Source organism: Coffea eugenioides, chromosome 7, assembly GCF_003713205.1.
Source record: "Coffea eugenioides isolate CCC68of chromosome 7, Ceug_1.0, whole genome shotgun sequence".
NCBI lineage: Eukaryota > Viridiplantae > Streptophyta > Magnoliopsida > Gentianales > Rubiaceae > Coffea > Coffea eugenioides.
In genome coordinates this window covers 4,158,524-4,298,684 of record NC_040041.1, presented here as the reverse complement: position 1 = coordinate 4,298,684, position 140,161 = coordinate 4,158,524, and the positions used below count along the sequence as shown (strand labels likewise).

At 36.9% G+C, this 140,161-nt stretch overlaps 16 protein-coding genes across 19 annotated transcripts; 8 read left to right on the top strand and 8 right to left on the bottom strand.

The window, feature by feature from the left end:
• Positions 1-2,794: 2,794 nt before the first annotated feature.
• LOC113778650 (MLO protein homolog 1-like) lies at positions 2,795-6,295 on the bottom strand. The gene is made up of 14 exons (XM_027324124.1): positions 6,173-6,295; positions 6,008-6,065; positions 5,627-5,880; positions 5,428-5,544; positions 5,273-5,333; positions 5,115-5,200; positions 4,784-4,858; positions 4,505-4,593; positions 4,309-4,358; positions 4,174-4,214; positions 3,876-4,049; positions 3,745-3,780; positions 3,518-3,646; positions 2,795-3,351 (listed from the first exon to the last, which is right to left on the bottom strand). The coding sequence occupies exons 1-14, from the start codon at positions 6,293-6,295 to the stop codon at positions 2,962-2,964; spliced, it is 1,683 nt and encodes a 560-aa protein (XP_027179925.1). The 3' UTR covers positions 2,795-2,961.
• Positions 6,296-8,269: 1,974 nt separating this feature from the next.
• Positions 8,270-12,353, top strand: LOC113778507. Its single transcript, XM_027323943.1, has 5 exons — positions 8,270-8,456; positions 9,696-9,810; positions 10,534-10,633; positions 11,149-11,235; positions 12,019-12,353. The coding sequence occupies exons 1-5, from the start codon at positions 8,396-8,398 to the stop codon at positions 12,151-12,153; spliced, it is 498 nt and encodes a 165-aa protein (XP_027179744.1). The 5' UTR covers positions 8,270-8,395; the 3' UTR covers positions 12,154-12,353.
• Positions 12,354-20,377: 8,024 nt separating this feature from the next.
• Positions 20,378-24,731, top strand: LOC113778663 (protein PIN-LIKES 7-like). The gene is made up of 11 exons (XM_027324136.1): positions 20,378-20,593; positions 21,616-21,920; positions 22,031-22,110; positions 22,290-22,414; positions 22,510-22,631; positions 22,863-23,084; positions 23,198-23,317; positions 23,414-23,514; positions 23,681-23,733; positions 23,823-24,008; positions 24,268-24,731. Exons 2-11 carry the CDS (start codon positions 21,786-21,788, stop codon positions 24,390-24,392), a joined length of 1,269 nt encoding a protein of 422 aa, XP_027179937.1. The 5' UTR covers positions 20,378-20,593; positions 21,616-21,785; the 3' UTR covers positions 24,393-24,731.
• A 384-nt stretch (positions 24,732-25,115) lies between these two features.
• On the bottom strand, positions 25,116-30,433 carry LOC113777692 (vacuolar protein-sorting-associated protein 11 homolog). Its single transcript, XM_027322855.1, has 4 exons — positions 30,017-30,433; positions 29,703-29,888; positions 27,329-29,377; positions 25,116-25,833 (listed from the first exon to the last, which is right to left on the bottom strand). The coding sequence occupies exons 1-4, from the start codon at positions 30,236-30,238 to the stop codon at positions 25,480-25,482; spliced, it is 2,811 nt and encodes a 936-aa protein (XP_027178656.1). The 5' UTR covers positions 30,239-30,433; the 3' UTR covers positions 25,116-25,479.
• Positions 30,434-42,656: 12,223 nt separating this feature from the next.
• Positions 42,657-55,256, bottom strand: LOC113778543 (exosome complex exonuclease RRP44 homolog A). Of its 2 annotated transcripts, none has more exons than XM_027323982.1 (24): positions 55,076-55,256; positions 54,744-54,881; positions 54,467-54,624; positions 53,973-54,028; positions 52,783-52,905; positions 52,446-52,576; positions 52,117-52,357; positions 50,825-50,978; positions 49,937-50,177; positions 49,525-49,681; positions 49,283-49,351; positions 48,932-49,057; positions 48,772-48,824; positions 48,001-48,107; positions 47,655-47,709; positions 47,465-47,564; positions 46,828-46,939; positions 46,004-46,124; positions 45,034-45,093; positions 44,832-44,937; positions 44,657-44,752; positions 43,642-43,723; positions 43,460-43,525; positions 42,657-43,080 (listed from the first exon to the last, which is right to left on the bottom strand). In XM_027323982.1, the coding sequence occupies exons 1-24, from the start codon at positions 55,127-55,129 to the stop codon at positions 42,873-42,875; spliced, it is 2,814 nt and encodes a 937-aa protein (XP_027179783.1). In that variant the 5' UTR covers positions 55,130-55,256; the 3' UTR covers positions 42,657-42,872. The 2 variants fall into 2 exon arrangements, with proteins under 2 accessions (XP_027179783.1, XP_027179784.1); XM_027323983.1 differs by having other exon boundaries at positions 54,825-54,881.
• A 2,009-nt stretch (positions 55,257-57,265) lies between these two features.
• On the top strand, positions 57,266-64,045 carry LOC113778359 (serine/threonine-protein kinase/endoribonuclease IRE1a). Its single transcript, XM_027323747.1, has 7 exons — positions 57,266-57,703; positions 58,374-58,599; positions 59,429-60,909; positions 61,427-61,599; positions 61,870-62,116; positions 62,778-63,081; positions 63,763-64,045. Exons 1-7 carry the CDS (start codon positions 57,531-57,533, stop codon positions 63,907-63,909), a joined length of 2,751 nt encoding a protein of 916 aa, XP_027179548.1. The 5' UTR covers positions 57,266-57,530; the 3' UTR covers positions 63,910-64,045.
• Positions 64,046-64,468: 423 nt separating this feature from the next.
• Positions 64,469-69,601, bottom strand: LOC113777513 (glutamate receptor 3.6). The gene is made up of 7 exons (XM_027322626.1): positions 69,206-69,601; positions 68,372-68,670; positions 66,872-68,223; positions 66,508-66,785; positions 66,180-66,211; positions 65,686-66,092; positions 64,469-65,160 (listed from the first exon to the last, which is right to left on the bottom strand). Coding segments are annotated over exons 1-7 (2,859 nt in total). The 5' UTR covers positions 69,208-69,601; the 3' UTR covers positions 64,469-64,671.
• A 2,602-nt stretch (positions 69,602-72,203) lies between these two features.
• On the top strand, positions 72,204-75,889 carry LOC113778306 (probable protein phosphatase 2C 47). Its single transcript, XM_027323665.1, has 5 exons — positions 72,204-72,265; positions 72,722-72,923; positions 73,535-73,729; positions 74,142-74,347; positions 74,790-75,889. Exons 2-5 carry the CDS (start codon positions 72,729-72,731, stop codon positions 75,346-75,348), a joined length of 1,155 nt encoding a protein of 384 aa, XP_027179466.1. The 5' UTR covers positions 72,204-72,265; positions 72,722-72,728; the 3' UTR covers positions 75,349-75,889.
• A 47-nt stretch (positions 75,890-75,936) lies between these two features.
• LOC113777998 (pentatricopeptide repeat-containing protein At2g17525, mitochondrial) lies at positions 75,937-79,048 on the top strand. The gene has a single exon (XM_027323234.1). It carries the CDS (start codon positions 75,937-75,939, stop codon positions 77,800-77,802), a length of 1,866 nt encoding a protein of 621 aa, XP_027179035.1. The 3' UTR covers positions 77,803-79,048.
• A 425-nt stretch (positions 79,049-79,473) lies between these two features.
• LOC113777655 (epidermal growth factor receptor substrate 15-like 1) lies at positions 79,474-89,582 on the bottom strand. Its single transcript, XM_027322809.1, has 13 exons — positions 89,065-89,582; positions 85,526-86,678; positions 84,502-84,720; positions 84,201-84,406; positions 83,744-83,818; positions 83,426-83,497; positions 83,246-83,344; positions 83,020-83,088; positions 82,829-82,943; positions 81,917-81,985; positions 81,410-81,746; positions 80,997-81,117; positions 79,474-80,724 (listed from the first exon to the last, which is right to left on the bottom strand). Exons 1-13 carry the CDS (start codon positions 89,212-89,214, stop codon positions 79,807-79,809), a joined length of 3,603 nt encoding a protein of 1,200 aa, XP_027178610.1. The 5' UTR covers positions 89,215-89,582; the 3' UTR covers positions 79,474-79,806.
• Positions 89,583-97,819: 8,237 nt separating this feature from the next.
• On the top strand, positions 97,820-101,849 carry LOC113778675 (SRSF protein kinase 2-like). Of its 2 annotated transcripts, XM_027324153.1 has the most exons (5): positions 97,820-98,225; positions 99,265-100,053; positions 100,548-100,595; positions 100,695-100,970; positions 101,335-101,849. In XM_027324153.1, the coding sequence occupies exons 1-5, from the start codon at positions 98,043-98,045 to the stop codon at positions 101,365-101,367; spliced, it is 1,329 nt and encodes a 442-aa protein (XP_027179954.1). In that variant the 5' UTR covers positions 97,820-98,042; the 3' UTR covers positions 101,368-101,849. The 2 variants fall into 2 exon arrangements, with proteins under 2 accessions (XP_027179954.1, XP_027179953.1); XM_027324152.1 differs by having other exon boundaries at positions 100,695-101,849.
• A 4,198-nt stretch (positions 101,850-106,047) lies between these two features.
• Positions 106,048-108,105, bottom strand: LOC113778045. The gene is made up of 2 exons (XM_027323297.1): positions 107,908-108,105; positions 106,048-107,453 (listed from the first exon to the last, which is right to left on the bottom strand). The coding sequence occupies exon 2, from the start codon at positions 107,401-107,403 to the stop codon at positions 106,261-106,263; it is 1,143 nt and encodes a 380-aa protein (XP_027179098.1). The 5' UTR covers positions 107,404-107,453; positions 107,908-108,105; the 3' UTR covers positions 106,048-106,260.
• Positions 108,106-111,197: 3,092 nt separating this feature from the next.
• Positions 111,198-114,557, top strand: LOC113777997. The gene is made up of 2 exons (XM_027323233.1): positions 111,198-113,397; positions 114,115-114,557. Exons 1-2 carry the CDS (start codon positions 111,198-111,200, stop codon positions 114,555-114,557), a joined length of 2,643 nt encoding a protein of 880 aa, XP_027179034.1.
• A 4,429-nt stretch (positions 114,558-118,986) lies between these two features.
• LOC113777524 (DNA mismatch repair protein MLH3) lies at positions 118,987-128,585 on the top strand. Its single transcript, XM_027322640.1, has 25 exons — positions 118,987-119,043; positions 119,138-119,299; positions 119,873-119,924; positions 120,053-120,100; positions 120,424-120,578; positions 120,663-120,720; positions 121,433-121,490; positions 121,622-121,714; positions 121,792-121,957; positions 122,057-122,072; positions 122,192-122,406; positions 123,169-123,238; positions 123,603-125,084; positions 125,176-125,269; positions 125,390-125,457; positions 125,748-125,821; positions 125,902-126,099; positions 126,519-126,563; positions 126,636-126,689; positions 126,797-126,903; positions 127,117-127,165; positions 127,343-127,402; positions 127,563-127,635; positions 127,896-127,981; positions 128,082-128,585. The coding sequence occupies exons 2-25, from the start codon at positions 119,174-119,176 to the stop codon at positions 128,253-128,255; spliced, it is 3,621 nt and encodes a 1,206-aa protein (XP_027178441.1). The 5' UTR covers positions 118,987-119,043; positions 119,138-119,173; the 3' UTR covers positions 128,256-128,585.
• Positions 128,586-129,290: 705 nt separating this feature from the next.
• Positions 129,291-131,621, bottom strand: LOC113778171. Its single transcript, XM_027323470.1, has 5 exons — positions 131,223-131,621; positions 130,702-130,786; positions 130,435-130,489; positions 129,716-129,854; positions 129,291-129,611 (listed from the first exon to the last, which is right to left on the bottom strand). The coding sequence occupies exons 1-5, from the start codon at positions 131,421-131,423 to the stop codon at positions 129,534-129,536; spliced, it is 558 nt and encodes a 185-aa protein (XP_027179271.1). The 5' UTR covers positions 131,424-131,621; the 3' UTR covers positions 129,291-129,533.
• Positions 131,622-132,186: 565 nt separating this feature from the next.
• Positions 132,187-135,744, bottom strand: LOC113778647 (WUSCHEL-related homeobox 8). 2 transcript variants are annotated; one of them, XM_027324118.1, is made up of 3 exons: positions 135,369-135,744; positions 133,227-133,757; positions 132,187-132,554 (listed from the first exon to the last, which is right to left on the bottom strand). In XM_027324118.1, exons 1-3 carry the CDS (start codon positions 135,583-135,585, stop codon positions 132,469-132,471), a joined length of 834 nt encoding a protein of 277 aa, XP_027179919.1. In that variant the 5' UTR covers positions 135,586-135,744; the 3' UTR covers positions 132,187-132,468. The 2 variants fall into 2 exon arrangements, with proteins under 2 accessions (XP_027179919.1, XP_027179920.1); XM_027324119.1 differs by having other exon boundaries at positions 133,245-133,757.
• Positions 135,745-140,161: the final 4,417 nt, after the last annotated feature.

The window sequence follows — 140,161 nt, the reverse complement described above, 5'->3', positions numbered from 1 at the left end:
CTATCAAATGCCATTTCCTCCATTCCAAAATGTTTCTTTTTTGACAACTTCCAACGTGCGTGAAAATTTCGATTAACAATAATGACTTTGAGATATTTCTCTTCTTTGTTCATTATGCCTTTTGCACTGCTGCATGGGCGGCGAACGAATCTGTTTGTTTGTTTGTTTTCTATCGTAGTGAGACCCCCCGAGCGTATTAATCCCGACGAGTGCATTTCTTGTGAAATATATAACTACTCAATTCTCTTTCATTTCATGGAATTTGCCTAACTTTTAACCTATTACAGCCTACAGGCCTCCAAAGTCTGTTGTTTGGACATTTTCGTACTGAAACCGTTGTATTGTTTAACAATCCTCCACCAACATCTGCCATATTGTCGATTTCAGTTGGGTGGAATTGCGAGTCAGATTTTCCAATTCAGGGTGCCGCTACAGTAAAAGATGATTGGAAGACTCGAGGGTTTCCAAAGGAATCATTAATGGACGTGGACTGCAAAAAGACGTGATTTTAAGATAAGGCTTCAAGAACATGCAGTCAGTCATGAACCTGATGAAGGCATCTTCCAAATCATCTTTATGCTAATCACGACTTCGAATACATTTTCATACTGGAACATCTTCGTTGCAATCCCCACGCAAGGAAAATTCTATGCGAGTTGAAACGATCAGAAATAAGCTAAAACGTCGGCGGACGTGTGAAAGAGTTTATTGAAAGGATAACATATGACAGGATTACAATCTCGTTAAATCAACTTTAAACGAACTTTACCCACCAGAACTTTAAACGAACTTTACAGGATGGTTAGATGCTGTAGCCCACCATTTGACGCCCAAGTTTATTAGTGTAATGGAATAATTTCAAAACCTTCTGGTGATTTTAGAATGCCCTCTAATATAAATATAATTACATTTGCATCCTTTATTTTCCATATAATGAACATAATTTGTTGATGCAAGCCCAAAAACTTAGGGTGCCTTTGATAAAACTGAAGTGTGAAATCTGAATCCACTAAGATATTAAATTACTAAGTATTAAATCTTATACATTTAAGTGCATGTCACATTCAGTGATAAGTGAATAGTTTATTACTTAATTTTAGGAGCAAGTTTTGTCTAGACAATTCAGTGCCACTTAATTAATTCAGATGTTCAATTTTTGATTATCAAACTGTTTGAATATGTTAAAATCTGAATCCATTAAATTTAAGTGTTGAATTGAGTTATCAAATGGGCCTTAATGAATATCGTAAGCACCCCCTTAAGAAACTTGTTTCGACTGGGCCCGATACAAGCTAGGTTGGGTTTCTATTTTGACAAGGTAAGAACCCAAGTCAGCAAAATGTGAAACACATTCTAGTAGCCGGTTGCACGGGCCAAACTAGAAATCTAGTTGGGTTTTAGTTGACACAGGTGCATTTTTTTTGGTCTCAAAATGTATGATTTTATCAAGGTCCAAAACACAAAAGTCAGCACTCCAACCAAAGTGATTCGGCTCTAAAGCAACCGGCGTAGATTGACAATCAAGGCTTGAACATTTCATAGTAATGGAACATTTCTTCTTATACTCTTAGGGTAAACCCATTCGTCATTTTGATGATTGATGCCAATTTTGTAGGACTAGTACTACCAAAATGTTTAATAATACTACTATTAGAACAGTGGCTTAATAAAGGCCTCATGGGATGCAAATTGTCATGCCATAGTGTATATGTATACACATAAATTAGTGTTAAGGACACACCTAATATATTTACCATTTAAAAATAATTAAAATAACTTAATTTTATATAAATTTATTTTCTACACGAATAAAATTTATATAAAATTTTCATTGAATAAATTTAGTTTGTAGTTTATAGTAATTTGTTTGTCATTAGGGTTCACTGAAGAAAGCCAACTTTTTTGCTCGATATATGATTTAATTTCATTCCTGAGTTCTTGACAAGCATCTGTTTTTTTTTTATTATTTTAACAAGGGTTGTGGTTATATATATCCTATTTTGCCCTTTCCCATCATCAGTGCAGAAAGTTAATAAATTAGGTGATTCAGCCAAATAGGGACCAAATTAGCCACGTAAAAATAGTTGAAGGACCAAAGTGACTAAGAGTAAAGTTCAGGGACTATTTTGGTCATTTGCTCTACTTTTTGCTAATTTGTATGCATGCTTGATTATCTTCCCACTTAAACCCCACTCGGTCATTAAAATAATAGAGAGCTCAAATTTGCTTATGAAATTGCCCAAATTTCTCCCATTAGTCAAATCCAAAGTAAAACTCCGCAAAGTTTTGGAGTTTCTTTTGTAGTCTTGCATATGAAATCTTAGTAGCTTTGAAGGTGCTCTCCGACCCACCATGTCTACCATTTTGATCTGTTCAAGAATCTAAAATTGACACATTAATGTTCTCAAAATCTTGTAGTTGCTTTTTCATTCTTGTCAAAAATGAAATAAAGATGAGGGGATGATCATTCAGTATCCGGTTTTTTGTGAAAGACCAATTGCACTAAGCAATTTACTATTTTTGTATCATCTTATTAACCCGTGTATGTGAAATTCCAATTTGACCTCTAACACCATCCACAAAGATTAACTTAATTGTCATTACCAAAATATGCCATATGAATAGGGGGAGTATAGCAACTGGTGATCATGGTCCTGGTATAGCCAATACGTGGACAATCTCAACAAACGATTCATGTGAGATTTAATTTCATAATGTTCACTTTAAATGATTAGATTTCAGATTTGATCAGGGAAATGAGTTTATGTAATGAAGTTTACATTGATGAGGGAAGTGAAAAAGAAACCGAAAAAAACCTGTCCACCATTAGGGATTCTCTAGGCTTTGGCTAAAGTCTTAAACTTCAGGAGTACCATTTATACTATAATCCCCACTGCATAATTCAAAGCTAAGGAAGAGGTGTTTGACAAATTTAGAGGCTTGGCTGGATCATTTATCTGCCTATGACTTGGAAAAGGAAAAATCCCAGTTGTAAGTTTCTGGTTCTTTTCCTACAATTTCTTTCTTTGGTGAGTTATGATTCCTTGAATTCTGATCATCGCTGGAGTTCAATGCAGGTCCTTCAGTCTCTGAATAGTCAGCATCTGAATGATAAGGTCTAGGAGTTGGGTTGTTGATACTGCTTTCAATATCAGAGTTCGTTTTGTATTTATGAAGCAGATGTATGGGTGATGAACCTCTGGATGGAGTAGTATTCCCACTCATAAGATCTGGCGACATATCTCCTTCTGCTTTTCTCAACTTCCTTCTTTCTTTTGCGGCCTTCTGCCATTTCATTAGTGCCTTCGCAGTCTGCTCTTCAAAGATTGCCTTCTTCATATGAGATCCCATCTGTGAATTGAGCACAAGTACAAGCATTTAAGCTTTCAAATATGTTTTAGTAATTAGTTTCAGAAATGTCCATCAAAGGCATGATTTCGAACTGAAGCGCGGTGATTATGGATATGATATCGAAAATTGACAACAGGGTTTGGAGTTATAGCTGAGGGGAACTTACTTGAGTTACCAAGGCATAGAGAGGAAAGGTGATATAGCTACCTAAGACTTGGACTGCCACACCAAGAAAGACTTTGGCTAGTATTACTGGCAAATTTTCGTGGAAGCATGAAGTTAGCCCAAATTCATACTGCATTCAAGATCAGATTGTTAATTATTTGAAAGAAAAGCTAATGAATATGAATATATTACAATCGAATGGTAACCACAAGAGTAGCATTGATTTACCCATGTCCACAGAAAGTAAGCCATTTGGAATGCATTCTGCAAAATTTGACAAAGCGAGGTTTTTTGTTACTGAACTTTTCACCACCCTCTACGATATTTTCACAAGATTATTGCTAGGTCGTAAGTAGTACCTCGAATGAGGTAAAATGAATCAATCCAAGAATGAAGTGAGGTCGATTGAACCAGAAATACTTGTTACTAGGCTCCACAATTGGAACTCCTGTTACCACTGTTGTTCTATCTTGAATGTGTAGAGCCATGTCCATGATTATTATTTGAAGCTTTGCACCGATGATGACGAGCATCTGTTCCGAGTGTAGCATATGATACATCAAATCCTTGTTACTTTTGTTCTTGCAATTTTTGTTCGAAGAATCTATACGACTAATTAAAACTAAGAAATACTTGAGATCGTAGATGGATGCTTACAATTGGCGGCACCAGTGATATGGCAAAGAGAGAGTACCATCCTGCATGGTAAATTTGGAATTGGTCAACAGATTGATGGTTCATTAACAATACAAGGAAATCATAATCAAGATCCAGAATACGATATACACTTACTATAGACATTTAATGCTAGGAAAAGGATCGCAAATGTCCAGAGAGGTATGCTGTCAAGAATTGATTATTTGCTAGTCAGTCCATAATAAACATCCCAAAACTCCAGACAGACAAAACAAGCTTGCGTGCCTTCGAGCGGGCTTGAAACAAACATTGAGTTATGTATCTTCATGAAAACATGGACATGTACACATACCTAATACCAACTACTACCTTGAAATCATCTTCCATTGATCTTTTAATGTACCTGTGGAAGTCAAATTTACTGTTTGCAGCAAAATGTGCCTGCAATCCAATGAAGGGGATTAGAGATTGTTGGCTTTGAATGTTGAGTTCTTTCTTCCTAAGTAGTGCGCCTTGTTGTTAGTTTTGTATCACCAACAACCAAAATCTCCCCACTTACGGATAAGAACTCAATCACTTGCCTAATCATCAGAATCAAAAGGGTGCTGATTAAGTGAAATTATGCACGTACATTTATAAAACCATGTCTCAAGGTCAAGTAGTCTGTCTTTGTCACGGAACAAAAGAATTGTCTGAAAAAAGCTGCCTGGAATATAAAAATTTCCTCCAACAGTTAAAATAGACAAGAATGTGGTGAGAAAGTGTTAATCATCATTTAGCTAAGTATACAGAATATGATCAGAGAATGAAGGAATACTTTTCGATTCTCTTATTGAGATTTTAGCTTCCCCCCCGCCCGGGGGGGGGGGGGGGGAGGGGGGGATTTGTTGAAGCAAAAGGAAATGTTTTTGGCCAGAGTTTTTGGTGCATGTGATGCACTTCTATGACATATTAGAACTTACAATCCATCGAATGCCAGGCTTTGTGGAGAATCCACTATATTGGCGAATGAAAGATGTTTGATGCACGAATCTGAATCTGGAAGGATCTGAAACAAGAACATTACGGTCAGTAATTTTTCATACCGAAAGACAGGAGTCTAGTAGAGAGTGTAATGTACCATTTGTCAACTGATAGTTCAAGGAAGCTGTTTCTTGTTCCCACGATTTCCATTTCTTCACCTGTATAGTCAATGCAGTTCTGTCAATCGATAGCCCTCCTTCCAAAGTCAAGGAAAAACCACTAATTATCAGAATCTGAGATTTCAGGACTTACTTTTGCTCGTGCTAGAACAATTGTGAGGACACTATAGAGAACATGAAAAACCGCGAGCACAAATATGAAGATGTGTAATTGATGAATCCCTGATTGAGATATCAACGGAACTTTCTTCTGGCATCCCCAAGATACATGGTTCATTAAGTAAATTCTGACTGATAAACATTTTGTCGATAAAGTATCTTAGCCGACTTACATATTTAGAACAATGATCGGTATCATCTCCATCTGCTGCAGCAAGAACTCGGCGTGCCAGTGCATCTCCAGCATGCCAAAGCAACTTTCTCCGATCGCTGTCATTTTTATCCTTTCCAGTGTCAGCAGCCTCTTCGTCCAATACTTTCTTACATGGAAGCATAGTGTCTCCAGCTCCTTTAGAAATGCATATTTTGCTGATTGGTTTCTGGCCAACAGTGATCAGCAGGGATATGAATCCCAGGAGCATCAACTCTATAAATTTGCACCCCATATGCAAGCAAAATTAATAAACAAAAAAACATCAATTAGCGCAAAGAAAAAACTCCGTTATCAAATCTTCTGATTATGACAAAACAAAGGTGATCAAGGATAAAGCTACCGGCTTTAATTTTCTCCAGTGCCTCGAGCAGCGCCTTTTTCTGGCTTTTCTGAAACCACTGAAAGTTGTACATAAAATCAATCAAAGTTGTTAACTGAACTCCAAGACACAATGTTGCAGTAGAGGGAAATGTGCCTGGACTAATCAAAGGTGATTAATTATTACCTTTGCAAGAGAATGAATTCCGTGCTCAATAAGAACCGAAATGATAACAAAAACAGCACAAACAGCAGCAACTGCCCAAGTGGGAGTCTCCTTCAATGACCTGTCACCAGCGCCACCAGCCATTGCTACAACAGACCAGCTCTACTTGAACCAATTTGTCTGGCAGGAGAATTCTTGCTGTGTTAATACTGAGCAAGAAATTAATGGTCAAGTCCAATTTTATCGCCATATTATCAAGAGACGTCAAATTGACTTAATCATGCATTTTCAAGCTGCCGGCCGATTACACCAACAGTTTAAAATGATATGTGGTCGGACCTCCTCAATTAGCTAAAAATGCATGTAAATTAATCTGCCAAGACCTGACAACTCACTAGAGAGTAAATGCTAGGAGAACCAAACATGCATCACTGGTGCAGTAGTGATGGAAAATTACTAATAATTATTCGAAATGAAGGAAATCTTTAATTTTATTCTAGTGTAAGTATAATTCTGATTTTGTCCTTGCCTGATAAATTTCTAAGACTGGAGTTCCAAACGACAAACTGCAGCAGGATTTTAGATACACTGATCTCTGTGATGCTTGACAGGATTGACCAAATCAATGACTTAATTATGTGTCCGAGCAAGTTTAACAGTAATTAAATTCAAAGGGTGAGTTTAGTTAGTGCATGGTCTTTGCTTCATGAACGCGTTATTTTTGTCTTCTTATACTACCTAATTTGATTACTTGGTCCAAATTGATGTAGCTTGTTGCTTCTCGTTCTGTCCCTGCCATGATTTATATTAATTCGGTCCCTCTCAAAGTACTAGCTAGTATCAAGTTATTAACCAATAATAGTTGGAATCAAACAAACGAGTTTATTCTTTTGTTTTCAGTCTATGATATAAAATCCAACTGCACAGAACTTCAGTCAATGACTTGTAGTCATTTGTTGCTAATTTATGCTGCCGATTGAAGGTTAGGCCTCCTGCAAGTACCCTCCAAATTTCTACAAAGAATTACATCAGTTCCTCTACAAAGAATCAAAATACCAAACAAAAGCATACCTCTACTGCCCTATATCAGCCATATCTGTTCAAAGTTCTTATGTTACTTATCAAAAATAAAATGACACTAAATTTGTAATCTATCTTGAGTACATTTTTTTGGTGCAATCATCTATTTAATCCCATCTAGATCAACTCTATGCCCTAACTTGCTTTAATTATAGCTTAGTTGCCCTAATTAGATAGTCATCTAAAGGGGCAATTGTAGCAATTGACAATTGAGATAGCTATATGGAACAAATGCAAAACTGAAGGAGGAAAGTTAACTTTAATCATGAAGCCTAAGCCTAAACCTAGGGCTGTCAATAAGGTCGGATCAACTCGAGTTCGACTCATATATTAAGCCCAAACTAAATGTGAGTTGAACTTGAGTCATGTTAAGATAGGTCCAATTTAGACCCAACGCCTATATGAGTATAATTATATATATAATATATATTATAATATCTATAATGTAAAATTAATTTATATATGAATTTATAGTAATTCATAATTATAAAAATATATATGTTATATATAATTATGTTGGAGGATGGACTTGATGGTTTGGAGAAAAGGAATGCAAGTGAGAGGTTCCGAATTCAAATCCTTCGGCTAACACTATAAAAAAAAAATAATTATGAGATTTGGTCAATCCCGATTTGAATCTAAAACTCATATAATAATGTGAGTTAAACTTGAACTTTTTAGCTTAAAAATCATATAATTAATGAGCCGAATTTGAACTTGTTAAAATCCAACTCAGAAAGCCTAATTGGCACTCCCGCCGAAATCCGGTGGTTTACAATTTAATTCGTGTATTGGTTGGAAATTTTATTTTGGGCTCATCTGATGCAGAAAATCGGAAAAAATCCATATACAAGATGGCTATAAAAGCCCATGTTGCATGTACCTAGAATACCCTTCCTGACCTAATTATCAGCCCATATAAAATTTTTATTTTCGTCCACTGGTCTCTTAATTCGATATGCTACCACGTGGTGCTTACGTACTCCAATTTCATCGACAAGAAATAATCTTAACAATCAAAGAAAAAAGATAAAATATTAGTTCGATAACTTCTGAAGTATTAGTACTGGAATATCTCCGACCAAAGTAGACCACCCTTTCCAGTTTTCACTCACTCATCAGCTAAAAATAGCTCCGATTTTCCCTACCTAAAAATTCTGAAAAATGAATTCCCTCGCAAACTCGATAGTTTCTGTCAAACACCCTCGGACCCATTTCTTAACTGGTAAAAACTCTCTCCAATTTATCGGTTTTCATTCAAGATTTTATGGCGTCCATCTTTTTTGAATTATGTAATGTTAGTCTTAGCTTGTTTACATCTTGCATGTTGATTCACGTCTATAAGCTTCTGAAGATAGATTCTTTCTAGCTTAATATATGTGTGTATGATAATGTTTTTATGTTCCTGTCGGAATTTATTTTAGTTCCACTCTGAATATTGAGTTTTTTGAGCCTAACTTCTGATTTAACTTTGGGATTTGTGTTTTGCTGTAGAAAGGGTCATTCCTAGGTAACTACCATATTTAAAGGTATATCTCCTGAATTTTGTGAATATAGTTATCCAATTTCTTGTAGTCCCGCATCGGAAAAGGAGCTTGAATTACTTAATATATGATACAGTAGTTTGAACTTTGAAAAGGCAGCGGTAGTGGGAACCGACTGTAAAATTCTTTGTCGTAGGTCTGTGCTGGTTCAAATCCAGCTAGGCCGAGTAATTAGAGGCTATAAGTATAACCCTCTTGTCCCTCATCAAAACTCAATATCCTGTAGATCAGGGATCATACTTAAACTAGCTCTTACATTGTTTTTCAATTTAGACATTATTTACCTTACTCGTCTATTGACGATTGTAACTCAAGAAGGTATTTAGGAAATAAGATGATGTCTGTGATGTTTACAGTGATGTGGATTTAAGTATTCAAGAAAAACAAAATGTTGTTGTTTATTCAGAAAGATGATCAAGGATAATGTTAATTCTGAAGGTGGATTAGGAACACAATCAAAACATGCTGTAGATGAAATGTGAACACGAGTGCTAAGAACTTTCAGGGCTTAGAGCTTTCCAGGTTATTATCACAGAGATATCATGCTTTAGTGTCCATACATTTGCTCTCTATTTAGTCTCGATGTCATTCGAATGCTGAGCTGTTTGAAGGAAACCACTTATTATTTTGGCAGAAGAGGTCTACATTACTTGTACAACAAGCTATGACTACAAAATTTTATAACTCTTCCCATTGTACAAGGAGTTAACTTGGCCCTATGAATTTTATTATTTTTAGCATGTTACTTTAGCAAGCTTCTGACTCAATAACAAGGCTTACAGCATAAAGTTGCCTACAGATAGTCAATTACATAAAAAAAATTAACTGATGTTGGTGTACTGGAAATCAATAGTCTTTTAAATAGCTGGAGGTAATTTAGTTTGCTTGAAAACTATGTCTAATTGTGTCTATGGTGCTAGGGACTTCTTTGCAAACGGACCATTTTCTGAGTTCCAATAATGTGCTCTGCATCCCTGCTTCACAAAGCAATCTGAAACCATTGAAATGCAGGAGGTCACTGACAGTGCAAGCTAGGTATTGATGTCCATTGTCTTTTTTGGTAGTCCATGTTCTGCCTTGTACTGCTTGTGTTTGCTCCAAATATCTCTGGGATTCTGCTGTTTGGGAGAAAATCTGGGGTACTAATGCTCATGGTGGGGAGTAGAGTAACCTGATGTGGCTTATTCGGCATTTACATTCAATAGAGAAATGCAACTTGGGGTATCAAAATTTTCCTTCCTGTCGACATAAAGATTGACCTTGAATTCTTTATTTGCTGAAGGTATTATAGATGAAAATTTCTGCTGCACATACTGGTATGTGGTACTCTGATAACTGATGAAACAAAGTTAATTCTAAGGTGGCTTTTTGATATATGATTTGATGATATTGGAATTAAGTGAAATATGTGGATCCTATTCTGCTGAGTAAAAATGTAAAAGGAACTAAATATGCATCTAGGGAGAGATGTAATTTACTGTGATCTGCAGAGTAAGCCTATAAATGTAAGTCTATCGTACACATCAGTACCTAGTACGTATCAGTACCTCTTCTGATGTCCAAAGACTTGAAAAAGAGAAGCTGTTAGGGTAGATTGCACAGATAGAGAGATGAGTCAAGAATACAAAGCGAGTTTATAAGTATGATATGTTAGCATCCATGATCTAACTATATGAAAATGGATTTTTTTCCTTTATGATTTTTCTTTGCTTGACCAAATTTTATTCCCTCTGTAAAATACCCATTCTTACTATGCAGTGGAGATGGTGGAAGGCCAGGTAGTGCCAGTATCTTTGTCGGTGGTTTTGTTTTGGGAGGAATAGTTGTTGGGGCATTAGGATGCATTTATGCACCTCAGGTAATGATGGAAGACAACTTACTTACATGTCAATTAAGGTTGGCTCAGAATTTAGAGCACTGATACTTCTTTTGAAGTCTTCTGTCTTGTATACTGGATTGCTCTGAGATCTTAAGAAAATGCAACATAATCCTTAGCCCATCCAAAATCTTTAAGTTCAGAAGTCCCAAAGAGTAGGAGTTTTAGTAAATTTCCATGAAGATCCCTACTTAACAACCAACTCCACCCCTCTCCCCCCTTCCTTACCCCCCGCCCTCAAAAAAATAAAATTGCAGTATGGGAAGAAAAGAAAATACCAAGAAGATTCTTCATCTGTTTCTGGAGGCAAGGGATCCAGTATATCAGTGTTTGGCAGAATAAAATCAATTATTTCGTAGCTGTTTAAACGTTAAAGCTGTAAGCATACTGTTCAGACGTCCTATTAGCAAGAGTAATCTGTCTGCTATTATTTATAGGTTGTCATTTGCGGCACCATGTTCGTTTTGATAACATTTAACATTGTAGTCATCTTCTAGATAAGCAAGGCACTTGCAGGAGCTGACAGGAAAGATCTAATGAGAAAGCTTCCAAAGTTCATATATGATGAGGAGAAAGCTCTGGAGGTAGGGATTTGTTCTTTGATGTAATTCATAACTAACTTTTCTGGTGACTCATAGGATCTTTGGCTGCCATTTTGTATGTGATGAGGGTTGTGGTTATGCAGGGGTGAATTGGGTTATATACTGAAAGCTATCCATCGAATCCTGCCATATGATATGCCCTCTTGATGCATCCTTTCTCTCCATTCTCTATCTCCCCTAAATCGAGATATGAGTGTCATAAAGCTGCCATCTGCTATGTGAAATTGAGTAGCTCTATTAGGTCGTCTAACTTTTGCATCTGCAGCAGTCTCTGCTTTTGCACATTTGCTTGTTTATGCTGTCAAAATTGTGGAAGTTAAACATGGTTTTAGAAGCTTATATCTCATTCTATATATTTTGGCTTACTATAACTTGTTGGATTGAATTATTTGGTATTACCAACCTTTAACATCATTCTAGTGACGGGTTTTTAACAATTTTGTGAGGGAAAAGAGACTGGTTTTTAGCAACCTTTACCATCATTACCGACCTTCATTGCATCTGGGAGAACATTCATTCATCAATAGTTAAACTCATTTGAACCTGTTGGTCATTATTTTTGTTCTATGAATTGTGGTTTTAGAACTGAAATTGACCGTCCAATGTTTTCAGGAATAGAAAAAGGATCATAAAAAAGAAAAGAAAAGGAAAAAAACATTGCTTTGTTCAACATGAGTATCCGTACTCTTGGTTGATTCCTTTTTGTTTTAATTACTTGTGTTATGATCTCTGATATTTTCACTGTTTTTGCCTTGATGAGGACAGAAAACACGCAAAGTACTGACGGAGAAAATTGCACAATTGAACTCTGCAATAGATGAAGTTTCTTCTCAACTCCGTGCTGATGATGCCCCAAATGGAGCTGCAGTAACCCCAGACGAACTCGAAGCTTCCATATGATGATACTATGCATTTGACATATGCTACTCGCTAGCATCACTTTGCATTATCTATAGCTTTCTGTTACTCGCATTTGTGTTCTAACTATCGAATTGGATATTGTTGGATGTTGCTGTGGCCAACAAGATGTTTCCTGTCAAAGAAAGATATTCCAAGACATTACAAAGAATCTAAATGGATGTGGATTATACTTGATAATTTGCTTCGTCTAAAATGATGACCATTCATTAGCACACAGGAACATTTCTTGCTATTCTATAGTCAAGACTGTTCATGATTTTGCAAAAATGATATTGTTCATGACAATTTGTTGGTTTGTTTTACAATGATGTTGTAAACATGGGTTGATCTAGCGACAAAAGCCTTCTCAAGCATTCCCCCCAAGATTGAGAATTGGCTTTCAAATAGACGATCATTAGAACTCGATGATCAAAGGGCTAAAAAACTGTTTGTGGCTGAGCCAACGGGACAACGGCTCAAGCCATATGATTTGGGGAGAAGTGGTATTATGGCATAAGAATCGTGAAAATGGATTAAGAGATGCATTTACGTGCTAGTTGTCCAAGTCTGGAGCTTTTTTCTTTTTTCCTTTTTCTTTTTTTGTCGCAATGGTAACATTCTTATAACTTAATCTATGTTAATCTAAGGGGAAGAGGAGCCGATGGGAGTAGAAATTTCATATCCACTGAAGACAGTTACACATAGTGACAATTTGATGGGAGGCACCCAACGCTATCAAGACTTAAACGCTTGACGGCGACCAGCAGGCTGAAGGGTTGGTATCCAAGTGTGGAGCTGGAACTGCAAGGTCATGAAGAACCCAAACGCTTGTTTCCATGGCCTAATCACTAACGTATCATGCGGCAAGTACAATGGGACGTGTCGATGGGCTATCAGGAAAATCAATGCTATGGGCCTAATCACTCTTTATTATACGGGAAGTAAATGTGACGATGGGTTCGCAACATATCACCTTCATGGGCCAATGTTTTTGGACAACGTGGACAGTGTTTCGTTGCGGATGCTTGGCAACTGGAACCATCAATGACATAAATCCAACCATGTGTATGCAAGTTCAAAACTAGCCCAATCTGAAGTTTTCCTCTTTTGAAAACGACACATCTCAATTATAACCAGTTCGCATGTATTTCTTGATACGTCATGTCCCATGTCCTTAAGGCCCACTTCCACTTTTCAGTGGGACGTTTCTTTTTTTCTTTTTTTTTTTTTGTGGCTTCAAAATGTACAAACCTTAGGGGAACCCCAGAAAAAAAAACTATTCAAGTAAAGATATAATAAAATTGATCTTATACACACTAATAATAAATAAAATAAGAGGTATGAATATATGTCACATACGTAAAAAAAATTCAAATTCAAATTCAATTTGAGATTAAGAGATATGTATTCATACTTTATTTTTTTGCTTATTGATAAGAAAACTCGCAACCGCTATTTGAGAATACGCACTGAATAAATCCTATCCTGTACAATAGTCTGCCAACCATACAAAGGGTAAGATTCACTAAACAAGCCCTATGCGACGGACGGATGTCCTAGGAGAAGTTTGTACTCGGATTGATAGGAAGGTATGACATCAATTTTACCATCTTAGCCAATTCAAGAGATATATGCTTGAAATTGCAGGTCTAATTTAAATCGGATATTCTTCAAAAACAGCTCAATTCAAATTCTTTTCAAATTTGACGCGTCAAACGCAATAGAAAACTTTTCTTTTTCTTCCCTGTATGGTTCACATTAAAACTCCCCTAGACGAAGCCACCCCACGCCAAAGTTGGCCAGCCTACCAAGTTAAGCCAGACTAGTGACAATTAATTATCAGTATTCCGGGAAAGGGAACCTTAGGTTATGGGCGAGTTTGATGATGTAAGGTTGAAAATTGAAATACTGAAATGTGTATACATCACAAGACGTGGATCTGAAATGAACGCGTTTTTGTTGGTATCGTGATTAATCCGCCAGAGACTCTAATAATCATGTCCCATGTAATAGAATAGGATTTCAAAAATAAAAATAAAAAAAAAACTCAGAATCGTATATTTTTAAAAGCTAAAATTGTGGTGCCAAAATTTCCTCTTTTTTTTTTTTTTATTCCTTTCGTGACCAATGACAATACTATACATCTGCAGATAGATGCCACTGTCATGTGTGGCTCGGTTGATAACACCAACACTACAGTTGCTTGGCTGAACGGCATTGAATTAGTTCTTTCCAATCAAAGGGCTTAACCAAACCAACTCGAATGAAGTTTCTGGGTCCGGACTTGAAAGCAAACGGAGGAGTAATGTAACGGTCCACAAAAGACCACCGAAGGCTAGATTATATGTTTCTGTTGACTATTATGAGCAGCAGACTACATCATTCATGGGGAGGTAACGGAACATCTTAACAGAACACATTTTTGGAACGAGCATTGGTACGAAATGAAGAGACAGAAAAATCAGCTGTTTTTCACACTCCGTTTGGATTAGCTATTTTTGAAAAAAAATACTGTAGCAGTGTATATGAAAAACTTTTATTCTAAATATTTTTTTAAAAATTTTGATATATTGTATGAATGAGATGTTTTTTGAGCTATTTTTATTCGTGTATTACTGTAACATTATATTTAAAAAACTTATTTTTAAAAAAATAACCAATCCAAATGGGACATCGTACAAGGTAATACATCTTGTTATGTAATTCAAATGATTATCCTTTTGGAATACATAGTAATATATATATGTATGTATAAGAAAAATGCTAAAAATATCCTAATATACCCCAGAAATGTCTAAAAACACACCAAAAATAATTTTAAAAAATTCTAAAATACCCCAAAAAACGCAACTGCAGTGATTGAGAAAGGTGATTATTAATAGTTGTGTTGTGTGACTTTTGAAAAGTGACTAATTTGTTTGCTAAATATAATGGAACAACAAAACAAAACATGGTGACGATCTATTCCGCTCAAGTCAATTTGCAATAAATGATGTTTGATTTGACCCTAGGATGATAATTTTAATATTTTAACAAAAAAAAATTTCTGCGGTATACAAATTTGCAATAACACCGGCGAGCTCGTTCTTCAATGCATAGCCAATTATTGTGACTGTTGCATGCGAACCAATTTTATTGCCTTAAAGGTTTCCACCCGGAGGTCAAGGGTTCAAACCTTGCCTCCCATCAATGTCCCTCAAAATGAGGTTTGTTCTAAATTCATATGGGTGTGTGGTGCATCCGTCTGGCCTGATGGTGGTTCAGTCCCCATCAGATTCCCCCCGGCTTAGTTGGGCCACCCCATAGAGTAGGCTTCCCCTCCCCTTAGGAGTAGGAGTAGGCTAAGCTAGACTAGATGTGCCGTTAAGCTAAAAAAAAAAAAGAAAGGTTCCCACCCAATTTAAAACAACAGCAGCAAAAAAGGATCTTGTATTGGATTACATTTTTTTAAATTTTTTATAAAAAAAATTACTGTAACAATTTGATATATGTTATGTAAAAAAATAATTAAAAATATATTTATTAAAAAATGTAATAATTTTTCTTTGAAAAATTACTTTCCAAACAGGTACTCGTCAATAAAAATACCAAAAAAAGGAAGGAGAGAAGAAGATTGGATGTGCTTCAACTTGACTGAGTTTTTTTATTAGTTGTAGTAAAATGGTGCAGCGGCGAGTCTGCGCACGCAAGCTGATTGCAAGTTGCAAATACGACATTGGCATATACGAAGCTGTGGGTGTGGGGCCTAGTGGTCTTGGTTCTACGCAACTGACGTCGCCCGCATGATTTCTCAACTTGCGTCGCTAAAGCCTTCCTCAAGTTAAACTACCTTCCAAATTATTTAGCCAAAAAGGACAGAAGAGAAAGAAAACTACGGCCTTAATTAATTAATTATTGGGTAACATAACAAAGCAGTAATAGAAGATAGGCCGTGAAAAAAGTTTTTTTTTTTAAAAATGATTGAAAAAGACGCATAATAGGTGATTTGACCGGAATAAAAGAAATTCAGTAAATCTTAGGTGGATGCACGCATCAAATAGAGGATCACGACGTGGAGAGGGGTAAAAGTGATTTGTATCCAAAACTTTTAAATTTTGAAATCTCGATCTTAATCATCATTAGATTAAAGTCTCCTTGATAAATTATGGACGGATTCAAAACGATGATATGAACGTGAAACATGTTGTAATGCTGATTGAATTTGGATTCCTAAATGGCTTGATCAAGCAATTGACCCCTAGTATTCAGTGTATCGAATTACAAACCAAGTTGGAAGGTTGACGAGGAAAAAAGAAGCCACAATGGTTTTCCCTTAATTGGCCACACAAATCATGATAATCGAGTGAGTCACTGATGATTGGAGCTCCTCTAAATAATACTTAGGATGAATCACATCAAGTTTTGGTCGGCAATGATTTTGGGAGATCATGATACAACAGTTCTCCATGTGCATATTAACTACACTCAGGGTCAGAAAAAGGAAGAGGTCTAGCCTACATTTTTTTTTTTTTTTTTTGTGTTTTTTGGGGGAGGGGGAGTGGGTATTTTATTATTTGATTCCACAATTGCTATTTTTAAGGCTTTTTGTAATAAATGTGCCGTAATGAATTGATGTATATGAGACAAAAAAAAGTAATTAAAAATGTGTTCACAGAAAATATAATAAGTTTTCTTTTTACAGAAAATAATTTTTGAGTACTACTTTTCATTTACAGATAAATTAAAGAATGACAACACATGATTGTCGGAGGCAAGCTTGCTAATTCTTTGCTTGTAGCATGTGAAAATATAACTGAGTTAGCGCAGAATTCTCAGCAAACAGAGAAGTGCTAATAACTATGGTGATGATGATAATGGCACTATGAACCTTAGTTTTTTTTTCCTTTTTTTTTAAACTTTATTTTAATAATTTTTAAGTCAATTCAAAAGCATATACAGTAGAAAATGTAAAAAAAAAATTAAAATGAGTATGGATATAATAATAATATTAACCATTGAAAAAGCACAAAGCAACTGCAAGCTTTATTCCAAACCGGGTTTCCTCTTCATAGTTTAGACTTTAGATGGTTGTGCTTAAGGCTTCCGGGTGAGTCTCCTGTGGTAATTTCGTAATTCTGAATCTCAGAGGCAAAATGTATCGCTTTAATGAACCCAAGGGGCAAGGCTAGTACAACTTTTGCGGTCCAAGGGCCAAAGCTAAAAGTATTTTGAGGCGTTTGACGAGGATCAACTCATAAAATTTGGTGCTTTTAAAATAGATTTTGTGATTTAAAAAAATAAAATATTAAATTTAATTATTTTATCCTATATTATAAATTAAATAAAGAGATAAATACATTTAAAAACTTTCGAATTACACATTGTCTAATACAATAAGTAATTATTGAATTATATATCCAAACAATATATTTAAAGGCACTTACACACTTAATAAATATTTTTATTAAAAGCTCGATTGGTGAAATATTTTTTAATAAGTTACGACAGTCTCAAATGGGCCCTTAGTGTATTGAATCATGTGTAATTTGAATTTTTTTTGAAATATATTTATCTTTTTATTTAGTTCACAACATAGGATAAAATGAATAAATTTAATGTTTAATTTTTTCTAAAATATAAAAATTATTCTAAAAACATCAAATTTAAACTTTTGTTAAAAATACTTTTAACATCAAAAACTCCACTTTTAATTTTATGAAATGATGTTCATCAAATATCTCAAAAATACTTTTTTGCCAAAAGCCCTAAATTCTTTTATCATGCTTGAGAGTGCAGACCTTTTCTTTTTGCCACCTTTTTCTGTGGTTCATACATTTTCTCTTTTTTGTAGAATCTATTGGGCCACTCGTCTTTGCTCTCCACATTTTCTCCAAAGCTGAGAAGTTTGAATTGTGGAAAAAAAAAGAGAGAGGTGGAAGCGACATCATAGTCAAAAGAATAAAATCATTCAGAACGGGGATTCCATTTCATCACCAATAGGAACTTCAAGCGCCAGCGGCTCCTCCTTGTAGTTGATGAAAGGACGTAATCGAACTCCGACATGACAACTAAGGATCACATCCGTCCTATTGCGAATTTAATTTATCCCTGAAAAGACAGGAATGTATTTTCATGCCCTGGCTTGCTTGTGTTTTGAAAAATGAAAAAAAAAAAAAATATATATATATATATACTCTATATACGATGCACCGTCCTATTGCGAATTTAATTTATCCCAGAAAAGACAGGTTGATTTTTTTTACCATGCTTCCTTACCCGGAATTGTCATGAAATCTGCCTTTGAACGTGCCTAGCTAATTTGGCTGATTCTTTCACTCGAAATTCGGTGGCTACCCCAAGAATCATTTTCCAAGTTTCTTGGAGATATTCTCTATATGTTTCGGAAAATCCGGTATTGGCACTTGGCAGTAGCAGGAATTCCATGATCAATCAACGTGAACCATCATTATAACAGATTAGTAGTGTATTTCTTTGACTTTCATGATGATTAAGATCTTCTGTGTCTTCAAAATCATTCGTCACAAAATCACACAAAACCCCTTTCCAGCAACTTAAAAGCCTCAATAATTCCGAATGGTATGCAATTGTTGATTCTGTCACTTTTCATAGCATGATGAAGGTTTTCGGAGACTTCAAAATCTTTCACGGCAATATTTGCACTTTTCCTTCTAAAACCCACTTTTAGATCAGAGTGGTAAAAAAATTATAGACACCCTCTAGATCTTAGAGCAAGCGGCATATTATTATAACCGTAAGTAACATATGATTTTATCTTTGGGGCAGTTTGCGGGATTAGTTTGGGTGATTCCAGAATACTCCTCCACCAGACCAGGGAAAAAAAAAAAAAGCAACATATGATTTTATCTGGTGGCCAAATTCTGCAAGACGAGTTGATTTAGTGTAATACCAATTGAGATGAGTCTAAATCATAACGAGAGCAAGAACCAAATAGGCACAGCTGGTTGGCTTGGCTTGAGACTAAAGTGGGATAGAAAATGACAAGTGGCTGGCGTAAGATGCAATTTGGGATACTTCTTCTTCCTATTCACATACTGCAGAAATTGCTGACTGGGTTCTTTTTATTGGACAGTTAAAGCTTAGTAGATGAAGAGTTGGCAATCAAAGACGTAATTATCATATTCTAACAATTCCAAATTGAACATATGTGGGATGTATCCCACGCCCCCACATAAGACCCGGCTGGTCCATAAATATTACTATCAAAAACACGTTCTGAAATTAAAAGGCAAACTGTTCTGCTATTCTTGCCAGCCTTCAACAATAATTGTAGAGAAAACATGTGCCAATCCCTTATCAACAGACAAGAATTATAAACAATCACCTTCCTCATGCATTTTTTTTTATTTCCAAATCCTACCTTAGTAATCAATTTGCCGTATACTCCAAAAATAAAAATAAAAATAAAAATTGTGATGCATGCCATTGGAAAGTTTTCCGCTAATCCAACTAGAGGTGTTCGAGAAGAACTGCTCAAAGTCGTGCTATGGAGCCGTACTTGAAGAACATGCCAATCCACCCTGATAAGACAAGAAATTTTATTTTGACCCCTTAAACATTTGAAAAATATTCGTATTTTGTCCCCGCAAAATTCTTGGAACATTATAGTACGAGCACTTTGTGATTGTAAAGTTTTCTCCTCCAAATAAGTTTCCCAGCTCCACCTATCTATATGGAAACGTGGAAGTTGATAAAAGGCAACTCATATGATCAAATAAATCTTCACTCGTCGGTTCCTTCTCATATCAAATTGTCCAACTATTCCTTCAAATCCAGGTACAATTCCCTTAATCCGACAAAATTGAGTCAAAGTTTGTTGTTTATCAATCTAATTTGCCTTTTCAGCACAACATCAATTTTGATAGAATTTTCAAGAATGGTCCCCTAACAAATTGTCTTCTTGCCAGGAAGGTGAGAACCTTCCTATTTGTACAACATGGCCGCTGTGCTCATACTTTCCATTTCTACTTTTGTACAACAAAAGTTGATGATGAAAAAACCACGTATATACACACTCACACAAATACATGGTAAACGGGTCCTATCCAATCATTCATCTTAGCACGAACCAATCATGCTTTTTCCTTCCCTATATTTTTCCCTCCCACCCAAAAAAAAAAAAAGAAAAGAAAAGAAAATCCTCTAGAGTCCTCCATATAACTGGGGAGTGGACGACAACATATTTAGGTATGTGCTTACAGCACCAGATATGCCTGTACAATGACAAAACAACCAACAGTAGGTGTCGACGTATTATTGTGCAGCCATGTATATATAAGCATATTGAGCGTAATCCTAGGTGATCAATGGCGAAGGAGCGTGCATCCTTAAATCCTCCTCTGCATTTCTCCTCCAACCTTTCTTCTATCTTAGGCTGTAATATCATTTCATGTCATTTTTCTCAACCCATATTTGATTCCAGGTTCGTTTCTTTGTCTTGATGTTTTGCATTTCTTCTTGTCTTTATAACCTTGAACTTTGCTAAAACCCCACGTAGATTTTGGTACTTCAACGTCCAAATCATTCTTTTTTAACTTCGTTTCTGTCACCTTTTTTTTTGAAGCATCTGAGCTCTCACTAATCATAAGAAGCATGAAGCTCATATGCTTATCATCATCATTTGAAGTAATTTTTTTTCTTGTTTTATTTGGTTTAAAGATCATTGATTTTTCTGGGTTTTTTTGGGGTTGTTTCTGGTTGGTTCCATGTAGGATACGTGTTGATTGGATTTGCATGAAAGTAGAATTGCGGCTGGAATGTTAACTCTTTTGTTCTTATTCACTGTTGTTCAATATTTTAATTTGGTTTATTATAAGTTCTTTTGGATTATAATCATCCCTGCCTTCCTAATTGTGGCCACATAAATCTATTGGATTGGCATTTTGCAGATTAGGTTGTTAGTTAAATATTGAAGAATTTTGTTTGGACGCAAATTATGAGTGGACAAATATTAAATGACGTCGGCTATGTCTGTTAGGCCCCACTGCATCTCTCACTCGATTTATTAATTTCGATTTCAATTTCACCCAATTCATTATGTTGTGTCATCCTTGCTGGAGAATGAAAGAGAAATTGAAATTGAAAAATTGATGTTTGAATAAACAAATTAAGGTTGTAAAAGGCTATATATGCAGCCCTCCAGAACACAGATTTCACCAGGTTTTTGCCAATAAGTGCAAAAGAAAACAGTAGAAAGTTACAAACACTAAACCCAGGTGCAGACAGGACTGGTAAATTTCATGGCTGTTTCCTTAACTGAGCACATTCTCAATCAGCAGGAAAGAGAATAAGAAAAATACAAAATGAACCAGCAAGATGATGGCTGCATATACATATGCACCCTTTGAGAAATGTTATGAAGTCGTAGAATCCTTTATATATATTTTGTTTTTGTTTCTTGGGGTTGATGTATCAAATTGGCATTTTTCTTTACTAATTTTGCAGGTGGCTTACAGGATCTTCCTTCTTTTCTACTAGAGGTGTACCGCCTTTATCAGTCAGCCGTATATTTAGCAGCTGACTGAAAGGCCAGCCAAGAAAAGAGCCAGAACCCATCTCAGTTGTTGTACATTCTTTGATTTCGGAGACTTTTGTGAAGTAAAATAAACAAAGAGATGGGCTTCTGGACTTTGCTTGAGGTGGCTTCCATGCCAATCATCCAGGTGCTCCTCATAAGTGTATTGGGAGCTGTCATGGCAACTGAACATCTAAATCTTCTGCCTGCTGATGCTCGAAAATCATTAAACAAGGTAATGCTGACTTACATTGTTTGTGTTCCTTTACGGGTTCATTTTCTTTTGTTACGGTCATTCACAAAAAATGAGATTTGGTGGTAAAGTTTTATAATGGACCATTGCAGATTGTGTTTATGGTGTTTACTCCCTCACTGATGTTTGCAAGTTTGGCCAAGACTGTCACCCTTGATGACATTATCTCATGGTATGATTCATTCTTTACTGTACATCATTATGCATTCACTTATCAATCAATTTACGTGGTGTAAATAAACTTGAAGAAAGCTCCTAGGATAAAAAGGGGAATGACTTACATGTGGTCAATAAATGCTGACCTTTCTAAGATCCATTTTACCATAAAATTTCATAATTATGTTTGTACAGGTGGTTTATGCCTGTCAATATTGGCTTGACCTTTCTCTTTGGAGGAATACTTGGGTGGATTGCTGTCAAACTAGTGAAACCAAGGCCCCATTTAGAGGGTCTTGTCATTGCTACATGTTCATCAGGTAACTGTATTTCCAATTTGTCAGCCTTATAATTTCTTGTGTTAGGCTTCTCAATGTCTCCAGCTTCTAGAATATGACAGTAAAATAATATACAGGAAACTTGGGAAACCTTCTGCTGATAATTGTTCCAGCAATCTGTAAAGAGGATGGCAGCCCATTTGGCGATCATAATACTTGCTCTACTATTGGACTCTCATACGCCTCCTTCTCTATGGCGGTAAGATCATCTCTTGGGCACTGAACTATGTGATAAATCATGTATCACAGATTCTCAGACGCAAAGTATTAACTGGAAAGAATAATGTCTCTGGGCCTGAATTTCCACCAAGACTTCATTTCACAGGAAATTAGGAAATAGTCATATTTTCGATTCACATTATTGGTGGCATTGAATAAAAAATTATGAATGTTCTTCGTCTGAGTCCTTGTTTATTACTGATTTTTGCAGCTTGGTGGTATTTACATATGGACCTACACTTACCATTTAATAAAAAACTCCGCACGCAAATACGAAGCTGAAAAGGCTGCTTGGGTGGAGACCTTAGCAGAACCCAACAAAGATTTGGATGCAGATGAGAAGTCTCAACTTCTTGAGGCCAATGCTCAAGAGCATGTCTCTGTATCTGTAGATTCAACAGAACCTACCGAAGATGATGTCGAATACCAAAATGTGAGTTCATGTAGAAGAGATGCAAATTAATAGATGTGAGGCCCCTGCTCCATGAGCTTTGGTTCTCTGACTACTCTCGTTATAGTTACCCAAAGTTTACATGTTTCCTGTAGGTTGTTTCTCAAGGATCATCTTTCAAGTCAAAACAGCAAAATGCATCATTCTGGACCAAATTATTTGGAATCGTATACCAGATACTAGAGGAGTTAATGACACCCGCAACACTTGCAGCGGTAGAACTCACAACTCTTTTGTATTAGCATCGTTCTCAATTTTAGTTCTGTCATTCTGAGGCTATATTGCTTAATAACTGTTCCATTGTATTCCAGATAATAGGCTTAATCTTTGGTGCAATTACATGGCTGAGAAATCTCATAATTGGTGACAATGCCCCACTCCATGTCATTCAAGACTCTATCGCATTACTTGGGTATGTAATCGAACTGAATGCTGCTCAGTAATTCCACAGTTTCACTATGATATTAGATGTTAATAACATTGACCCTGAACACTGCTTCTGTTATTGATTCGCGTGTTTTTTTTTTTTTTTGTTTTGGTTTTCCACAAAACTCACTTTAAATTGGCTGACTTTGTAGCGATGGAACCATACCTTGCATTATTCTTATCCTCGGAGGGAACTTGATACAGGGTGAGAAGATCTTAACCCCGGTTCTAATACAATAAGCAATTTTGTGGGCGTATTCAAAACTCTTCTAACAATTTTTATTAATTGAATAGGCTTACGCAAGGCAAGATTGAAGCCACCGATCATCGTTGCAGTCATCTGCGTGCGATACATACTGCTTCCTGGTATTGGAATTGGTGTAGTTAAAGCAGCCACTCATTTCGGCTTCCTTCCACCAGATCCTCTCTACCATTTTGTGCTGCTGATTCAATATACTCTGCCGCCTGCCATGAATATTGGTATGGAACTCAATCACATTTGCAATATTCTCCAGGATGTTCCCTATTTGACTTTTAAACTACTTGGTCATGTCTTCAGAGCATGCAAAAACTTTCATGACCTGCTCAACAATATCCCTAAAACGATGATTTTAAGCATTCAACAAAAAATTCAAAAATGAAATTTTCTTTACCATGCATTGGTTCATTTGATACTATGCTACTTGGACTCTAATCAAATCAAGAATCAAAATTGATGAAAGTTGTGATATTGATGCAGGCACCATGACACAGCTCGTTGATGTGGCACAAGAGGAATGTTCTGTCCTCCTCCTATGGACTTACCTGTTTGCAGTGTTGTCTCTGACAGTATGGTCGACAATCTTCATGTGGATCTTGGCATAAAAATGTTGCTGCTGCTCATGGCAATGTTGTTGTGATATTGCCCTTTGCAAGTATGGGGTGAAGGGGGATGCCCAAAAGATGATGATGAAAAGGCAATATGGAATCCGTAGCAGTCTAAACGAAGCATACGAGATTGGTTGGATTACAATATGGATTTTTTTTTTCATAATATGGATTTCTGTATTACAATTCTGATTATTGGATTTTTTGTTTCGATTTTTTTTCAATGTAAATAATGGTCCATTAAGTTCATCATGAGAGTCGCCATGCTCTTTTAGCAACGGACAAGCATTTGTATTTGGTTTTCAATTTCATGCATTGAAATTTACACTTGCTTCTTGTCTAGCTCCCTTCTCCAGATGTTTAAAAAGGAACGAAAAAAGAAAAAAGAAAAGAATGTTCAATGTTGGAAGATTTTAAGACTCCACCGTTGAACCCCAAATTGATGGGATCTGAATCTGCGTTCCAATAGCCTACGAAAAGGTCGACTTGAAGCCTTCTTGCTCACCAATTCTCCAGAAGTAAAGATTTGGTCCAAGATTAAAAAACATCTGCACAGCTTATAATAATAGCTCATCTGGGCATGGAGCCCCAGTTAGAAATACTTCTCAGTCAATATTTTGTGAATCTTTTACAAAATCGTTGAACCATCAAGAATTTCAATATAAACCATGATTACATGAAGTATCACAAAAACCTGCCGTTTGAACAACCCAAAAGTCAGAGACAAAAACCTGCCATTAGAACAACCCAAAGTTGGAGAAAGGCACAATACACCATGTAGCTTAAATTCAAATTGAAATGAAGAGATTTGGGGATTACGTGGAACTTGAAACATACATAACACACTCGCAAACTTGGTTTGAAGTTCGATAGAGACGGCAAAATTCAGCAAGACCGCATATGTTTTGATGTTCTTCTAGACGCACATTCTCGCGACATATACTTTTGTTGATGACTATAGCAATGAATCAAGACTTGGCTATACTCATTATTAATTGCTACATTCTCCTGTTGAACTTCCATAAAGAGAAACAAAGATTTGCACACATAAGATGGAAGTTGGGTTGAAAGTAACGCATTTCATCTAAGCACCGGCCTGTCTGGTACTAGTTTTGCTAATAATCCCCTTCCCAAAGTATTCAGCAATCACAGAGAACCCATCTTTCGAATTTCTAACATGCTGGAAGAACTGATCTTGGTTATTGGAATTTTGCTCAAGGCTTCTCTTGGTTTCCAAGACAGATCTGTACTCTGGAGCACACTCAGGGCATTCTCTCTCATTGTCACCAAGGCAGCGCTGGTGAAATGAATGCATACACATGAAATGCACAGCAGGAAGATCAAGTGTAAAAGTGCATGCAGTACACTTGCTAAGCTGAAATATTCTTGCATTTGTCCTGAGATCCTGAATTTCTCTTCTCATTGCTGATGTTTCTTCCTGCAGAATAAGAGAGATGTCATAAAATTTCAATTGCATTAATAACCCAGCAGAAAAGAATTTTATGGTGCAAGAGCATGTCGTAATAAGGTACAAGGCACATGGTGCTTGCAACCCACCCTAAGGAATGAAGAACACTATTTTAGCTTAAAAGAGAACGGTTAGAATTACATAAAAAGAAAGCTACTTCTGTAAATAGTAATGATGGAGCAGACTGGATATGCTTGCAACCCATCCTAAGGAATGAAGAAACTATTTCCAGCTCAAAAGAAAACAATTAGACTTGCATAAACAAGAAAACTATTTCCATGAACAGTAACAATGAAGCAGACTGCACATGCGGCATACTAATTACTTTCTCTGCTTGCAAGGCATACACAGGCAAACTGAATGTCAGGAAAGTAATATCTGACTTCCTTGTGTGTATATATTTTAGCACAAAAACACCTACCCATGAACCTCCTTTCTTCCTCTTCCATCATAGGTTGGGACTTGGGTGATTAACAAAATTTAATGCATGACCAAAAATTGGAAAAGTGGCAAGAGAGGTACACAATTGTGCACTGTTTTTCTAGACTACAAAAGGAGTCCATAAAATGCAAAACCTAGTACTTCCAAAAAGAAAACCTTGTATATGAACACCAACCCCCCCCCCCCCAACCCCCTTTTTTTTCCAAAAAAACAAAACAAAAAAATGAAAAGACCCCAAGTTAACTAACTGCAAAACGTCAAGGCTAACAAACTGAAATTGGTTGACATGGGCAGCCCAAGATTATGTCACATAATCACCAAGAAGCGTTTAGAAGATAATTTAAATGTTTGGCATAGACAACTCTTCTGGTATCCACTTTAACCTCAGCAAATTCTCCATTCTAGAGTCAGTGCACACTATAATGCTTGAGCATAAGCACCAAACCCTGTGTTACCCAAACAGAACCAGAGCCTTGGGCCTTTTTCCTTTCAGTTTCTTTTCATCTTTGGATCTGCTTTGCTGAACCCCACAATCCCCAACTGCAAACCTCAACAAAATTGGCACCACATTTCCCATGTTTCCCCTCCCTTGTCCCAGCACCCTCCTGCTCGTATTCCCAAGGCCACACACTTTACTAAGACTAAGATTTTTATAAAAGCAGTAAATGATTGTTATATTTATGACCTCAACTCATTTACCTTATCTAAAATCAAATAAAACACACTACATAAGTAAAAGTTCAAACGTTTGCACAAAAGCGTGTTCTCACAATCCAACAAATGAGTCTTTCCAGAACTTACAGAATGCTACAACTTAACGTTTGGTTTAGATATCTAAAAACATTAACCCATCTGCAAATTCAGAGAGAGAGAGAGACCAAATTTGCTGCATGTCCAAGCCCTTAGAAGTCATAAAGCGATCTATCCTACTCAAAGGTGATTCAGAACCATTGGCACACACTCAAAAGGATTTTGGTGACAAAAAGAAGCTGTCTAATGTATATACTTTATAAAGAACACAGACCTGGTACTTCTCAATGGCTCTTCGATCTTCTTCAATGAGCTTTGACTCATGGTCCAGCTTGCGAGCTATATAATCCTTGATGACAGAGAGAGTGAGGCATGGATTCCTAGAAAGGGTCTGAAGAACAACAATAGGTGGCAGAATGTCATCCCTCTCAATGTAAGTCAACACTTCTTTTACTTCTTTGGAGCAGTCTTCCCCAAGTTCACCAAAATATTTCAGTACATCTGCCCAAAGAGAAGGATCACCACCTTTCCCCAAATCCCCAAGTCTTTTGCAGCATGCTATTAAACCCTCATGGTCTTGTGCTTGCATGTAACAGGCAATCACCTCTTTATACAGTTTCATCTTCTCGTAAAGAAACAAAAGCCCATTCTTAAAAGCATTCATTTCACACAAAATTATGGCCAGACCAACATCATACAATGGTTGATCTTGTTCTGGTGGCCATGCACCCTTAAGCAAGTTTAGACCCTTTTGAAATCTTTCCCGACGATCTTTTCCCTCACTTACATCTGGTCGATTAATAAATGTTCTCCCATTGGAATGTCCTTTAGAAATCACAGCACCATTTTCACCAGTATTTGTCAGCGAGATGAATGGGAAGTCCAGGTCATGGGATAAATACAATTCCAAGAGCGTGTTATGCATTTCTCCTTGAGCAGGTGAGTCCTTCATTTTACTAGTATATCTTTCAAGAAACTCCATAAGTGACTGGGGATGATGAACAAAGATATTAATAAAATCAACAGGAGATGGCAACATCGACACATATGTGCTACTTGAGGTGCCCCTTTTGGCTGGTTCTTCTTCTGTACATAGCCTCATAAGTATATCAATTGTCTCAGCAGGCTTGTGCTCAATCAGAATTTTACCATATTCTTTAACTGTTACACCAGCTTGACTTGGTTCAAGACTATTGACGTATTGCAATGCTTCACTATACCTCCCCAAGTCTTCAAGCAGAATCTTCAAGTACAATTCATGCTTCCCAGCCCTTTTCGCAACATACATCGCATGCTCATGATAACCTGCAGCTCGGCACACTTTTATAGCAGTCTCTACATCAAATTTAGTTTCCCCACCACCATCATCACTTTTGATGAACAGATTCAACTTCTCGACATCTTTCAGTTTGGTGTAACAGTTTAAGAGCAGAGTGGTGTGATCTTTTGATGCAAGTCCTTTCTCATGTAATTTCTCCAAGTAATTGGTAAGGTTGTGAATTCTTTGTGCATCTAAAAACTTCTGTATAACATACGAGGGTTCGAGATAACCAATTGTGTCTATGTACTGATGCATAGCCTGATCATATTCTTGTTTACAGTATAAATGATCCCCATATTTCCTCAGCACCTCAGCAGTTGCAGCAACATCAGCTTGTTGGGTCTGTACAATATTGATGGCTACTGTATAAAGACTCTTCTTAAAAAGCATATCTAGTTTACTTTCCATGTCCTTCTCACCAATACATAGGGCTGATTTGTCAGCCATAATGAGTATTATATTACCCCATTCACAAAGCATGTGAGAAACTTCTTTGACTACAACACTGTGTGCAACCAACTTATTTTTCAGATCATAAACATTGAAAGAATACTTTCCAGTACTTTGGTCAGCAATAACACACAAAAGATATCCACGAAACCATCCAAGAAATTTTTTCTCTCCCTCAAAAGCCCAACAAGGTCCCCGACCATCAACTTCATAAAAATACACTGCCTCTGGTCGTCCAATGATCAGCTCCGAGCGATCACTCATAGCAACACTAGGGACATCGGATCCAATATTATCGAGCATTTGACCAGTAGGAGGTTGAGTATGCAAGTTAAACAAATGTACTGAACTTGGAGTAACTGCAAATAGCTGAAGAACCTGACCATCCACTCGGAACCCTAGGCCCGTAATGGAAGCATCTGCTTGAAGTTTGAAGCGTTTGATACGCTCACGAGCAATGTCCCCTTGAATGCAATAGATACAACCATTATCCAACCCAATAGCAACAAGCAATATAGGTGGAGCTTCCTCCAATACTAAGAAGGACGTAATCTGCACACATCAATAATAGTTCTTCTAATTATACTCCTTTTGACAAACCAAAACCAACATCATATACATTAAAACACAAAAGTTGTCAAAAGGGGCAAGCTCGAATACTCAATCTATAAAGAGAGCACAGCTTTACAGGACATCAGTATCTACATTTTTCTACTACATTTAGCGGTAAATTCTGTACCCGTTAAGTATATAGGCCAAAAATTTGCCCTTTCATTCGTTAATTAGGACTATCTAAGCAGGGTCTCTTAACCAAATTAACCTATTAAAAATGGATGCAATAAATTGCTAAAAAGCAACATTCACGATCCTAGTATACCTTAGATTCAGGAAACTGGTTAGTAAAAATTCGCAAAATCTGAACACAATCGGGACTGAAGGTGCTGGGACCCTCCTCCTCATGCTGCTGTTGAACCTTATCCAGATCAAAAATCTTCATACACACTGCTGAAAATTGCGGGGACAATTGCTCATCTTCTCCAACAGTCACCAAATAATTCCTTTGCTGATCATGCAGCCAGCAAACGGAACAATCAGTTTGCCAACGAAATGATAATTAAGCTAAGACTTACTGCTAGTATACTAATGCTCCGAAATCTGACAGAAAATTGATCAAATGTGAAGCCACACTACCTTGAGTTGTTGAAGGAAGAGGACCGAAGAAGAATGAGCTCGGAATTGAGAATTGAACTTGAGCCCTCTATCCAGCAACGAAACGGTGCCGTCGTCGCATCCCAGTACAACTTTTCCTCGGCCGCTGGAACAACATTCAATTTTGCCACTGATCTCCTCCGGGATTGTGATTCTTTCCCCATATTTTCCCTCGAAGAACTCGAATTTCCTCCACTGATACATTTTTTGCAACTCACAACGACGACGTATTGAACCCTCAGTTTCTTCTTATATGATTACTCGGTTCTGGATTTATGCATGCGGAAAAGATTGAGGAGACAATCAGAGAGAGAGAGTTTCTGAATTATTATCGGTTTCAGCCTTTCAGGTTGAGGCCGACCAAAACGACAGTGTATTAGGTGTCTGTTCCTTCCACTTTTGGCCTTTTCACATCTTCATTACTACAGTTGACATAGAAAAAGGAAATAACAAAAAAAAAAAGGGTGTAGTATTTACTTGGAATTGATTTTCCAATAATTCTGCCGTTTGGTTTGGGTTTTGGAATCGAGACGGGAATCAGGAAAGTCACTAGTGGAACAGGTGTCATCTCTACATATATGTTCCATTAGATGACTTTTTAATTCTGAAATAAACTTCACTGTGCCAATTTTTGAAATCTAAGCGAATAGATGGAGAATAATGATACGTCAACTTTTACCACTCTTATTCCTAAAAATGGTTCTAAAAATTTGATTGTAATTAATCAAATAACAAGTAGAAATATATTATTTATTATATTTATTTATAAACATACACTTTTGAATGAAATATTCTGAATAATAAGGGACTGATACTTGAAAATATTAATTATGTAGATAAAACGCAAAACCCGTAAACCCCCAATATATGTTTAGTTCTATTCCACATCTGGAGATGAGATCATAAACTCTACAACAAATACGAGCATTTATTATTATAATCATTTTAGAAGCCAAGATATAAATGAGGAATGATACACTGTAACACTTTCTTTCCAAATTAAATGATTCCTAATATAGTCTACCAAGCAATAGAGATAGGTATCATTAATTCTTGATCCCCATATCCGTTTACCAGACATTCACTTGTATTATGCAAGAGTGTCCGATTAAGATTTTGCATCCCTGGAGGACCATCAATTCCAAATATCACCTCACGGAAAATGTCAGAGCTGGGAAAATCCGGTGTATTGTCTAAAGATGTCGATTAATCTTGTTTCACTTCCAATCATGTCCGTCCTTGGATCTAGTCGATCCGATTTAACAAGATTACCCTTGCACTGCTAGGCAAATTATTTTCACATTGTTAAAGATAACAAGTAAAACAACAAAATGAAGCAAACAACACAAAGAGGCGTTTGGTGCAACCTAAGGAATCAGAATTCTAAGTGGAATCATTTCTAAAAAATTAGTATGGGTTTTTCATGAGGGTTTTATTCAAATAACTAGTGTCTGGCAAATATTTGTAAGGAATAAGTATTATAATTTAATATCATTTTTTACCTATATTTTGTTCTTTTTTCCCTTTTCAATCGATTCATCCTCTTTTTCTTCTATGTCTAACTCCTTTGTGCTCATCCCACCACCATATCTCTTACTAAAACACTATCCAGCAACCCTTTGTCACCAAATCTCTTATTAGAATGCAAAGAATGTGATGGAACGAAAAATTTTTTCTCCCAAACTCAATGGAATTAGAAATATACAGATTTGAGATTAATTCATCGAAATAATACACTCAACCCATAAAAAAATCCAAGTTGGGTCAGTTAAAGAAAGAGGAGCCCGAGTGCCGGCAGCCTGTTGTGGAAAGAAAAAAATGAAATAAAGGGGGAGAGAGGCGGGATGGGAGAGAGAGGGATTACCAATGAGAAAGAGAGGAGAAAATGAAGGGGTCACCATCGAAGTATAGGGGAAAAGAAAGAGAGGAAAGAGCAGAAGAGAAATGGAGTCATGGACATGGGAGAAATCTATTAGGAACCAAAGGAAGAAAAGATGGAGGGAGAGAGATTTTTTTTTTGGTCGAAACGTTAGGATAATTTCATTTATTATAACGGGAATTTACATGTGCGAGCAAAGGCTCGAAGAGCTGTATATCGAGTGCTCAATAGCATTGAGGAAAATTCCATTCCTCATCCAAAAGAATGCCTAAGGCATAGGAGCTTAATCTTTTACTACTTTCTATAGTTCCTTCACTAACCAAGCAAAAAAAGCACATGCGAAACAGCTTCTGCATGTTAGAAATGTCATCAATCAAAGTAGTTATGCTACTATCTGAGGGACTCTGGTACTTTAACTGTCTCAAGAGTTCCTTGTTCTAGGAGTGGATCTTAATCCTACTCCACTGTTGTTCTAGAGCTTTACACAAAACGAACTTGATGGCCACCGCTTCATTTAAGACTTTATTTCTCATGCTTCTCTCTTTGAGCGCCCATTCCGCAATCCTAGTGTTTGGATGCATCCTAGTTGTGACTCCAATCCCAAGTGAGGCTTGTTTGTGCTTTGTAGCCACATCCAGTATTATGGTACCCTCCTCTTCCTGACCCTGATGTTGTTCTTCATGATTGGAAGTTGTTTCTCTTGTGCTCAATCTGGCTTTAGCATTCTCAATTTCCTCTTGCTCTAGCCATTCTTTGTGAGCCTTGTCAATTGTCCTTGCTGGTAAGCAGTTGTTTTTGTTTTCAAATTCCTTCTTATTTCTTTCTTTCCACACTTGCCACAAAATGTTCGCAGTTAGTCCAATATGTTCCATCTCCCCTGGTCTTTTCCTTGTCTCTGAGATTCTGATCCACCATCGTTTGAAATCTCCTTGTTGGTCTTTAGCACCATCCCATTGTATTGGGCATCCTTCCATATCTCCAGCGTGTATGAGCAGCTTAACAGTAAATGTTCCACTATTTCCTGACCCTCCCCACAGGTTCTGTACACTAGGTCTCCCAGTCTTGTCTTGCTGTAGATTGCTGCTCTTACTGGCAGTGCACCTTTTATGCATTTCCAATGTTAGGAGAATATTAGTATTCTTGTTGTCGCGCCCCACTTTTTGATGGTGTGGTGTGTGAGTATGTGTGAACGTGTGCAAAATGAAAATAAAGGCCATGGGACTTAATAATGCGACGGTTTGGCCATATAAAGTTCAAAAAGGGTTTTTTGTATCAAAAATGGAGTCGCCGCTTGGTATAGAGTTAGGGTGTACCAAGTCACCCAAAAAAATGATTTTTTCAAAGGAAAATGTAGAAAACCCTTTTTTAAACGACTCCTAGTCTACGCAAATCAAAGAAAAAGGTTCGGGGGTCACACTTGACGAAGGGGAAGGTAAGGATAAAAATCCAAGGCACCCATTCGACCTAGCCAAGGCTAGTTGCGTGATTTAGCCCTACCTTTCCTAATTTTTCTACCCAAGGTATGTATCGCATGTTGGATATGACTATATGAATGCAAAAACCCAAACCTAGGGGGACACGGGGGAAATTTCTCTTCAAAGGTTGAGTGGTGCCAATCACATTAATTGCGAAGCCCACTAATAAGCCTTTGGAGAGGTCACACGTAATCCTAAATGACGTAAAAATGAATGGAGTGCATGTCATGTGAAAATGTGAGTTTGTGTGAAGTGAGAAAAGTGATAAAAATAATAGGATGTAAGTGGAGGTGTGCAAATGTATTTACAAGGTAAGGTGAGTAAAGAATGATAATGTGAAAATAACATAAAGTGCATGTGTGCGAGTGATATTATATAAAGTGTAAGTAGTTGAATGAAAACGTGTAAAAGTAGTGTGAAGTGAGAATGTAGAAAAAGAGAGAGAATATAAAGTAAATGTGATCGTGAATGAAAAATGCATGAATCCTATAGGAATGCATCAAGATGGGAACGGGGAGTCCTAACTTTGTGACTTAATTTTCCCTTTGATAGAGGGAATACAAGCGTGCTAAGGCTTGAAAAAAGTCACACTCGTCTATATCCCATATTTAAGGGGACTCTCAAGCAAATGAACCCTATAACTAGCATGAAATGCAAAAATCCTAAAATGAAGGGAAAAGGGTTCGAGGGGCATGCAAAATGATAAAACTAAAAAAAATGCATGATATGTAATGAACATGCAAACATGTACTAACGAGGAGAAATCCCTAAGGGTCTAGCGTTGGACTAGCCCATTCTATGAATTCCGACTAGCGTTGGACTAGTGGAAACGTACATTCATCCATCACATTCATTCAGGCTATGGAAAGCGAGTAGACATGCCAAACACTTATAAACACATAGCACATAACATTTAGCATGCTCGACTAGATGCAAGGCCCTAACAAAGCAAATTAACACGTAGCAACTAAGCATGCAAGACACATAAGACGATTAAAGCCCTAACTATTACATTTGCTAGCTAGGCACATGACTTCGATGGGTCTTCATTGAATGCTCCTCCAAGCCCTATCTATTACATTAGGGAGACCCTACTACAATCTAAAAGGGGGAAAAGGAATAAAATAATTAAATCCCTAACTATCACAAGCCAAGAGGTGTACACATACCCCATAATGAATAACGTAAATAAAAGGCAAAAGTAAATGACATAACTAAAAGAAATTAAAGAAAAGGCTAGGAAAGCAAAGTAGACATGTATTTCTCACGTAGCACGTTGGTTCACATAGGAGAGACAAAAAAGATAAAAGAAGTTATACCTTCCTTGAAATGGAGCTCTAGTGGGGTAAAGTCACTTATTTATCCTCCAACATAAAAGAAATGGTCAAGGCACCAATTTATTTGGGAAAATTAAAGAAAACATGCAAACACGGGCTCACATGGTCATAAAGCTCTTAAATTCATGCATGAGGTGCAATTTAAACAAAGCATAGTAGTTAATTGAAGCAAACAAGCAATGAAGTTGTAAAATTAAAAACTACCAAGGACCAAATTGAGAAAACATTCAATTGGTTGGGTCATAATGGAACAAGGGGAGACTTGGGGGGTTAGAAGGCAATTTGCTTGGACATTTTTCATGCAAGAGCATGCAACCCACGTAGGAAACATTTTTCTGCAAAAATTTCTGTCATGCTTCATCAACCAAAACCACACTCAAACACACAGCTTGTTTTTCAAGAACAGATTTCAACTCCAAATTCACAACCTTAAACTAATCAGCAAACTACACCATAACCTCCATCCAAACAAAGAGAAAACTTAGAAAAAATCCCATGCGAAGTTCAAAAAAGGAAAAAAAATGGGCAAAACATTTGAAGAATGAAACTGCCATAACTTTCCTAGCTCCTACTTCCAAGACCAAATTTCAGATTCAAGCATGTATCATAACCAAAGTTCCTTTGATCTAACATCCAAACTTTGAACCAAACCAACAAGACATGAGTTTGACATCCTTACAAACAAGATATGGGAAGGAAATTCAAACAGCAAAAGGCACACTGATGCAAAATTCTGGGCAAAATGTTCATATGAAGAGATGATTTAACACTTGGGGCTGCCACGGGGAAGAAGACAGCAAACAGGAGTATGAAAGGCCACTTTCCTCATGTCAAACAAGAGTTCCAGATTTTCCTCAGGACAATGTTAAATGATAAAGCATGGTACGGGCAGTATCAAAGCCAACAAAAACAATTTAAAGCTCCTTCAAATGTAATGATCTAAACCCAACAAGTTCAGTCATACCAAGCTGGACAACGTGAAAACAGATTGGAATGAGTGCCTACATGTCATGACTCTCAAAGCACAATCGAACCCAATGTTTCAAATGAAATCCAAACCAAAATAAGCTACAGGAAGACGCAAGTTTTGTCCAGAATTTGGCTGAAGAAACATAACAAAATATCCAGGCTTCATGTCCACGAAAAAACCAACTTAGCAATACCAAAAGACTGGAAACTTTCCTTGCCTCATCCAAGGGAAACTTTGGTAACCAAAAGTACAGCACTTCATGGTATTTTACTCAACAATCAAAAACAGGACCTTGAACTAGATTCTCATTCGACAGCCAAGAAAAAGAAAAACTGTTATGACAGAAAAATCTGGACTGCTAAATCGACTCCCACAACATCCAAGTGAGCAAAAGAGTCAGCTTTGGGACGTATAATGACAAGGAACGCATGAAACATCATATGTCTAGCAATCAGATTTCATAAGGAAATGAAAAATAGAACAGAGAAAGGATCGCAGGCTACCTGTTAACAGCTTTGAACTTGCAACGGCAGATTCTGATGCAATAGCTTCGTGGGTTCCTTTCGATTTCCCTCCTAGCCGTGGCTTCTTCTTTTTCCTCTTTCCGTCTCTCTTTGATTTTCGTTTCTAAACGCCAACTCTACTCAGTCCTCCCTTTGCTTGTTTTTCACTCTTACTTCACAAAGCTCTCGGTTCACTTCTTGCCGTCACCCTCAATCTTTTTTCTCTCTCTGTCTCCTTACTCGAACAGCCATCCCCAACTCTCTAATCTCTCTCTTTTCCTTTTTAGTTTCAGATCTTAGAACTCAGCCACCACTGCCCTTTCTATTTCTGTCCAGCCCTCCCCAAAAAGCTTCCCTGTCGTTGTTTTGTTTTCCTTTCTAGCAGCCGCCCTTCCTCTGTTTTTCCTTTCAGCCGCAGCTCCCTTTTTCTTCACTTCCTTAGCCGCTGTTTTTCTTTCTTGCTGTTCCAAAAACCTCTCTCCCCCTTTCAGTTATAGTTGAGAAAAGATCGAAACTTTCTCCTCTCCCTCTCGTTCTTTTGGTTTCTCTCCTTTTCTCCCTCCTTAGCCGTCAACCTTCTCTCTCTTTTTTCAGGTTCCTCCAGCCATCACTCGATGACCCTCTTCGTAGCTTCCTTGCCTTTTCTCCTTTCGGTCTCTAGACCTCAGCCCAGATTTCTCCCCTTTGCTCTCGGTTTTTTCCTTAACCCCAGAAAAGCTTCCTCTCTTTTTTTGTTTTCTTCTCAGCCGCTAACTCTTTCCCACTCCCCCCTTGCGGCTGTAGCCCTTTTTCTTTTTATACCAACCTCCCAATCCCCTAAACCCTCACCTGAAAGGTGAGGATGAGGGCCTGTCCTTGTCCCTCACATCCAGCCATCCAAAGGGCAAGCCTGGCCGTCCTTTGCACGCTGCAAAAAATTGCAGCGTGCATGCTGCGACAAAAACTCTTTTTTTTTTTAAAAAAAACTAATTAATATAGATAACCAATTACCTAAAAAAACAAATAAATGCAGAAATGCTAATTAAGATAAAACGAAATGCTAATTTTCTGTCTCTTTTTTTCTTTTTTCTTTTTTTTTCACAAAAACATTGAATTTGAATAACAACAACTAAAACATATTTTGAATGTTTTTTTTTTCTTTTTTTTTCTTCTTTTTTTTTCATTTTTTTTCGAGAAATTCCATGCTAAACTCAAAAATAAAAATAATAACGCAAAGATAAAAACTAAAACTAAAAACTAAAAAGTCAATAAAACTGACACGACAAAAACAATAAAAAGTAGAAAAATAAATAGTAAAAGCAATTACAATCAAATTTTGGTGTCTACACTTGTAGATAATATATTAGTAAGGGTATTCTTGTAAATAGTCGGTTAGGTTTGTACTCCTATAAATACTAGTTGGTCACTCATAATACAGTGACTAGATGTTTTCCTCCCAAGATACTTGTTGACATGGTATCAGAGCAAAAGTCCTAGGGTTAGGGTTAAACATCTAGCAAAAGTTTTGGTCATCGCGACTGTTCACGCGATACTGTTCATCGCGACTATTCACTGTTCATCGCATACTGTTCATGCGACACTGTTCACTGTTCGCGGCACTGTTCACGCGGCGCTATTCACTGTTCACGCGCTGTTCATCTCGAGTTTTGACCTTTTCTTTGGTTTGACGTGCCATTCGCCATGGTTGAAAGGTTTGTTAATGCGGTTACCAATGACCACATTGAATCGAGTTTTTCAGCACATGGGTCCCAGAAGACTGTTACTATATCTGAGGAAGATTATGTTAAATTCCTACAGTACCAAGCTACAAATCACGCATCTCTTCCCTCTGCTTCTTTAGCACAAAAAGGTAATGACTCATGGATTATTGACTCCGGGGCTATTGATCATATGTCAGGTACCTCTAAAATTTTTTCTAATTTTCAAGAATCTACTCCCTTTCCTCATGTTACTTTAGCTGATGGATCTACCACTAAAGTTAAAGGACTAGGCACTGTAGAAATTAATCAATCACTTCCGCTGTCTTCTGTTCTTTACGTACCCAATTTGCCCTTTAATCTAATGTCTGTTAGTAAGCTCACTAAATTTCTACAGTGTACAGTTACTTTCTCTCCTGATTCTGTTGTCATTCAGGATTTGAAGACAAAGAGGACGATTGGTGGAGGGCATGAGCATAATGATCTTTACTTTCTCAACTTCAATGGTCCGATAGCATGTCCTGCTACTGTTTCTCCTCTTGAAATTCACTGTCGTTTAGGTCATACATCTTTACAAAATTTGAAAAAGTTGGTTCCTATTTTGAGTCAATTATCTTCGTTAGAATGTGAGTCTTGTCAGTTAGGAAAGCATCATCGTGTTTCTTTTGCTCCTAGAGTCAATAAACGGGTTTCTGAACCGTTTTTGTTAGTTCATTCTGATGTTTGGGGTCCTAGTCGAGTCACTTCAAAATTAGGTTTTAAATATTTTGTCATCTTTGTTGATGATTTTTCAAGAGTTACCTGGCTTTATTTAATGAAAGATCGTTCAGAACTATATTCCATTTTTTGTGCATTTGTTGCAGAAATAAAGAATCAATTTGGTGTGCCGGTACGTATACTTCGCAGTGATAATGCGAAAGAATATTTTTCCACTCCTTTTAATACCTTTATGAGTAAGTCTGGTATTATTCATCAGTCCTCTTGTCCTCACACTCCACAACAGAATGGAGTTGCTGAAAGAAAAATTGGACATTTAATCGAAATTGCTCGAACACTGTTGTTGCACATGAATGTGCCCAAACAATTTTGGAGTGATGCAGTTCTAACTGCATGTTATTTAATTAATCGCATGCCATCTAATATTCTTGGAGGTCAATTACCTCACTCCATTCTTTTTCCTCATGAACCTGTGTTTAAATTACCTCCGCGTATTTTTGGATGTGTGTGCTTTGTTCATCAGCTTACTCCCGGGGTGGATAAATTAGATTCTCGTGCTATTAAGTGTATTTTCTTAGGATACGCACGAGCGCAAAAAAGGGTATAGATGTTACAGTCCAGTTTTAAATCGATTTTTTACTTGTGCTGATATTACTTTCTTTGAATCTACTCCATATTTTATCAAACACAGTATGCCTTGTGAGTTAGACCAGTGTCCCTCTTTTTCTTCTCCTGTTTTACCAGTCCCTTCCCCTTTATTACCTGAGTTATCTAGTCCACCAGATTCCATAGCTCGATTATCTCGTCCTCATCTTCAAGTTTACTCTCGTCGTTCCATGGTTGAGAAAGTTCCTGATATGACACGCACTTCACCAATTAACTCTCAATCTTCAAATTCAGGTATGACGCCCTCTTCTGAGTTAGATCTTCCTATTGCTTTACGCAAAGGTAAGAGACATTGTACTTCCCATCCTATTTCTAATTTTGTGTCTTATTCTCGTCTCTCTATGTCATATTCTTCTTTTGTTGCTTCCCTTGATTCTATCTCCATTCCTAAGTCTATTACCTATGCTCTTAATCATCCTGGTTGGAGATTAGCTATGCAAGAAGAGATGTCTGCTTTGGAACAAAATAGTACTTGGGATCTTGTCCCTCGTCCTTCAGGTAAGCCTGTTGTTGGTTGTAAATGGGTGTACACTATAAAGGTGCAGCCTAATGGTTCTATTGATAGATTGAAGGCTCGTCTGGTAGCTCGAGGATTTACTCAAGTGTATGGAGTAGACTACTTAGAAACATTTTCTCCTGTTGCAAAGATTACCTCGGTTCGCCTTCTTATCTCTTTGGCAGCAACTTACAATTGGCCATTGCATCAGTTGGATGTGAAAAATGCATTTCTGCATGGAGATTTGGAAGAAGAGGTATATATGGAACAACCTCCTGGATTTGTTGTTCAGGGGGAGAATTCGCAGTTGGTTTGTCGTTTGAAAAAATCCTTATATGGATTGAAACAGTCTCCAAGGGCTTGGTTTGGCCGGTTTAGTAGTGTGGTCATGGAGTTCGGTCTGACGAGATGTGGAGTAGATCACTCTGTATTTTATGGGCATTCTAATGCTGGTAAAATTTTATTAGTTGTTTATGTGGATGATATTGTGATTACAGGTGATGATGTTGTGGGGATCCAGAAACTTAAATCCAATCTGCAGGCAAACTTTCAGGCAAAGGATTTAGGTCATTTACAGTATTTTCTGGGTATTGAGGTAGCTCGGTCTAAATATGGGATTTATTTATGTCAAAGGAAATATGTACTTGATATGTTGAGTGAAGTTGGGATGTTAGGTTGCCGACCTGTGGATACTCCTATGGATCCCAATGTGAAATTAGCAAGAGATCAAGGAACATTACTTGATGATCCTAAGCAATATCGAAGACTTGTGGGTAAGTTAAATTATCTCACTGTAACGAAACCTGACATTTCGTTTGCAGTGAGTGTTGTGAGTCAATTTCTTGATACCCCTCGTACTAGTCATTGGGATGCTGTTATACGGATTCTCAGGTATCTTAAGGGTGCTCCTGGAAAAGGGTTGCTGTATCAAAATCATGGACACACTGATATTGAAGGATATAGTGATGCAGATTGGGCCGGTTCTGCCTCAGATCGAAGATCGACCACAGGATATTGTGTGTTTGTTGGTGGTAATTTAGTGTCGTGGAAGAGTAAGAAGCAAACAGTTGTCTCCAGATTAAGTGCAGAATCTGAATACCGTGCTATGGCTCACACTGTGTGTGAGTTGGTTTGGTTGAAAAGCATGTTACTTGAAATTGGGTTTGAGTATAAACAGCCTATGAATTTAGTGTGTGATAATCAGGCAGCTGTCCATATTGCGTCTAATCCAGTGTTTCATGAAAGGACAAAACATATTGAAGTTGATTGTCATTTCATTCGAGAGAAATTACTTGATGGAGTCATCAAGACATCTCATGTACCGTCTGCAGATCAATTGGCTGATTTGTTTACCAAGAGTTTAGGGGGCTCTAGGGTGAAATACCTTTGTAACAAGTTGGGTGCTTATGATATATATGCTCCAACTTAAGGGGGAGTGTTAGGAGAATATTAGTATTCTTGTAGATAATATATTAGTAAGGGTATTCTTGTAAATAGTCGGTTAGGTTTGTACTCCTATAAATACTAGTTGGTCACTCATAATACAGTGACTAGATGTTTTCCTCCCAAGATACCTGTTGACACAAATGAAGAGCTTTATTTTATGTTTGATGTTAAGCTTCCATAGAGTGTTCCACATCTGTCTGCCTTGTTGGCTTCCTTCTGTGAGACTTGGACCAGCTGCACCTATTTCTTCCTTCTCTGCACTAGTACTCTCTTCCATGAGCTGACTGTGTATGTCCCTCCTGCATTGTGTTGCCAATAATAACTGTCTTTCCTCCCTGTCAAACTTAAGGGAATGTTCACGATCTTCTCTGCATCACTTTGATTGAAGGATTTAAAAATGGTGTTCCTGTTCCATCTTTTATGACTGATTAACTGATGCACCATCTTTAAGTCACTGTTTAGAGGTCTAGGGGAAGTAGGCTTACCAGAAGTTGATCCAGGGATCCATTTATATTCCCAGATGCTTGTACGTCTCCCGTTGCCAATTCTTCTGATCAAACCTTTATCAATTAAGCTTTTGGCTCCTAGTAGACCTTGCCATATCTAGGATGCATTCTTGTGAGGCTTGCATTTTAAGATAGAATCATTGGGGAAGTATTTTGCTCTCAGCACTTTGCTGATTAGGAGGTTTGGTTTGGTAAGTATCCTCCAAATCTGCTTACCCAAAATGCTTTATTGAAAGTTTCTAGATCCTTGAATCCCAACCCTCCTTCATTTCTCTTTATTAACATTTTCCTCCAAGACAGCCAATGCATTTTGTTTTTATCATTTGTTTCTTGGAGGGAGAGAGAATGACACGAGGAAAAGCGTGTAGAAAGAGCAAAATATTAATTTTTAAATCATGCACATGGGTCAAATTTGAAAATTCACCAAAACCTCCCAATTTATTAGGAATTGAAAACTCCAAATTTTAATGATTCATTCCAAAATTTTGAATCCAAGACCTATGACCCAAAATATTGGATTTTTTCCAATTCCTGATTCCAATCCTCTCTTACGAAGTGACTGGCATACGTACTTTGCCAACAAGCGCGAAGTCTTTTTTTTTTTTTTTTTTGGAAGCTTTAGAATACATTTTTTTGTTTTGAATTCAAATCTTCCTTTCCTCTCTCTGCTCCAGTTTCTTAAATTCCATACTTGAATCTTTTTTTTCTTTTTAAAAAAGAAGCACAAAGCCCTGTCATACTCCTGGCTTTGCAGCTCAATTTAAGGCAATCTTCAAGGATTCCGTAATCCAGCATCATCAGTGGGAATAAAGCAAGTTCTAATTCTGAAACAAGGAAACGAACCAAAATTTTCTTTTCTTCATTTCGTTTCTTTTAAACGAAGCAATGAACCCAAGTCAAACCCGAAGCTTTATTATCAACAGCAATCTATCCAGAAAGAAAAATGTTAGAATAAAAACGAAAAATCATTTTTTGCAGGATTTCCATGAAAACAATGGAAAAGAATTAGATTACTCTCCATGGAAAAATGAGCATTCCGGCATCATTACAACTACAACACGGCACAACAGACCAAGAATGACTAAAACTACAACTCTGTACACGGCTAATTCTACTGCAAGGAAAACAAATCAGCATACATTTTTCTCACATTATCGTAATATCTGTATCGTTAATTAAGGTTAGTTGGAGTTTCGGCCGGTGGGGTTGGGGCTCCACAACCTCCATATGAATCTTCACTGTTTGAAGAACGCCATAGTGAACACTATTGTCACTTTTTCTAACCCTCTGCTGCTGTTCATCAACCAACCATTCTCCCTCCTTGCTCAAATGAACTGGCCCTTCAATACCGTACCTGCAACATAATTGGGAAAGGATTCTCAAACTAAGCAACCTGAAACTATTTCCACGAGAGGTCTGCTACTTCCCTTTTTTTATGTGGACTCCAGTCAAACAAACAAATTGCTCTAATTTTGCATTTTAATAATAATAAAAAAAGAACTCATTGTTAAATAATTAATCAAATTCAAATTTCACCATGTCGGGACAGTTTTATCATAAATGCCACAGTAGGGACAGAGGATTGGGTTTTGGAAGCTCAGATCAGAAGTTTAGCCAATCAATTAAAAGAGCTAAAGTCGTGAAATTTTATGATTGCCCTGTACTGATGAAAGCAAACTAAAATACAGGAGATGCACATTATGTAAATTAAAGTGCAAGGAAACAAAACATACTTGGGCACAAAAACTATGAAACCATTTGCTCGTATTTTCACTATTCTGGCCTCAGTATCTGTCGGCCTGCATCAGTAGAATAACAAAATTACATATGTGAGAGAGAGAGAGCATGCGGTAGCTTGGATAGGGAGAAGAAAGCAGAGGGGGAGAAAAAGACTCCTCAAAAATAAAATACTTGCCTATTCCTGAAATATATGAGAGTATGAAGCTCAACTGAGGCCCGACCAGCCATTTGTGCATTCCTATGCCGATAATTTAGATCTGTTTGAAATAGGCACTAGTCAAAATTTTTACCAGAATCTAATACAATATGCAAATGTCAAAACTAAGTCTAAGAACCCATTTACAGTAGTAAGTTTCAGAACCAAATTTGATGAACATAAGTCGAACACATTCGAGGAATAAGAAATGCAAACTGATTCAAGCAAGATGACAATGAATGTGATGAGACTTTCACAATGGCAAGGGACATATCATTATTTATCAATTTTATTAATCGAAGTTAAAAGCAAGAGGAACCCAATAAGGCTGCTTCAATCATCAATGAAGCTTCAAAATACCACATTTTGTTGACTTCGAGAATGTCACACCATTTTTCTAGTGGACAGAAGTATATGGACATCCAGAGTCTGCTAGACAGTGTAGTTTCTACAGTGACATGGCCACATGATTAAATATTCGAAATTCTTTAACTCATATTATTTGTTTCCCCACTCAGTTCTGTTACTTATCCACACAAGAAAAATATCCATGCATATTGGAAAACAAAATCCTGAATGAAAAGAGAAGAGCCAAGCATTGCTTTGAAGAAAGATTCAATGGAACTCTTCAGCAATATTCAGCTAATAATGAAACAAAAATGAAGTCGTAGCTACGTTATGTCAAACAGTACATAAACCCCACCAACTTTTCTATTTGAAAAGTTTATGCAAGTGAAAAAAATGCGAAGAGTAAATAGTGCTAATAAGGAGCAGAAACAAATATCCAGCTAAGTGAATCAAAACTCCATATTACAAGACCACCAGCAAAGCTTCGACCATGAAACTGTTAATTCTTTGATTGAAAGGAAACCCAATTGAACAACTCAATCAATCAAGATGTATTACATGCACTTCAGCAACCTTATGTAAGTGATAGTCAAACAGCATGTACAAAGAGAACAAGTCATGAAGGTGTAAGTGATGTGATTCTTACTGTCAGAAACACTTGTAAGCTGAGCTTTGTCCTGCAGTACATCAGGAAGCCTATATATTCCCAAGGATGCAGCAAGCAACCTGTGTACAATCACATCTACAACAGAGAAAAATACCATAAGGTTCAGTCATTAGCTTTCACGAGTTGATCAAAGATCACAAAGGACTTGTATTACCTGCATATCTTCTAATGGGAGAGGTGAAATGAGTGTACAGAGGTGCCGCAAGACCATAGTGATAAAATTCTGGAGGACTGAGCTCTCCACTACAAAAGTAGACTGCCTGAATTTGAAGAACATAAATTTGATAAAGAATGACTGAAGCTTCTCATAGCACAATATTTAAATGAAAATAAACTATTTATAGAAATGGAAGTACCTGGGACATGCATCTAGTTGCCAGAATACGAATCAGCTTATTAAAGTAAGGGTCACCACCCTGGAGAAAAAAGAACAGTCACCTGGTGTTATTTATCATTCAAGAAAAATAAGCAAAGAAAGTGACATTTATATAAGACTTACACATTGACATGCATGCAATGGCAGAGATCCTAGGAAGTAAAAAGAAGCAAAGCGAAGAGACATAGAGTTCAGATTTATAATACCATTACTACCTCATTTAAGGACAATTGCCAGCTATTAAAAAGCTAACAGTCACCTGGTGTTATTTATCATTCAAGAAAAATAAGCAAAGAAAGTGACATTTATATAAGACTTACACATTGACATGCATGCAATGGCAGAGATCCTAGGAAGTAAAAAGAAGCAAAGCGAAGAGACATAGAGTTCAGATTTATAATACCATTACTACCTCATTTAAGGACAATTGCCAGCTATTAAAAAGCTAGAGAGATGAATCACTCACTTAAAAGCAGATTCTCCAATTATATGCAAAGTTGTACCCCTAAACACATGGATCTAAGATGCATTAAAACCCTTCTAACTATATTGATGCCAGCCAGACTCCATGTGGCTGTTCAAAACCCACCCAGAGACTTGAAGATGTGCATGGATTTTAGATGCAAAAGGTATTTCTAGCTTGTTTCATCATTCTTTCACTAATAGTTTCATTGGAACTACTTCCTTCTGAATCAAGAGGGACTTAATTACAGATATTATGTTACACTAGAAATTAAAGATGATGCTAGAGAAAGAAGGAAATTAATTAATTGTCAAAGTCAGTGTCTTCAAACAAGCACAAGCTCATGTAACATATGCATCACATTTTAAAGTAGTAGCAAGTTGGGGAAAAAATGACAAACAGAAACCACCCGCCAAAGAATTCATGAAAGCAAACAAATTTATAATTGCAAAAAACAAAAGTACGAAAAATCCAATCCTTTTCTGACCACAGCACTATCAAGCGAATCAGCAAGTGCTTTTGAGGATGACACATCCAATTGGAGACCAACAGCTGAAGCTGTTCGAATTAAAGGTTCAAGCATCTCTTTTGTAGGGGTAGGATGTCGTCTGCAAATGTTATAGTTGCAATAGATTAATAATATGAAAATCAACAGAACAGCCTAAGCAACTAGTATTTAGACTTCACTATCTCACTAACTATATAAAAAGGAAAATACATGCACCAATGAAATCCTTCTGAAAGCATAATTGGGATAATTTACTGCTCAAGACAGTAAAGAACTGCACAGCCACACCTACAGATAGATCTCAAACACGACAATAAGACATAGTGATGCATGTCACCCTTGGACTGACAGCAGGGTAATTAACAGAATGCAGCCAGAAGAAGGGGAGATTAATGAGAAGGTAGACTGAGATCAGCATACTATTCTCCTGTCAGTCAAAAATATTGGATATTGTCCTGAGTATTAGCAGTTTGTCCGGTTAATTAATCCAATTCCATTAGCTTTTTATTTCTTAATAATCAGTAAGTCAGTTGCCGACCCATATTACAATTTCTGAGAATGCTGCATCCCAGAAAATCCATCTTATCAGCATGCTTAATTAAAAGTCCAGTTGTCCATAATACACACTTTTTTTTTGGGGGAGAGAGAGAGAGAGTAACCAAAGCATGTTTTGTTGAAATTAATGGAAAATGAATCTCAATTTCATTCCAAAAGGTAAGTAAAAGACAGTAGTATTACAAAAAGTAATTCTGTCAGTGTTAGAATTTGCAACAAAGAACAACTAAAAAGAATATATACTGTACCTCAGTAATGAGCACAGGGGAAAATGTTTGAGAATTTTTTCAGCAACTGAAACATTAGCTGCAAGCATAAACTCCTCAACCATTTGATTTGCTTCTCTTATTTGATACATTCCTAAAACAAGGTTAATGCAAAATATAACTATGATTCTGGCCGAACAACAGGATAGTGAATATTCATAAGCCAATGACAAGTAAATGACCACGTCCAGTAAAACATTTATGAACATCTACTATCTCTTATACAAGATTACAGCAAACAAGTCAAAAATGGTGATTGGGGGAGGGGTGATCATTAACTTTTACTTTTCTTGTCCTATAATGGTGTGATGATGGTAATAGATGTTATATGCTAGTTTATTTGAATTTCAAGGTCACATCTCAAGATGGCAATGTCAACAAGCCAAACATAAAACCCACACTAAGTAATCTTTGCTCAACCTTGCAAACTTCTAAACAGGAATCATAGAAGAGGTGTTGGCAACATTGGTCCAACACTAACTTCAGCAGTTTGGACACTAAAATGAATTTCTGCCCAATCTAGACATTGCTATCTGCTTGTCAAGAGGTCAAGAGCACTTCTTAATTGCAGGTTCTAAAGGTATAGATTGTAAACACAAATACAAGAGCATGGACATACCAATATCAAGGGGATCATGAGTTTCAGTATCAATTTGAAATTTGACTTCAGCAGAAGCAAGAGTAAGCGCCCCTCTATCAATACGTCTCTGCCTCATGATCTGCAAAATTCAAGATGTAGTCCACAATAATAAACGCACATACCCAAATGTGGGGATGAGGAAAATGAATGAAACGACTAGTGCCAATACCTTCGCTAAAGCATTCATATTTCGCAAATCAGTAGTTAATGGATCCACCAGTCGACTGCAGATAAAGAATAAAAAATATTTGTGATATTAAAGAGGAGGTTAGTTAAGAAAGGTAATAGTACAATAAGTAACATAAACAATAACCCCAATATCCAACATGTTATATAAACATCACAGCTCATTATTCAAGCAACATAGTCCAATTTTTCCTTGAAAAACATCATTTATGATTCAAAGCAAATATCACAATAATGCTGAAACAAACTAGTAATATGGTACTTTCAGAGATAGGTCTGTCCTTAAGTTCAAGAAAACAATTTGCAATAGAAGTAAAATATAGGAGCACCTGTCATCCATCCTTGCTTGAGCTTCAACGTATGACAAAGCTGCACATGATTTTATTGCACTTTTTGTGTACTTCGTGGAAATAATCTCTGCTTGAGGAGTCATTTCCTGAAAGGGAGAAGTGTTTAACATGTTATATGATGTGTTAAAGAAAAAAGTCCCTGTAGACAGTGTAGTGACACGTATTTATTTACTAGACAAGATAAATTCAACAAACTGAGAACCATGACAACTCATTAAATTGCACATTTTGACTGTAAAATCTTTGCTATTGCTTGCCAAAATGAAACTGTAGCTTATTAATAACTGCTTCCAAAAACCAAAAAAGAATGTAACTGTTATGGAAATTGAAGTGGCTATTAAAATACTCCTCTTCTGGGTCTGTTCATGACCTAGTATCATTGACCTGGCAATATCTGAGTGACAGCATAAGCTTCTGCTAGTATGATTGAGTAAACAACACAGGAAGAAATTGGACTTATAACCACTTCTTCAGGAAAAAATTAGCTTAAAAATGACATCTGATAAAACAATGCCCACAATCACGGAGCAAACACTTAAAACAACTAAATCCCATCATAAGTGGTCAATGTCAAGATACAGCATACTGGGAGTATTACCATGTTAAGTACAACAGGTGGATAAACTCTATATAGTACCACGTTTGCACTTTCATGCCACTTGCCAAAGTGGGGATTCCAGAAAATTTTTCGACTGGAAAATCAGGAAAAAGGATAGCAGAAATTTGATCATGTACAGAGGAACAATTTACCCAAATCACAGAGAAGGCTAATCTCTCAACATCAGCTCGGAGTGAACATATATCTGCAAAATCAACAAAAACTTATACTGTCTATTGCATAGACGAAAATCAGCAAAATCTTCATAAATCTATGGTGCATTTTTTTTTTCAAATGCAAAGCAAGTATCACCTTCTGTTAGGGGTTTAGGGAGCATGTCAATTCGGCGCTCAACAAGGTAGACTGAGGTACCCCTTTTTGCAGCCTCATCATCAAGTGGTGTTCCAGAGTGAACAAAGTTTGTGACATCAGCAATATTTGATATGTTGTTAAAGAATAAAATTGACACGAGCACTACTCATGGTAGCTCATTATTTCTTTTGCAGAATCCAACACACCTAAAACATCACCCCCTGCTCCTCCCCCCCCCCGGCCCCCGCCCCCAACAAAACCCGACTTACCATCAAGGGAAGACTAGGGAAAAGTCAGTAACGAGTAATGTAAGGTGACACAGGAAAAGGACAAATGTAACTCAAAGGATATGAACTCCCACTTCAAAATTTCCATCAGGAAGAGCTGTACAGTGCAATGCATCATCAATATCCTTGCATCCTGCACCAGATGAAAATAAGAATGTCAGCTAAAACTAGAAATACACAACAAAGCTATCCTAATGCACCATGATAAGCATAAGAAAGGTGTTAATGAACAACTAGAAAAAAAAAAAAGAAATAATAAAACAGAAATTGAAGAAAAATTTCAGAAATATAAATGGAACTACATACCTGGAGGGTCCACACTAAATACACGGAGTTGTCGCAAATCCTGCCTGATAGGATTGGCAAGATCTTCACTAGACGCAGACCAAGGCAACGCTGGCAAGCATGCTAAAACTTGAGAGGAAAATGGTTTGAATTCTACATCATTCTCTAACAGCACAACCTGAAACACATGATAAGAGAATATAGTTGTTACACATAAATTGTGATGAATCAATATGTTATACCCAGCTGTTTTGGCTTAAGCATCTCAAGCTCATATAAAGAACACAGATGACTAGAAAGTTCAGTATGACAAGTATAAAGGAGAAAAATCATGTATAACTACAATAGATGGAAAACAAACACCATGAAGATACAGAGCTAATGCAAAACTCTGTTTCAGAACTGTAAGTGTAACAATGACATAGCCACGTACCTCACTTTCAGTATCTCTGTCCCCTATTACTCCTATTGTCCTCACATAATGACCAGATGGGTATCGAGACAAAATATCCCATTTATCAACAGCAACAACGATCCTCTTGTCCAAAAGGTTCCCCAGCTGACGCGTTTGTACACGGATTTTAGGAATTCTACGGTCTTTAGATACAAATAAAGCATGGGCAACACCACCACTGCCTGCTGGCATAGGCATTGGCTCCACCGAACCACAATATCTGCAGATAATCGATTTCTGAATAAGATTTGTTTAGCCTTCGAATTAGAGCATGAAGATTTTCTTCTTATGGTGTAAATCAATTCTGCAAAAAGCTAAGCATATCAAGCTGATGGTTGAGATGCAATATGCAAGGAATTTATGGTTGAAATGAGTGTAAAATTGGTGATATTCCTACACTCCATTGCAATCCCTAGGAAATAGTGTTATGCCTGCCAGACCACTATAGAATCCGTATTGTATATAATAAAGTTGTTTGCAACTTTAAGACTGTACTATCCTAAGCAGTAGTTCAAATGAATGAATCTCCAATCACTACGAACAGTAATTTGCAGACCAAAAGCCCAATGAGAGAAGAGCAATACATTAAGGTAGTTGGCAAAAACCCACACAACATTTTCATCTGTACGAGTTTTCTGTAAGTACTTTAAAATTGAACAGTATCTAGAGACTTGCAATGCAAGGAGTCTAATACTTTAAGAAGACTCTCTTTTGAAATTGAAAGTAAAACCCATCAAGATAGTAATTTAGTAAATCATATATAGATAAGAGGTAAGAGGGGAGTGAAACAATGAGTGCCAACCAAATTTAACGAAAAATAACATCATGCAGGTAATTAGCATTCAATAACAAATGTATTTAACTTACGAATGCCAGTTCCGTTTTATAATACCAACAACACGTCCACAAGGACGGGATGGCACAGAACCTGAGACCCCAGCTGATCCTTGCACAAGATTTGTGGCTCTAGGAGCATCATCGGAACTACTTGGGGGTAGATGAACGTCTTCCTCATCATCCTCTGCAAAAAAAAATTAACTAAACACATAGCTTCAACACAAATTCCCACACACATACACAGGTTTCTCCTTTCTCGCAGAGGACATCATTGAAAAACAATGCGAGGAAAAGGGTGAGAACCACACAGACAGGGATGGATGAATCAAATGAAGCAGATAAAGAAACAAAGGATATGTTAAGTTGATTGTAAACTAAATGTAGAACTAGCTAGAATAATGACAGAGTAGGAAGGAATTTGGATCCCACTGAACAAAGTTGGTTGGAACAACAGCATAAATATAGATACAAAACTGCCTGTATACTTGATATTAAGAAATGCCAAATATCTATAACATACTAATCCTTCCAAAGAGAAGTGCTTCTTCCATTTAGATCATAATTTTCAGCAGCTTCGAAGCCAAACAATTTCATGTATTCTGGCAAACAATTCAGACCTAAAGAATCACTTAGTGCTCAGGACACGGAAGCGGAGCAAGGGCAACAGAGTTATTCGTATTGGTTTCGTCCATGTACTTTCGCCCACGTATCTGGATGATACTCCTCAACAGCTTCAAAGTCAAAAAGTTTCTAGTATTCTGGCAAACAATTTAAACTTAAAGAATCACTTAGTGCTCAGGACCAAGAAGCGGTGCAGGGGCAACAGATTTATTTTTATTCGTATCATTAAGCATATTTACATCCACATACTTCTTCCATCCACAAGAAGAGTATTTGCGCAACTAATTGGATGTCAGATAAAACAAATAGTAAAGGAGTACTTATCATGCATGTATGTGGGGATCTTCAACTTATAAGCTTAGTCAATAGTGTCCCTGGAGGTAATGAAGAACAAATCCTTAACTTATTGGTAAGAAAAGTAACTGCCTTCATCCTGTATCAAGATACTACACTCATCTTAACCACCTTACCTCCAAAATCCAATGATAAGTGAATGAACAAAGAATTTGCTCCTCTGCTTCCCTCTAGACAGTGTTCGGATAACATCAAAATAAAAGGAAAGCAAAGGAAAATTTTCTTTCCTTTTTGTTTGACTTGTAAGAAAGTTTTGGACTAGTTTTTCAACACCAAAGCACTACTTTTGTAGTTTGTGTCATCAATAACCAGATAACGCCCTCAAAGAAAAGAGAACAAGTAAAAACCTTCATTAGTTATTGCTATGGATGCCTCCTCTTGCCATTGATCTTGAGGCAAAAGTTCCACAGCCACAACATCCCCATCAAAAGCTCGATTCATATTTGCACGCCCATAGATAATTATTTCATCACCAATGCTTTCACTTCCAACGTACGCTTCAAATGGATTGTAACGGTTAACACGAAGTTTTCCTTGATGATATATCCCTCGAAGCAAGCCAGAAGTAATCTCTGACATGGGCTTGTGCTGCACAATAATTAAATAACAAGTAAATGCAGTAATAGACAGAAGATTGTTTATCAGAGTACAAGTAAACAAGATATTCAAAGTATACCTCAGTGTAGATGACTTTTCTCTTTGAAGGTCTCAGATCCTCCACATCTTCCATGTTAACATCCTCAGATGAAGGCTGAACAATCAGGTCTAGCAACTCTGGCTGGCCAAGTGTCTTCACGTATGATTCAACTGAAAAGCAGCTAGACATTATTAATCAAATATTGGGCCACAGGATGTCCAGTATGATAAATTGACATTGAGAATGAAGTACTATACATAAAATGATGGCTCAGCAGTAGCTAAAGAACAGCTACATCAACACTTTTAGTATCAATGACCATCAATAAAGTAGCAATGAAGACAAGGACAAAGATGATGACGAGATTATGCTATACCTGTATCTGCCAAAATTCCCTCCTCCAATGCTTTCCTTTTATTCTCCCGGTCATTTGTGAGTAGTAAGATACGAACAACATTACCGAGGTGACTCTGATACCAATGTGTTGCAACTCGGATTGCTGAAGTTTAATATTAGAGTCAAATTATTAGGACACCCATACATGGTCTTGAAATAAGTCATCTCTACTTGAGCACCAAATGTTTTTTAACATCTTATATTGACAGTTGTATGCTTTCATGTCTGTACAGCTACCATAACTGATAGAGTATTACAAACATGTCGGTGGTACATCCTAGTATTAGACTTCAAGACAATACAAAAAAATTTCTATGTAGTGCCAGTAAAATTGTTCGCGTGTATAGGAGGAGGGAAAAAAGAAAAAGACAAGAAAATTCCTGGTAACACCTCCCAATGATATCAACATGAGGTGCTAAATGAACAGTGAAGCATCTAAAACTAATTCGGTCTGAAAGATTAGGCAAGTGCTCATTCCCATTTGACTAATTAGTCACGGAGGTTTTGACCAAATTAAAAATTGAGAATGCTAGAAAACTAACATCCCATATGCTGATACTAATAAAGAAATAAGAATCTCGTATTAATGTGACCAAAAGAACTTTGGGCATCTTTCAAAGTTTTAAGTGTTTAATAACCTTAAAAGGTCAAGAAAAAACACTGCAAAAGAAACTGGAAACTTCCAATATAATTTTTTATGAACTAGGAAATGAGATCAAATGCAGACACATCAATTAAAGAACATACATGCAACTATCATCTTTTTCACTACTTCCGCATTTTAATAATCACAGGAGAGACTAGAGTATTTCTTTTATAATTTGGAGCAGCTGCATTCTGAAGTGTGATGTCACCAGAATCTCGCTTGAAGACAACCGTGGTAACATGCATGTGCAGAAATTTCACAAATATAGCATCTTCCGTAATCAGGTAAGCACTGTTAAACCCTTTATGTCCATTAAAAACTATAACAAGTGGTCTAGCATCCAATTCAAATAACAAGAAGTAATTTGTGAACCATTTAGAAGGAAGAAAAGTTGTAGTATTTGACACTCAACATTCATAGGCATGCAAATCCCAATACCCAATGCACAGCTGACTGAATCTTGCAACCCTGATAACATGATAAAGCACACATGTTTTCTGTTTGTGTAATGCAAAACAACAAACCTCTGTCATTCCGATCATTTGGAGTTTCACCAGCCATCTCTTTCACATATGTATCCCTTTGCAATCAAAAAGAGAAAACATGAATTAAAACCATGTAAAAGAAATACACTATCTACGTGACAAAGGACATTGTCAATGCTGCAACTTCAGAACTTATCATTGACTATTCTCAAAACTAGATTCACAGCACCATAGATGAAACCGAACTAATATGTTTATGATATAAAAGCTGATTACATTAAGAAGTCATTTGAGGGATCTAAAATCATCGAACTTTCGAAGGCAGCAATCTGTCAGTTGGTGAATCAACAAAACTCGGACATTTAAACAAATTCCTAAAGTTACAAGTGAAAATATCTATGCGTAAGGGAAGCCTAGAGCCTACCAACTGTAGTGCAAACTATTATAGTCTGATGGATACTAATAAACATAATTTGAATACACATTGGGGCTTATGTATCTTCTGCACTTTACGTACACAAATAAATAAATACCTGTGGTGTTCATTGGAGAAAACAAAGAATTTCCTGGAAGAGTTACTGCAGAGAGCCCTAAGGCGATTATATATACCAATATTCTTATTCTTAACCTCTTGTAACACCACCGACAGCACAACCACATCATCAATCGCTGGATTCTCCAACAAATCAATCTAATGTTACAACAACCATCAACAACAAGAAAAAAAATCAACAACAGAAATAACTGTAGTATACTACGCAATCTCTTTTTAAGTATACATAACAAATATAAAAACAGGTTACGATTTACTTGATTAAGTACAACATTGGTGTCGAGAATGAGAAGTGTGGAGGCAGAGTCACTCAAGCGAGCACCGGAAACGTCACATACTTTGCAAAATGGCGCGCCGCAATATATATCATCTCTCAGATAGTGCTCCCTGACTTCCTGCAAGTGTATTTTTTATTCAAACTAAAAATATAAATTCAAGCTCACAAGCAAAAACCCTAGTTTTTTTTTCGCGTTTCCTTGACATTTACGACCTCAGCAGCTAAAATAGAAGAATCCTAAGATTGAGAAACAAATAATTTCGAAAGACATATAAAATTGAAGATTCAAGGGAAGGAGATTAAGAGACAGACCTTGCGAATTGCTCCTTGTCTAGTTTTTCGGACAAAGGTCTTGCTCTTAAGCATGATGAATTGATGAGGATTCCAGAATAGTTGTGGAGGTTTTTTGGGGGGTTTTTGCAGGGCTTGCCCACAAGCTGCAGCTGTGCCGGTTGATCTCGACGGACGGAATATTTTATAAATTTTTGCCGTTAAAAATTTTATGGAGCGGGATGGCAACGAAGCATGCAACAGGCACTGTTTTAGCCTTACAGGGGGCTTGGGCGATAGCCCAGATTAAAGTTGGGATGGATGGAGGCAAATCCAATTGGGTTAACGTATGAAACTCTGTTGGAAACGTATTAATATTTTCAAAGCAAGCCCATATCGTCTTGGGCTAAGAGTCATAGTTCTGATTTTAATAAGTGTTTTTTCTTAAAGTCTTATGTTGGTGAGTAATCTTTTTTTTTTTTCGTTGGACGCTTACTCCAAAAAATCCAAGTTTACTGGGAGAGAGGATTCAAATGAGTCAAGGGGGAATTTGGAAACTGAACCACCTGTGAAATTATTCCAAAAAATCATGGATTTAGAATCAGGTCAAGGGATTTGATCTATTAACTTACATCCATGAAGAATCTTAAATCTCTTTTGGTTACCAACTACTTTATGAGTAATTTGTTTTTGTTGATGAGTAATCGGTAAGCAACTTATGACTGTAAGATATGTCTTGATCCATGGTGGTAATTTATACTATGAGTCATGCCTTTGATCAATCGTGGTGATCAAAGTCGAAATCTAAATTTTTTTTTACCAAGAAAATGTTTTGTTGTATATAAAACTAATCATTCACAAATTTTTTTGTAAATAGAAGATTTTGAATTTGAGACCTCCTATTTATAATTCCTTTAATATTAACACTCAAACCAACCTTTCACTAAATCATTCACAATGGATGATGAGCATTAGTGCAATTATACTTGACATGATTAAACACAAATATTGCATATATGGTGTCGCATAGGGGCAGTATCGAGTCAAGTTGAAATCAAGTAGCACTATACTCAAGTTTAGCTTCGATCAATATCGATGCTGCTCGATCTTGAGTTTGAGCCCGAACAAGTACTTAATATTAAAGTCAAGCTCAACTTGAGATAGTCGTAATTAAATTGGAGTTTGACTCGAGATTTTTATTAAAACATGAATCCATGATAGTCATTTCACGATTAATATATATACATATTATATAAATAATATAGCTAAATTAGGCTTACTAAGCACTCGAGTGCCAAATGCTGATATTGAGACGTGATTCATTATACGCACGGAATAACTCGAATTCAAATTAAAACTCGATCAAATCGAGTTCGAGCATAGCCTTTGATTACTCCCAAGTAGTTTGGCTTGCCAACACACCTCTAGTATCTTGTGCATTATTTTGTTTAATAATATAGCTAAATTAGGCTTACTAAGCACTCGAGGACCAAATGCTGATATTGAGACGCGATTCATTATATGCACGGAGTAACTCGAACTCAAATTAAAACTCAGTCAAATCGAGGTCGAGCATAGCGTTTGATCACTCCTAAGTAGTTTGGCTTGCCAACACACCTCTAGTATCTTGTGCATTATTTTTTGTTTTTTGCAGTGTAAGAAATATATAACCCTCAACATTGGGAATCTTATCACCTCACTTAAAGATTGCATCTCGTTTCGTGACATGTGAAGTGAGTTAAAAAAAGAAAAAAGAAGGAAGGATGCCAATTGTGAAAAAGAAATCTTAGTTGACAATAGAGTTAAGAATACAAAACCTTACTAAAGCTTTACACATATGGACGTAGTTTTTTTTTTTTTTTTTTTTTCGAGGGTACATATGGACGCAGCTTGGTTAATACTTTCACTAGAAACACCAAATTGAATCAAGTTCACTTTTTAATTCCTTCAAAAATATCAACTTTTTATTTATCCGGAGGAAGAACTTTATATATAGTTCTATTTTTTTTCTTTGTTGAAATAATTCAGTAAGGTTTAACAGACTTGAAAACGTGAAGGGAATTTTTCAGCAAATTGTCCCGCAATAAAAGAAAAGTGAAAAAAGGAAAATATTATCCAATTGAAAGTTCAAATGCGTGATTTGAATGCAACCAATCAAAACGATTCAAGTCCTACTAATCGACGACAACCCACGATCAAAAGTTTGACTACATCAGTCTTAAGGAACAACTAGGCAGGCTGGGCAAGAGAACCACTGAATAGTCTGAATTCCACCACCACCACCACCTCCTCGACGTCGGACTCCGAGAAATCCATCGCGTTTAATGCTATTCTCGGAAGCTTGGAATATCCGTTTTCTTCCGCCTATCATTTTCCTTTCCGTAGATTTCCTCCTCCTTAATCTACCTCCTTGATTATTCCTCATAAATTATGTGAAGCTCTTGCCCCCGACGATATTTTGACCCGATTTGTTCTCTTTCAAGTTTTGACATCGCCGATGAAGTTCTCTTCAGTGCTTCTTCTGATTTGTTTTTTAGCATCGGTTTTCATTTTTTCTGGGTTCGCTGCCGATTCTTTGGACGCGTACAAAAGCATAACTGGGAGAAAAAATTTGAATGGGTTAAATCCACCCCGGACCCCAGGCAAACGGTCTCTATTGTCTGATTCCAAGTCAGTTTTTGTGCTAACTTTTTATTATTTCCGTATTTGTTTTTCCTTATTTATGTGAGCGTAGAATTATGTTGTTTTTTTTGTGAAATTGGCTGTCAAAATTTAAGTAGCTGATTCGACATTTTTAAACAAGCTTAAAGGAGTATTTTTGTTGTGATTAGCTTGTACATGTAGGCGTTGACAAGTCCCATCTTTTATTTATTGTTATGTTTTTGGCAATGGTAAATGAAATTAGAGCATGCTCCCATTTTAAAAAAAAGAGTGGACTTGAATTGCTGGCAGGACAGTTATATTTTCTGCCAGAAAGTTATAAATATTTGGGGTTTTGGAATAACGCTTGAATTTCAGCTGAAAGAACCTGATGATTAAAGATTAAAAATTTTGGATCCCCCCCCCCCCCCTCTCTTTTTATTGAGCTAAGTTTACTGCAAGAATGTGTCTTTTCAGAATGCATTGCATAATTGCTTATACCCCTTCTGATTCTTTGTTTGTTGCGTACTATTGCCTTAGTTGATTGGGTTAAGGCTGATGAGAAGATATTCTTTACATTCTGGAGAAAATGGAGAAGGTTTATGTGCAAAATCTGAATTTGTGCTGTGCTGATTGAATGAAAGTCTTCTCTAACTGTGAACCATAGAATTCATGTGGATTTCATCTTTGATTAAATCAGGGAAGCTGATACTGCACTAGTCGCTGCTCTGGATGGGACAATTTTTCTGTTGGAGCTTGATTCTATGAAACCACTCTGGTCATTTGAATCAGGATCTGAAATTTATTCATCATATCAGGCTCCAGTGGATGAGGATAAAGAAAATACATCTGGATTAGGAAGCGATTACTACATTGATTTGGGGGATGACTGGGAATTATATGCTCATAACAGGCTTGGAAAACTGGTATGCTGTTACTATCACATTTCTAAGATTTTGTTTCGAAGACTTTGATGGATATGATGTTGAGTCTGATATTCTGTGTACATTCAATTATAGCACTTTCTCTAAAATGAAGTATCTCTGCTTTAAATTACTGCTTTTGTGTGAATACTAAATATGGTGAGTGCATGTGGAGGTCGCAGATTTTGAATAATATATCTCTAAATCTTACTGTCGAGGAGTTAGCATTTCTTAGAGCCTATATAACATTTGATGACAGGGTCTGTAAGCAGTTTGTTTGGCTAGTATGCCTCAGGCATCTGCTAAGATAGTCTCATCACATGTTTTGTCTGCCAATGTGATTGATTTCGTACATGCCTCTTCTGTTCAGAATACATAGTGTAATAGTTTGGGTCAAAAACATTCTTTACACTACACTACTGTATACACAAATTTGATGCCTTAAGATTTTGTTTATAGAGGTTCACAGGTACTTCCCATTTGTAAGGTTTCCAATCTATTCTCAAAGATTAATTTCTCTAAAATCAGGTTTTGTGAGTGTTTGCCAAACTGGTCGCCTCTGTAGAGCTGTCTGAGTGATTCTGCTCTGATACTGTCTGACTCTGAGGTATCCATGTGAGTGGCATCTGGTTCTTATTATAGGCTTGGTTCTCTCCATGTGAACAATTAATTCCTTAGTCCTAGTGTGTCGGTCATTGCTCAATGCTGTCCTTCGGAAGTAGTGTTGATACCAATCCTCTGGTATTACATCTGCTCATTTTTTCTATGTATTTCTCTATAATTACCTACCTTTATTGTAGTTGTTTTATAAGTCTTGACTTGTGCTTTCCAGAAACTCACAAAGACTCTTGAGGAGTACATCAGTTCAACACCCCAGATAGCTGAGGATGGTGGTATTGTACTTGGTTCCAAAAAAACCACCGCATTTCTTGTTGATGCCAAGACTGGAAGGCTAATCTACACGTATAGGACTCCTGAGTCTTCATGCCCAAAGCAGAACAACAGTGAGAATACCGTTATTCATAACAGCACTGTTGAAGGACTTGGACTTTCTCAATCTACAGACCTTAAGGCCGATGAGCTCCCCCTTTACATCACTAGAACAGATTATGCATTGACATCTTTTGCTCCAAACTCAAACAAAGTTCTGTGGAATATGACAGTGGCTGAAATCGGTGCTGCTTTTCTTTGTGAAGAAATGGAGAGGTCATTTGGCAGAGCTATCCTGAATTCAGGATTTTCTGAACCCGGGTTTAACATGCCATTGCCATGTCAATCTAGGGCTCTTGTCTACCGCTTCCGCAATCATGACATGTTGGAACCCTTCCTTAGACGTGGTGGGCTTCCTGAGGCTCATTCTCGAGAAATAATGCTCCCAACATCAATACCAAAACCTATGCTACCTTCACAACCAAATGTTGACAAAGTTCTAGAGTTTCTTCCATCACAACAAAATGTTGGCAAATCTTTAGATTCTCACGACATCAGTGGTGAAGAATTTGTACTTTCTTTGCCTTCAGCGACAGAAGATGGTGAGATGCCGAATGTGCAAGAACTAAAAATTGCTCCTGGTGGTCGATTAAGTGTGGTCTTCGAAAGGATTGGTGCAATTTCTTCATTTCCTTTTGCTGTTACTGTTGGAATTGTGATTTATCATCTTGTTGCAAGAAAATTCATGTTGGTTGACAATCCCAGCAACACAAGTTCAGGAACTGTACCCTCAAAGAGGAAGAAGAGTAGGAAATCTGGAAAGAGTGGTAGCAGTGCAGAGAAAAAGGACATAGACACTCATCCTAATGGAGATAGTGCGAATATGCATGATGATGATGATAAGAATATGTGGTTGAACCTCTCTCAACCAACTTTTAATATGGAGGGACGTAGAATTGGCAAATTATTTGTGACCACTAAAGAGATTGCAAAAGGGAGCAATGGTACTGTTGTCCTTGAGGGCATTTATGAAGGTCGTCCAGTTGCTGTGAAACGCCTTGTCAGGGCTCATCATGATATTGCCTTTAAAGAGATCCAGAATCTTATTGCATCAGATAGGCATCCAAACATAGTGCGGTGGTACGGAGTGGAACAAGACCAAGATTTTGTGTATGTAGCACTGGAGCGTTGTATTTGCAGCTTGGATGATCTTATTCACTTGTTCTCAGACATTTCCGAAAATCTTGCTTTTAGCAAGAACTTGGATGTCGAGGATATGGCTAAGTACAGAATCCATTTGGACTCTGTGAAGGTTTTTATACAGGATCCCAAGTTGTGGAAGTCAAATGGCTACCCTTCTCCTATTTTGCTAAAATTATTGAGGTCAGTAAAAATGTTTAAAAGATACTTAAGGAATTTAGTCTGCAAATACTACAATCTCATGCTAGGAATCCACATAATCATGCCAACTGTTTGGACTATACTTGATGAGTCAATTCCACAACTTTGACCATTTTCCACTTTCATTTTTGATGTGCATGCTATTTATAGTCAATACAGCAGTCTTCCATTTCTATTGAATCAGATTTAACGAGCTAATGGCACAAGTGATGTGTACAGAAAACAGTTCAAATATGCTCTGTGATGAGTTTTCTCTCGTCTTTTTGCTTTCTTTTCAAGAGAAAGAGAATAAGGCTTTTGTAGTTGAAAAAAGCTCGGCAATTGACATCTTTAATTATTTGACTCTCCTTAGGTGTTATATAATATGTCAATGCACTTCTGTGTGTATCTTTCCTTACTGGCAACTTTTTGGAGCTTTAGTTTATATTTTTCTTTATTCTCATATATTTTTGTTTCTTTTTTTTTTTTTGCTCTTTTTCTAAAATAATCCGGAAGACAGGGATGTGGTTTCTGGACTTGTACATCTACATGAATTAGGAATCATTCATAGAGATCTGAAGCCCCAAAATGTTTTGATAATCAAGGATAGATCTTTATGCGCAAAGCTCTCAGATATGGGTATTAGCAAACGTCTCACTGGGGATATGGCTTCCTTGGGTCAGCATGCTACAGGCAAGTAGTTGCACCTTAACTATTATGATGTAAATTTGCATGCAATCACACCTTCGACCGGTTATCTTGACTGCTAATCTTATTCTGGACAACTTGTGGATTGAGGCTCTATAGATCAACATGTGATGTTGGTTCTTTAGGTTTTTCTTTGGTGTAAGTGATTCACAACAAGGCTGTCATTGTGAATCAATGTGACTATCCTTAAATTTCATTGCTTCAAGTATATCATCTGTTCATTTATTTGCTCATGTAATTAATATCTTGTTACAGGTTGTGGAAGTTCAGGATGGCAAGCACCCGAACAACTTCTTCTTGGACGTCAAACAAGAGCAGTTGATTTATTTAGTCTAGGTTGTGTTCTATTTTTCTGCATCACTGGTGGTAGACATCCATTTGGAAATCGTCTTGAACGTGATGTCAACATCACAAAGAACCAAGTTGACCTATTCTTGGTCGAACATATTCCTGAAGCAATGGATTTATTCTCCCATCTGTTAAATCCTAACGCAGAAATGAGGTAATGGACATTACTGCTACAAGGCCTTACTTAATTGTTTTTTCTTCGGTAGAATGAAGTTTAGTTTGCCAACTGGAGTGGGTCCTCACAGGAAGGATGTCTAAGTAAAATGAAACAATATCATTCTTCCTAGTTTTAAAATATATTGTTGATTTAAGATATGAAAGGATATAAATTGATTTTATGGAAATGAAAAGTAGAAGAGGAAATAAAGTTTATATTGTTCTTCACTGGAGCTTGTTCCACTTGAGGAAATGTAACCTTGCAAGCTGGTAATTGAGCCCGGTCAACCTTTCCAGTTGTTAAGGATTGGTCCTAGATTCATGCTTAGGATTATGTTTAACCAGTTGTCTATGATAGTCTATAGAATTTTAGGAAAACTTGCTGTCTAATCAAATTGGAAATCTATGCTTTGTTTCAAACTCATGAACAATTATTTTGAAGTATTCTAAGTATGGAATAGAGGCATTGTAGGGCAAGACAGCTGGAAAAAAGACAATTTATTTACATAGTGATTCAGTGATTTTGGTTGAGGTGGCCACTGACTTTGTGATCTGTAGGAAATCTATTTTATCCAATTTTTGGAACTTTTTTTAGATACTATCCTAACATTTCGGTTGCTGAATTATTTCTTTCTCTCTTGTTTTCTTCTTGTATTCAGACCAAAAGCAGTAGAGGTTCTAGCACATCCATTGTTTTGGAGTGCTGACCTGCGATTGTCATTTCTTCGTGATACAAGTGATAGGGTAGAACTGGAAGATAGGGAAACCGATTCTGAGCTATTAAAAGCAATAGAAGCTACTGCACCAATAGCTCTGGGTGGAAAATGGGATGAAAAATTGGAACCTGCATTCTTATATAATATTGGCTGCTACAGGCGGTATAAGTATGACAGTGTTCGTGACTTATTGCGGGTCATGCGTAACAAGTTGAATCATTATAGAGAGCTCCCCATGGAAATTCAGGTGCTTTTACATTTTAACTTTGCTAGGAATTTTTTAGTTAATTTTTATTAATTATATTCTGCTGGAAGTTCTTTTCTACCATCAGCACCTTTGGTAAAAAAGTGTTATTTGATCACAGAATTTAAAGTAGGTAGACTGATGAGCTGGACTTTGTTTAAAATGTGTAAGATAGGAGGTACAGCATTGCATATCCCATGAGTATGCAAAGTTTCCTAGTAGTACAGATGTCATCCTGTACATCATTATTTGGATATTGCATCTATGATTGGGTGGCTATTATAACAATATCTTGTTCGCATCCTTGGCAGATACAATGTTTGATTGTATTCACCCGGATGATTGCACACAAAGATGATAATGCATTGTGCAAATACTACTTTCGAGAATAATGATGCAATTACAAATGTTTTAGCTGACCTGTGTGGTTCCTCTAGTACCCCAATAAAATTTTAAATTTAAAAAACACCCAAAAATCATCCGTTGAAGAGTGATCTAAATCTGCATCTATGTGGTAGTCATTGATGGAGCTAGTTAAACATACAAAGTGAAATTTATACATATAACATGCCAAAGATGTTTTTGCTTTAAGTTAATTGACACCTGAAGTGTTATTTTTTCCTTGTTCTGACTTGCATTTTCTCTTTATGGTGAATTTGATAATAACCTTGATGTTCTTTGCAGGAGATTTTGGGGTCAGTACCAGAAGGTTATGACGAGTATTTTGCTAGTCGATTTCCTAAACTATTGATTGAAGTATACAGAGTGATGAGCATGTATTGCAAAGAAGAAGAATGTTTTATCAAGTACTTCAAATGCAGTGTGCAGTAATTTGTGACAGACAATAACCCAGTTATGGTCTAGTTTTTTAACACTCTGCTGTAATATGATGCGTGTAAATATGATTAAACGAAATTTATACACGATAACTATGTAAATATTACTACCAGGTTATATAATTAATGATGTTCACCTAATTTCATTGCTTTCTCTTTTTTTGTTCCTTGGCTGATTTTTCTTTAAACTTGTATTTTAACTCTCCCTGATCATTAGGTGTTCAACAAGGAACCCTTTTCTCAGTTTTGTCTTCTTACCCTTATAATAATTTGTTTATGCGGGAGAAGAGATGCTTGTGTGTTTTGGGCAAATGGAGTTTGATTTACCTGTATGTTACTCTGGTAATCAATAGATAATGTCAGGACAACCCTGTAAATCGATTTTAGTGAATGTGCTCAATTTGCCCTCTGATTTAGCTTCTGGCTTTAATTTGGTCGTATAATTTTATATTGCCAGAGCGTAGTTATTGTTGTCAAAGTTAAGAGACTTGAAATATGAAATGGCTGCATAGCTGCCAGCAATGATTAGAAAACTTTCATCATTTACGGGACGATGGAAAAACAATCCTGTTCTATTCTTTTCATTATGTTAAAGCTGTTACCTGAGCTCCAGATGACACATTCTTCCAGAATTCGATTTCTAAAACACCGCACCAAGGTACACATAATTACAGTTTAAACTAGCAAAGGAGCAAGCATCATGGGGTGACACTGTGACAGAAAGCAAGGCAAGAATCCACAAAATACCCACACACTTTTAGTCTAAATCGCCAAAGCTGACGCTTCTATTTGACAACATTTCTGTACGGTATCTCTTAGAAGAACCATTTTCAGCTGTGTTTTCATAGTTACTTAAATTCGAGACCCCCTCCAGATGCCTTCGCTTGGATCGGGCTCTAACTGATTCTTCCTTCTCATCAACAAACGAAAGGAATGTCTGGATTCGTGCTGAGCGCGAGCTTTGACCCGATGATTCTGACTCAGGCTCAGAGTGGTAACGCAAGAACTGGCGTACTATGAGTATGAAATATACAAGCAGAGCAAGTAGGCATGCTAATCCACAAACAAAAAAGAGGCCTGAAAAGCTTCCCAGTTGAAGTCTGTCCACGACAAGCTTTGTACTTTGTGAACTGCAGGCACTTCTCTGCAGCCATTTGTCATGGATCTGCTGGAGTTCACCGCTCTCTGACAACTTCAGAATTGCCGTGGACATGTCAAGAGCCAGAGGAGAGTCCCTTGGGAAGGCCTTGCCAGAAGCAGAAAAATTGGTAGTTAGTACCATTCTTAGCCATCTCAAGAAAATAATCTGCAATATTTGGTTGCTATTCACCCTGTTGACAATAGATGTTATCTCACTTGACATCTTGGTAAATGACTGATTATACAAATATGTAACAGTCATATCCTTCCATGCCAAATTTAAGAAGTCAAAAAGACTTGAAATTTTTTTTGAATGCAGTCATTCTTTCTATATGATGGATAATGTTAGAATAATACGATTGCATGCAGCAAAAACAGACAGAAAGCAGTACCCTAGAAGTTTATAAATTAGCACGCAGGTAAGGATCAAATAATGGGTGACAAGGTGCAATTCCACAGTGACAATTTCTCAGTCCATTGAGCTCACAGCTAATATATCAGAAAATGGATATGTACTGAAAAAAAAACAGCAGTAATGGACGCCCAATGCTTTTTACCGATTAATTGATTGAAATTGCTGTTCCTATGGAGCAAAAGTAGAAGAAAAAGTGTTGTTCACAGATATACTTACAAATCCCCATCCATTTTTGGTGAACTCTTGACCAACAATGCTAAATTCGCATTGAGTTGAGAGAAAGAGTTCTATATAGGCACGCTCATCGATCACAGCAGCGACTCCACCATTCCTGGGGCCATCTTTCAAGGCTTTTACATAGTCTTCTGGCATATTAAGAGGGACAAGTCTGGACTCATGTATGCCGACCTCCTCAATGAGATAATCACGGGAAAAAGAGCCCAGTTGGTAGCCAATGCGATCTTCGCTACTTATTAAACTTTCAATTCCCTTAATTGGTGAAAAAAGTTGCTGAACTGTAAGGATAGACGTAAGGCTAGCAGTGTAACTAGAGTTGATTATAAGGACCACAAACAGCCAGAAAACAAGAACAACGCGACCAAGGGTGCTCACAGTATTTTCTCCTGCAGATGCCAGAAAAATTAGATGATTAGTTATTTTGCTTGGCTGCCAAATACACCAGACTACCAAAGCAGAGCCAGAGCACTTACTATGGGAAAAAAATAGAGTTGAAAGGCTGAACCTGCAAAGAAAAGAACAATCAGGGAAAAAAAAATTTACACCAGAGCTGGAAGCTTGGCAACTAGACCTTATCATAGAAGAAGTAAATAGATTGAATCAGTGGCTACTTTAGAGGAATGTAGTTTCCTTTCAATTCAAAAAAGGTAATTAACTGATCTTCTACACCTAGTGAATAGCTTTCCTTGGCCCCTCTGAAAGTGAACTAGGGAACTACTCAAATAAAAGAGAACCAACGTGGGTTGACAAGTCTTTCAGATTATACTATTAAGAAATGCAAAACTATCCAGCAGTACACACCATAGGATAGTCACAACTTGCTTTCTGGGAGGTCCACGAAATTCATCATTCATCCTATGCTCCAAAATCCAAACAACAGCTCCCACAATGAGAAAAAATATTGCAGTAACAGCCCACATTTGAGGAGTAAATGGCCTCAGGAAGGCCCAAGCATTAGAATTCGACTTCCTTACTGGTGCGACCACCACTAAACCAGACTCAATATATGGCTGAGTAAAATCCACCATCCTCGTACGGTTGGTGGTTATTGCAATATCGCCAACAGCAGCATCATAAACCTGTGAGGAAGAAGAGAGAACATAGAATTTTAGAGAGTCAAAGCGTATTGTAATTAAATGTGGAAACTTTTAAACTTTGTACTGACCCCAGCAGTGATCAACCTCACAAGTTCTGTGCCACTTGGGTTAGTACGACCATCCCCATATGCCACTAGTTTATAAGGGACACCATATGGCAACAAGTTAAGGGCTGCAGTAAAAACATCAATGCAGTATCCTTTGAACGTATCAGCGCCAGGTACCTCTTGAACAAATTCACGAAAACTTGCTCGGTTTGGGACTCCAATCTTCATTTCCCTTCCATTGTCAGGGAAAACCCAGCCACGAGGTTTCTGAGTTGTTTGTCCAGGCCACACCACATTATACAGTTGTTGATTTGAACTAGAACGGTTTGGCGGTTTTGTATAAAGTGTTTCCGGAGGAGCAATTGACAATCCAGAATAATTAGACCAAAAACCTATTCTCCTCAATCCTGTTCCAATCACATTAATGACTTCACAGGCTGGGCGAATGAGGTTCCTATCTGAAGTGAAACCATACATTCCCGTTACCCCAGTCATATTGATTTGTAATAATCTGTCAAGCAGTAATTTGCCTCCGTTAAATATACTCATGGAATTTAGATGCAGGCTCCCTCCACTCATTTCACCCAACCTTGAATAATAGGAGAATGATAGGTTTCCACCCTTCTCAAAAAAAGCATCAATGGCATGAGCAAGCAGCCAAACTGTATCATAGGCATAGAGAGCATAAGTATTCATCCCTATAGGACTACGAGCTGACACTTTTTTTGTCAAGTTAGTCCACCTAGAGATGAAGTCCCTTTTCTTTTGTGATTCTGGTGTGTGTATACGCAGCGTGATAACCCCTTGTATGTTGTTAAATGCCTCTGAAGCAAAGTGGTTTTTGATATCCAATATGGTTGTCAGCCAAGTTGTAGCAAACCACACAAATCCAGAGTCCATCATCCCTAGAGATTGCGCCACCGAAAATACATCTAAACCACTGTTAGGATAAGTGTGTACAACAAGAATGCGAGACTCTGTTAAGGCTACCTGCACCAGCACATCCCTGATGTCTGAGATGGTGGCATCAGCGGTGAAAGGTGCTTTGTAAGAGATCCGACAACGTCTTGCTGCCAGTTGATCTGCTAATGCAATTATTCCATTCCTTCCGAAATCATCATCAATATAGATTGCTATTACCTCTCTCCATCCATAATATTCAACTAGTTCTGCTATTGCAGCCATCTGGAACAGATCATTTGGTGAGGTCCTAACAAAGAACGGATACTCAAGTGAAGAAAGGGTAGGGTCCGTTGCAGCATAAGACAACATAGGAACTTGGAGCTCATTTGCAATGTGGGATATCACATGAGCTATAACTGAAGATTGGGGGCCAATGATGGCCATTGTTTGAGTCTCCATGAAGCGAATAGCTGCAATAATTCGTGAAATAGAGATTTACTAGATTCTAACTAGCTTAAGACCAGAAGACAAATAATTGACTGCAGAAGAACTCATTCTCAACATGGAATTGATATTTATTAGGTATAAAAGGGCAACATAGAAGAGCAATGTGTTTACCCTCGACTATCCCCAAAAATCCACTATAGTTGCTGTCAAGAGTTGTAATATTCAGCTTGGTTCCTCGAAGAACTGCTGGATTGGAGTTCACATCTTCTACTGCAGCATCTATAGCAACTTTTGCAACTTTGCCAATAACAGAATTCAATGTTAGGATAGACCCAATGTTCAAAACATCAGGTCTTCCCGACACATTTGTATCAAACCCTTTTGAAAATTGTCCATTGCCAGAAAGCATTAACACCATTACCATGAAAAGTTTCATGCCTATGGACGTAGTCATAACTGCTGAACTCTCCCTGTTATGCACAAAAAATAAAATAAGATACAAAAGAACTAAAATTTTAGGTGCAACTAACTCGCCTTGTTATGCATGGATAACGAAATAAGATGCAAAAGAGTTAATAAAACTCTGGGTTTAACTTTAAAAATGGTTTTCCACTGATAATCAACAATTTACAAGAAAATCAAGTAAAACTAACTTCCATGACAGTATGAAAATTCGCAAGGAAGAATGCCATGAAAAAGAAGAAATATGAGCCTATTCTAAGTAAAGGCCGTAATTTTATCTAATCATGAAGCAAATTCATATACATAAAAACTCATTTTGGGTTCCATTCTTGTGAAAATGAGAACGTTCCTGCGAGACCCATTTTGCATTCCTTATTAAAGCAATAAAAACACAAAGACCAGGAAGCAATATAAAAAAGGGACATAAGGCTGGTAGAACCTGGACTATGAAAGAGGTTTCAGATAAAAAAATAGCATGCAAAATCCAACTTTAGAAGATTGAACATCTAATGCATCAACAAGGGTCACAGAAAAGAAGCTTACATATTGGGGCGTTACTCTTCCTCCACTTCGACCCGTGAAAGCGTCATGACAAATGGACAGAAACAAAAAGTAGCACTGGAAGAAGCTGGGATTCCACTTTTCACACTTTTTTTCCCACTTCCACCAATTGGACAACCAAAACAATTCTATGTCAAAAAGAGCTACTCCATAATGATGGTTGTACGGGTTTGCCTTTAAAAGACTTCTAGAGATTTGTCACCATAACAATTCATCTATGGCTCATGAAACCCCACTTTTTTCACTGGTACCAGTCTGGGATGATTGTCACTGTTGCTGGTGGCTCCGGGATGGCGCATGCGTTTGCTGTCCGTGTAGACGCAGACGTGTTTGGTAGTGGACTACTAAACACACCAACAAAGAAATGTGGGTGACTCTGGATGCACAAGAAAAATGTGGATGACTTGTAACCGAGATTTTGCCAATCTAGTCTAGGACTAGGAGTATAATGCTAGTTGGACAGCAAGAGAAAAGTCCTCCATGAGGGGTCCGTTGGCTGTCATTTGATTATGTGCAGCCACATCTTTTTTAGTACCTTAAACAAGTTTTTGGAAGATAATGGAGGTTTGATGGAGATTGATATAAATAAGATGACATGCCATGTTTTTCGGCCGTAAATTTACACATTAAAGTGAATGTAATATACTTGTCAAGTGATGGATATTATTATAGGATAACTTATTTATGTAGCGACAAGCTTTGAGGCTCAAGATCCATTTGCGCTTTTGACCCAAAGAAAAAAAAAAAAGATCCATTTGCGCAGTTTGGTATTAATAAACCAAATAGTCTTTAAGAGTACTACATGTTTCAAGAGTGGAATTTATTCTATTCTAAACCAATCATGAAGATCTCTCTATTCACATGAACAAGTATTTGCTAGAAAATGGTCTTCTTGGACTTGTACTTTTGGCAATCAAGATATTTTTAGCTTTGGCAATCCTTTTCTCTTGAAAATTTTTTAGCTGTTCTTGCAAGTCTTTCACAAAACAAGACAAGCTCCAAATTGGTCCGACAATGTATATTGGACATTTGTACAAGTGAAACTTCCCAAGGGTCCAGTAAAGATTGTCCCAGGTCCAAGATGACAGCTCCCGTGAAACCAGAGCAATTTCGGGGCCGCAGCAGGAAATGGGGTTCTTTCTTCATGCGCAGGGGCCTAGGAGAGAAATTCAATGCGTCATTTGGACCACTTACAGTACACTATACAATTTTAATTAATTTTTTATTTTATCATGTGAAACACATTCCTGATTTTTTTAACCTGAAAAGCATAATGAGCATGCAAGATGCAACCCCCAGTGGCCAATGGACTTGGAGGGTGGGAAGCAAGGTTTGACACATTAAGCGGCTTTCTAAAAATTTCAGACAGGTGTGTTGTGCATCTGTTTGATTCGATGTTGATTCAGTTTTCGTCGATCTCTCTATTGGCCAAATTGAGTCCCCTCATAAAAATAAGTTAGAATAAGAGTAGGAGTAGATGTAAAGTAAACTATTGCCGACTGTTTAAAAAAAAAAAAAGAGTATAATTAGCATGCCCTTTCTTGATTGGCATTTGGCACTTGCACAACCACAGATTTTATTGACGGTAGGTTCTTTTTTATTATTATTATTTTTTAAACCAAAGCTATTGTCATGTCACTTTCTCATGTTGCAAGGGTTTATCGAGTTAATTAAGATTGTAATGTTAGCAGCCGGAATATAAATACCCAATTAAGCTAATTTGCATATTCAAGATTTATTTTGGGTATGTAGACAAGGCATTATTAGTATGTTTTAAGTAATTTCGGTACTTAAAAATAGGGTTTACAACTGATTATTCCATTTATGTCATTATTGGTTCATAGATTAACACTTGCATACCAAACTGCAACGTGCAATTCAGGCAGAAATGCATCTGTCGGCATTGCTTTTTGACAACCTGGCAGCGTCTCATTTTGTGACTAATTCAGACATGGACAAAATGAGCTAATGATGCTGCTTTAATCTTTGATATCACTCCTATTATTATAACATTTGCTAGTCAACCAAAGGTTACATCAATTATGGTTGTGAGGAGAGGATTTCAGTACACAAGAGATAGGATAATTAATAATTATCCATAACTTGTGAAAAACGAAACTACTATTATATTTGTCGGAAAAAAAAAAAGAAGAAAACCAAAGGGTAATAATTTAAAATTTGCTACATAAGTTTAATCACTTTGACTCACAGCTTTTGTTTGCAATTGTAGCACCGTGAAATTGGCAAGACTGGGAAAGGGAAATGTTGGTATAACCGTCACTTGTCTTCGTGAAATTGTCAAGAACAAAAGGAATAAATTAGTATATTGTCACTTTTTAGTCCAAGATTTCCTACTTATGTTCGCTCCTCCTGTACCATCCAATCAATCCCTTCTCCCATATATTTGTCACTTGTCATGAGTAATTTTTGTAAAAATAAATTGATGTCCAATGAGTGAAAAATTTGGATTGTACCAAAAAAAGTTATTCTGTATTTTTTAACAGGATGAATTAATATGACCATATGATTCTTTGTATCTATAATTACTACACTACTACCCGTATGATGTTATTTGATTTTACTCTCGCAACAATTGCAATAAAAGGCAAATGAAAAAGAAAATGACTTGAAAATTGAATTAATAATCCATAATCATTCGTTAATCTCATGTCATGTTGAGGACATATTTCAATAACTTCAATATGTGATGGTTATATATAACTGTCAACTGTTGGAAAGAGTTGACAAAACACAAAATGAGAAGTTCTAACTTGGCTTTTTTTACTTTATTGGTAAATCCAATTATTAATGCACTGATCAGAAACAAAAAGCCAAGCGGTCAAATCACTAATCTGCCTGCCACATGGCACTAAAGGGACGACCCACAAGTCGGTTAAATAGATCTCCCACCAAATTTCTATTATTTTCCCACCACCTACAAAAACGGTCGTCAAAGCTCGAACTTGGGGTCGCCATTTCCCTCGGAGCCCATTGATTATTACCATTCCCGAACAAACCGCCCTCCCTTTTCCACTTGCCAATGTTAGTACTTCTACCATTACTCATTCAATCTTCTCTTCACTTCCATGCTCTTGTTCATCTCTGTTGTTTTTCAATTCTAGTTCTTTTTCTTTCTTTTTTTTTGGGTATTTTTCCTTGTCATCAATAAGAAGAGATTGTGTTTTTCTGCTAAATTTTTTTTGTTTTTTGGGGAATTGTTATAAATTTTCAATTGGGTTTTGTGTATTCTACTCAGAAATCTATGAAAGTTTAAGTCTTGTCATGTGGGCATCTTCTATGGCCTATAGTAAAATCTATGGGGAAAAAGATATACTCGTTAAACAGAGTGATATACTTGAGTTAGTATCAAAAAATACTTATTTATACAGCCATCCATGTGTTATTGTAGCTTTTTGGTGAATTCTATGTCGAGTTGTATTAACTATTTTCAGTACAACGTTATCAAGAAAAGTATGGACTGAATTAGTTACTTTTTAGAGGAGATATGGCTCCAGGCACGGGTCATGGTGAATTGGATAACGGGTTCAGGGAGAAAAATGCATCTGTAACTGAAAATGAAAGTCATAAGGAGGAGGAATTGGATGATCAGAGCCTGGCAAAGGCAGGGAAACCACCAAGAAATCTCCCTGTTATTAGGCATTCTATCAGTCAAGCAATCTTGGCGGGCACCCCTGCTTTGGTGAGCCGGTCTCAATCTTAATGTGATACTAGTTCCTAATATTTGCCTTTGTATTATGCGATTCCCTGATTTATCTAGAATTTCCGATATCCTGATTCAGGTGGCATATGCTTGCCTACTCCTTCTAAATATGATCTTCTAGGCATTTGGGTGAATTGTTACAATTACACACTCACAAATTTCACTTAGTTCAAAGTTTAGATCTTTGACGACAAGACAATTTAGCGGCCCTATGTGTTGTGATTTTAGCCCTTGATGACATATGGTGATGAAATCCTCGTGAGTTCTGTAGCCTGTTAATTGAACGAACTTTGTTATAACACTATAAATCTGAAAGATGCAGGTGATACTTGTACAGAGGTTTACTCATTTGAAATCCAAATTACCATGTATTTTTGCTAAATGAACTGATTTAGTGAGGAGGATAATGATCTGGACTGCAAGATGCACTTTATTGAATCTCAGAGGAGGTGTCTAACAATCGATGGATCTTCTTTGTTCACATATTTCTTGTTTCGAGTTCTCTTCCAATTTTGGACTACGTGTATCTTCTGTAATTTGTTTTCTGAAATACGAGTTCCACTAATTCCTTGATGTGCTCTAAAAACTAGGAATTACACAATGGACTTACTGGTCGAGTAACAATATCAGGTGAGAATCCAGAATTTTCACCTGTTTTTCGATCAGGAAGCTGCTCTGAGAAGGGACCAAAAGAGTTTATGGAGGATGAGTTTATCTGTGTCGATAATCTACACGAACATGTTAGTGCGGCTTTGGATATCCCACCTACTGGAGCCTTTTATGGGGTGTGTTACTCAATTCAGCTTTTAATTTGTCTCATACAAGTCTCAAAGCCTATATGATTGATTTTGTCTGGAAGATTCAGCAGAAATCAATTTCTTTGGTGTTTTAGGCTGACGAGTTCTGGCTGATGAAACAACACCAGCATAGTTATGTTTAACCTGATACCTTTGCCATTTTGTAGTGGTCCTATCTGCAGATGTATTTGTTAATTTTGATCCAGTCCAGTTCTGGATGTTATGGGTTCTCGTTTGTTTTCTGTTTTTTTTTTTTTTTTTTGGGGCATGGGTTCTCATTTTAATCAATATTGGAGTTAATATTCTTCTTGCAGTAAGTCTCAATTGAAACTTCTTACTGATATTACTGTCCACATTGCTTTACTGAAGTTAAGCTGGATGGTTATTACTTGACTTCCAGGTATTTGATGGGCACTGTGGTGTCGATGCTGCAGCATTTACTAAGAAGAACATCCTTAACTTCATTGTTGAGGATTCATATTTCCCATCTGTGGTAAAAAGGGCTATCCGGAATGCTTTTGTTAAAGCTGATCATGCACTAGCAGATGCTAAAACTGTTGACAGAACCTCTGGCACCACTGCTTTGACTGCCCTAGTGTTAGGACGGTAAGAAATCTAACTAATTTTGAGTAGTGCCACTATCCTGTAATATGTGTGCATTGAAGCTGAATTAATTGATAAAAATGGTGACAACTAGTGGTTTTTCGGTAATTGTTGCTTTTGGAAATAGATGTGAAATCCATAGACTAGTTGACTAGTGGGCTTTAAGAATGAATAGACTGGCTAGAACAATTGGAGAAGAGGAGAGAGGATGGATAAAGAAATCAGTCAGCAAGTGGACAGTTTAGCTTTCGAAATAGTGAATCTTTTTAATTGTACATGGAGTGGTGTATTAAGTACCCATTGTGACACGAGTTGTTTCTTGTGCTTTTTGCATGGTCGGACTTTGAGAGAATGCAGGACATATATGCTAATAATTCACTCATTTATCTTAGAAGTGGATCTTAAAGAAGTTTTCAACATAGCGGTTTATTCAATGCTTTGACAGGACAATGCTGGTTGCTAATGCTGGGGACTCGAGAGCAGTGTTGGGAAAACGAGGAAGAGCAGTTGAACTGTCAACAGACCACAAGCCCAACTCCACCTCTGAAAAAATTAGAATCGAGAAACTAGGTGGGGTCATTTATGATGGTTATCTAAATGGCCAACTATCAGTATCACGTTCTCTAGGAGATTGGCACTTGAAAGGTTCCAAAGGATCAAGTTTTCCCTTGAGCTCAGAGCCAGAGTTGAAGGAGGTGGTCTTAACGGAAGAAGACGAGTTTCTGATAATTGGATGTGATGGCTTATGGGACGTTATGAGCAGCCAATGTGCTGTCACAATCACAAGGAAGGAGCTAATGCTGCACAATGATCCTGAGAGGTGCTCTAAGGAGCTCGTCAGGGAGGCACTCAAGCGCAATTCATGTGATAATCTAACTGTTCTTGTGGTGTGCTTCTCTCCTGATCCACCCCCTCGTATTGAAATTCCTAAAACGCAAAGAAGGCGGAGCATATCAGCTGAAGGTTTGGATCTTTTAAAGGGTGTCCTCAGCAGCAATGTATGAGAAAGCAATCGTCAAATGCTAGATTATTTTTGGACAGGGATTCAAAACCATTATTGTGGGGTTTTTCTGAATGTCAACTGCTGCCCCTCAGTTTGAGTCTGGCTGAAATTTGCGACGTTCGTGAAAACAAGAGCCTCTGCATCTGAGAGTTTTTAGTGCCATTGTGGCATTTAAGAGTCATCTTCAAACATCCAGCGGGAGTTTTTTTTTTTTTTTTTGGCTTTTGTAATTGTAGCTCTTGTCAATATTAGCCTCGGCATCCCGGGCTTCCTAGCAAACGGTAATTGCTGACTAGCTCTCTCCATGTATCTTGGAGAATCATGGGACTTAAGCTCTCTGTGTTGGACCATGTTTAAAAAACAGGGGCCCAAGAAAGAGAAATTTTGCTAGTTCAATACTTCAATTGTACATGACAACGCAAAGCATACACATTTGTGTATAAAATGTACATTTTCGTTTGAAAATATGTTTATGAATGTACAACAGGTCTTGAACATTGAAGTAGTATTTTTGTAATGTTATATAAAGGTTGGGTCAAGGTCTGATAAAACAGGCACATTAATCTCAACTCCGTGCACAACATAGCTAATGTGTCTTAACTCCTTCAACAGAGCAATCTATAAAAGACTATTCTTTTACATTCAATCAAATCCAATTTCTACCACACCTGTTCCCACCCACCAGCAAATAGCCCATCTAATTCTAGAACAGAAATGTGCTAACGAAGCCATAAAAACCTTCAGATGGGCATCCAAAGTTCCCAAGTTTACTCACACCCAGTCCACCTACAGAGCTTTAATTCACAAGCTCTGCATTTTTCGACGATTCGATACTGTCAAACAACTGCTCGACGAAATGCCTGGTTCAATTGGGTCACCACCTGAGGAGGACATTTTCATCACAATAGTCCGGGGACTTGGCCGTGCGCGGATGATTAGAGATGTGATCAGAGTACTTGAGTTGGTTTCTAAGTTTGAAAAGACTCCATCTTTGAAGCTATACAATTCTATACTTGATGTTCTAGTGAAGGAAGATATTGATATTGCTAGGCAGTTTTACAGGAAGAAAATGATGGGCAGTGGGGTACAGGGTGATGATTATACTTATGGAATTTTGATGAAAGGGCTTTGCTTGACTAGTAGGATTGGGGATGGTTTTAAGCTTTTGCAAGTGATGAAGACCCGAGGCATCAGGCCTAATGTTGTAGTATATAATACCTTGATTCATGCTCTTTGTAAGAATGGTAAGGTTGGGAGAGCTAGAAGTTTGATGAGTGACATGGAAATGCCTAACGATGTCACCTTTAATACTTTGATATCTGCCTACTGTCGGGAGGAAAACTTAGTGCAGGCTCTTGTGGTTTTGGAAAAGAGCTTTGGTAGTGGGTTTGTGCCTGATGTGGTTACAGTGACAAAAGTGGTGGAAACTCTATGCAATGCCGGGCGTGCTTTTGATGCAGTTGAGATTTTAGAAAGAGTCGAGGGGATGGGAGGGACCCTTGATATTGTAGCCTATAACACTCTGATTAAAGGGTTTTGTAGACTAGGCAAAGTGAAGGTTGGACGTCATCTAATGAAGGAGATGGAGATGAAAGGATTTCTGCCCAACGCAGACACATATAATGCATTGATTTCTGGTCTCTGCGACTCTGGGATGTTGGATTCAGCCCTTGACATGTTTGATGAGATGAAAAGGGTTGGCATAGATTGGAACTTTGTCACATTTGATACACTAATCCATGGCTTGTGTTCGGGTGAGAAGATGGAAGATGGCTTTAAGGTTTTGGAGCTGATGGAGGACAGTAAATGGGGCTCTGGTGGTCAAATTAGTCCTTACAACAGCATCATATATGGCCTGTGTAAGGAGAATCGATTTGATGAAGCACTTGAGTTTCTGATGAAGATGGAAAAGTTATTTCCAAGATCTGTAAGCAGGAGCTCTAAAATTCTAAGACTCTGTGAGAATGGCAGTACTGATGAAGCTAAGAAAATTTATGATCAGATGACTGAGGAAGGCGGTGCTCCAAGTGCTCTGGTTTATGCAAAGATGATTCAAGTGTTTTGCCAACTAGAACGTATAAAGGAAGCATTAGAATTATTGACTGACATGGTTGGTCGGGGTTATTCTCCTATCGTTTCAACTGTCAATGCGCTGATTGGTGGACTTTGCAGGCAGGGTAAGGTTGGATATGCAGTAAAACTCATGGAAGACATGATCGCAAGAGGATGCTTGCCTGACGCTGGAAGTTATAACCTAATGGTTAATACATGTTGTTCTAAAGAGGATTTCCAAACAGCTTTAGTATTGTTTCTGCAAATGTTGGAGAAGGGTATTATCCCTGATTATGATTCGTGGAATGCTTTGGTTTTATGCCTATGTCGCAAAACAGTTTGGTCAGAAGGCAGGAACATGTTTAATGTAAAGAATCAGTTGGAATGCATAATGAAAACGTAACATCTTATCCATTTTTCAAATCTGCAGGCTATCATGTTTAATCTTGAAATATGAAGGCTGAGGAGTTCACCAAATCACGTATTTGAAAAGCTGAATATTTGAGAAGCAAGAGTTGTTCTTTCTAGGCTTCTTTATTGCACTTTCTCAGAGTTTTAATGTAAGGGAGAAACAGTGGTGGACTTACTAAATCCAATTTTGAGCTGCAATTGCCATGGTACTGGAATTGGCTTTTCCACCGGAAACTGCTATTGATTGAGTGTAATTGGATAAAGATGAAGAGAGCTCATACTCAGATGCGCTCATTGTTTCAAGGAAGATAGTCCACTTCTTAGTTCTCGCTTATGTATCTCCTGTCTTCCCACACCAAGACTGGTGTCAATGTCTTCATTGCTATAACTGGAGCAGGAGTCCCTTGCCATTACCTGTCCTTCATTAATGAGCACAACCTTCCTTGCTTACCACTGCATCATGTTCCTTGTTAATAGTCACAGAAGACTTAAATTCATTGTTGAGTCCCTAGCATCACATCTTTTGGTGACCTTGGCTTTGTCGTAAGTGATCCTGTTGGCAGGTTTGCTGTTGATGCAATGATTGTCCATTCTCAAGGTTGCTTGCATTAGCTACATGATTTCTATAGCTAATAATTGCTATGTTGTACCTGCATCAGCCTACATGTGGAGCTGTTTTCGATCCAAACTTGGTTGTATTTAATTCTTACACCGTTTGGCCCTTATGAGATATGTGCTGATGTAATAGAATAGTCGAGCTTTGGAGGCAGTGATTGCTGAAGATCTTTTGATTTTCTAACAAATTGGCCTATTTTGGAAACCTTTTGTTGGTCGAATGTGTTTGTCTATGGAAAAGCTTGGGCTTCTGCTTTAATATCATTAGGGTGTGGAGATTTGGAGCTTTGGTTTATTTTGCGTTCGGTGGATAAGAAGATATAAGCACAACCAACTTTGGGTGCAGGTACATTTGAGCAGCCTTGTTCCGTTGAGTATGTGCATATCTATTTCTTTGTTTTCCCACCCGTGATCAAACCATTCTGAGGTGGTGGAGATTCTGCAAAGTATTTGCTTGTGGCTCAGAGGGTTTATGGCTTTGGCTGTGACTCGGTGGCTCTTCTGGTGAGGACTTTTCAGATTCTTGTGTCTGATGTGGAGTAGTGCTAGCATTGTTTTGATTTTGCTGCTTCTTTGTCTCTGGTGTGGATTAGTGTTTGCATGTGCAGGAGGAAGATGTTGCAATGAGGTGTTTCACTTTTCTTTTAATTCAATTTTTAGCATCCATAAAAAACCATTCATTGTAGTCCGGAGGCCTGATATGTTAATGTCGACTGAACTCAACCTAACACAAACTTGCATTTGTCTGCATTTGTCAAATTACCTCGCACACGAGAACTTCAACTGGGGAAACACGTCGCCAATACCATGGGAAAGTACCAGGCATACAAAAACTGTTGGTGCAACACAGGTGCCAGATTTGTTTATTTGCCTTTGTGGTTTCTGCTGATGGAAAGGAACCCTCGGATGGGGTGTACCTTCATTCATGACATTGCACCTAAGAGCAGCGAAAATAGGAGAGATATGACTGTGAAGTCCATATAATATCCGCCAGGAATGTGCGACAATTGTCCAAGAAACAAGTGCTAGAAGTTGTTAAGATAAGCCCTAGTTCAAGCAAATATTGATCTATACCAACATAATAAAAAATATAGCATAATGCTCGTACACATTTTACACAGCCAAGGAATGAATATGCCTAAGCACCACTAAAGTTTTCGTCAATTTGGAAAATTGATAAGAAAAAATTAACAATAAAAGAACCAAATTGGTAAAATTACAGAGGGCCAGGGCTTCTCTCGAGTTCAACTCGATTCTCTTAGACTAGCAGGACCAAACGAAACAAGCATCTTGCCAAAACCTCCACCGGCAAACACCTTGAGAAAAAGCTAACAGTTACTGAAAACACAAAGCTCATCAAATAAAATACGAAAACACCGTACTAAAAAGCTTTCCAACTATCAGAATCTCTCCTTGGTGTTTGGCCTTCAAATGATGTCTTGAATGCATCGTTCCACCTATCAGAATCTCTCCTCGGGGTTTGACTATCAAATGATGTCTTGAATGGATCGTTCCAGCTATCAGAATCTCTTCTCGGTGTTTGACTATCAAACGATGTCTTAAATGGATCATTCCAACCGTCAGAATCTCTCCTCGGAGTTTGACTTTCAAATGATGTCTTAAAATGATCATTCCAACCATCAGAGTCTCTCCTCGGTGTTTGACTTTCCAATGAAGTCTTAAAAGGATCATTTGACCCAAAAGGATCAGCATCATCAAAAGATGAAAATCCCTGACCAAAATCAGAGCCTCTGGTGCTGCGCATGGAATCAAACCTAGCAACCGACTCACCAGGTGGGAAGGGGCCAAAGTTGTAATCAGAATCTGCCATGCTGCGGAAGGAGTCAAATCTTGCTAGGGAATCACGTGAAGCGGAAAGGCCATGATCATATTCAGAGTCTCTGGTGCTGCGCATAGAATCAAATCTTGAAAAGGGTAGTGGTTCGCGTGGTGTGAACAGTCCACCATCTTGCATATTGAATGAATCAAATCTTGAGAAGCTACTGTTAAAAGAGCGTTCTTCTGGCCCATCACCAAATTTTTGTGGAGAATTGCCTGAACTGTACATTGGTGTGCTTGGAACGGAGTCAGCAAAGCCAAATGGACTTTTCTTTTGGAACATGCTGTCTGCAAGAGGGGAGCCACCCACATTGTAACTTGGGGTGCTCGGTACAGAATCGAAAAAAGGGCTTTGCTTCGGGTACATATTATCCGCACGAGCTGTACTAGTTCTTATTGGGTTTAAGCCCCAGTCATCAGAACCAAATAAATTATCACTTTGCCTCTCAGAGTGTACATCCTGTAAGAATATTAAAGCGGTAAATAATGCAGCTTTTGGCACCCCGAATTATCTCATGTTCAACCAATAAATTAAAACTACCAAATATTTGATTTTGGGAAAGAAGAGATGTCAGATAAACTACAAATGAAGAAACTACGCTCATTGACTAGATCTTTTAGTCCTCATAAAACTTAAGAGCAATCTCACCAGCTGAATATGCCTGTTATGAACCTTTTAATCAACGAAAATAGAAACATGATTAAAAGACACTAAAGTAAACGATCAGATACCTTAGTTACATGAGTGAACTCTGATGCAGCATCAGTATCATATGATGTGTCAAACGTACCCCAGCCTGGTTCATCAAAACCTTTGTCCGGCATGAACACAGATTCAGTACCCCCATGTTCACTGCAATAGCAAGAGATATTGAAGGTTGATACTTCCACAAAACAGACTACAAGATAAAACTAAAAGGAAGTAACCAAAATCAATAAAGAGCAGGCTAAATGTGCATCATGAGAGACGATTGAACGACAATTTCAATTTTGGTGTATATATATATATATATATATATTTTAATTTGGTCATGCCCAATTTATCAAACATTAAAGCAGAAAGAAGAAAAAGAATAAGTTGGGGGGCTGCCACAGATTTGAGTTTTTCCATTTTTTTGGGGGGAGAGAGGCGGGAACCACATTACCTCTGGGTAGCATGGGGTGAACCATCATAACTGATATCCCTTTTAGAATAAGAATCTTCAAACTCCTTAGATTCGCTCTCAAGTGCATTAGTTCTTGCTGGACTCTCAGGTGGACTACTCACACTGTGCTCTTCACCCTGGGCATTCGCTCCATCATCCTCAGGTCTCTGATTGCTAGTGTTCCGTGCCTTCTCTGCCTTACCATCAGCATCAGCAGATGATTTATCAACCCCATTTACATTGACTGATGTTTCTTTCTCTCTCAATGAAGACTTGGGTTTAGGTGGGGCTACGACATTTTGCACATCCAGGGTGAGCTCTTTGACAAATGAAAACCCTGAAGTGTCAAAAAAACAACCAACCAATGAGTAGGACTCATCATTTGGAAATTACTTCAAGTGTATTGGATAGTCTGTTTTAGAGTCTCAAAGACGAGTACCCCATGAAGACATACTTCTAACGTAAGTGAATATCAACTAAGTACTAAAAATGACTTCTCAAAATTACCTTCATCTTCAAACTTATCCCAGTTTTCATCCCAATCAGCTGCTGCTCCTTGGATGCCAGGTTGCCAACCTTAAAGATAATCGAATCATGTAAAGCACTATACACAATTTATGGATGAATTCAAACACATGTGCAGCAGTGTAAAATATAAAGCGGAACAGTCAAAACAGGCTAACTGGAAACAGGAAAAAGGTCAACAATTTTTTCCAGATTCACATATTAACTACAATCCCCAACCTAGCTACCAAATACCAGTTGTACTGATACTGGATCTCAAGCGAAATCATCAACTTACAACTTTAACAGACAGAACCATAACATGAAAAGGCAACTATTTATAGAACAAGTATTAAGATCATCATAAAGAGAGATCTATCTACAACTTCCCCAGCTTGGTATAGAACATCATCAGCAGTTTCAGTCCTTTTATTGGTTATATTGGTTTACTTCAGCAAATGGCCAAGAAAAACTTAAATAACTTGAATTTTAACTAGCAAACTCGTGTTCTTGAACAAATTCAACAGGCAAACAGGTCAGCCTCAATAAAGAAAATCACATGCATGATTCTAGGAATAATAATAAAATTGGACATATTCATAAACAGGGAAGGGGATGCCAGAGGTGGGGATAACATATTTCCAAATAAATCAAACCAGCAAGGGCACTGACTAAGTTTTCATTTGATTAGATGTTGCAGCCGTGAAATATCCACAATCATCTTGACCAGGAAACAGAATCATCGACTGAGGCAATAAGAGATATGCTATAACTCAAACTTTTTACACATAAGTTTTAAATCTACGTTTTGCTTGTCTAGCTGTAAAATAGGACTGCAACTCAGTATATAAATAAATCAAATAAAATATTGAAGATCAGCAGCAAGGCCAAGGGGAATTATGACTCTGAAAGTACCAAATGGAAGCTCAACTAGTGAGGTTGGTTTGGCACGTAATCCATAAGTTTTGCAACGTTCATTCAGTGATTTTACTAGCTCCTCAAGATCCAACTGGATACGATTAGCACGTTCCTGTGAATGCCAAAATTGGGATCAGAAAAAATAAGCTTATCTTATTAGCAAGAAACCTCTCTGTTGTAAAAAGTACCTGAATACTGTCAGCGCCACCATCTTGTTCCATTTTGACAATTACTCGATAAAGCTCCATCTTTTTCTCCTGCAAAGGGTTAAGCACAATATTACATTTGTAAATGCGCTTTATCAAGCAATATTAAGAATAGTACAATTAGATTTTAGAAGTTGAAAGAAACATGAAGAAGGTAATAACAGACACAAATGGCAGAAGCACTTAGCAAAAGAATCCAAAAAGCTACCTGAATGTCCCGAAATGTGGCCTCTTCTATTGTCAATTTGGATGCCACATCTCCCGCCTGCCTATACTTCTCTTCATATTTCTTTCCCAGTAACTCCACCTTAACAACAATACACTTCTCTTAGGCAAAAGCCAATGAAAACAAGAGAGAGTAACTGATTGCCACAATCAAAGGGACTACCTCTCGCTTATCAGCAGAAACCCTTTCAGTGATCTCATTCAGTCGATTGTCACATCGACTTTTGTACAGGATCTGGAATCAATGGAATGAACAGAATAGATGCCATTAATGCTCTTTCACCGATATCAATAGTGTAATATTTGAGTCTTGATATTGAAGAAGCCTCAACTATTAAGATTTTTATAATGTGTAACCCACTTCAAAACAAGAAATAAGACCAACTTAAATTATGACGATGGACAAATCAAATCTGCTCAATGTTCAGTACATAAATTTAAACAGACAAATGATGTCCAACAGAGGAGAAAAGATACCCACAAGTTCTTGCATCTTTGCATGATAGAACTGAATTTTCTCTCTAGCATCTAGTATCTCCTTCTCCAATTCTGCTACCTGAAATTGACAAAACAGAAGAATAATGTGGAAATTTTGCTTATCATCTATTATTCCAGGTGGCAAAACAGACCAATTTCATCGGAAACAATAGTCGGATTCAGTTCTTATATTGTTAAGATGAAAAGGGATGCAACTACATGAGGTTACAAATCCACATAGGTATTTCAGAGGGCAGAACCAAAGCTACAGATCCAGCAACTTCATCAAGCAAGAAACACCCCACCCCCCCCCCCCCACAAGAAAAAGAACAAAAAAAACAGAATAAAAATCAGATAACATTACATCTGCTGGCATATGTTCATGACTGCTGTGTACCCAAAAAGTAACAGAACAAGGAGATGGGCTAACAATAGCGTGTCATAGAAAAATCAAAACTGACCTTCTTTTCTGCATCAGACGCTTCCTGAAACTTTGCATTCAGTGCATTCTGTTCCTCTGTGCTAAGTTGATCCAAAAGATGCTTCTCCAGAACAGGAACTTTAGGTTTTTGCCGACTTGGGTGCATGGAATCGTCAGGTTGAGGAACAGGAACAGGACGAGGCGGCTTCCCAGGAGGCGGCTTCGTAGAATGTGGTTGCTGAAAAGCTAATACAAATGAAATGGATCATGGATCTAGCTAACATTGGATAGAATCATCTGTAATGCAAAAAAAAAAAAAATAAAAAAATAAAAGTGACTACCTGAAGTAGCTCTCCAAACTGTATTTCCTTGAGGTGCAACAGGTTGGTTCATGACAGGTAACATTGTCTCGTCAAACATGATACCACTTGGAAGCACAGTAGGAAGGGGCCGACCCTCCCTATGCCGTTCCATGAAATAGAGAGCAACGCAGAATTCTCTTAAGGAAAGCATACTGTCATTGTCTTGATCAGACAAGTCCCATACTTGCTTTAACACCTCTGAAAGACCAAGAGATACTAATATTCAACAAAAGATATTTAGCAAAAACGAATACCTTAATGACAGCACATAAGGGGAAAAAACATTCGAAGAATCAGAACCAAATTCGGCAAGAATAAAAGCCACATCAAAACAATTTAATTTCACAACTGAGTCACACCTTTTACAATAAACAGACAATTCAGACCAAAACTGACAAGAACAGAGGAGAAAGAACACTATACCTTAACTTCTTATGACTGAACCTCATAAATTTTCCTAACTAAAATAAAACATGCCCCAAAACCAAATGAGTTGAAAGGATTGTGCCAGATGCTACGGACAGTTCACTCAAGATATCAGTGTTTTAAAGGGCATATCTCAAGCAAAAAATAGAACTGAGGGGTTTTTAAAGGTTCAATAGCTTCTCACCAGTCACTGGTTATTTTTGCAATAAAATGAAATCGCCAAGATAGGATCTATTTGTAATCAAGGAATGTCTCATTTGAAAGACCACATCCATGAGTTACCATCCACACAACAATCCAAGCTTTATAGGAGAGTGATAATCAAAATTAAGTCATGGAGATAATGCACCAGTTGAAGTTAGATGATCTTTTAAAACTAAGAAATGGTGAATTCATGGACAGCAGATAGCACAAGTAGATTCTACACACTGAACCTGTAAAGTAACATTGCTTCATACAATCACCGCAAGCCACAAGCAAGGACAACACTATAGAAACAACAAAAGAAGAAAAATTCATATAAACATATGTGCATGTGTGCTTGTGTTTGTTTCTGCATCAAACGAAGCCGTCACACCTCTTCGCAGCCCCCAACTGAGGAAAAGGTTGCGAGCCTGTTCACCAGTGATTTTTCCATCTCGGTCAGTGTCCACTTGCATAAACACTTTGCTGTATTTTTGAATATCAGACTGAGTCATCCTTGGCCAACCTGCAGAATTTACAGCTCCAGAAGGCAATGCAGGGGATGCTTGTGTCAAAAATTGTTGGTTTGGCTTCACTGGTAACTGTCCTTGATGGTGTTGACTACCCACAGGAGGTTGTGCTCCCAATGAAGTCGGAACAATGGCAGATGAGACAGGTAAGCTACTAACACCAGCTGTAACATTGGTAGAATCAAGGGGACTAGATGTAACTGCAGTTTGCACTCCCATAGATGTTGGAACAATTGCAGATGATACAGGTAAGCTGCTAACACCAGATGTAACTTTGGTAGAATCTTGTTTTGTTTGAATAGGTGCAGCTGAAAAGACATCACCAAAAAGTGAGTCTGGTGCATATCCATTAGAAGCCACAGCAAACGCTTTGGAATCTTTCACTTCCACAAGGTTACTGACTGAAGTATCACTTGGTTTAGATGAAGCAGGTTGCAAGACAGAGGCTGCTTGTGCTCCAGGTTGTGTAGAAGGTGGTAATCCAGATGCAGCCACTGCAAAACTATCCTGCCCTACAGGTCCCACACTTCTATTTGATTGAAAAGAAAGTCCAGCCTGGGAGACAACATTGTTTTCACCAAGGGGTGGAGAGGAACTTGGAGGATTAGAAACCGGCACGATACCTCCATGATGAGGCATTCGTGGACCGCCAACAACTTGTGGAGATTGAAAAGTAGCACTAGGAAGTGGGGGTCGAGGCGGCCTCATAACTTGACTTTGCTGAGATGTAAGTCCCTGCGAGGCCCTGATGCCAATAGTTTGAGGTGGCACTGCAGCAGTAGCACTTTGTGGTGGCACAGCAGACCCTGCTGTAAAATTTGATTGAGTGCCTGGGCTAGGTGTAAGGTTAATTTTGGGAGCAGGAATTTTTGCTGAAGCTGGACTATATAATGCAGCTTTTACTATATCTGGTGTCAACTCTCGTTTACTTTGAGCTACTGTAACAAGCTTAAGAGCATTATAAAATTCTTGACGACCAAGGAAGCCAGTTCGATTTTGATCAGCAATCGTCCATATCTGCGAAAAACCACAAAAGTAGTCATTTCAAATATGTAACGTTCAAATCTCAAAAAGCAGCATATGAACTGTAAACAATTCTATTTCATGTAAACAAAGTTGAAAATAACAGAAATGTAGTATCACTAAACATTTGCAAATATATACATAACAAACTCATTCGCAATTTTAAATTCATGCCTCATTAGAAAAAGAATTAAACAACAGCAGTACATTTCGACAAGACAACAGCATAATTGATTGGATAAAGGACAAAGATCTTATATTAGAAATGAGATCCAATTGTTCAGATGGAAATCACCCAAAAAGGTGCTCAAACCTCAATATCATTAATGGACTGGCCCTGCCTAGGCCATAAAGCAGAACTAAATGCAAATAGAAATAAAACTGAAATTGACCTGTTCCTATTATTACACTTCAGAAAAACGATCTGATTAAAAGAGGTAATTACAGGTCTGCAGTCTGCAGTTTGAGAATCCAAATCACTAACTGGAACATGGCAACCAAACAAAAATGAATGAGTAAAATTAAGTTAAAGTTACATTAATAAAGAATGCTCCTTGAGACACAGAACACCAGATCACTGTTTGCGCATTAAAAAAATAATAATAAATGTAGCATGAAAAGCGAACACAACTAGCAATTATCACTTTCACTACCTTAAACTTTCTAACAAAGCATGGGCATGATTATGCACCATGAACCACATGGTGAAATAACAATTACTTTGGTATATATGAGTCTTTACATACTAAATACACATTTTGGAGCATGGTTTTGCACCAGGTGCAATCATAAGCACATTTCACACTCGAAAGAAGTCAGCGATAAGTTCCAGCACTACTAAAATAAGATAACATTTTGCTAGTCCTTACCTGTTCCCGCTCGTAAATAAGTAACAAACTCAGTATTTACCTATTTCTCTCTTCCATGATATTGTGAACAGACAAAGGACAGTATTTTAGCGATGTATTAATAGTGGTAGTCCTCTATTTAAAATAACACGATGGAATACTTAAGATTAACTTTACACCATTAACACAAAAATACAAAAATTTGAAAAATGAAACTGTAATTAACATTTGCAAGAAAGAGAGGAATATGTAAACAATAGTGTCGTATTGATTTTTAACAGGAAAAAAGCAGGTGCTAGCAAGAGTATTTAAAAATAATGAGGGACATTTACATACACAATAAAATAAGCCCATACAAGCCTCTAGGACTCTCTGCATATTAGAGTTTTACCTAAGACAAAACCATCAAAAGCTGATAAAATCACATGAAATCCTGAATATTAGTCACATATCAAATATTGCCAACTGTTACATGAAAGTATACACATCTATTAAACAGTTATATGCTGTTCAAAATAAAATCTCGTGGAATCAAGCATTACATAACCTTATCATACAGTAATGCTACATAATTCACTTAGACCGAAAGTGAAATCAGAAAAACATGCATGTCTTAAGCAAAATCTCTGTGTCTGCGGGGGGGGTGGGTAGCTGGGCACACTTGTGAAAAGGAAGACATATAAAGAGATGAACAGAAGAAGATATTTGCCACCGCAAGGGCAAGAGGAGCACATAACTAAGTCAAAGGCACCTATTTCTCTGTTCCATTTATTGCAAACCTTATATCGACCAAACAAACTTATCCTACATGTAGCATCAAGCAAAGACTATTGCGTGTTTCCTTTTCTTTTAGGAGGGAGCAAGGTAAGCAAGATGCATCCCTTATTCCCTTTCCATCCATGCCAACATTTGTGGCTTTAACAATCTGGAATTCACCACTTTGAACATACTACTATTTACGACTTTCAAATCCACAAAAACCATTCACCACACCATTTACATCTCCCATCAAGGACTAAAAATATGAGAAAACAAAAACCAAATTCAGAAAAAGGGTAAAAAACCACAAATTTCAAGCTTTAAGGTCTATCTCCAAGAGCGCACAAAGAATCCACGCTGCCATATTCCATCTTTCTTGCACCATGTGCATCTCGATATACTCCTTATTAGCACATCTCTCTTTTTCTACCTTTCTTCCTTTGTTCCTTTAGGGATGACAGCCATAATTTATAAAAGATTGCAACTTATCCCAGTAGCCTAACCACCTATTTCCCGAGCTCCACTTCTGTCAAAGTAGCTACGAAGCTGAAAAATCACAGTTAACCAACTCTCACCCGGTTCTCACATTCAAGAACACAAACTTTACACTTTATACTAAAGCACGTGATTTTACTATGAAATACAACCACTAAGAAATACACCAAAAAATAACTAATTTTGGAAAATTACAAATAAATAAATAAAAGAGCAGCAAAATTCAGTAAATTGAGAATGGAACAAAACATAAGCAGTAGTAGGGAAGTAGTACGAACCTGAGCGAGTACTTGTCGAGGTAAATTTGTGGCTTGAAGGAAGGAAACGGCCTCGCTTCCACTGATCCGACCATCTTGATCCAAATCTGCTCTCTTAAAATATACCTCGAATTGATCCATATTCGGAGCCTGCGTTTGACTCTGCGCCATTTTCCCCAATCGAATCGTCACCAAAAATAAAAAACAGCTCAATTCGATTCCGAAGATCGAGAAGGATCTACTCAATTAGAATCTATGCAAATTCATTTCTCCGCATAAATAAAAATGGACGGAAGCAAGGGTTTAAACGATCCGACGACACCGTCCCAACAGACGGATGATGTAATTGTGAATTGATGTTGAAAGACTATATACTGACGGCGGAGCGCCGCCGTTGGTTGGCCGGCGATGGAAGAGGGGATTGGTTTCTTCTTTTTTTTTTTTTATTTGGTGCTTTCAATGGGGAGCACAAATCACAGTGCAATGGTGAAGGTGCGTGGTTTTTATTTTAATATTTGACAATTGACGGAAAGATTTGATCCAGGCTGGGGGTTTGTTTTGGATTATTTTCTGTTTCGGGCGAGGCGAAGAAAAATAAAAGGATCTAGCAAATTGGAGGAAATAATGGTGGATAGATTTACAGATGTACCCCTGGTTCTGATGGGGGACTGATGTAATGGGTGGCTGGTGGGGTTTCCTGTTCGATGTGACTGAAGGGATGTATCATGATGCATGCATGAAATCGAGTTGTACAAAGGGGTAGTGTTGGAAATTGGGCTTGGAGCGTAGGAGTGTAGGACAGCCTGTTTATTGCAGTATTTTTTTTTTTTTGTGCAGTAGTGGAAATTTTCATATGGATTCTTGCAAATGATAGCGATTTTAATTTACTAACTCAAGTTCCGTTTGATAAAACTGAATCTGAATTCTGAAATCTAAATACTGAAACAATTAATTTGCTGAATTTTAAACACTGAAAAAAATTTATGAATGTCTGAATTTTAATACTAAAACTATTTATACTGTTTGATAAATATTTATAACTGAATGCTTAATAAGGTAAATTTGACAATTTTGCCCTTATATCTTTTCATCCAAAAAAGAAATAGAACCTATGATTTAATTAGTTAAAAATGTTAGGTATGAAAATGACAATATTTATTTTTAAATCAAATTAATATAAAAGATAAATTATATTATATGAGAAGTGTGGAGAATAAGTGAAAGTCATTCAAAAGGGAGAAAAGAGAAATAGAAAATCATTAGATAGAGAATATTAAATTGTTTAATTGTATAAGAATTTTAAACACAACTAAGAAACAAGGGTAGATTTGGTAGATAAGATAAGGTAGTTGAACTAATTCTATTGATTCTTATCAGAATTAAGCATTCAGTTAGGATTCTTGTGCTGAAAAAAATACACAAAAGTTCAACACTACTTAACAAGTTCAACAAATGGATTTTCATTTATCAAACATTCAAAACATTTGAATGTCTGAAAAAGTTCAGATTCAGCACTTTTTATGTTATCAAATAGACTCTCAGAGCTTTGACGGAAGATTATTTGGAACAACAATTTTCTGTAACGATAATATATCACTTCTTGTTATGTAATTTATATCAGTTTTTTTAGCAAAAATTAAGTGGGATTGAAAAAATGTAATTTATATCAGTTTTTTTATCAAGAGAGCGGTGGGAATGAAAATTTTGTATGAGATAAAATGATTAAAATTTTAAAAAATAATTATGAATTGACTTAATTTTGCAACTAAAAAAGTTTCTCCAAAAAATTGTCTATCCAAATACACTCCTTGGTTTGAAAAAAAAAATAAACTCCTTGGTTTTATTAGACAATTAATTTTGATTAAAGAAGGGGTACCACCTACTACTTCAATATTGAAAAAAAAAGGACATAAAAAAAGAAATGATTTTTTCTGGTGAGCACTAGTTAATACAATTAAATTACACTTAATAAATCATTGGAATACGGACAATCACAAATATTGAATCCCTTAAATAATTTTTCAAATTAATCACGTATTTTCAAAAATTAACACCTAAAATCTCTTTTAATGATAAATTGCCAAAAGTGATTGGCAAAAGTGTTAAATTCGACTGATAAAATTGCCAAAAGTGAGGAATGGTTTTGCATATTATTTAGCAAAAATCTGGGCCAATGGTTCTTTTGGTGGACGTTAAAAAGAAAATGGTCTGGTTCAGTGTTGTCCTTAGCGCTATGTCGTGGACTGGACTTGTTTATTGTTTGGTCTATTGCTCGAACTGTCTTCTATAGTCCAACTTGCACAAGATCAGCCCATGCGTAGTCTACTTAAAGTTTGTCAGATCAGTCGAGAGTAATGGTTAAAAAATTAACGAGACAAGAAATTCTCAAATGTGAGATTACAATAAAAAGATGGAAGAGTTCTTCTCATCAAGGAGGGTTTTTAGAGTTGTTCTTATTGTCAAGTTCAGAATTTGAATTCTGGATCTGATAGTTGGAACGAGAAAGGTGTGGAGATATATGAAAAGGTAAAAAATTAAAATTAAAAAAAATATGAAAGAGATAAACAAATCACTATTTAAGTCTTTTTTTTTGTTGGTCCCTTGATTTGACAAGTAGATCAAACAAATGTGGAGGTGGTGGGAAGAAAGAGAGAGAAAATGGACAGGCGAAGAATGGAAAGAGAGGTGGTGATAGCGGCGGTGACAGAAGTAGGAATGGTAATAGAGGAAAAAAATGAATCGTAATTTTTTCTAATTATTATTTTTTAGTATCTTTGATTGATGTATTCAGGTGTTTTTGAGATACATTTACAAGTGTTATTTTGGATTTATATATGAAAAACTAGTAGTGTATATAAAAAACCTAATCCAAACAGAGTATTTGTAGCATAAGAATATGGCATTTTCTTCTTAGTAATGCCACAGTGGCACCAAGCTTGAGAAGTTCCCCTTTAGCAATTAGTGCATAACTATGCCCACTATCGTTGTTCTTTTTCTTTCTTTTGCATAAAGTATAGGTTGATAAAGGATGAGCAATAGATTAAGCCACACAACAGCAGTAATTAAAAAAATCCTTAGCACTAACTACTCCAAAACTGCCTTACCTGGAGTATTTATCACTAATATGAACAAGATGAGCTTTAAATTATTCTTAAACTTTATCCGAGTAACACGTTTCCAATCGTCATTATGGCTCAAGGCCCCAAGTGTAAAAGCTCAGGACCGCTCTGGCCGTGTAAAAGCTGTAACACTTCAGCTTCAACACTATCTGTGACTTGACCTTCATGACTCGAAATACAAAAATGTCAATCATTGCAACGCTACGCCCTTTTTTGGATGAGGACAAAGGGCTAGTTCCAAACAATAATAATTTGGATAGTAGATTATTGGATATAACTTTTAAAATATATATATAGAGAAAAATGCAGTTTTGGTACCTAAACTTTGACGCACGAGCGGTTTTAGTCCCCAAATTTTGGACGAAAACAAATTTGGTACCCAAACTTTCAATTTTGAGCACATTAAGTACCCTTGACGATTTTTTTTCCAAATTGTTACCGGAAAAAGCCATGTGACTGTCACGTGTCCGGCCAAAATGGAATTAAAAAAGGCAAAAAATGCAGTTTTGGTACCTAAACTTTGACGCACTAGCGGTTTTAGTCCCCAAATTTTGGATGAAAACAAATTTGGTACCCGAACTTTCAAATTTTGAGCACATTAAGTACCCTTGACTATTTTTTCCCAAATTGTTACCCAAAAAAGCCATATGACAGTCACGTGTCTGGCCACAATTGTATAAAAAAAGGCCAAAAAATGTCAAATGCCATTATAATACTAGGTATTAAATTTAAGGACTAATAGCGTAATAAAGAAAAAATCCAAGGACTAAATAACATCACATGAGTCAACAAAACCCAAGAACCGATACAAATGAGCTCCAATTCCAGTTCATTAATCTAAGAATCAAGTCACAAAATTTGTCTGGAATTGGAGCTCATTTGTATCGGTTCTTGGGTTTTGTTGACTCATGTGATGTTATTTAGTCCTTGGATTTTTTTTTATTACGCTATTAGTCCTTAAATTTAATACTTAGTATTAGAATGACATTTGATATTTTTTGGGCCTTTTTTTATACAATTATGGCCGGACACGTGACTGTCATATGGCTTTTTTCGATAATAATTTGGGAAAAAATAGTCAAGGGTACTTAATGTGCTCAAAATTTGAAAGTTCGCGTACCAAATTTGTTTTCGTCCAAAATTTGGAGACAAAAACCACTCGTGCGTCAAAGTTTAGGTACCAAAACTGCATTTTTGACCTTTTTTTATTCCATTTTGGCCGGACACGTGGCTTTTTCCGGTAACAATTTGGGAAAAAATTGCCAAGGGTACTTAATGTGCTCAAAATTTGAAAGTTCGGGTACCAAATTTGTTTTCGTCCAAAATTTGGGGACTAAAACCGCTCATGCGTCAAAGTTTAGGTACCAAAATTGCATTTTTCTCATATATATATTATAGCACTTTTTTGACATAATATATGTGAAATAAAACAGATGATTAAAAATATGTTAATGATACAAGTAAATAAAAATTAAAAAATAAACTACAATTCAAACAAATTCAATGATGGCTCAAAGTTTTTAAATGCAAGGATGAATATAACAACTTTACGAAATTTTGATACGCATAATTATATATAGAATTCACGTAAATAATAATTGATTTTAACATATTTGCTTAATATTATACAAACAATTTACGATGGACTACAGAAGGTGTTATGTTGTTCTGGTATAATTGAACAACTAATTGTTCATTCCCCCTCCCCTTGGGGTGAGTGGCTTAAATGGACAAATGGTTTTAGACGGTTCAATATAATTACCGAGGATTTATCATGACCTTTAAACATCTGGAGTCACACTCTTGGGTTTGTTTGGATTGCAAGATTTTCAAATAATAATTTCAGATTTTGTTTTACTTGCATCTAGAGGTGGCAATTTGTCCCAAGTTCCAATGGGTTACCCATGCTCATGGGGACTTTGGGCGGGATGGGTATTGGATTTTGATATTGGGTTTAAAATGGGACAAATCCCAATTGTACCCATTAATTGATGGGAATACTTGGGAAATACTTGGGTACCCATTGGGCTCAAATAACAAGGGCTTTGTTTGGTTTAACTATTTTTGGGGGGTATTTTTGAAAAATTTTATTATAGCAGTATATATGAAAAATTTTTACTATAAAATTTTTTTGAAATATTTGATATACTAATATGGATGGGATGTTTTTTGAGTTCTTGTATATTACTGTAACATTGTATTTGAAAAACTTATTTTTTGAAAAAATAGCCAATCCAAACGGAGTCTTAGATTCAAAAATTATCTTTAACAATTTTTATAGTCATACTAGAGAATATAATCTAGTAGTTTTCCTGATCATTATCCACAAGAATTTTCAACATTTCAGTCAATTTAGACCTGTCATCTTTGGACAATGATGAGAATAAATATTCAATACCTTAAGTACCTTGGCCATCTTGATATATGTTGGAATATGACTGTATATCTATTTTTTCGTTTATTTGTTAATCCAATTTTTGATGGGAATCCTGAGTATAAAGCACTTGCATGTTTATTTAATAAAATTTAAAAAAATTTAATAAATCAAAAATATTAAAATTATATAAAAAATAAAAATGAATTAAAGGAAAAAAATATGTAGAAAATAGATTTGGGTATTGGGCGGGATCAATCTAAACCCATCCCAAAGTGATCCCGCCCAACTTAGTCCCAAAATACATATGGGTAAGATTGGGCCCAAACCCATATGACCCGGTTCCATCACAAATCCAAGCAAATCCCGCCCATCCCGCCCATTTTGCCACCTCTACTTGCATCATACACACAATTTTCAGCCATTTTTTTATCTCTCATATATTACATCATAAAAAAGGTGCTACAATAATTATTTCAAATAACGTCCTTTCCAAATAAAATAAACATTTCAAATAACTTCCTATCCAAACAAACCTATAGTGTGTTTGGATTGTAAATTATTTGAGATATTTTTTATTGTAGCACTTTTTGTGATGTGATATATGTGAGATAAAAAAGTAATTGGGAAGATAAAAAGATGTATTGAAAATTGTAATGATGATGTAAGCAAATAAATTTGGGCAAATAATCTTCTGTCCTAGTCTGCAATTGGCCTTTAAAGTTATTTCTTTGTTTGTTATTTAATGCAGTCAAGGATGATGTTAGATACTTGAATTGCTATTTTTTGAGAAAAAAAAAATAATATTTTTTATAAATATTTTTTATCTTATATACATTAAATCGTTATAATATATTTTTTTATATAAAAAATGTTAAAGATAATAATCTAAACGGGATCTTTTGTTTGATACTTGACTCAAGCGGAGACTATACATTAAATGCTAATTAAGGGTTGGTTCTTGAACTAATCCAACTAATTCCGGTCAAGGTTCACCTTAGTCATTAAATATCGAAGTTGGGTTCAAAAAGCATAAACATATTAAAAACAAATTAATTGAGTTTGGCTTGACCACAGAAAAAGTGCAATCAACCTCAACACAATTATTAAGCATGATTAATGGATCAAGCCAAATTTTAACACGACAGAATTAGGCTACATTACACTAGTGTCGTCTGTCAAATACCGCAAATGCACGAACCTATGAAATACGGGGTAGAAGCAACTGTACTCAAAAGATGTCAATCCATGCTACCTAGAAAAAAAAAAAGAGAAAGAAAAAAAAAAAGCTAAAGGCACAAACTCCACATCAACAATCTTTTATTCGTTGCGTGCAACAAAATTTTCTATTTGAATTCGCTCTTCTTTATCTTCAGCATACATAGATTATCATTAAGGGTATAGTATCCACCTTAATCATTTGTTTTCCCGATTTAATTAAAGCAGATGGCGGTTGGCTAAGGCATATCAACATCTTCCCCATCGATTACTCCACCCCAACTAATAGACCTGTTTTATGCCGCCATCAAACATACACAATTTGAGTTTGTTTGGATAAGAGTTTGTTTGGATGATTTATTTGAAATAATTACTGTAGTTTTTTTATGATGTGATATATGTGAGATGAAAAGGTGATTGGGATGATAAAAAGGTAATTGAAATTTGTGAAGTAAATTATTTTGTTTTAAATTATCTCAATCCAAACAGTTACGTGATAGAAAAAGTTACATGACGTACCAAGAAACACATTGAGAATCGAGTTTTATGTTCAAATCTAATAACGTTATCGAATACTTGTTTGAATTAATATTTCGCTTGTATTATAAATATATTTTTAATTCATTTTTTTAATATATTTTTTACCATCTTTTTATCTTATATATATCACATCACAAAAAGTATTACAGTACTTATTCTAAATAATATTTCAAAAAATACTCTATCAAAACATTAGTTGAATACAGTACTATTTAAAATATTATATGAAATAATTATAACAGTATTTTTTTATGATACGATGTATTTGAGATAAAGAAATATTTGAAAAACTAAAGAATAATTGAAAAGCTTGTTTATGATGCAAGTATGAATTTTTTTTTAAATAATCATATATTTAAACAAACCTAAAAGAAATCCAATCGTTTTATACCTCAAGCTTACATAAAATCCACATGTATAGTATGGACTTGTTCTCAACCGCTTCTGATTTTGTCTGATTGATTCTTAAAAATCGAATTTTTAAAATTAACTTATGTGTTCTCGTTTGCCGTTAGAAAAACCATTTTAATGAATGCATAGGTATTCTTAAAAAAGTTGGAAAGCTAATTTTGACAAGTTAATGACCAAATAATCCTTATGTGCCAGAAACTTAGAAATTTGTGCTAAATGAATAAATTTTTAAATAATTAATTACTTTATTTATAAAAATTAAATGTAATCATTGAGTAAATTATAGAGATTGGATGAGAATTGGATTACTACATCTGAGAATTAAATTAGTATGAGAAAATTGGATTAATATAGGAGAGATTAGTATATTTGAGAATTGGATTAATATAAAAGAGATTGGGATTAGTACTGGAGGAATGAGAGATTGGGATGAGGAAGAATAGGTTATCTGACTTGTAGACACTTTAGTGATTATACTAAAATTGTGAGGGTATTTTTATTTTCACAACAAAATAATCTAGAATCAGAACCATAAAACAACCCAAACCTGATTATGATTTTTAGTTTTTTTCGGACCAACAAAAATCTAAAATCAGATTTCTAAAAGGAGTTGAGATTTTTAAAAATCAAAAGCTAAAATCAGATCCAAAAAATTAGTTGAGAACAAGCCCTGTATGTTGCCAACAAATTTCCTTGACACTAGCTCTTTAGATAGTAAAATCTTAGGATAATTCTGTTTGGAATGTAATTTTCTAAAACATAATATTGCTCTTTAGAAATTCTCCAAACATGTTTCTCAATTGTCATTTGTAAAACTCTTCCAAATAAATAATTTTTTGAGCCAAGTCCAATTTTCATGTCTATAAATAATCAAGGTAAAAATATAGAAGTATTTTACAATCATAGATGCAAGGACCATAAAAAGTAGACTTCCCACATTAACCCAAAATGGGTAAAGTCGGAAAGCAAATTCAACCCCTTCACCCTGATTTATTTTCACTAAAAATTATAAAAATAAAAAATATGTATTAGAAAAATGGGAAAAAAAGAGAGAAAAAACAAGAGCAAAAACAGGAGAAGCCTTGTGTTGAAGGCCACATGCCATACTAAACAGTTAACTCGCAAAGCAACATAAATCAGTTCTTTTCCTTCTTTTCAGTTTCCTCTGAATATATCTCTCCCACTTTTTTTTCAAGTCTTTCATTCCTTTCTAAATTATTTTCTGATTTTTAGCTTGCTTCAGCTTCATTTCTGCTGTAATTTGGAGATAAGAAGGCGAAGAAGATCAATTTCTGGAGAGATCGGCTTTTGCATTAAATTATATACATCGATCAATCATGTCTTGTTCTTCGTCGTCGGCGTCGGAGGATGAGGATGAGGGAATTGACTCTTACAGAAAAGGTGGATACCACGCGGTGCGAGTCGGCGATTCGTTCGCCGGTGGACGATACATCGCTCAGCGTAAACTCGGCTGGGGACAGTTCTCCACCGTTTGGCTGGCTTATGATACTCGATCATCTGTACGCTTTCCGTTTAATTTTTGAGTTAATTTGCATACTGTAGTTTTTAATTCATAAACTGGATGACATTAGAATTATTTAAATGGAGATCACCGTGTATGCTGCTGTAGTTATGAAAGTAATTTTTTTTTTTAATTATTGTGGACTGATTTGATTCGGAATCTTTGTGTTTGCTGCCAAATTCGGAAATATACTATGAATTTATTATTTGAAATGATCAGGTGCTTATATGACAATATGTTATCCAATTTTTCCTTTTCCTTATTAATCATTTGATCAGAGAGCTGGATTCCAGTTCTTTTATTTTGTTTTAAATATTTTAAATTCGTCTGGCAGGCAGTCGTATCTAAATTAGGTACAAAGGCATTAGTAGTATCATTTCTTAAGCTTCACTGAAGATTTTAATGCATGCTGTGTCGGTGTTTCACCTGTGATGCGGCTTAAATGCTTAATATCTGAGCTAATTTCTTCTTGGATTTGGAAATGTGAGCTTAAAGGTCCTTAGCAGTTGGAATAGCTTTGAATTACGTACGAAGTTACTCGTGCTTGTGGTTGCGGACTAAAAGTTTCCCCCTTCCCCCTTCCCCAAATGTGTTTGATGATCATTTGAAATTGTTTTCTAGCATTTATCACTACCACTGGTTGCTGAGGATTTAAACTAAATATAGTCATGTAAATAGGCATCATGAAGTAGTTTTGGTGCTGAAGCCTGAATTCTTGATAACAAGTTTTTAATTGGATTAAAGTGGTTTGCAAATTCGGTTTCTTGTCAGTCTTAGCTAAAATGGACAAATGATGATAGAATAATAAAGTCAATATTGTCATTAGTTGGCAGCCTGTTAGTTTCTATTTTTGAGGTAATGCACAATGTGTATATGTTGAGGAGCTCTGAACCATTTCAACTTGCCTTGCATAATGGTATGTTTTAGATAAACTTTTGGTAAATTCACTTGCCTATGTCTAAAGTGTCCTATTTATATCAGGTTGGATGCTTTTCTGGTGCTGATCATTGTTTTTCATTTTTTCCATCCTTATACAGAGATATGTTGCTCTGAAGATCCAAAAAAGTGCTCCACAATTTGCTCAAGCTGCTCTCCACGAAATTGAAATTCTTTCTGCTATTGCTGACGGTGATGCCTCTAATAGCAAATATGTCATACGCTTAGTAGACCACTTTAAGCACGCAGGCCCAAATGGACAGCATTTATGCATGGTCCTGGAATTTCTTGGTGATAGCTTGCTGCGGCTGATCAAATATAACCGCTACAAAGGCCTTGAGTTGAATAAGGTTCGGGAAATATGCAAATGCATTTTGACTGGACTTGATTACCTTCATAGGGAGCTTGGAATTATACATACAGATTTAAAGCCTGAAAATATTCTCCTGTGTTCTACCATTAATCCTTCCAAAGACCCAGTTAAATCAGGAATGACACCCATTCTTGAAAGGCCAGAGGGGAACCTAAATGGAGGTGCAGCAATAAATCTTGTTGAGAAGAAGCTCAAACAAAGGGCAAGAAGAGCAGTGGCTAGGATATCAGAAAGAAGAGCTTCAATGGGTGGGGTAGGAACAACCCCCAAGCCAGATAGATCCCTGGATGGAATCGATGTCAGATGTAAGGTCGTGGATTTTGGAAACGCATGTTGGTCGGATAAGCAATTTGCCGAAGAAATTCAAACAAGACAGTACAGAGCTCCAGAAGTCATACTTAGATCAGGATATTCTTTTTCTGCTGACATGTGGTCATTCGCTTGTACTGCTGTTGAGCTTGCTACTGGTGAAATGCTGTTTACTCCAAAAGAAGGACAAGGTTACAGTGATGATGAGGTAGTGGAAATATTTTGACTTCATGCATTGTCTTGTTACATAATCCAATAATTTAAAAGTTTTCTTCCTGCCTGCATGTGAGGTGTTAAGTTTCTTGGATTTCTTTAGAGGCAAAGAGAAAATGAGAACAAAGGATGAAAGTTTGCTTCTACACGAAAGCCATATTGGTAGTTCAATGGGTTTTTTTGGTTAATAAAAACATCTTGTCATGGATAACCTATGGTCTTGATCTTGGTTGTTTTTTCTGCTTTTTAAGAAAAATTCTAAGTACACATTTTTAAAACTCAAGCTAATTTAGAGGTAAACACCTCGATGCTTTTAGTAATGCCAAAGGTTAAATCTGCTGACTTGCACATTACCACTAGGAGCCCAACGATTATCCAGTGATTTCTCACCACTTTCAAATCTCCTTTATTTTAAGCTAACATTGCGGTATTTCTTCACTATTGATTTATCATCTGAGTCTGCATTTTTATTGTTTATTTTGCATGCAGGATCATCTCGCTTTGATGATGGAACTCCTTGGTAAGATGCCTAGGAAGGTGAGTGCATATACTGCCTCCTCTCTCTTGGTGAAAACCATTGATAAAGAAATCTAATTTCTGATTTTATTTTCTGTTCCAAATTTATTCTTGAGACAGATTGCCACTGGTGGGGCTCGGTCCAAGGATTACTTTGATAGATATGGAGATTTAAAGAGAATCCGAAGGCTAAAATACTGGCCACTTGATCGATTACTTGTTGATAAGTACAAATTTTCTGAGACAGATGCTAAAAAGTTTGCAGAGTTCCTTTGTCCTCTTTTTGATTTTGAACCAGAGAAGAGACCAACTGCTCAGCAGTGTCTACAACACCCATGGCTAAATATGGACAATCCGACAAAAAATGAGGTGAAAAGTGAGCCTACCATTGACAAGGTGAGTGTGGGGATGAGAAACCTACAGATTAAGGTGGGTAAGTGAAGTAGGTGGATTGGTTTGGTGGTTGCAGTACCTCTTTACATCCGTGTCTACCAGTATAACTATTCCATATGGTTTATTTTTGGGTTTTTTTGAAGTCGTAATAGTACCTGATCTTTTTGTTGCCTAAGATGTAATATAGTTAAGAATTTCCACAAGGAAATGATATGCATGAAGATTGACCTGGATGCTGATTTATGTAGCGCAAAGGCATTCCAGATGGTTGTCACCTCTGTCCACAAATTTGGTTAGCCTTTAACGTTTTTACTTACCAGGCAGCCTTAATTGTGGCTTACAGAAACTATCCCCTTCTTGAGAACAGGAAGCTGAACAACTACTCGATATCATCATATGACTACACTCAGTGACAGATTATCTGGCTGTGCAAGTATTCTTTGATTTTGACGTTGAGTTCTTGCCTTGTATCTCAAATATATTGGAGGAACTGGCAAGTGGAAGACAATGATTGCCTGATGAGGAACCTGAGCTGGCAACTGGAAGAAGTGGAATGTTGAGATGGGAAGTGTAAGCTTCTTCCGCTGTTGCGTTACTGAAGTGGTCCTCCGGCAGTTGAACAATTGGCCTGTGGTGTCCTATAATGGGATCGCAGCTGCTTGCTTTGCCTTCACGATCAACTTTGTTTTTTATGGATGCTTAGATATCTCAGTTATGGAAAGACATTATTGACTCGCTTTTGGGGTGGTCCGGCTGCTAAATTTCAACTAATTCATAATTTGTACAAGTGCTGTATCTTTGGGAATTTGAAACTGTAACTGAAATTTTGCAAATTGACCTTGATTACCTACTTGACATAATGTATTCTTGCATTTGTTCTGTATAAGTAATGTCTATGTTTTTGAAACTCAGCAGCATACGGTTAGAAGTAAAAGAGGAAATATTAGCAATATCGGATAAAAGCCAATTAGATGCGTCGGAATCGTAGGCCAGGTGAATGAAGTGTCGTTTACACTATCCTCTGGTTTGCTCGTGACCTGGAAGAGAGCTTTTCCTTTTCTAGCCCGGTTGTAGTTTCACTATCATACTTGAAATTGGAACAGGATAATCTTGTGTAGTTTTCTCAAGGAAATGAGATGTGCAGAATGTGAGATTGCCCCGAAATATTGTTTGGAAATGCACGGGCGCAAGTGATTTCTTGCAAATTGCATTTCTGCTACGGAAAGTGTTGACAATGAAAGCCCAGTTCGCGCGCTGCACAGTTTGGACTTCGGAGTCCCTTCTGGGATCACAGATACAACTGTCACGAGTCTTCTTTTCTTGTTTGGCAACCCACTCAGGATGTTCTTCTTTTAGTAACCACACTCATTGACAAGCCATCTTATCCTCAACTTTTGCAAAATTGGATGATTTCCCAACTCCTGATATATTACCTGTATTCCTCGAACATTTTGCGGAATTTACCAGGACATTTTCTTGTCGTTGAGCGTCCAAACTGCACTATGCTGAAATTATAATGTAAATAGGACTCTCAAAGACGAATTACGAAAATTGTCAACTATAATTTGCAACAAGTTGTATGTGAGTGCTTAAATTAGATTAATTTTTATTATAATAATAGTGTATATACTGTCAGTTTTTACTGAACGATAACTATGTAAAATTTGAAATTAAATTCCAACTTTTGCACACATGTCTTGAATCCAATGATGATAACATATATAGTGTTAGTGTTAGTGTATATAAGATTTATTTATTTTTTAATAAATATTTTAAAATACTTTTGTGGAGAGATGGTAACAATTAAATTTAGGGTCAAAATTTGAGAGGAAAAATAAAATATCCTTGTTAGAATGATATATCACAATAATCTGAAGAGTGAAGACTACACCTGTACAGTAAATCATGTTTAACAGTTTTTCACAAATTTTCTATCCTAATTTCGTGCTCACTATATACTTTTCTACCTGTTATACATGCATTTCATGTAAAAATGCTCTACAAGAGGTATGAATGTAGTCAACATGAAGTAAACAGACAAACTTCTTAGGTAAATTTTTGCATTTTGAACTCAAAATAAAAATTATTACTAATTAATTAATTTGAAACTAAAGCGATTGCCTTTTGATCTAGTTTTCTTTGTAGACAGACATAGAGTCATCATAATTAACCAAAATTTTCTCTTTCGTCAGATGTTGGCCGAACTATTTAAATCCATTCTCTTGTATTAGATCGGGTGTCTTCGTCAAGCCAACGTGCCACGTATTTTGTCGACACTGAGCAAGATGTGCTTAACTGCCCATGCATACAGCTTAAGAATGATGCTCCAAGATCACAATATATTATTCTTAAAAAAAGAAACAGCAATATTATTATTCTTTTCAATATGTGTGTATATATATATACATATAGAGAGAGAGAGAGATGCGAATCATTATACAACTTCTGTTTTTTTTCATGCAAAGGGTTAATATTGTTTGAAATTCTATACAATTCTTTTCCGAAAATGCTTTGATGTTCTTTTTGAGGTTTGCTTTTTGTGAAATATTTGAATACACTGAGCATTTTTATTAAATTTAATACACCTACTAGTAGCATATTTTTTCAAGCAACATCCAGAGAGTTACGACTTACCAATTTATGAGTACTCTTTTTGTTCATACACTCTCTCTCTCTCTCTCTCTATAAATATAAACAGGAGGGAAAACGACCATTTTAGTTCCATGCCTTTAGGATTTTGGTAGTTTAGCCTATTATCTATAACCACGACTATTTTAATCCCTTATCTTTATAAAAAATAATAATAATCTAGGACCTCTACTAATTATAATAATTCAGGACCTCTAATAGAAAATTGAAAGATTCTAACGGAGTTAGTCACGTTTAGGGCATGTGCAATGTTAAAAATGACTGTTTTGGTCTGTTATCTTCAAGGTGGTTTCGAATTTTATACTTTCGACCACTTGAACTGTCACTTTCATAAAATAAACTCACTACAAACTTTTAATAGGAAATCAAAAGACCTGAATATAGTTGGTTCCGTACATTATAAGTTTATCTTCAAAACAAAAAAAAAATAGCATAAAAAAAAAAGCACACGCACACACCTAATTGGAATGTGGCGGCATACGTAGAGGTAAAATTGGACACGATTCTGAAGATATTCTGTTTGGATTGTGAATTATTAGAGATATTTTTACTGTAGCACTTTTTGTGATATGATGTATGTGAGATAAAAAGGTAATTGGGAAGGTAAAAAGGTGTATTGAAAATTGTAATGATGATGTAAGCAAATAAATTTGGGGAAATAAAACCCAATCCAAACAAATATGAATCAACATGGTCATTTTCAATGGTGCACATATTGTGCAAGTGACTAACTCCGTTAGAGTTTTTAAAATTTTCATTAGAAGTCTTAGATTGAGTTTTTTTTTTTTTTTTTGGTTACTGATAAGGGACTAAAAAAATCATGGTAATATATAAAGAATTAAAGTGGCCAAGATTCCAAATATGAGGGACCAAAATAATCTTTTTTCCTTACAAATAAGAACCTAGAAAGGAAGTGAATAAAGAAGCGGCTGTCTTTAAACTTGTTGCTTTTTCTCTCCCCCTTTGTTTTCTCCGTTATTTTTTCCCTAAATAAATATGATTGGAGAATTGAGATAAACCTCACAGCAGGCTAACTAGAGAATATTCCAAGTTAAAACATTGAATGGTAAAGCATAGATTATCCAACTTTAATCATTCTTTAAAAATTAGAATTTGTTTGCACTTAGGAACTTTTTTGGTTGAAAAAATAAAGATATTAAAGAAGCAAGTCAATGTTTAAGTTGGAATGACGTTTTCCATAAGTGAATTTTTGAAAAATTTCAGAGTTCTGCATAACATTTCATGTTTTCAAGTGGATGGCAACTAGCTACCAAAAGACTCTAAGATGTTATGAGTTTCAAATTTATAAGATAATAGCAATACTATCGTTTTAAAGATTTTATCAATGACCTAATCAACAACACTCAACTTCATGGTTGACCAACTTGATAGAGGTAGCTGTGATGGCACACCAAACAACAATTGGATGTTATTTCTTATGTTTTTAGAAATAAAACCAATGTTTCCATAATTATCAGAGTATTAAAAAAAAAAAGAAAATCGGGGATAGGCCTAATTACACTCCTTCAATTTGCCTTAAAAACAAAGCGCACATGCATAATGACAGTACTGTTAATACCCCAAGGTCCCAACACCATCTTCCTTCGTTTTGACTTTAGCACCATTAAGGAGTGATGATTTCAACAGAGGTTGAATTCTAGAAACACGACTTCAAAGTACCTAATGTTGCAAACTGATCGAGAAGATGCTAAAAGTGGAAGAATGAATTGAAGCCAGTGAGATAAATTTCTATTGCCTGTCAAAGCAAATCAGATTGAGTTCGGGTTCAGAATATAAGCAACGGATAGCAACACCTCTCCCCCATGTCTGTTCAACATTTCATTTCCCTACGTCTGCAGGAAGATCATCATTAAGGGGCTTTCCAACAGGACACTTGGGCAGTTATGCTTCAAACCACGAGAAGACCACCCAAATAGCAATGCTGTGTGGGCATCCATAAACAGCCAGGTGAAACCGCCACAAACTGCTATCCCCAATGTCAGAACTGCTATCATCATTCAAGACTTGCACATGTTATATCCTTTATTACTATCTGTCATCTGCCACGCTTGTGTGTTATGGTAGTATAGACTCGAAACAACTCAAGAACAAACATTAGAAAAAAACTACAATCCATACAAAAATGCCACAGTACAGACCACCTAAAACAGGTCCAAAAAGTTCCACTCACTAAGAACTTGAACTGATTTAACAAATAGCCCTGTGATCAAGGATGGAGGCTACGGCCACAAATCTAGACATTTCCCCTGTTGCACTTGACCAATGATGATAATTTCAACTATCTGATGCGGCAATACTTTACACAAGCTGACATCATCTCCGGCAGATATGACCATCAAACATATCAAGAACATTTCAAATTTTATGTATGCCTTGATCTCAAGCTTTGGGGCAAAACCAAACATTGATGTTGGCACAAAATGTATAAGCAAGCAATTTGAAAAAACTTCAATATACACATAAGTAACTTCAAGTCTTACAGTGCCATTGACAAGCAAAAAACCAACAGGGTGAGGGGGAGGGGGGGGATCAAATCTATATGAAATGCATAAATTTAAAAAACTACCACAGCTCACAACTCCTACAATAGCAGCCGCCAATTGCTGAAATTCAGATATGAACACTAAGACTGCATCACTTTATTTTGTTTGACACAAGCAGGAGCCTTGAATGCCTGACACTTCCACATCGATGTTCTCTCAACTGGCATGACACCCTCACTAGAAGGCCCTACAGAAAAGATGGACTTACTATTGCCAATAACTTTGGCCCTATTGTTGTCAGTTGTAGACGAGCTCTTAGATTTCAGATCCTCCTTAGGGTTCTCTAGATCCCTAATACTACAAATGCTCAAAGGCAACTTTTTCTGCTTAATCTTCCCCTTCTTTTTACCAAGGCCAGAATCATCATCAACCCCAACTTTCATACTCGATTGAACTGCATCTGGTTCCCCATTTTCCATGATTAGTAAGTCAGGTTTACTATGTTTCAACATTTCCCTACTTTCCATCTTCTGTCCATCAGCTTTATTGAAATTTGGTATGTTTAAATCTACTTTTGCCCTGTAACCATCCTGGACAGAACCATCATGATCCATCCCACCAGCTATACCATTACCATTGCTAGCCAAAGCCTGGTTTACATGCAAAACAGTACCACCATTACTAACTGCTGTCTTCTCAAAAGAAGATGACCTTTTAAGTTTCTTATGTTTGTGACTTTTGGAGTCAGAAGTAGAAGTGTTCTTCAATATTCTCGGGGAACTGTTGATGGCCCGATGCAACTTTCGAGCTAATTCTTCATCTGTTTTCCATCCTTGAGACCCTCTTGGCTTATTATACAAAGTTTGGACTTGTACATGCTTCTTCATCTTGTTCTTCTTCAAGTATTTTTCTCCATTATCAATCTCCTCAGAGACAGTAGCAACCAATTCTAGGGCACTCTTTGCAGCAGCCACTGCCTTAGCTGCTTTTGCAGCTTTCTCTTCAGCTGTGGCCCTAGCAGCCTGTGCTGCCTTGGCTGCTTCTACGGCAGCCAATCTAGACGCCTCCACAATCTCCTCATTTGATAAGTTAGGGTTACTCAAATGAGATTTCATTAAATTATTAACGCGGGAATCAAATTCGCTCCCACCATTAGAAGCACTGGTAGGAGTTTGCGGATTCACATCAGAATTCTGTCTTTTCAGCCCAGCAAGAAGCCGCTTTCGAGGCGGTAAAAGCACATCAGCATCCAAGTGATTTATATCACAAGTATTAGCTTCCATTTCTCTCTACATCTACGCAGCAACAACTGATCGCTCAAACAGCATTCACTCTACAAACCACACAAATCAAAAGCACCTATTTAGCACAAAATTCAAATTTCCACCAAACAAAAAATTCATATTCATCACTAAAATCCAAAACCCACATCAGATTTTCCATGAATCACCGAAATTTCGTCATCTAAGCAATCCCCACACCGCATCAAATCATAAAGTCAGCATCCACAAAACAATCCAATGCAACCAATTAGCAAACAACAATTAGAACCTCCAAAATCCAAAATTCATTCAAACCCGTGATTTAACAACCAAAATCCAATCTTTAACACAACTAGCGATTAATTACACCAATAACAACCATAATTCAGACAATCAACAACTTGATTCAACAGAATTATACAAATCTCAATAAGCTTAGAAGTGCTTGTACACAATTCAATCACACATGTGAGAAAATATAAGCAAAAATTAATTGCAATGGAAATACAATGAAGGCGGAAATACCTGATCTTGTCATGTTCGAAAGAGAGGAGAGAAAGTGTTGAATTAGGGTTTTTAGAGAGAGAGATGAAGAAAAATGGTCTGTGTTAAAAACCAGTTAGAATGAGAGGAGAGAGAAAGAAATAAATTTTTGAAGATCATACTACTATGTCAGAAAAGAATTCTATTGGCTCTCATTCTAGAAAACCACAACGCAATTTCCGTAAAAATTTTAAGCATATTGCCTCATGCATCAGCCTTGTTTTTTAAGCTAAATTCCATCAATGCCATTTTTTCCCTCAATAGTTGTTTCACCTAATTTCCTTCAATTTCATAAAAGCTTCAATTCCACGCCGTAATAATAACTAGTGCTATATGCACACTCGTAAAATTTTTATTGCTGGAACAAAGTTTGATCTTTTAAATTTATTTCATATGTTTGACCAAAAAAATTATTTCATAAAATAATTCTATATTAGAAGTTATAATCCTTAGAGATAATTATGTTGAAAATATATGCTTAAATAGCTAAAAGTAAAATGGTCATGGGTGGTTATCTTGACAACATATGTAGGTAATTAAAGTAATAACAGTTTTCATAAGGGTAAAAATGAAAATTTATAAAGTGATAATAATTATTCACCCCCAAATAAAAGTTTATGAATGACTTTCACCAGAATAAAGTTGGAAATATAAAAAGTGGCAAAAAAAACTTATGTTCCAAACTCCCACCTCTCCCTTTATATATAGTATATGTATAATAATAATTAGTGCTTAAGACATACTCAATGCATGTACAATAATAAATAAATATTTTAAAATGTTTTAAATATATTTGTCAAAATTATTTTTTATGAGATTTGGTTTTATAATTTTATAATACATGCAGAAAATTGACATTTACATAAATAAAATATATAAATATGCTATTATTTGCCATACTCGAGTTTGGACTCAATGCCTAGTAGCAGTACTCGGACGAGTTATTTAAACAAAACTCGAGCTCAACTCAACGTTATACTGGAAACACTCGAACCCGACTCGATAGGGTTCGAGAAGTTGGGGAGCTCAAACTCAAGTACTCAAACTTGACAAATGGTTAGGATCGTAAATATTCCAAATAAGCAAATTAAAAAGGTAATTTAATTATTTATAATATATTAATTAAATATTACACTGAGTACTTGATATAATTCAACGAGTTCTTGAATATATGATATACATATTCAAGCTTGACTCGAAACCTCAATCAAGTAGTTCAAGTTCAATTCGAACTCAGCATTTGTGAGACCCCGGTTGCCCTAAATTGTGATTTTATGTGAAAATAATAAGTTTTACTGTGATTATTATTCCAAATAATCCGAAAATCCCTAATTGGGAATTTGAGAAACCCTAATTGCTCAAAAATCGAAAATTTTAAAGCAAAACCCTGGTTAGCCATTTATAAGGCAATTGAATGTTCAGATGTGTATTAGATATGTGTATGTATGTTTTCGTATAGTATTATATAGGGTTAAGTGGGTTTAAAAGGGTAGAAAACCCTAATCAAGGAAAAACTCTAGTTAAGTGGTGAATTAGAATGATTAAGTTGGAATTATACCCTAATTTTAGGTGTGACATGGAAGTGTTTACTTGTCGAATTTTAAGTGTGATAAAGATTGGTATGGAATAGGTAAGTAAGGTTAAGGGTGATTAGTGTAATTGCTAAGTGTGATTAGGAGTTTTAGCCTAGGTTAATTATATGCTCTATGGAGTAGTTTGAAAGAAAAGGAAAGTTAGTTGGGCAAGAGTTGAGAAAGTAAGAAATCATGGAAGCAAGGACTTAAAGGCAATTGGCATACTTTCTTGTGATTGGCCAAGACTTCAAAATATCTATAGTTGTTGGGAGTTGTGATGTCTTATAATCTTAAGACATAAGAGACCATAGAAGCATAAGTCTTAGAGTTAAAACAACAAAGGAAAGAAAAGAGGAAAAGAACCGTGAGAGAGAGAGAGAAAAGAGAAGAGAACCGTGAAGAGAAGAAGAAGAAGAAGAAGAGCCGTGACTAGTTGTTATTAGTTTTGATTTTGAGTCCTAGCGCGAGCTAGGCAGACGGCCTGCTAAGCTCTTTGGTACGCCTCTGGGTACGGTGGGGTCGTCACAGGTGGTATCAGAACGCCTAAGTTAGCGGATTTGGACACTTGGGACATATGTAATAGGCATTAGGGTTACGTGATTCTTTTAAGATTGAATGATCTCGTTTAAGCTGAAATGCCGTCAAACTGACCAGATAATGTTAAAATTTTGTAGGGATGGAGCCTGGTGAGCCTAGTGGATCCGGATCAGGACCGCGCCCTCCGAGCGCTGGGGGCCCGGTTAATCAGGTATTGCGCCGTCGAGTGCTGCGATTCCAGAGGAGGGCCGAGGGGCCCTATGTGATGTACTCACCGTTTGGCCGAATGAATCGGCCATGTGAGTGCAGGCATACCTTTGGCTACCCGGATGAGGTGGTTCTAGCTGTCGATGACGAGCGCCGTCGCCTGGCTAAGGCGAACGAGCGTTTGGGCCGTTCGTTAGCAGAGGCCAGACACGTAGGCCATGGGCAGGCCATGCGCATTAGAGAGACTGAGCAGAGCCTGAGAGAGGAGGAGGAAAGGACTGATGCCTTTCGTCAGCAGCTTCACGAGACACAGCAGCACTTTCTAGCGATGAAGAGGCAGATGAGAGAACGCGTTCAGGGGATCATGCTTGATTGCGAGGCTCTCTTAGACATGATTGCTGAGGCACCGCCTCGTGCTATCGGCCTGGAGCCGATGGACGAGGTCGACACCCTAGGATCGGTTGGGGACTGGGGCCCTAGGGGAGGCGTGTAGGGCCGTTCTGGGATTTTTGTTTACTCCTCTGCTACTCGTTTGGGTTGTGTTATATGGTGGATTTGGTCAGATTTTGGAGCCGTAGTGCTCTTGTATGTATTGGGTTTTGAACCGACCGGATGTCGGTTAACTTGTGTATTGTTTTGGCGTGTTTTGTAAATGACTTGTATATATGTAGTATGACCTTTTTGAGGTTATCTTTTGTGTGTTTCTTGTACTTCTTATTATGGCTCGATTTCTTTATGTCGCTTATATCCGCAATACTAAACACACACATTGTTTCCATTATAGACCGTTTTGAACTTAAATGGACGCCGGTGGTCGAGGTAGAGGTAGGGGGCGCGGACGAGGCCCGGAGGGAGAGAATGAAAACGAACCCGACCAAGTAGCTACAGCCATTCAGCGGATGGCTGATTTATTGGAGAGAATGGTAAACCAACAAGGTCAGGGGCAGGGTCAACATGCTGGGAACACTGGGGATCATGGGGGGGAATAATGATAGAGAGGACCGTGCGCTAGAACGGTTCCACAAGTTTGTCCCTCCTAAATTTGTAGGTGGACCAAACCCTGACATACCCGAGTGTTGGTTAGACCGTATGCTAGATATCTTTGCCGCACTTGGATATACAGAGGAGCGGCAAATTTCTTTTGCAGTTTTTCAATTTGAGGGAGCTGCCCGGACTTGGTGGAATGTAATCAAGGCCAAGTGGGAGCGGGAGCGGACTCCCTGGACTTGGGTCAATTTCACCCGGGAATTTAATGAAAAATATTTGCCACCGATAGTACAAGAAAGGCGGGAAGATGAATTTATCCGCCTGCGCCAAGGGATGTCAAGTGTGGCTGAGTATGAGACTCAGTTTACCAAACTGTCCCGTTTTGCTCCGGATTTGGTACTTACGGAGCAAAAACGAATTCGCCGCTTTATTCAGGGATTGAATGTGGAACTTCAGGAGGCGTTAGCGGCCGCTGAAGTGGATACCTTTAGCCAGGCGCTAGAGAAGGCGCAGAGGATAGAGACAACCAGGGGTCAGGTCAAAGCTTTCCATGATCGAAAACGAAAACAACCCAACTCGAGTACCTACACCCCTGGACAGAGCTCGAAAAACGAGCCACCCACCAAGTTGGGTAGAGGAGCAGGAGGTCCGCGGCAAGCAGGGACCCCTGGCCGAGGAAATTTTGGGCGAGGTACGGCAGGGCGAAGGCCCCAGAGAGGTGGTCAACGCGAAGGACCCAGTGTAGGACCCAGGCTGACCTGTGGCTTTTGTGGAGGCAATCACACCTCCGATAATTGTTGGAAGCAGAGTTCGGTGCGAAAGTGCTTCAAGTGTGGCAGCACGGAGCACTTGATTGCTCAATGCCCCAACCTACAGCAAGAACGAGCCAGTACCCCGCAGTCAACAGGAACTGCGTCCAAACCAGTTAATGCAGGGGGAAATCGACCTAAAGTGCCGGCCAGGGTGTATGCTATGGGTCAACAAGAGGTGACTGACCCTTCGGCAGTCATCGAAGGTACGCTTTTTCTTTTTCGACGTACTGTGAATGTTTTAATTGACCCTGGTGCCACGCACTCCTTTGTTAACCCTGCATTCATGGCTCATATCGATGTTAAAGCTGAAAAGTTACCATATGACCTAGAAATCAAGACCCCTATCACTAATAAAAGTTTACTTGCCAATATGGTCTATAAGGGATGCGAGGTATGGATTGGGGAACGAAAATTATTGGTGGATTTGATAAAATTGTCTTTTCAGGGGTATGATGTCATACTAGATATGGACCGGTTAGCCAAATACCATGCGCAGTTAGATTGCCGCACTAAGAAAGTCGATTTTCATATACCAGGTGAACCCACACTTCAACTTGATGTTCGAGGAAAGTTAACCTCAACCACTCTCATTTCTGGGATTAAGGCTAGGAAGTTGCTAAGTAAAGGGGCCCGAGGGTATTTGGCAGTATTGATTAACACTCCGCAAGAGCAGTTAAAAGTTGAAAATGTTCCAGTAGTGTGCGAATTTCCTGACCTCTTCCCTGAGGAATTAACGTCACTACCTCCGGAAAGGGACATAGAATTTAAAATTGATTTGCATCCCGGAGCAGAACCAATTTCGAAAACCCCTTACCGAATGGCTCCTGCAGAACTTAAGGAGTTAAAGACTCAATTGCAGGAACTGTTAGACCGAAAATTTATACAGGAGAGCGAATCACCTTGGGGAGCCCCGGTATTATTTATCAAGAAAAAAGATGGAGGATTACGGATGTGCATAGATTATCGGGGGCTGAATAAATTGACTATTAAGAATAAATATCCCTTGCCTCTTATTGATGAATTGTTTGATCAACTGCGAGATGCAGTTGTTTATTCGAAATTAGATCTCCGGCAGGGATATTATCAATTGAGGATACGCAAGGAGGACATACCTAAGATCGTCTTTAATGCGCGGTATGGGCATTTTGAGTTTGCAGTGATGCCCTTTGGGTTGACTAACGCTCCAGCCGCATTTATGGACTTGATGCATCGAGTCTTCAAACCATATCTAGACCAATTTATGGTAGTTTTCATCGACGACATTTTTGTCTACTCTAAGACTCGAGAGGATCATGAGCAACATCTGAGGTTAGTACTGCAGATCCTTAAGGACCATCAGCTGTATGCTAAATTCAGTAAGTGTGAGTTCTGATTGGAGAAGGTATCCTTTTTAGGTCATGTGATCTCGAAAGATGGGATAGCGGTGGACCCCGCTAAGGTAAGAGCGGTAACAGAATAGAAGAGACCAGAAAGCCCGACTGAAGTCAGAAGTTTCTTAGGGCTCGCAGGATATTACCGCCGCTTCATTAAGGATTTTTCTAAGATAGCTGACCCACTAACGGATTTAACAAGAATTCATAATCAATTTATTTGGACTCCGAAGTGCGAGGCCAGTTTTCAAGAGTTAAAAGGACGATTAACTTTCGCCCCAATTTTAACACTGCCTAATGGAAAGGATAGTTTTGTGGTATATACGGATGCCTCTAAGATGGGTTTAGATTGCGTACTTATGCAAAATGGACAGGTGATAGCGTACGCATCCCGGAAGTTAAAATCTCATGAGCAGAACTACCCCACCCACGATTTGGAATTAGCGGCTATAGTTTTTGCTCTACAAAAGTGGCGTCATTACCTCTACGGGATAACTTTTGAGGTGTTCACTGACCATAAGAGCCTGAAGTATTTATTTTCGCAAAAGGAGTTGAATTTGAGACAGCGTCGGTGGATGAAATTTTTAGAGGATTATGACTGCACCATAAAGTATCATCCGGATAAAGCAAACGTGGTAGCAGACGCGCTTAGTCGAAAAGCTCAGGTATCAAGTTTACAGATAAAAGAATGAAAATTACTAGGGAAAGCTGGGGAATGGAATCCTCAACTGAAGCCACAAGGAGTGCTTTTTAGCAATATAACAGTTACTTCTACTCTACTCCCTCGGATAAAAGAAGCACAAAAGGGGGACACTCAGGTGCAGGAGTGGAAAAAGAAAATCGAACAAGGAATGATACCTGATTTCAACGTGAACTCGGATGGGATTTTGCGGTACTGTAACCGGTTTGTTATACCGCAAGACCAGGAACTGAAACGAAAAATATTGGAAGAAGCACATAGGTCAAGGTACACAGTAGATCCTGGTACGACCAAGATGTACCAGGATTTGAAGAAATTGTACTGGTGGGCGGGCATGAAAAGAGAAATAGCCCAATTTGTTCAAACGTGCCTAACCTGTCAGCAGATAAAGGCGGAGCATCAAAAGCCTTCTGGTTTGCTCCAACCATTAGAAGTACCAGAGTAGAAGTGGAAAAATATCACTATGAACTTTGTTTCAGGACTGCCAAGAACCCAAAAATGACATGATGCCATATGGGTAATAGTAGACCGTCTAACTAAGTCAGCCCATTTCTTACCTGTGAACATGAAATATTCCCTAAAGAAACTAGCTCAACTATACATGGATGAAATTGTACGCCTACATGGAGTACCAGTGAGTATAGTTTCGGATAGAGACCCTCGTTTTGTGTCACGGTTCTGGCAAAAGATGCAGGAAACTTTAGGCTCGAAGCCAACCTTGAGTACAGCCTACCATCTTCAGACAGACGGACAGTCGGAGCGGACGATACAAACGCTTGAGGATATGCTCCGATCGTGTGTTTTGGATCTGGGAGGAAGTTGGAGCCAACATCTTACTTTGATAGAGTTTGCTTACAATAACAGCTATCACTCCTCTATACGAATGGCACCGTATGAAGCTCTTTATGGACGCAAGTGCCGCTCACCGATCTTCTGGGATGAAGTAGGTGAGAGGAAGGTTCTGGATGCTACCGCAGTGCCATGGATAGAAGAAGCGGTGGAAAAGGTCAAAATTATTCGCCAAAGAATACTAACAGCTCAGAGCCGACAGAAAAGTTATGCCGACCATCGAAGGAAGGATCTTGAGTTCGAAGTAGGGGATATGGTGTTTCTAAAGATTACTCCACTAAGAGCAACTGTTGCGATCAGGAAAGGGAAGAAATTGAAACCAAGATATATAGGGCCATATAGGATTCAACGACGGGTCGGAACGGTGGCATATCAGTTAGAGTTGCCAGCCAGCATGTCCCGAATTCATAATGTTTTCCACGTCTCACTACTAAAGAATGATCATCTAGATCCCATCCACATTTTGCATACTGAGAATGTAGAGTTAGACGAATCCCTCACCTACGAGGAACAACCAGTACAGATTTTGGACCGCAAGGTGAAAGAATTGAGGAATAAACAAATTCCTTTGGTGAAAATTTTATGGAGAAACCACGATGTAGAAGAGGCCACATGGGAAATAGAGGAAGAAATGCAGAAGAAATATCCTACCTTGTTTGCCCATAAAGGTAATAATTTCGAGAACGAAATTGTGTTAAGAGGAGGAGGTTGTGAGACCCCGGTTGCCCTAAATTGTAATTTTATGTGAAAATAATAAGTTTTACTGTGATTATTATTTCAAATAATCCGAAAATCCCTAATTGGGAATTTGAGAAACCCTAATTGCTCAAAAATCGAAAATTTTTAAGCAAAACCCTGGTTAGCCATTTCTAAGGCAATTGAATGTTCAGATGTGTATTAGATATGTGTATGTATGTTTTCGTATAGTATTATATAGGGTTAATTGGGTTTAAAAGGGTAGAAAACCCTAATCAAGGAAAAACTCTAGTTAAGTGGTGAATTGGAATGATTAAGTTGGAATTATACCCTAATTTTAGGTGTGACATGGAAGTGTTTACTTGTTGGATTTTAAGTGTGATAAAGATTGGTATGGAATAGGTAAGTAAGGTTAAGGGTGATTAGTGTAATTGCTAAGTGTGATTAGGAGTTTTAGCCTAGGTTAATTATATGCTCTATGGAGTAGTTTGAAAGAAAAGGAAAGTTAGTTGGGCAAGAGTTGAGAAAGTAAGAAATCATGGAAGCAAGGACTTAAAGGCAATTGGCATACTTTCTTGTGATTGGCCAAGACTTCAAAATATCTATAGTTGTTGGGAATTGTGATGTCTTATAATCTTAAGACATAAGAGACCATAGAAGCATAAGTCTTAGAGTTAAAACAACAAAGGAAAGAAAAGAGGAAAAAAACCGTGCGAGAGAGAGAGAAAAGAGAAGAGAACCGTGAAGAGAAGAAGAAGAAGAAGAAGAGCCGTGACTAGTTGTTATTAGTTTTGATTTCGAGTCCTGGCGCGAGTTAGGCAGACGGCCTACTAAGTCCTTTGGTATGCCTCTGGGTACGGTGGGGTCGTCACAGCATTGACCAAACTTTAACAAACAGTTGACCGAGTTACTTGTGAGCTTGAGTTAATCTATTGGATTTAACTGCATCCCCTAAGCAGGAGTAGATATGTTAGGGGATAGTTGTACTTAAAAGAAGATTTAAGAAAATCATGAGATAACAATTTTTTATTTACACCAAAAAACTCTCTCTCCTTTTATATATGGTGTAGAAGATAAAATAACAACTTTTTGTTTTTCCCCTGTCAGACAAATTGACAAACATAAAATTTGATCAAGAATAATCTTTTCATATTTGATTTTCCTTCTTTTTGAAGTCGTTGAAAATCGCATATATTTAAATCTACTCTGTACAGAACATTCATTCCATTTAAACATGTTTGTCAGAGGATGATCGAGATTGAGAAAATATATGCATATAGACAAATATATTTTTTATCACCTTGCAATAATGAAAAATAGAACGAATAAGTATCATTTCCTGTAACGCTTGCAAAACACGATATGTTTGACATAGTTGATATCATAATTATCTAGTTCTCTTTTGTAACACAATTGGTAAATTTCCTCTTATAAAGTGGAAATATGAAGTAATAATTCACCGTGACATTAAGCAATTCTCATATTCATTGTAGTATTAAGAAATTTTCATAAACAGTAAAATATCTATAAATTAATACTCAATAAATTAATTATTTTTTAAATAATATTTTTCCTGGTTCCAACTTAAGCTAACGAGTTAAATTAATAATTTTGGTAAAATAATAAGATAATAAATTTTTTTGAAAATCTTACATAATTGTTTAGTCCCATTCATACTATAAATTAATAATTTACTAGAATTTCAAATAATATTTTCCTAAAATATAAGTCTTATTGTTGATTTATGAAAGCCTTTTAGATAGAGCCTCCTATAGTTTAATAACGAGATATGTAAGAATACTTTGTATTTGTTTATTATAAGAAGACTTCCTTATCATTTATACACATAATATATTATTAATCTAATTCATTGTATGCATTTAATAAAATAGAAGTAGATATCTAAAATTTAGTATTCCTAATTTTTTTTGGCCTCTTGATAATAGAAAAACTATTCCTTAGCCTATCAGTTACATTTATTAAAGACATTAATAGAATTAAATTATATTTGCACATCAAGCAGATATGGATTGGTTTATATTTCTTAAAATTTAGCCTCCTTTTATTAATACAATAATGCATATTTTTTTATGAAATAAAATAAAGCTTTAGTTGATTAAATGACTACTTCTTTGTACTATAAGTATGCACAATAAATTAATAAAATTTATATGGTCACAAAATTATTAATTTTTAGAGGTTTTACTGTAAGCAGTTTAAGCATTTAGTTATTTAAACGATGCCTAATTGCTAACCTTCCAAAGAGCACGAATAACTTTTGTGTCCCGCAGATATGATCGGAAACTTACATGTCAATGTGTCAATTCGGATGTCGACACCTCCAATCACGCGTGCATTTGCATATATGTCTTCATGCTTTTAAAAAATGCTCTAAAAGCTTGAATTATTAAGTAAAAGGAGAAACATGTTAGATTAGCTATTTTTGGGATGCTTTTGAAAAATTTTATTATAATATAGAGTATATTTTGGAATATTTTTAAAAAATATTTTAGAACATTTAAGAATAGTAGAGTTTTTAAAATATATTTTGAAATATTTTTTAAACATTAAAAAATATTTAAACTACTTTTTAGAATACTTTTTAAAAATTTTATAATATTTGAAAAATTAGTTTTTAAAAAACTGAAGGATCGAAACACCGGCATATTGTTTGACCATTGACAGGGATTTTGGTTATTCTATTCAATAGTTAGTTCATTGATTCGTTTTCTTGCGACATTTGCTTATTCTATGCATTAAAAGTATAATACTCTTCCTCTGTTATTTGATATATTTATTTATTTTTATCTATTTCAAATTATACTATATTTTTCAATTGAAATTTAGGTAATTTATAATTTTTTTAAAATATCCTTATTTAATGTAGATTGTTGTTAAATATAATATATTTTTATCAAATTAGTGAGAAATGTGGGGCCATTTTTGTAACTTCCATTCCTAACTGCAAAATTACGCGACGGGATAGCCTTTCATAAAAGTTTCCAAAGCAAAAATGTAATGACACAATTAATAAGTTACCCGTAGGGCACGTATCTACTTCACCTCAACCAATCAAATTACCCAAACGGACTTCTTACAAAGCACTTGCTTATTGTATCGAAATTCCACGTATAATGCTACCTACTCTTGATCAAGTGACGTTATCATTCATCACCTTGAGACCAAACTGGGCCCACCTTGAACAACCACGGTATAAATCTGTCACCGCGCGCGCAACTTAGAAGTGAGAACCTCGGGCTACACATTTCTCTCCTGCCGCCATTTTCTCGTTCAAATAATCAAACAGAGAATTAGAGCTGTTTAACCTCCACCCCACGGGCGCAATTTAGAGTAAAGCAGCTTCTTTTTTCAGTTAATCATCAAAGGTTTAATATCCCGAAGTCAAAACCCTAAATCGATTTTTCCCGCCATTTTTGTTTATTGTTTTTTTTTGGTTTCCGTTCTACTTGGGAAATGCAGAATTAGGGTTTAGGGTTTATGTAATCGAATGAAGAGATGGGAAAAATTAAGCCCTTGCCGGAGGCGGTTCGGAATTCGGTGCGGTCAGGGATTGTTGTGTGTGACTTGACTAGAGTTGTGGAAGAGCTGGTTTTTAACAGTCTTGATGCTGGCGCGACCAAGGTAACTTCTATTATTGAACAATCTTATGGTAAATTTTCGATTTATCTGCAATTAGGATTAGAGGAGGATTGGGGATTATTATTTCAGATTGGAATGAATTACTTTGGTTTTTTTTTTTCGTAGTATCGTTTATTTGTTGAATAATGAGCTGTGATGTGTAATCCGGAAGATGTGGAATTTTTGTAACTAAATGGTAGGATGGAAATCAGAATGCTGAAACAGAAGGTGCCGATTGCGAGTGTTTTTTGTTTGTTTGTTTCTTTTTTTTCCCCTTTAATATTGTAAGTATGAGTAGTTTTTGGCGTGGGGTGGGGGGGAAATTTTAATGGTGCTATGAGAAAATGATATAAACGGCTTATAAGCAACTTTCAAACCCTGGAAACACTATGGTTCCACCAATTTCAATTATGGTTTGTGTTTACCTGTATAATTCTGAAGCTTCTCAAGATACCAAATTTTCTTTTGCCAAGTTGCAGCAACTTTGATGTCTTGATTGCTTTGTCATAGCTGCCATTTCATCCCAGTTCTTGATTCTTCCAAAAACTAACTCTGGAAATTTTGTTCTTTGATTAGGTGTCTGTTTCAGTAGGTGTCGAGACATGTTCTGTCAAAGTAATGGACAACGGTTAGTAGCATGATTATCTGAACAACAAATATTTGCTACTGTGAACTATATTTAGCTACTATTTGGATGCTGGAGTTCATCTATCCACCTGTTCTAATTATTCATTCATTCATTCTATGATTTTATAGGATCTGGTGTTGATCGAGATGGATTAGTGCTTTTGGGAGAAAGACATGGTAATAGTATTTAAGTAGAAAACCTTTTTGTTTTGAAAACATTTTACCTGTGTCTTGGTGAGTGTTGGTTATTTTCTTTTACTTGAATACAACATTCTAAGCTGTCCTACGATGTAATTTTTGAAGAGCTAATATCAAGAATAAGAAAGTCATGATTGACATGGCACTCTATTCTGGTCCTAAAGATAAGGTGGGTAAGCATTCCATTTAAAAACTTCTGGAATATAGTTGAAGCAATACAATTAGACCCTTTTAGAAAAAGCTTTCTTTGGGACCTGTCTTCTTGTTGTGTACTTCATTGTGTCCTTTTTTGGCTAAGACAGCAACATCAAAGCATCATCAATTGGCTGATTTGGACACCGCTAATCAAAACTTCGGCTTTCGTGGAGAAGCACTGTGCTCTATTTCTGATGTTTCTTTGCTTGAAATAATTACCAAAGCTCATGGGAGGCCGCATGGATATCGGAAGGTTATGAAGGTATAATGAGCTTGCAGTCTTGTTTTCAATATCCTTCAGCCTGTTTCCGGATGAACCATTGCTGTTCTTGTTATATTTTTGTAGGGCTGCAAGTGTTTATACCTTGGAATCAGTGATGATAGACATGATGCGGGTACAGCAGGTAACGAGTTCTTACTACTAATTACCATTGTCTCAGAAGTCAGAAGACACATTGCCCTGTGAAAGATATTTTTTGTGATCTTCTTGCACCTTTCTACTCCTATATTGAAGAGGAGAAGTTTTAAGAAGAGAATGCACATTATAAAGGTGTTGTTGTCAACAATCTTCAAGATCACTTGGGTGTTTCAATATCTATCAAGTTTATGAACTGAATTGCTGGACTGGGAAAAGGGGCAAAACAATGAAATACATGTTGTTATCCACTCGTATCTTGAAATCAGAAAAATTAAAAAAGAGACTGCATATTTTCACGGAGGTTTTGTCAATCTTCAAATCAGTTAAACAATTCGGCATCATTTTGTAATATGAAATGAATTGCTAGATTGAGAAAAGGGGCAAAACAATGAAATACAGGCAAGCATACACCTTGCAGCTAACATGTCAACCAACAAGCTTCATTGCTCGATGGAGGGCGGTGGTGAAAGCCAATTCACTTTAGCACTTATTGTTGTAAATTATGAAATAGATTGGTAGTTTTGAAATTGTCTGCACTAGTTGTTACATGATTTTTGGAAGCAAAAAGTTTTCCTGATTAAACATCAAAGTCAAGCTTTAGATTCGACTGAAGTGACTAGCAATTAGCATCTGTAATATTTTCCATTTATTATGTTTATTGAGATTGAGAGATTTCCCTACCTTCCTGGGATTTGCAGTTGTTGTTCGTGATTTGTTTTATAACCAACCAGTTCGGAGGAAGCTCATGCAATCCAGGTACCTGCTTGACTTGGCCATTAATGTTTTAGATGACTGGTGAAAGTTTCTGGATGTACGAAAAAGTCTATTTTATAGATATTTACAAATACTGATCTGAGCTACTTGTAATTTATGATCTGCCTTGGAAGCCCCAAGAAGATCTTACATTTGGTCAAGAAATGTGTGCTACGAATTGCACTGGTGCACCCCAGGGTTTCTTTCAGAGTTTCTGATATCGAGAGGTTTGTTCTTTTAATTTAACAAAACAACTTATAGCTAGTCTTAGTACACATATTTACAATCCATTCATGCACCGTAGTGAGGAAGAACTGCTCAGTACATCTTCTTCTCCTTCTCCTTTGCCACTATTATCCACTAATTTTGGCATTGAAGCTGCCTGTTCTCTAAATGAAATCAAAGCTGTTGAAAGAGAATTCAAGCTTTTTGGATACCTGTCTAGTCCATTCGGAATTTTGTCTCCAAAGGTACCAAGTTTAAGACTGCTGACTTTCATGAGCTATGAAATTGTATAGCTTTATAGTTTGTAGTCAGATTTTCTAATTCATCACTACTGGAATTTACAGGCTTTTCAGTATATCTGTATCCCTCTTGTTGTTGCTTACCGATAATGTATATAAGCTGATGCTTTGGGCAAATGGTTGGATTGGGGAGGATCGACCATTTTGTGCATCCATTTTCTTTAACATCAACTGATGCAGACATCAATTCAAGGTTTATCTGCAAGGGACCGATACATAAATTGCTGAATCATTTGGCTGCTGGCTATTGGGATGATCAGAAATTTAACATTGGGGCTAAAAATGAGAAGCAAAGTAGATCTCAGACATGTCCAACATTCATTTTGAACCTCTCTTGCCCAAGATCTTACTATGACATGACTTTTGAACCACTAAAGAACTCTGTTGAATTTACAGTAAGCATTTCATTTGATGCTTTATGAATTCTGATATTAAATGTCTTAATGACTATGATTTATTGTGCTATTTTATTATATAAGTTGTTTAAAGGCTGAAATTCTTCAAGACATTCAACATGTACAGACGGATAAACAAAAAGAAGCATGTAATTGGTTATTTGTGAATTTCACTGTTTCAATGTAATATATGCACAAATATGTTCATTTTTCTTCTCATTTCTTTGGTATTAACATTTATATACCAGAAATCCACTTAATGCATCAGGTGTGTCTGGGACACAATTGGTGTTATGTGTGCTAAACGTGCAGACTTGAGTTCACACTTTTCTTGTTCTTATTTATGAGAATCTTTTGCCTGCAGAGCATTGTGGAACCTCAATGCTGCTAGAGCCTACTTTACTCTACCACCATAGGCCTTTTCAAATACTGTAGTTAACTTTAACATGTGCAGCACCATTTATCATGTTTAGAAAAGTAATAACTTGTTCATATTCATGCAATGAGATGCATTGGTTGATTCGCTAAGCAGTGGTGCAATGAATATAGTCCATTTTCTCTTCAATTGTTATTATGTGACTTGCTTTTGTGGGTGATTCAATTGACTAAAACACAAAGTTGAAAGTGATACTCTAATCTCATATTGCGTATGTATTGTTTGTGTGGACTTTGTATGGCTAATTTCTGAATCATCTTTTCTATTAGGAAAAGTCCTCTGGTTTCGTTTTGGCAATTTATTCTCTTCTTTCATTTCCCTTGCAGGAATGGGGTCCTGTACTTGTATTCATTCAGAATACAATCACCCATTATTGGAGTGAAAACATCTCTAATGGTAAATGCTGATTTCATTTGTCTAATTTGTATGTTGAAGCTTGGGGGGGCATAGAAACTTTAAGGGGTATAGTATATGCTATGAAGAGAATTGTTATTCCACGTGTGATCTGCCAGGTAAAAAATGAATTGTGGGAGGTAGGAACAAAGAAATCTTTTTGTGCAAGGAATTCTGTGTTTCTGTCAAACTAGATAAACTAGATAATTTTCTAACCACTATTGGATAACTGATTTTCTTAAGCTAGTTTTGTTGGAGAAGTTTCTGCGAATTTAGTACTTGCCTCAGTCTTGCTTGTGCCTTCAAGAAACCACATGCTTGTTGGTTCTTTTGTCATGGGATATTGATGGGGCCTTTTCTTTTTAAGATCTGCTGCTAAAAGATCAAAGTGGAAGAAAGAGGTGCAGGACCAAAGATTGGCTGGCTTCACCTGAAGTTCACTGTTTACAGTCACAGAAACTAATGAGAAAATGTAAGAATTTGCCTGCCTGGCAAGAGGGTTTATCATCATGTCAAAAGTTTGATGGAGATGCTTCTGAATTACAAAAGCACAAAACAGATGCCTTATTTGAGGACTGTGACATTCAGTCATTTAATGCTTCTCCGTTTCATTGCGGAGTGACAACCAATACAAAGATTCGCAATCACATGCAGTCATCTGCTGATTACTTTTCTGATGGAGATGATATTTTGGTGAAAGAGGAGTTTGCTAAAGGGACCGGCAAAAAGAAATTAAACTACTTTTTTGATTCACAATGGCAAGATGAATCCTTTGAAATGGATGACGAGATGAACATGTCAATAAAGAGTCCCTTTTATACTCATTCTGAAGAATACGGTGATGATGCAGTTGTCAACCAGCTGTTCAGAAGACCATCCCAGCTCAACTGCTTGGCAGGAAGAGGCCTGCAAGATGTGGGCTCATCCCATCTGAGCAAAGTGGAAACTGGGTTTGGAAGTTATGACTTTAGAACTCAGCATAAGTGGATCAACTTTGATGAGGGGTCTGATGGTGGAGAAGAATATGACACTGACCAGATCTTCAAAGAAAGTTTGTCAAGGAAAGAAAGAGTAAAATCTTTGTGGTCCCTTTCCAGGTGCACCAATCAACCTGATAAAATAACCAATACTAACAGTTCATCGCAAGATTTGAGGTCATCCATGATTGCTGGAGAGTGTTCAGGTGAAGAGAACAACCTTCCGTCTGGTTCACTTAAACACATTAAACAATCTGATGGAGATAAGCTGTCATCTACATCTGAATGGTCTCCACGGGTGCTACCATCCTTGTTTGGTACTGAGATTCCAGATGTTGATCATCTCATTGGTCAAGATGTATGTTGTGACTATAGTAAGGGTACTACATCTGACTATATTCCAGATCAAGAAGGGGATTACGGCCACTTTAACCTTGATCCTTCTGTAAATAGTTGGGAACTAGAGAACTGCACAGACTTATCCTCGTTCAAGTTTTATTCTGATCATCTGGGAGATGTTAGTGAAGCTAGAGGACGTAAGCACAATGATTTTACCTTTGCAAATTGTTCCAGTGTCTTTCCTGATGAAATGGATTGGTTGCTTATGCAGTCTTGTGGCAAAAACAGTCTTCCAAAAGTTTCAAATCCATTAGATCAGACTTCATTACCTGCTCAGTTTGACAGGAATAAATTTGGAAGGATCCATATATCAAATGGAAAAAGTATAGGTCATAACAAAGGAGCAAGAAGAAGCCATTCAGCTCCACCATTTTACAGGCCTCAGAGGAAGTTTATTGCTCTTAATTACTCATGGAAAATGGAAGGTGGAAGAACTGATTCTCCTGCAGTGAATAGTGACTCTGCTCTTCCAGGTGCCATCGTAAATTCAAGTGTTATGTAAATCAGCACATCTGCAGAAAGAATAGGAGACTGATAAAATAAATTGACATGTTCGTTGTGCAGAGACTAGCAACTCACTACATCAGCAACAATCATTAGGTCAGTGTCATTCTCCTTTAAAGTCAAGCTATGCAAATAATTGCTCATCTGTTTGCAGGTATGTAATTCATCTTTTCTCCTAATTGTCTTATAGGATATTAGATGAAATTTGTGTCATTGGGAATATTAATTTTGATAGTGGATCTCTGCTTTTGCAACTATGTTATCCTCTTGTCAGATTGAATGGCAAAGATTTCCAAAAGAAAAGTCAATGCATCAACTGCTGCAATTTTAAGCTCGTTGAAGGTAACTCTTTTATCGTTTGTAGCTAACAAAGCTCCTTTTGGGGAGCTGATGGATGCGTATTTCCATTTGATAATTCATTTTCCCTGTTTGTTACCATCTTTCTTGGGGACTCATTTCCTGCATGACATTGTATCATTAGTGAAGTTTCCAGCAAAATGTTAGTGTTGAAATCCTTTTGGGTAGTCCATAATAACAGTTTTTCAAAAGGTCCTTTGAACATATAAATTTATAAAATCAACTTTGGGCCTTAATAATGACTTAATCCCATCATAATTTACTCATTCTTTTAGATTCCACATCAAAGGAAACTCGAGATGATCTAGATTCTGGCCTGAAGTGGCGTAAGAGTTCCCCACAAGCTGTGGTCAGTAACTTGCCAATTTTCTATCTTGTTAGCGAAGTGCTATCTGAATTTTTGCCTGAAAATGTTATACTATCATGCAGGATGTAATGAAGTCACGAGTAGCTCGAGATCATGACAGCATACTTGACGTGTCGTCTGGCTTCCTGCACCTTGCTGGGGATTCATTGATTCCTAGTTTTATTGACAAGAACTGCCTCAAGGATGCCAAAGTTCTTCCACAGGTTGATAAGAAATTCATTCCAGTTGTGGCTGGCAGAATACTTGCCATCATAGATCAGGTCTGTGTTTACTGCTTTTATGGCACAGAGTGCCTGTTATGCATATTGCTCTGAGATATCTGCTAATGTTGCTTTATGTGGCGTGATGTCTATGTAATGTTGAGTTTATGTGATCATCTTTATTGTGCGTGTTTTCAGGTAGAGTTTCACCTATTATTAAATTAAAGAATGCAAGGGTCTTCAGAATGGATAAGGATGTTGATCTGTGGAAAATTTTCGAACCCAATTAGTTTCTCGATTTTTATAAGTTTAAGTGGTGCCTAACCATGAACTTAGGCAAGGTTTGGATGCCGGTGACATGTTCTGCTTAAATCAGTATTCAAATACCTTTCGACATTGATGCATGTGGAGAGTTAAAGCATTCTTTGATTGGTTGAAATAAATGTTTTTTGCCCGACCTCACTGATGCTCTTCTACAGCATGCTGCAGATGAAAGGATCCGATTAGAAGAACTGCGTCAGAAGGTAAAATTGCTTTCGAGTTGCTCAGCATCAATTGCTATCTGAACTGCAGCTAACTGATTCAGTAAATGTTAGGTTCTAGCTGGAGAAATGAAACAAGTTGCCTATCTAGAAGCTGAGCAAGAATTGGTACTTTCTTTCTTAATGTTCATTTCTCTGTGGATGATTGGCTGATTTTAATCGGAAAATTTCTCACTTTTTGCATATTATTATGGTTTCTAACCACAATGCTACAGGTCCTGCCTGAAATTGGTTATCAGTTACTGCACAATTATGTCAGTCTAATAGAAAATTGGGGTTGGATCTGCAACATCAGTGGCCGAGGCGCAAGCTCCTTTGGAAAGTAATGATCCTCTCTTTTCTATCAAGCAGTTTATCTCTATAACTTACGTAGCACTAATCTGTGTCATTGCTCATAAGATAGCACAAAGCTGCTACATTTTTAGTTTCTGGTTTCATTTCATATTGGCTTCTGATGCCTGGTTCAGCTTTTGACCAGAATGCAAAATGGAACTTTGTGCACCAGTCTCAGAAATTTTCTTTTTTTATCGTGCAGGAACTTGAATGTGCTATGCAGGCAGCCAACTGTTGCTAAACTCGTTGCGGTAAATTTCTGACATGCCCTATCCTTTGTTTTTGTTGATTTGTATTAATGTTCATTAAGTGTTAAAAATTGAATTTACTGGAAACTTCTATTGTTGCCATGCAAGTCAGCAGCATTTCCTCCACTGGCTTTCATTAAGAAACCTGATTTTTTTAAATTACTTTATTTTAATCTGCAGGTGCCATGTATTTTGGGGGTTAAGTTAACAGATATTGATCTGTTAGAATTTCTTCAACAGGTAATTCAGTTATTATTGCCCTATCTTGATAGTGATTTTGACCTGGTTCTCAATTGTTGCTTGCTTTTCATTCAACAAACGAGGAGGGGGGGGGGGGGGTTAACTGTGTTTCTTTCAAAATCTAAAATTTCGTTCAACTTGATTCCATTGCAAAATATAGCTTGCTGATACAGACGGATCATCCACAATACCACCTTCAGTTCATCGAGTCCTTAACAGCAAGGCATGCAGAGGTACAATCTTGTGACTTAAAATGCTAATGAAGTTCTGCACTATATGGATGGATGGATGAATTTGAAACACTATAAAAGAAGTTGGAAGAGCAGAAAGTTGCTAAATGCTGCTCCTCAATGGGTGCTTACTTTTATAGGTTTATTGCATCTTAGCTTCCTGACCTTTTGGTTCCAGTTAGACTGAATACTGGGCATGGATTAAAAAAATAGTCAGGCAATCTTTTCCGGACTGATCTTTTTTGCCAAATTGTGAACTCTAGGTGCAATTATGTTTGGTGACACATTACTTCCTTCAGAATGTTCACTCATTGTTGAAGAGCTGAAGCAGGCTTCATTGTGTTTTCAAGTGAGTTAAAAGTAGTAGACATAATATGATATGCCTTGCCCAAAATTCAATTTTAGTGTGTTGACTTTTGCATGAATGCTAATCATGGTTTAATCTGCAGTGTGCTCATGGGCGACCAACAACAGTTCCCCTTGTCAACTTGGACATCTTGCATAAGCAAATTGATAAACTTGGACTACGCAGCAGTGGTACAGGTGAGTTGTGGCAAGGTTTGTGCAGGCACGAAATCAGCCTAGAGCGTGCTGCAAGTCGGTTAACCTCAGCCATGGAGTAGTTTCAAGATGGCTGGAACTGGTTCCCCATATGGTTTTTGAACTGCAGCTTCGGGGATTAAGTTGATATGTTATCTACCTCTGTTCTGGTCTATCAGAATTTATGTCAGAGAATTGAGACTGCTCCCGCAGTCGACATCCCTCTGCTAGCTAAATCTGGGATATGATAGCAATAGATGTTTGCTGTTATTTGCTGTAAGTCGACATAAATAGTCTAGAAAGTGATAGAGATGCTGCATATGAAAATTCCAGCCAACTTCCAGACTCAGTACAAATATTGTACATGTTGTACATCAATACCTTCAAAATGTAAAATGATACCATTCTTTGAATTGCATAGGGTTAGAGATGTACGGTTGCTAGCCGTTGGCTCCTAATACAGGAAGAAAATGTACATTTGTCCTTCAATTACTGTACAAATAAAATTAGATTCTCTTCATTGATATTAACATAATTAAACCCCAAAAATATATAGGGAACCGAAATTCTTTTCAATCGGTGCCGAGACATAGGTTGCAATCTTATTGTGGGGAATACTGAGATTGGAGTTGAGTGCTTTTAAAGGTGCCCCGGGTGCTGCCCAACAATTCGCTTGAATAAGATGTACCTTTGCATAATTCCGGCCTCATTTAAAATGTTTATTTTGTTAGATAGAGGTGTTAGGATATAATAAACCAAATGCTTCATTTGGAATCTACTGATTTCCATTTAGATCACCCATGCTGCAAGCGTCTATGTGGTCTTTTCAAGAAAAGCTAACTGGGCGCATGATAGATCATAACAAACTCAACTTCATCATCAAATAAACATCTTTAACAGAAAACGAGCAACAAAATCAGCAGATCAAAGGCGGGATCCTCTCGCCTCCCTTGGCCCAGTTGGATCCCCCCCTAATAAAAAGGTTAGAGTAGGAGGAGAGTTGCCGATTGACCCCAAAAATAAAAAAATTCATGCCAAGTTGTGGGTGTTGAAGTCATAAAATGTGTAGCCACAAGAAAACCAGGCAAAAAAAAATTACCAACTATAAAGTTCACTAGTTCAGAGGAAGCAGATACTCGATGCATTAATTGCCTTAAAGAGGCATAAAGATTAACGCAGCCATTCCTTTCCTTCACAGGAAACATTCTATGCATACCAAAGAACATGATTAGCATATTCTGTCCACCGAAGGGGAGTAAACAACTGAAAAGGTATTCATAGTTTTCTCTAGACCAAAAATACATATAAATTAGAGAGTTAAGAGCTGTTTCTGGAGTTCCAAAAGTGTAATGGGACCGCTGTCATGTTTCCTCAACATCAATAGCAGCACAGATAGCCTTCCAGATGGGCACTAACATTTTTACAGGTGGATAGAGTTCCTGCAAAATAATTTCATTTAAAATAGTTAGTGAGCAGGTTTTGTAGGGGCATGGAAAGTGCATGTTAACAGTGACCGTTTGAAGAGTGTTGGAGACCCCTTTACCTTAAAAACCAACATGAGTTCTTCTTCTCCACGTATAATCAGGGCTAGGCTCCAGTAACAAGTAACTGGGGTCACACACTCATTCAGCACAGGTTTCAAGATCTTGCTAATGGGAACAAAGCGGCGAATGGTTCTTCCACTGCCAAAAAAGAATGCCTAGTCAAAAAATTGTTGGATGAGGATTTAAGGGTAAAATATGCTCACATTCGATGTTGATCACAAGAGGTCGGCCAAGACTGCTCCTAGGTACATGGCCTCATGCACAGAAGCCATTGTACTTAATGATCGTAATGTATCTTCCATCAGATTTGACTATATAATCCAACCCAATTAATTCATTAAATGTCAAAAACTTTTCAGTCAAACATGTTATAATGAATAGCAATACTCAACAAGCAAACTCTGATGAAATATTTAACAACTCGTCTGCCTCCAATATATAAGCTAATTGTATGCCTATATGTTATGACTTCAGGTTTCGTGGAAGATATATTTACCAGAAGATTTACTTTCATTTAAGAAAAATCATGCCATTAAAACTTCTTCCAACAACACAGCTTTTGTGGTCTAAGAAGTCCTAAATTAAGTGTTTCAAATTTTAGAACAGATTGTGAATTGCATATCTACATTCCCACTCATGGAACCACAGGAAAGAGGTTTGTTTTGAATAACCTAGCAAGGAATGAAAGATCACATCCGTGTGCAAGATTGAAAGGCACCTTCCATACTGAGCCTCAAGCTGAACCCCAAAAGCTGGCAGGATGATAACAGACTCTGTAGTAAGCAGAATAAAAAAGAATTTCTGAATAACTGATGGCACCTGATGCCTTACACGCGTGGAATGAAAACTAGCAGCTGCATCATTCAAAGCCGTAAATACAAAGCGCACTTATCATTTTTTCCCTACGCAACTTTCATGCTTGGTTTGTTTTGCTCCACAGGGGCTGCAAGGTGAGTGCTAATAGATCAGTTTTGCAGCTCTTTACCTTTCTTAACCAGCTTCTGCGATAACAGTCTGACAAACAATCCACCCAGAAGCAGACTCCATGGAAGTGTGGTAAGTAAATTAAGCTGCATTTCATATTCCCATCATGTTAGACACAATAAACCATCGACTCTGTACTCGTTAAATTACAGTTTAGACACACCGCATTTTGATCAATGGCGTTTCAAGAACAAGGAAATCAGCAAGAATTCTGAGCAAAACCATGAAATCGTTCATTGACAGCAGAGATTTTTCCATTAACGTTCTGAATATTGGTTCCTCCAACCAATCTTTGCACTAAAATTGCACAATCATCAATCTCTAAAGTCATATGACACTTCTGATATTCCGAATCCCAAATGAACAAATTTCGAAACATAATTGACATTCCAACAAACAATAAGAACGGAAATTTTTTTAAAATTTCTCTTGCCATATAATCAAAACCCAGAAGAAAAAAATTGGGAAAGCAAAAAGAAAAAAGGAATTAAAGACTGAAGTTGGCCCAAAAGAAATAAATACCTGTTGAACAAAGAAGAAGAAGGGAGGACTTGCGAAGAGAAGCAAAGCAAGGAAGCAGAAAATTAAGAGCTTCTTTTGACTGCTTCTTTGGAGAACAATGCGATGAACGTCTATGGCTTCAGGTGGGCCCTTGTGAATATCGTGTATGTATTTGTATCTGCCATTCTCGAACGAATCAGCTGCTGCAGAGGATTCATCCATTTCAGTATTTCACCTCCTCACTCGGAAGTTAGGAGGTGGCCTTCGGGACGAATCTTTCTGGGGAGTTAACAAATTCTGCTCCATGAATAATGAAGCAAGCATGAAATGACTAATCTTGAAATCCGTCTTAAAATGACCACTTTCATCATTTTTTTAAAGGTTTTCTATGGCTCATTAAATTAGGTTTATCATGTTCCACGTTTCACGCTCAATGTTTGACAATACACAAGGTTTGGGCAACTGTATATATATAGTTTTGGGCAAGACAATTGCACAAATTCCTAATCCATGTTGATTCGAGTAGTTAAAATTGTATTTTCTTGTTTGTTACATGTGATTTAAGTATCAAAAAAAGAATAAAATTAAAAGCATGTAAAAAAATGCCAAAGGTGTTTGTGCGTGCGTTTCTTTTTTTCTTTTTTTTTTTTTGTTACAACAATTCAATCCACAATTGGTGGAACGTATACCAAGTACAACTAATAACTTTGAAACATGAATCTTGATTGTTTTTACTAGAAGACTAAAGTCTTGTTAGCCAAAAGGTGATTAAAATTTACAGTAGTCCAGTACCAGGTGTAGTCTTCTTGATTCTTGCGATTTAAAGAAACGTGACTATATTTTTTAAGTCGAGTAAAAGAAAATGTAACTGGGAAAAGCAAGATGGAAAAAAAGGAGCGCAGCAGCGATAGAAGGCAGGAAGAAAGGGGACAGAAAACAGGCTAAGGTTGAGCTTTCTGGCATCAGATAGAGAAGATCAGAGATTCACAATCCTGAAAAATATATATATATATATAAAACCAACCAACTAACTATATTGTTCAGCGCTAAGCATATATTCTAGACATGGTAAAATGTACTTCTAACATCCATCACTGCAAAATAATCAGCATCAGGTTGCAAAGAGGAGGGACTGCCTATAAAGTCTTCAGTTACAACTCTCGAACATTTCACTTTGTGTTGGGGACTGCGTACAATGTCTTCAGTTACAACCCTCGATATTTTACTTTGCTAAACACAAACGAGGAACAAGTGGAAACACAATAAATCAGCCTGTCATGTTGTAATCTTCTGCATGCAGATAAGGGTTGTAGCTCTCCGGTACCTCCATCTTCCCAAGCAACTGGTCCATTCCTACGCCCATTGAACATGCTTGGTGTTATCGAATGCTCAACAAATGCAGAACAAAGATATCCGTTATCCAGGGTTTTCAAGATCATAATATGCAAGTATACGTGCTCAATTAGATACAACATTTTATGACTTCTAGAAATAGGTGCACCTTCTGTAAGAACCTCAACATCAGCCCTCTCAATTCGACTATTGAATGTATTATAGAAGCTAAATCTTCCTTATAGATCGTGATTTCAATTCGACTGACAATTTATTTGGGTTGAAACAACTCATTTTGTAGAAAGTACAAATGGTAAGTGAAATTATCAGAAAGCCTTGCAAATGAATCGAATTTGTAATCCTAGCTGGGGTCAAATATATAGTTCTACCATCTCCAAGTAGGAGATTGGCCTTTAGCTAACTTGAAGTTTGAGTCACGCTCGTAAATGGTGCTCAGATCTCTGATAGCAAGCATGTACATCTAAGAATGTGAGTAAGTCTACATAGCTAACATGCTTCTTGCTGAGAAGTGCTATGAAAAATATTCTCGGTAGGATAGATATGTTGGATCATCAAAGTACAACCAGTTGACGATCTCAAGTTTGAGAATGTAGTCAACCAATTTAACTAGGTTATGACAAGTGTTCATTTCAGTGACTAAACGGAGGTAGGATGTTAAAAGGAAATACATACTTGGGTTTGATAACATACTTCCATAGAAGGACATCTGGCCAAAACTCCCAGCTGACTTTGAACTGCCGTCTGAAGGGAACATCGGCTCTGGTTTACTGCTACGTGGGTCAATGGAAAGCATCCCTGAGCTTACATCAGTGTTCTGAAAGCAGAGTTCCTCGTTCCTTGAAGTTGGAATGTGTGGAGACTGCAAATCCTCTGGCTTTGTCTTCTTGTCATTGGGTGATTCAACCTCTGTCTCCACTTCCGATTCAATGTTGTTTGATGCAGCTGCTTGTTGCTTCCTCTTTGATCGAGCACGCCTGTTCTGAAACCAATTGTAGACATTTGTTTCAGATATTTGACCATGTTGTAACAATTCATTAGTTATCTCTTTGATCTTCTGCTTGGATGGAGCTCCATTCCCTTGATCAAATATACGCTCAAGAATCTGAAGCTGGACAGGTGTAGGGGTCCAACGTTGTCTACCAGTAATTTTATGACCAGCAGATGTCACTAGGGGGTCACAGTACAGATTTCCAAGTCTGGCACCTGAAACAACAGGAACTCAATCTTCCTTCAACAAAAAGTAGAATCAAGATGAAGGGGCTTGTTAAACAGGAATTGGACTTCATCCTCTTCAACATTCAATGCAAGGAAGAAGAGATTATGACAAGTAAGTTTTGAATTATTACAAATCCTCTGGTGTTTGCCACTGTCATCAACAAAGTATACTTTGTTAACGGATAACTGCTACATGCAGAGCTCAACTTACGGCAAAAAGAAAATCAGTTTGCCCATTTAAGGGCAGATTCATTCCAGATAATGAGGAATACAAAGATATGAAACGTCTTCAGTTTCACATACATCAAAGAAAGATCACACTCTGAAAATTGTAATCGCCACGAGATCTACTCAGTACACAAAGATTTCAGGTTATCCGGTCATGCAGTCAACTGTGTTGGTTATTTATCCTCACTATAATTTCAGAATATCGCACGGTTTGTTTGCAGATGGGATCTTAGAAGAAAACATCACAGTTTCAAGAGTCCCTCTAAATGTGCCAAATTAAATTAAATAGGCTGAGTATAGATATGATAGAACTATCACATACTGTTGGAATTCAAGAAACATCTTCTCTGCTTACAGATTTGTGGACAAGAAGACTACTAGGCTGGAAAAAAGTGCATAGAAGATGCAGACTACCTTTCATTGACTGCAGTCTAATGCTACAAATACAGCCAAGTCAGTCCGCTTCATCTAGATGAACCTTTTGAAAGCCAAAGTTTGCAATGACCAGGCCATTAAAACAAATTTGGCTAACATGTAAAGTAGTCAAAAACCGTGTTTCTGGAAGAAATGGCGATCAAGAAGGTAGTTAAAATCACAGAAGCATAAGGAAGACTAAAGGTTGTAATGTCTTCACAAGTGGAATACTCTTCAATAACTTGCCGAGAAATAAGAGATGAGGAATCGCTGCCAGTTAAAATCAAAGAGTCAGAGGTAGGACTTTGGAAGAGCACAAATAATCCTAGTTATTTACATGAAAATTGATATTGTACTTGTTCTCAAAATTAAATAAATATTGATACTTAAATTCTGCTGCTGCCATTAGCTTGCCGGGAATCTTTAAGAAATAGGTTTCTCCAGCTTTGGAATCCCCATCAAATCATAAATAATTTTTCAAAATTTTATTAAAACGTACACTATGTATATAAACAAACCCAATGAACGACTTTAAAAAACTTTGACCAGACATATTGAAAGATACCAAGGAATGTGAACGCTTTGAACTCTAGACGAAGTACAATTGTCAAAATATTTGCTTATACCCCTTTAAGGTGGCTTCTCACACCCAACCCATTGAAGAAAACTAAGACAATATATACATTTGTAAAAACCAAAGACAGCACTTTTATCAATTGAATAGCAAGAAAAGGTAAAGTAGCAGCAGTAAAAGACAAGTCTCGAAATTCAACAAGCAAGATATGATCCCAACAACACCCCTTACCAAGATTTACCAAACCTGTTAAAAGGTCGCATTATTTTCTAATTTCAATGAACATAAAACAAAATTGCGATCAAACATGAACACAAACTTACACACATTCACACAGTAAAGATGATAAGCAGACAAAAAGAGAGAAAGGGCTGCTAGAAAACCTGCAAGATCATGATGGGAAGTGAGAGATTTGTGCAAATCAACAAGCTGTTCACAGATGGTAGCATAAACAGCAATTTGCTTCCTGAGAACTTCCATTTGTTCATCAGTCATAACTTTAACAAACATTCCTCCATTATTGAGTTCTTCTGCTGCTGCTGCTGCAGCAGCAGCTGTTGTTGCTTGTGGCTGCTGAGGTGGTTGTTTATCCCACTCCATAAAGAATGCTACTTTGCTTGGTTTGATGACTTCAGTTATGTACTCTCATTACAAATTGTACAGACAAAATCTATGTCTCTCTGCAACCTGAGAATTTTATCTTTCTTGAATGAAGTAAAGAAGAGACTAGAGTCAGTAAGGGGAGCAGGCAGAGAGAAAAGGTAGCGAGAAAGTAAAGGCAAGAAATTTGGACCATAATAAAGACAAGACTTGGACGTATTTCCAATTATCTTTTCTTTATTTAATTCTTCTGTACGTCTTTCCTGTATTTGAATATGTTTCCATTTCTTTTTTTGGGATATAGTTTTGCATTTGTCAAACTGTGCCAATGGGCACTGGTTGAAAAGGCTCTCACATGTTGGCTTTGAATTGAAGTAAGTGAAATAAAGTTGAAAGGAAATGATTCAAGCACTCTTCAAAACACCTCGTACTATAAGGTTTTTTTAAAGGAGTGTTAATATCATTTTTCAATTAAAAATGTGTTTGGTATAAAAAAAAGTAAATATGTGTATTTAAATGATAAATTATATTTAAAATAGATGTATTAATGACTGCTGTTAAGCACTTATTTAAAAATTCTATAATTTTTTTTCCTCGAGCTCTATATGGGTTAATTTTTTAGTCTCGACCACGAATTTTGCATAGCAATACATTTAAATGTATAACACATAACCAAAATTTGAAATTCTCCTATTATTTTAGAAAATTGAAAAGAAGTGCATGTAAAATTGCCACACAGGCATTCGTTAGTTGACACAAAAAAAAAAAGAAAATAGTGAGAAGTCGTCCAAATTAATGCACTCCAAAATGTTAGCTTGCTTTGTTTTGTCTTGTGTGACATTTTGTTCGATCGTGGTAAACATTTTTAATCAATTCTTAACCAGATTAAACTTCACTATAACAAAAATAATTACTAGTTACTGGTACTGTATTATAATAATACTCTTCTATTTGCCCGGGCAATAATTCTGGTAGCAGCGTAGCGCGCCGGGCGGGTGAGGTTCCCGCCTCTGGACAACTGACAAGTCACAAACGCGGATGTTTAGCATTAATAAAATAGAAGAATATTCAGCTACTTCGAGGAACACCGTGACCGTGCTACACACACAGTCCTGATCACGTAAAGATCACTTCCAATGTGGCACGTGTGATCTCAGGAAGATTCTGATTAGGAGAGCTGAGTTTCGTATATGGTGTATCGTGCGCCGTACAAAGAAGAAGCCGAATTTACCAAATTATTCATTAACATGCATGTATTTTTTTTTTCTGGATATCCGGATCTACACTCGACTAATCTCACAGTGCCGGGCAGAGTAGGTCTGACCGATACCCAGAACAGTAACAATTGAAACTCGAATTAGAGACTTTGGAGTGAGAACTCTATGTGAAAATCAAACTACTCCTAACATGACATTAACATGCATGTAAGACGCTAAGAAAATGAGAATTCAATTCCTGAGCTTGACAATTGTTGATAAAAAAAAAAAGAAGATAGTTATAGATTTGAGAAGAATAAATTAATCGCTGAAATTATTTATAACTCTCAAAATTATAGCGTGTGTGCCGTTCTAATTATCCTAAAACAAAAATAGCCCTTAGAAAACCTTCTAGCTAGACTAAACTATTCTGCACGAGACGAAGAATGAAGAAAATGAATGTTTGGTCGGAATGGAGTAGGAGACCGGGAGTATTCATTCATTCAGTGTTGGGCTGTGTTGACGAGTGTTTTTGACGACCATAGCGTTGCCATCACAGTATCAAAAAGCAGGAGCGCATCTATCGCCCGTTATGGCGACAAATTAAGAGGCAGGCTTCTTCTACGTTTATAATTCTCCGTTTGTCCCCACTTTTTTTCATTTTTCTTCCCTTTCTCACGAATTCAATCCAGTCAACACTGGTGTGGATTTGGGGCTGCAATGGAAGCAGCCATCAACGTTCAACTTGCCTGCTATACTGTACTACAACGAAGTTAGTTCAACGCTGATCTTTCATCAACCTTGAATTTTTAAGGTCTCTTGATGTGACCGTAATTCTGGGAAGGACCTTGTTTAGAAAGGGATTTTCATCAAAAAAAAAATTTTACGCATTTCGTGAATACATTTTTCAATCATTTTCTTTCACCTCATATGTATCAAACTGCTACAATACATTTTCTACAAAAACTTTAGAAAATTGCAATCCAAACAGGTGAAGAACTCAGTTGATGAGTTTTATATAAGATATTCTTTAATTTTCTTGCTTAAATTGTTAGATTCATGTATCTTTAATTACAATAGAGTTGAGAAAGTGAGCTAGTCGTACACACCGAAAAATTAACTCAAACATTATGACTCGAAAAATGAGAATTTAGTAACTTCACAAACTAAATAGTAGTTCATGGCCGGTTGCTCTATGCAGGGATCAAACCATAAAATTTAAGGTCATGTTTGGATTGCATTTTTCTGAATTTTTTTTAAAAAAATTACTATAGTGATTTGATATACATAAGATAAAAAGGTGATTATAAAATATATTCACAGAGAACGTAACAAAGAAAAATTACTTTCCAAACAAGGCTACTCTGAGAGGATAATCTTTACGCACATGCACAACTTTAGCGCCAAAATAGAAGTTGACGTAAGATCTTTATGGAGGGTGAAAAAAGTTTTTTAATACGTAAAGGAGATTTTTAAAAGCTTTCAAAATTTTAGGGGGAAAAGAAAAAGAAAAAGAAAAAAAAACACATGCATGTCTTACATTTGAGTTGTTGGGTTAATTGTACTTGCCTTCTAATATAATATGGCTATCGAGTTCATAAATTTATTATATTGCGTGTTTGCTTAATATTTTAGAAGATCAAAATCCATAAATAGGAGTGAGGTTTGCGTGGGAAGAAGAGACTTTTTGGTACAAAACATTCATGGGAATAAATCATGATTAAATTTAACGCGAAACTTCCTTTCATTTGACACTAACGTGCATCCTCACATGCATCTTACCTGGTAAATTCGGCATCTTCAAAGTGTAACGAAATCCATGGACTTTGGAGTATAATGCCAAATTTTCCAAAGAAAAAATGATTAAGAATGACCCAAACTGTAGATAGATCCAACCTTTCACTCCTAAATCATATGTACATCACCCCAATCTTGTCTCGTGACAATTCCTCATTTCCTTTCTCCTTCTCCTTCCATTTTTTTTTTTATTTTAAATTTTTTATGGGGTTGGTTGGTGACAATTTGGATTAATGCAATACTAGGTTGAGTTCCGCACACGTCTTTGTCCGGTTCTAAGATTTCTCAGCTGAGGACAACCGGAGACTCACCGACATGGCATGTGCACCGCAGCCGCAGCGGCGGCGCAGCAGATGGCCAGACAAATGCCCACCGAAATATTCCTGTCCTGTCACTAAATTATTTAGTTAATTGTTTACTCTTTTTTCATTATTTTTTGTATAGTATAAATGGGAGATCTCGAATCAGTGACCTCTTATTTACACTCTCGCTTTCCTTTCCGTACGACCTAACCCATTCTTCCACTAAATTGTTTACATTTGTAGTTCCTACAAATTAATTAGAAGGAGTAATAAAGACACGAAAGCTTAGTTTTACCAAATTGTAGTTAAGAACAAAAACACCGAGTGCATCAATAATAGGTTGTTGTTCACGATTTGTTAAGGATGTTGACTGCAAATTTTGTTTTTCTTTTTAATATCTGTCCCTCTAAAAACCTGTATCATTATGTATTGAACGGTCGATTGCTTTGTTTAAATGTTCGAAGTTTATGAACTCTTAATATTTTCGCCAAACCAAATAAACTTGAGTGATTCCCGATAATTATAAAGGCTTGAAAAGATTTGATGATTCCATTTAGAGAAAGCTAATAGAAATGCTAGTGGGGAAATGAGACCTACTACAATGCATTTCTCCAACCAAAAAAAAAAAAAATTGCAGCCAAAAAGTAGGACATAATTAGTGTTAGGACATAATTATTAATTAGTGTCTAATCAGGTGCATTATGAGAGTAATCAGGTAAATGCTTTTTCGCCATCAGTTTGGAATAGTGATGAACCATGCATGCGGATACATTGGATTCCTAATATGTTAAAGAGTTACTTGCCGGAATTGAAGTCAAAATATGCCACAATTTCGTACTGTCTTTTATGCTCAATTTTAGTAGTAGTGGTTGTTATCACTAACACGAATAGATTCTTAAAAGAATTTTTAGCAATGTTACTTACTAATCTTAACCTCCCCCCAAATAAAAAGGATTTTCTAAAATTTGTTGCTGATGACAGATAATTTAACCATATTCAAAATATCCCTGATGCAAGTCATGTCCAAAAGGAACTGGAAATATGATGAGATGCTAGGATTTACAGGATCAAGCAACAAGGTTCAAAGCTGCAAATGTGATTGGAAAAATGTGGAGTAGTTTGCTACTGTACAGCGTACACGCTTTGCGACAAACCCGTCTGGCAAGTGGATTTTTTGAATGTTTGTCTAAAACTTTACCGTAACTTACTGTAGAAATTATAGAAAAAATTTTTGAAGTGTGTAAATTTTTGAATATTTTGAAGTGTATAATTTAAAAAAAC

Coding starts and splice junctions, on each gene's coding strand:
- LOC113778171 (XM_027323470.1), bottom strand. CDS start 131,423: ATGGATGAATCCTCTGCAGCAGCTGATTCGTTCGAGAATGGCAGATAC. Junction 130,787..131,222: donor TCTTCTTCTTTGTTCAACAG/GTATTTATTTCT, acceptor TATGAAATGCAG/CTTAATTTACTTACCACACT. Junction 129,855..130,434: donor CTTGAGGCTCAGTATGGAAG/GTGCCTTTCAAT, acceptor CTTTTTTGGCAG/TGGAAGAACCATTCGCCGCT.
- LOC113778663 (XM_027324136.1), top strand. CDS start 21,786: ATGGGCTTCTGGACTTTGCTTGAGGTGGCTTCCATGCCAATCATCCAG. Junction 22,415..22,509: donor CATTGCTACATGTTCATCAG/GTAACTGTATTT, acceptor AATAATATACAG/GAAACTTGGGAAACCTTCTG. Junction 22,632..22,862: donor ACGCCTCCTTCTCTATGGCG/GTAAGATCATCT, acceptor TGATTTTTGCAG/CTTGGTGGTATTTACATATG.
- LOC113777997 (XM_027323233.1), top strand. CDS start 111,198: ATGCTGGGAACACTGGGGATCATGGGGGGGAATAATGATAGAGAGGAC. Junction 113,398..114,114: donor TCAGCTGTATGCTAAATTCA/GTAAGTGTGAGT, acceptor GAAAATTACTAG/GGAAAGCTGGGGAATGGAAT.
- LOC113778647 (XM_027324118.1), bottom strand. CDS start 135,585: ATGGAGTGGGATAAACAACCACCTCAGCAGCCACAAGCAACAACAGCT. Junction 133,758..135,368: donor TTCCCATCATGATCTTGCAG/GTTTTCTAGCAG, acceptor CTGTTGTTTCAG/GTGCCAGACTTGGAAATCTG. Junction 132,555..133,226: donor AAGTATGTTATCAAACCCAA/GTATGTATTTCC, acceptor CAATGGGCGTAG/GAATGGACCAGTTGCTTGGG.
- LOC113777655 (XM_027322809.1), bottom strand. CDS start 89,214: ATGGCGCAGAGTCAAACGCAGGCTCCGAATATGGATCAATTCGAGGTA. Junction 84,721..85,525: donor CAGTTGGGGGCTGCGAAGAG/GTGTGACGGCTT, acceptor TTGGTCTTTCAG/AGGTGTTAAAGCAAGTATGG. Junction 83,345..83,425: donor TTTCTGCTGATAAGCGAGAG/GTAGTCCCTTTG, acceptor ATTGTTGTTAAG/GTGGAGTTACTGGGAAAGAA.
- LOC113778650 (XM_027324124.1), bottom strand. CDS start 6,295: ATGGCTGGTGGCGCTGGTGACAGGTCATTGAAGGAGACTCCCACTTGG. Junction 5,545..5,626: donor CCGATCATTGTTCTAAATAT/GTAAGTCGGCTA, acceptor TGGGGATGCCAG/AAGAAAGTTCCGTTGATATC. Junction 4,215..4,308: donor CCTAGCATTAAATGTCTATA/GTAAGTGTATAT, acceptor TTTACCATGCAG/GATGGTACTCTCTCTTTGCC.
- LOC113778543 (XM_027323982.1), bottom strand. CDS start 55,129: ATGCTTAAGAGCAAGACCTTTGTCCGAAAAACTAGACAAGGAGCAATT. Junction 52,577..52,782: donor GGGAATTTTGGCAGATACAG/GTATAGCATAAT, acceptor GCTGCTTTTCAG/TTGAATCATACGTGAAGACA. Junction 43,724..44,656: donor GCTTACAAGTGTTTCTGACA/GTAAGAATCACA, acceptor TATTTCAAACAG/ATCTAAATTATCGGCATAGG.
- LOC113777524 (XM_027322640.1), top strand. CDS start 119,174: ATGGGAAAAATTAAGCCCTTGCCGGAGGCGGTTCGGAATTCGGTGCGG. Junction 119,300..119,872: donor TTGATGCTGGCGCGACCAAG/GTAACTTCTATT, acceptor TTCTTTGATTAG/GTGTCTGTTTCAGTAGGTGT. Junction 127,166..127,342: donor CTGTTGCTAAACTCGTTGCG/GTAAATTTCTGA, acceptor TTTAATCTGCAG/GTGCCATGTATTTTGGGGGT.
- LOC113778507 (XM_027323943.1), top strand. CDS start 8,396: ATGAATTCCCTCGCAAACTCGATAGTTTCTGTCAAACACCCTCGGACC. Junction 10,634..11,148: donor GATGCATTTATGCACCTCAG/GTAATGATGGAA, acceptor GTCATCTTCTAG/ATAAGCAAGGCACTTGCAGG. Junction 11,236..12,018: donor ATGAGGAGAAAGCTCTGGAG/GTAGGGATTTGT, acceptor TGATGAGGACAG/AAAACACGCAAAGTACTGAC.
- LOC113778359 (XM_027323747.1), top strand. CDS start 57,531: ATGAAGTTCTCTTCAGTGCTTCTTCTGATTTGTTTTTTAGCATCGGTT. Junction 60,910..61,426: donor ATTTTGCTAAAATTATTGAG/GTCAGTAAAAAT, acceptor TCCGGAAGACAG/GGATGTGGTTTCTGGACTTG. Junction 63,082..63,762: donor AGCTCCCCATGGAAATTCAG/GTGCTTTTACAT, acceptor TGTTCTTTGCAG/GAGATTTTGGGGTCAGTACC.
- LOC113778045 (XM_027323297.1), bottom strand. CDS start 107,403: ATGGAAGCTAATACTTGTGATATAAATCACTTGGATGCTGATGTGCTT.
- LOC113777513 (XM_027322626.1), bottom strand. Junction 68,224..68,371: donor ATTTTTGGGGATAGTCGAGG/GTAAACACATTG, acceptor GAATTATTGCAG/CTATTCGCTTCATGGAGACT. Junction 66,212..66,507: donor CAAGTTGTGACTATCCTATG/GTGTGTACTGCT, acceptor TTTTCTTTGCAG/GTTCAGCCTTTCAACTCTAT.
- LOC113777998 (XM_027323234.1), top strand. CDS start 75,937: ATGTGTCTTAACTCCTTCAACAGAGCAATCTATAAAAGACTATTCTTT.
- LOC113778675 (XM_027324152.1), top strand. CDS start 98,043: ATGTCTTGTTCTTCGTCGTCGGCGTCGGAGGATGAGGATGAGGGAATT. Junction 100,054..100,547: donor AAGGTTACAGTGATGATGAG/GTAGTGGAAATA, acceptor TTTTGCATGCAG/GATCATCTCGCTTTGATGAT. Junction 100,596..100,694: donor TTGGTAAGATGCCTAGGAAG/GTGAGTGCATAT, acceptor TTCTTGAGACAG/ATTGCCACTGGTGGGGCTCG.
- LOC113778306 (XM_027323665.1), top strand. CDS start 72,729: ATGGCTCCAGGCACGGGTCATGGTGAATTGGATAACGGGTTCAGGGAG. Junction 73,730..74,141: donor CTACTGGAGCCTTTTATGGG/GTGTGTTACTCA, acceptor CTTGACTTCCAG/GTATTTGATGGGCACTGTGG. Junction 74,348..74,789: donor ACTGCCCTAGTGTTAGGACG/GTAAGAAATCTA, acceptor ATGCTTTGACAG/GACAATGCTGGTTGCTAATG.
- LOC113777692 (XM_027322855.1), bottom strand. CDS start 30,238: ATGTATCAGTGGAGGAAATTCGAGTTCTTCGAGGGAAAATATGGGGAA. Junction 29,889..30,016: donor TCTTCCTTCAACAACTCAAG/GTAGTGTGGCTT, acceptor CTGCATGATCAG/CAAAGGAATTATTTGGTGAC. Junction 29,378..29,702: donor ACCAGTTTCCTGAATCTAAG/GTATACTAGGAT, acceptor TGATGTGTGCAG/ATTACGTCCTTCTTAGTATT.